Raw genomic sequence first — 144,179 nt, forward strand, 5'->3', positions numbered from 1 at the left:
GTCTACAGGAGACGCACTTCACATACAGAAACATACAGACTGAAGTGAGGGGATCTAAATAGATATTCCATGCAAATGAATATCAAAAGAAAGCTGGAGTAGCAATTCTCATATCAGAAAAAAAAGACTTAATAAAAAAGACTATTACAAGAGACAAAGAAGTACACTACATATGATCAAGGGATCAATCCAAGAAAAGGATATAACAGTTGTAAATATTTATGCACCCAACATATGACCACCTCAATACATAAGGCAAATACTAAAATCCATAAAAGGGGAAACTGACAGTAACATAACAATAGTAGGGGACTTTAACAACCCAATTTCACCAATGGACAGATCATCCCAAATGGAAATAAATAAGGAAACACAAGCTTTGCATGACACATTAGATAGATGGATTTAATTGATATTTATAGAACATTCCATCCAAAAACAACAGAATACACTTTCTTCTCAAGTGCTCATGGAACATTATCAAGGATAGATCATATTTTGGGTCACAAATCAAGCCTTGATAAATTAAAAAAAATTGAAACCATATGAAGTATCTTTTCTGACTACAACACTATGAGACTAAATATCAATTACAGGAAAAAACCTGTAAAAAATACAAACACATGGAAGCTAAACAATACACTAATAAGTAACCAAAGGATCACTGAAGAAATCAAACAGGAAATAAAATAATACCTAGAAACAAATGACAATGAAAAGAGGACAACCAAAAAACTATGGGATGCTGCAAAAGTAGTTCTAACAGGGAAGTTTATAGCAATACAATGCTACCTCAAGAAAAAGGACCTAACCTTACACCTAAAGCAATTAGAGAAAGAAGAACAAAAAAACCCCCAAAGTTAGCAGAAGGAAAGAAATCATAAAGATCAGATCAGAAATAAATGAAAAAGAAATGAAAGAAATGATAGCAAAGATCAATATAACTAAAAGCTGGTCCTTTGAGAAGATAAACAAAATTGATAAACCATTAGCCAGACTCATGAAGAAAAAAAGAGAGAAGACTCATACCAATAGAACTGGAAATGAAAAAGAAGTAACAACTGACACTGCAGAAATACAAAGGCTCATGAGAGATTACTACAAGCAACTCTATGCCAATAAAATAGACAACCTGGAAGAAACAGACAAATTCTTAGAAAAGCACAACTTTCCCAGACTGAACCAGGAAGAAAGAGAAAATATAAAGAGACCAATCACACACACTGAACTTAAAACTATGATTAAAAAGCTTACAACAAACAAAAGCCCAGGACCAGATGGCTTCACAGGCGAATTCTATCAAACATTTAGAGAAGAGCTGACACCTATTCTTCTCAAACTCCTCCAAAATATAGCAGAGGGTGAAACACTCCCAAACTCATTCTATGAGGCCACCATCACCCTGATACCAAAACCAGGCAATGATGTCACAAAAAAAGAAAACTGCAGGCAAATATCACTGATGAACATAGATACAAAAATCCTCAACAAAATACTAGCAAACAGAATCCAACAGCATATTAAAAGGATCATACACCATGATCAAGTGGGGCTTATCCCAGGAATGCAAGGATTCTTCAATATATGCAAATCAAGCAATGAGGTACACCATATTTAAAAAAATGAAGGATTAAAAACATATGATAATTTTAATAGATGCAGAAAAATCTTTTGAAAAAATTCAACACCTATTTATGATTAACACCCCCCCAGAAAGTAGGCTTCGAGAGAACTTAACTCAACATAATAAAGGCCATATATGACCAATCCAGAGCCAACATCATTCTCAATGGTGAAAAATTGAAACCATTTCCTTTAAGATCAGGAACAAGGCAAAGTTGCCCACTCACACCACTATTATTCAACATAGTTTTGGAAGTTTTAGCCACAGCAATCAGAGAAGGAAAATAAATAAAAGGAATACAAGTTGGAAAAGTAGTAAAACTGTCACTGTTTGCAGATGACTAGGACTAATAAATGAATTTGGTAAAGTAGCAGGATACAAAATTAATGCACAGAAATCTCTTGCATACGTATACACTAATGATGAAAAACCTCAAAGATAAATTAAAGTAACACTCGCATTTACCATTGCAACAAAAAGAATAAAATAGCTAGGAATAAACCTACCTAAGGAGACAAAAGACCTGTATGCAGAAAACTGTAAGACACTGATGAAAGAAATTAAAGATGATAAAACAGACGGAGAGATATACGATGTTCTTGGATTGGAAGAATCAACATTGTGAAAATGACTATACTACCCAAAACAATCTACAGATTCAATACAATCCCTGTCAAACTGCTAATGGCATTTTTCACAGAACTAGAACAAAAAAATCACAATTTGTATGGAAACACAAAAGACCCTGAATAGCCAAAGCAATCTTGAGAAAGAAAAATGGAGCTGGAGGAATCAGGTTCCCAGACTTCAGACTATACTACAAAGGTACAGTAATCAAGACATTATGGTACTGGCACAAAAATAGAAATACAGATCAATGTAACAGGATAGAAAGCCCAAACATAAACCCACATATATATGGTGGCCTTGTCTTTGATAAAGGAGGCAAGAATATACAATGGAGAAAAGAGAGTCTATTCAATAAGTGGTGCTGGAAAAACTGGACAGCTACATATAAAAGAATGAAATTAGAACACACCTTAACACCATACATAAAAATAAACTCAAAATGGATTAAAGACCTAAATGTAAGGCCAGACTCTATCAAACTCTTAGAGGAAAATATAGGCAGAACACTCTGTGACATAAATCACAGCAAGATCCTTTTTGACCCACCTCCTAGAGTAATGGAAATTAAAAACAAAAATAAACAAATGGACCTAATGAAACTTAAAACCTTTTGCACAGCAAAGGAAACTATAAACAAGATGAAAAGACAACCCTCAGAATGGGAGAAAACATTTGCAAACAAAGCAAGTGACAAAGGATTAATCTCCAAATTATACAAGGAGCTCATGCATCTCAATATCAAAAAAACAAAGAACCCAATCCAAAAATGGGCAGAAGACCTAAATAGACATCTCTCCAAAGAAGATATACAGATTGCCAACAAACACATGAAAGGATGATCAACATCACTAATCATTAGAGAAATGCAAATCTAAACTACAATTAGGGATCACATCAGAGCAGTCAGAATGGCCATTATAAAAAAATCTACAAACAATAAATGCTGGAGAGGATGTGGAGAAAAGGGAACTCTCTTGCACTTTTGGTGGGAATGTAAGTTGATACAGCCACTATGGAGAACAGTATGGAGGTTCCTTAAAAAACTAATAGAAATACCATATGACCCAGCAGTCCCACTACTGGGCACATATCCTGAGAAAACCGTATTTCCAAAAGGGTCATGTACCACAATGTTCATTGCAGCCCTATTTACAATAGCCTAGACATGAAAACAACCTAAAAGTGTCCATCGACAGATGAATGGATAAAGAAGATGTGGTACATATATACAATGGAATATTACTCAGCCATGAAAATAAACAAAATTCGGTCATTTGTAGAGATGTGGATTGACACAGACTATCATACAGAGTGAAGTGAGTCAGAAAGAGAAAATCAAATATGGTATGCTAACACATATATATGGAATCTATAAAAAAAAAAAAAACGTTCTGAAGAACCTAGGAGCAGGAAAGGAATAAAGATGCAGAGGTAGAAAATGGAGTTGAGGACACGGGGAGGTGGAAGGGTAAGCTGAGATGAAGTGAGAGAATGATATGGACATATTTACACTACCAAATGTAAAAAGATAGTAATGTGAAGCAGCCGCATAGCACAAGGAGATCAGCTCGGTGCTTTGTGTCCCCCTAGAGTGGTGGGATAGGGAGGGTGGGAGGGAGATGCAGGAGGGAGGGGATATGGGGATATATGTATATGTATCGCTGATTCACTTTGTGGTACAGCAGAAACTAACACACCATTGTAAAGCAATTATACTCCAATAAAGATGTTAAAGAAAAAAAAAGAAAATATGTCATTGTTATCAGAGAACGTCTTGAATTATAAGATCTTAAATTTCAAATTTTACCTTCATATGTTTGATCTTCACAGGAGACCAAAGGCCTAAATGTGAATTTCCCTACTGTAGTCAGGGATGCCCTCAACTCAGTGGAAAAAGCTCCCCACCAAGCTAGTTCCTCTATTACCTGGGCCATCTGTACCCTACCCAGTCCTCAACCCAATGGGTTTCACCTCCCTGACAACCCTCAAAATTATTCAGTGAAGCAAATCATATCATGCCACAGAACCAAGGGGCAACTAACCCTCTTGTTACTACAATGCCTGCCTCCCATAATCCATTCCAAATCACTCTGCTCATAGTTGCAACCCCTGTGTGGCACTGCAGACCACCAACAAACTTCAGCTAATAACTGTTATTAATCTCATCTGTCCACTCTTTCTGGTATCTCGTGTTCTGCCATTTTGTACTATTTAGGGTGGTGAATAGGAGGTGATCAGCAAGCTTCTCTGACAGCAGACAGAACTAAATGGATCAAAGTCTAGACACCTGGAATCTGAAAGGACTAGAAAATCCAAATTCCCTTGTCCCAGCTAGATTTGCATAAGACAAATTAGGCTGTAAATGGCATACCATAATATAGCATCACAAACTTAGCACATAGGCCTTTTCAAGCATCTCCTGTAGATACTCTATGATGACAAATAAGACAGCTGAACTCCTGATGAAGATGCAGCCTAAACACAAGGGCAAATTATCAGTCTCTCTCCACCAGAATCTGTTGTGAATCGCTTAAAGGCAGAGGCCATGATAGATACAGACACTTTTAAAGTCAGGGCCTCAGAGATGGGCAGGGCTTTGAAACATTTTGCTTAGGAGACAAAGATCCCTGGACTCAAGTACACAGACAAGTCAAGGTCTATGTCTCTAGCTAAAAGCCCAATGTGTTCCAAAGCCAGTAAGTCCCTCTGTTAGATAGTTTGGTGTGGAATTATGAAGTCTGAAACAGCTACAGCCAATCTACCATTATGAAAATGAACCTTACTTTATAGAAGACAGAGAAAAAGGACCAGAAGAAACTGGCTCCTTCGTATCTGTGAGCTACTGAATCAAACAAATTCTGAAGTCAGCCTTACCTCTGACCTTCCCAGGTATGTGGGACAATAAATCACTCTTACTGTTTAAGTCAATTTCAGCTGTGTTTTTCTACAGCTTGTTCTTACTGCTACAAGCATTCCTGTCAGAGAGCCCTAAATAGTTTTCTAAACTACTTTTAAAAAGTTTTATAATTATTGGAATATTTCTAGATACCTTAAAATTTAAATTAGTCCCCTATACCTCTGAAATGACCAATTCTAGTTCAGTTTTAGGGAAATAAGGATTTACAGCTATGGAGTCAATAAAAGAGTCTCAGCAGTGGACGTAAACGATAATGAGAGAATGTCAGGGAAAAGATGGGGAAAATTAAGACCAGGAAGAAGTCTAGATGAGTGGTACTTATGAGTGTCAAAAGATAAAAATGTTCAAAGATGAGCACATGTAGACAGGAAAGACTTTCAAGTATAAGTCAGGAAGTAGGCAAATTTTTTTTCAAGAGAACTGTATGCATTCAGATAGCATAGTGGTAATTTATCTGCTAAGAAACTTGGTGAATGTTTCTAAATCTTTCTAAAATTTGATTACAACCTTTTAAGTGGGAGAGGGTCTCTAATTCAAGGAAGAACACAGCAAAAGGAAAAGTTACTAGGTGTAATTATGCTCTTCAAGACTGTGAAACAGATACAGAGAACAGGGAATTCCCTGGCAGTCCAGTGGTTAGGATTCCATGCTTTCACTGTCAAGGGTGCAGATTCAAGCCCTGATTGAGGAACTAAGATCCCACAAGCCAGAAGGCCAAAAAAAAAAGGTTGGGATTAACAGATTCAAACTTTTATATATAGAATAGATAAACAACAATGTCCCAAGATCCTACTGTATAGCACAGTGAACTATATTCAATATCCTGTGATAGAACATAATGGGAAAGAATATGAAAATGAATATATATATATGAATTAATTTGCTGTACAATAGAAATTAACACATTGTAAATCAACTATACTTCAATAAAATAAATTTTAAAAAGCTGTGAAATATCTAGGCTTAAATATCAGTGTATGTCCATTCTCCATTTTTTCTTACTTAAAAAAGAAAGAAAGATTATGCTTCATTTCTTAAATATCCTTAGGAATTATTTTTATATCCATAAAGTTCTGCCATGGACTCAGGAAATCACAACGTGTTCCATCCCATCTTACTGCTGGACTTATCCAAATACAAACTAAATAAATTAGTACATATCCCATACTAAATAAATTAGTATATATCCCATACATATGGCTTGTTTAATAAAATTTGAGGTGAGCCCAGAAAGGACACAGAAATGCTAAAGGAAGGCAGACCCTGTATGTAGAATGGAAGTACCTGGAGATAGAGCAAGGGTCACCTGAAAAGGATGGAGTGAGTGACTGGGCCACATTTCTGCTCATTGTTCTCATGGTTTCCCATCACCTACAGAATAAAATGCAATTCTGTGCACAGCATACAATCATTACTCCACCTACCTGACTAGCCCAGTCTATGGCCATTTTTTTTTTCACTTGACACTTTGACAAAGGTGAAACACATGTACTTCTTATAATATATTCCTGATCGTTGTCTTAAAACCTAATATTTTTATTTGGGATACAATCCTACCTACCTATTACCACCAACACAAACTTACATGCAACATCTTGAGTAAAACCTTCCCTGCCATACCCAGACTGGTATAAATGTCCCAGTATTTCTCAATTATATTTGTGTTATAGCACAATGTTTTTGAATTTCAGTTGCGTGCTTATCTCCCTGGCCTATGGATGGGAAACATGTCTTATTTATGTCTATTCCCATGGTATCTGCATCGTGCTTTGCACATACTGGGTTCAAAAGAAATATCTGTTGTATGAATGAATGAATGATGCCAGGAAGGCCAGCTTTATGAATTGACAGCAAAATGTATTGGTTATTTTTATGTATACTATAAAATGCTCTGAAACACAAATAATGTTCCTATTTAGATGCAGAAATTTAAATATCAGAATCATCTTCTTAGTTTAACTTACGACTTTGATTCCTATCAAATGTAAATTTTCTTTGAAATAGTAACCCTTTATTATCAAGCTAGTCCTAAATTTAGGATTCTAAACTCTCCTAGATTTACTGTGTTGATAACCAGACTCACTCCCTTGGGTTTATCTACTCTTCCCTGACTCCCCTTAGTTCAAATATACTGCCTGGGGAAGTTGATCAAGCCTTGTGGTCAGGGTCAATGTTTCTGATTAGTTATGGTTTTTAAGTTTCTGATAAATTACTGAAATCTTCTTAGTGATGAGTATAAGGGCACATATATTCATATATTCTTGAAAGAAAAAGAGACTCCTATAAAGGGGGATTGAAGAAATTTGGGGAACTGAAATTTCAACATTGCAGTACACTGACAGAATTATGGATTGTGGGTTCCCCTGGTTCACAATAAATCATAATATTTTAACTGCCTCATTAAATGATAGAAATAAATTCCATACTGAGAAACTGGCATTTTGGATATAATCAATACCTCGAATGTAACAATATCAGACTTTTAAAAATGACCTCAGTTATTCCAATTGAACTTTTGCACTTTGACCTTCATTAGTTTCTATTCTTTGCTTCCTAAGTGGAACAGACATAAAGTAAAACCCCTTGATATGTTTCCACACAGAGAAAGGATGATGATAGCGTCAAAAAGCCCTTACCAACAAGGCCACATTGCTTATCACTGCCAGATGAATTATTCACCATCTCAGCCTTCCTTCAACAAGGGGATATGGAAAGGTGAACTTGACAGTTAGCTTTGCACTTCTGGGGTCAGCCAAGCACTTATCTTCAGAGCAGCAGAGGAACGTTAATTTTACAAGGTCCTCTACTTGACTCTACTGCAATGGAAATCCAAACAAGACCTTATCAGCCCAAGAGATCAGCCTTGGAGCTATAAGATAATAAACTCACCTTGAAAACAATAAACTCTGGCAGGGAAAGGTATGGATTTTATTACAGTGAATTTGCAGTTTCAGATATGAAGCTGCCTTCAATTTGTGCATAAGTATTACTTTTTACCTTTTAATTGGAATTCCCTATCTTTCTGCTGCACCTCAAAAAATACTGAATTCAAGGTTTTCTCTGTTTCTCTTGATTCCATTACCCTAGGATGCTAGTAAGCCTTTGCCCATTTCACTTTCCCCCAACTACAGGGTGTGTTTTAGCCCCAATTATAAACTCTGCATTATTTGTCTTTCATCTTCCTCTTTGTACTTTTTCTCTATACTGGGTCCTCTTGTCCTTCTTCTTTTTGTTTTAGTCTCATTTGCTGTGGAAGGAAATGAAGTAGTAGCTAATTTATAATGAATGTAGGTAATTCATAAGTTCTTTTATCCAGAAGGATTTTTTACTTAAGGCAGTCACAAAGCAGGAAGTAACCCAAATGGGTTAGTTTCTTGGTAATTTTTTTATTCACTCCTTTATTACATTCATTCTAAAAACATTAGTTGAATACTTCCTATGCATCCTGCTCTGCAAATGGGAGGTAGGTAAAAGCACACACTCTGCCCTTAAGGAATGTACCTTTTAGTGAAGACACAAACATGAGAGCATTATGCTGCTGGGTGATAAAAGGAATTATGGAGGCAGACCAGATTATATGTCTCTCTACCAGAATTCTCAGGGATGATATTTTTCCTAAAGGTATGAAGGTTTGGGGAGTGTTTGAGACATTAACTTCGAGAACCTCAGCAGGTCAGGTGTCATCTGTCCTGACACTGATCTTCCTCCCAGGTTTTCCTTTTCTGCCTACCCTCTCACAATGGTCATTCTCTATCTTTGAAAAAGAAAAGCTTACTATGGTTTATCACCTTCAGTTATCAGAATCTACATCTTGACATCAAGAAAAGGAACAATTCAAAGTGGTGATTTTAGGGCTGAGAAAGTGAATCACTCTGGTAACTAAAAAAAATCCTCTTACAAATCAGGTGTTTCTAATGTTTTGCTTTCAACAATATTGAAGGACAACTAATTGAATCAATAGCATACAGAATATTAAAAACAAATTTTAATGCTAAATCACTATGTGATTTCTTTCTTTCTTGCCTATAATTCAAGAGGAAGTCAAATAACCCATCTATATATTTACTGAACAATGTCCATCATGCTTAGTCTTTAAAAACTAAAACTAGAAAGAGTTGGTGAATTCTGCCTCATTCTAGAAATAATATTCATAAATAGATACATGAATTTAAAAAGTTATAAATGAGCCCTTTATGTCATTAAAAGATTAGTTCTAACAAATTTTACTTTTATATGTGAAATAATTATTTATCAAAATGTAACACAGTGATTACACCATTTTGGCCAATGGTATACTATGGAAAATTGTAATGATAACTCAATCCAGAAAAACAATTTTGATACTTAGAACCTATAATCATACAATATTAAAAAAAACATTCAAATGCTATTTATTTATTTACTTACTATTTTCAGAGAAGCATGAGAGAATGATCAGAAAAAGGTATTTAGGGCTTCCCTGGTGGCACAGTGGTTGAGAGTCCGCCTGCCAATGCAGGGGACACGGGTTCATGTCCCGGTCCGGGAAGATCCCACATGCTGTGGAGCGGCTGGGCCCGTGAGCCATGGCCACTGAGCCTGTGCGTCCGGAGCCTGTGCTCTGCAACGGGAGAGGCCACAACAGTGAGAGGCCCGCGTACTGAAAAAAAAAAAAAAAAAGGTATTTAAACATAAAACATATTAAATTTAGATAAATTACCTAATGAATATGAAATGAAAATATAAGTTCAGAGAATGAAGAGCTTGTTAATATACATAAAAACAGTACTAGCTGAGAGGAAAGGCTCAGAGGAGAGGAAATGGAAAAGAACAGTTCAGGGGAGGACATAGCAAGCACAAAAGCATGGATTCCAGAAAAAAAGTTTTGCAAATAGAAGGGACTGCAGGTGATTATCAGCAAGAAATTTCTGGGAAAAGGAATGAGGAGTCCAACCTACCAGAGCAATGTTGCTTGAAGGTGGCAATACATTAAAATTTCTGGAGTGACTCTTCCCTCTCTCTATCAGTGAGATACATAGAGTTTTCTTAAGACTTTAGCCTCTTTCCTGAGTGCTCAGCCAGAAGAGTTAACATTTAACTCAAATCCAATGATTTTGAAGCCTCATCAAAAGCCAAATGAGTTGAGTCTAGAATTTCTCAGATTCTCCTGGACTTGAAAGTAAATTCCAAGGTTCAGCCTAAGAGAGCTAAATATCTCAGCAGCCAAGAAAGTTAAAGTTGGTAGTGGTCAGTGGTCCAGCTAGTACATGAATTGAAGAAGAGTTAATTATCATTCAGTAAAGAATTCTACCTGATATGCAAGTCTCATAGAAAGAAAAAAAAAGAAAAAGAAAAAACTGTTCCATGGTACAATTCTTCAAGACTTGGGTCTTCCCAAGTGAAATTTTGGGGAAGAGAATTTTCTGGATGGCAGTTGACTCCTAAAATACATTTGGATAAAGCACAACAGAACAATGTAGAAAAGAAGGTCAAACATTTTTTTCTGATTAAATATAAAAAGCTCACAGGCAAGTTTGTTCAATCTTAACTCCCAGAGTTTCCATTTTAAACATAGGTAATAAAATCTATAATTCTTTAAAAAGGAGAAAAGGAAGAGAAAGTAGCAGGGTGAGAGAAAAATCACTTGAAGAGCTTTACCAAATCTGAAACTTAGTGGGTCTAGCTTAGGTTGCAGATATTGAACTTATAATGACATCAATCCTAACAGGTGTGTGTTTTTCTTCAGGAGTTCTAAAGCCCTAAGAAAAAAAATCAGGAAAAAATGTGTTAATTAGGGATAGGTTTTACAAAGTTTGTGTGATGGAAAGATGAGAGGTCAAGTGCATGGAGGTGGTTGGCAAGAAAATAATCAAAATAATGGACTCTGGTACCAAGGTTGGATGGAGATGGAACTAGAGACAGAAGAAGCTGTGGATGTAGCTGTGAGTGTGCACAAGCTCACGGACCCTTGGGGGATGGGTGCGCAGATGAGTTTGAGGGACAGTAACAGGAAGCAAAAGAGGGCCCAAGAGACAAATGATTACAGTGCAAGGAGCAGGAGCAGTGGTGAAAGAGATCTGAGATAAGATCACAGTGCAGCCAGAGAGTGATATTTGGGAGCTTACCACACTATTGAAGATCTTAGATATAAACTAAGTGAAGAAATATTTTGGATGTTTGTTGGGGCAATGAGAATGTTCGTTTCTACTCTAATGATAATTAAATTATCTGCCTTGCCCAGACCACCTACGTAAAAAGCTAGTATGTTAACTTAGGATTTTATAAATGAATCTTAGCTCTTTCTACACATGTGAAGTCAAAGGCAGGAGCCTCAAATTTGAGTTGTATTCACATAATAAAAAAATTTTTTAAAAAAAAGGAAGAAGAAAGGAAAAGAGAGAGAAAGGGTGAGAAGAGGGAGAGGGAAAGAGGAAGGAAGGGGGAGGAGGGGAGTATGGAGGGAGAGGAACAGAAGAGGATGAATATGAATCTAATTCTATGGATTACTTTGTAGAAACTAAACTCAAGCTGAATAATTATTTTTTCAAGTCACCTTGATCTTATCATTGTCTTAATATTATATAGAAAGGAATCATTTTAGTCTGGCTTTTAAAATGGGAGACAATCACATGGACAAAAGGGCTGTCACTGAACCTGCTCAGGTTCTTATTTTGCTTTCCATCCCCTGCACCACACCCATAAAAGCAACAATGTGATACTTTATTGGACATCTATTAAGTGCCAGACTCTAACAATGTCTAAGTATTGGGTTGGCCAGAAAGTGTGGTCGGGTTTAACCCGAACGCACTTTCTGGCCAACCCAATACTTGAGTTCCCGTTAGGAATCTCTCTCTCACACACACCTATGTGACCTTTGTACTTACAGCTTCCTCTCCCGGAATATACTTTCCCCAATTTTCCTTCTGAGATATTCCCACCCTTTCTCCAAAACTTAACAAATCATCACCTACTTTATGATAATGACCCTCTTAGGCAAATGAAGATACATTTGCTTCTATTAAGTTCATTATCTACTGCTATTGTACTATAACTGTAAATGTCATTTTTTTAGTTACAAGATCATATTCTAAGGTGAATAAAATATATTAAATAAATATTTGTTGAATTAATGGTCCAACAAATGAATCAATTAATGGATAAATCTGCCCCAATATATTTTGAACACTTCTGTACCAATAAATTGCTACACACAAAAAGGAAAATGTTAGGCTCCAGTTAGAATTTGCAAGGATGAAATATTCATTGTATTTTAAGAAGCTTTTCCAATGACACCCTTCAATTTTTGCATTATAATCTATACTGATGGTGAAAATTGTAGTATTTTCCTTGAGGATTTCAGGAACCTTGATTCCAATGACACTGAGTACAAAATACAAGAGATGAAACAGGGTGAAAAAGTGGATATAAGAAAGTGGTTGGAACACTTGTTTCTGCTATATATTGCGTAAACTCTTATTCCTCCTCCTTCACTGCCTACTGCCACCTCTTTTACTTGTTACGGAATTGTCTTCATAATTTTCAAGGGACCAGCCAGATATTGTTGAAAATTATAATACTGTTAGTAAATTAAGTACAGGATAGTACGGGCTGATGAAGTACTATAATTTATTTTTATTGCATCAGTGACAACAGTAAATAAATGCACAGCATAACATGCTGAGATAGTCTATTGATCTTTTTGGTCAATATTGGATGAAAATTCATAACAAAACATAAAATTACAATATTGGTAGAAAAGATATTATTTTCAGCTTTTAATACTACAAGCAAATTTGAAAGGGTAAATGTTTAATTTTACACACATTTAGTATGTATGTAGAGGGCCAAGACCTGAATTCATGGATGATCAGAATACACATAGTAATAATATATTTATCATAGGCTTACTTATTATATTACCTTTTGAAGGTAATCAGCCTAAGAATAAGATAGGCTTAAATGTTCATGTTCAACAACATAAATATCACAAAATCCAAATACCCAAGGAAAACTAAAAGATATTCTTCAGAGATAACATATTTCCTTCTAAGAACAAATTTTCTGTTTATAATCTTGATTATCTATTCAACATGATATCCAAAAAAATGTGAGTTGGATATTAGAGAGAATTTCAAGAGAAAGAATTTCCATAATGATAAATTATGTTTGCCTTCTTGAAGTAGAAGACATGCTTCAGAAAACATGGTTAAAAGCAAACCAAAAAACAAACAAAGATCTATGAAGCTTTTCAGTACAGAGAAGATTGTTTCACATACCTAAACAACTGCTTTGGATACTTTGGATTTTAATTTTACTAAGAAATAAGTGATGATAGTCTTCCCTTCATTGGGAATCAAAATTGTTTTCAAATGTATACAAATTTGACCTGAAAATGTGTCATATCAAGAAATTGACTTCAGTTTTCCTGTCATGGTGAGTTTTTGACTCTGTATTAAGATATTCTAACAATTAGAAAACTTTTCAATTAAATTTGACCAGTCTGTTAATATGGATTCAATTTAAAGTCATTTAATAATAACTACTATGTGCCAGGTGCTGTGATAGGCACATGAAGAAATGGAGAGATGATTGGTTTGCAGTTCCTATTATTACGGATTGAAAATTCTATTGGATCACTTCAATTTAAAACTTAAGAGTAACTGCCATACCCCTTTGGGGTGTCATATGAAAAACTTAAGTTATTACAAGTTTGAGATGAGGGATTCAGAAATATATCACAATAGTAAATTATATTATTTTTGAATTATCTTTATTCTTTTTTTTTATACCTCAAATAGAGGGATTTCTTTTTTAATTGTATTGATAATTCCCTCCAAATCAGTGTATTTTTCCACCAAGAATGTTATACATCATGCTTCCTTTAAGAATCAAGAGCTTTTTTCAAGAAAGAAATTTTATTTAAATAAGGCATTTAGCTCAGTAATTTTGAAAAGAATTATTGATACTGGTAAAAATTAAATGATCTCCTTGAGACATTTCCCCCCCTCATTTTCCAATATTTCTTCTTCCCTTTTGACATCACTGTTTTATTTCTTCAGATGTTAGACAAAAAGGACTAGTCCTTCCATATATGAGGCAAAACTTTGAGACAAAAGTGAATTCTGAGCCAAAGTATGTTGAAAGCCTACATATTTTGTTCAATAGAAGAATAAAATCTCCATGTGGAATACCATATGTATTCATTCTGGGACTTTTAGATTCATCAAATTCTGTTATTTCAATAGAATTAAATTCACCTCAGTAGCTCTCATTATAGAAGATGATAAAATAATGGCTCAGCCTTAGAGGAAGAAGGTCCATCAAAAAATAGCTAACCTTCTATTAGGGGAAAAATGAACATCTATGAATTCTTCAGTAGTAAAATAGAGCAGACCTTTTTTTTTTTTCTGTTTGTTTTGCATACATGTTTATTTGATATATAGGGAGTCAGAGATCTTAGAAATGCATTCCACCATGAGAAAGTAAATACAAAATCAGAGAAAAGGAGAACTGTCTGAAGTTGAAATAAGTCAAATGAAGTTAGAACACTACATAACACCATACACAAAAATAAACTCCAAATGGATTAAAGACCTAAATGTAAGACCAGACACTATAAAACTCTTAGAGGAAAACATAGGAAAAACACTCTTTGACATAAACCACAGCAAGATCTTTCTTGATCCATCTCCTAGAGTAATGGAAATAAAAACACAAATAAACAAATGGGACCTAATGAAACTTAAAAACTTTTACATGGCAAAGAAAACCATAAATAAGACAAAAAGACAACCCTCAGAATGGGAGAAAATATTTGCAAATGAAGGAACTGACAAAGGATTAATCTCCAAAATATACAAGGAGCTCATGCAGCTCAATATCAAAAAAACAAACAACCCAATTAAAAAATGGGCAGAAGACCTAAATAAACATTTCACCAAAGAAGACATACAGATGGCCAAGAGGCACGTGAAAAACTGCTCAACATCACTTATCAGAAAAATGCAAATAAAAACTACAATGAGGTATCACCTCACACCAGTCAGAATGGTCATCATCAAAAAATCTACAAACAATAAATGCTGGAGAGGGTGTGGAGAAAAGTGAACACTTTTGCACTGTTGGTGGGAATGTGAATTGATACAGTCACTATGGAGAACAGTATGGAGGTTCCTTATAAAACTTAAAATAGAACTACCATATGACCCAGCAATCCCACTACTGGGCATATACCCTGAGAAAACCATAATTCAAAAAGAGTCATGTACCAAAATGTTAATTGTAGCACTATTTACAATAGCCAGGTTATGGAAACAACCTAAAATTCCAATGATAGATGAATGGATAAAGAAGATGTGGTATATATATATACAATGGAATATTACTCAGCCATAGAAAGGAATGAAATTAGGTCATTTGTAGAGATGTGGATGGACCTAGAGTCTGCCATACAGAGTGAAGTAAGCCAGAAAGAGAAAAACAAATATCGTATATTAATGCATATATGTGGAATCTAGAAAAATGGTACAGATGAACCTATTTGTAGGGCAGGAATAGAGACATAGGCATAGAGAATGGACATGTGGACACGGAGGAAGAGGAGGGTGGAACGAATTGGGAGATTAGGTTTGACATAAATACACTACAATGTGTAAAATAGATAGGAAGTGGGAACCTGCTGTATAGCACATGGAGTTCAGCTCTGTGCTCTTTGACTACCTAGATGGCTGGGATGGGGAGGTGGAAGGGAGATCCAAGAGGGAGGGGATATAGGTATACATATAGCTGATTCACTTCATTGTATAGCAGAAACTAACACAACATTGTAAAGCAATTTTACTCCAAAATATATACATATATACCAAAAAATGAGTGAATACAGTCATATCTAGAAAGAACATAAGTGTTTACCCTAAGGAATAGTATTTTAACTGATATTTTTTGAGGACGTGAGAATAAGCTCTCTCCCCAGTCCAATCGAGCTAACTGGGGTCAGATTGATGAAAATTGTAATCAATGTTTTTGTGCCTTACCTGGCCTTGAAAGGGAAAATAAGTTTTGATTATTGAAAACAGAGTTAATTTAATAATAAGAACTTATTTAGCACAACTCAAGAAAGGGAAATATTTCTACAAGTCATCGTATTCTATTTGCTCTATTTTTTGCTGATGAAGCAATATTCTGGTTATCAGATTAGATTCTAAGATAACTTGGAAAGGTGCTCTGGTTAAAGAACACACAATTTTGGAACAGAACCACTCTCTAGCAGCTGATTATACCAAAATGTTCATAAATATGGCATTCAGGACTGGGACTCCATCAGTCATTACCCAGGAGTCATGGGTTCTTCATCCTTATGCTTACTGGTGTTTTCTTCCTTCTAAAACATATAGCAAAATTATCATGAGAATAAAATGTCTCAGGAAGAAACTTCATTGTTTGCTACCTAATTATTGCTTCTGAAACTCAGATAAAAACTTTCAGATAACCTGAATTTGGGTCAGAATTGAGACCTCCAATGCCTGCCCCCTAATATAGCACTTCATGGCCAAGAATGATCATTTGATAATTAGTTTGGAAGAATTAACTATGTTCAGGGAGCCACTGTCAACATTTGATGACCAAAAAACTAAACATAAAGCCATTTGATTACAGCTTGTCGGATAGAAAAGAATAATAATCATTGAAATACAAACCCAAAAGGCAGATTCATATTTGACCTGGAAAATAGGGATGAAGACCTCTACTTTCCCTTACCCAGGAGAGTGAGAAGTGAATTTCTCTTGACTTTCTCCTCCTGGGATGATCAGCCAAGAGACAGCCTCCTATTGGCATTGCTCATAGATGTAAGCTCCACTCTGGCCAGCGTTTAACTGAGAATGCTGAACTCTGCTCCCTCCTGCCTTGAGGCTTCAGAGCTGCACTAATCCTGAAGAAGCATTCCTTGCCACGCCTGATTTTGCTTATGTTCCATTCTATTGTTTTATAGTTGAGCATCACTTGCTGCTGCTACTAACACTTGCACCTTAATGACAATGTTAATGATTACAATGGTGATGATACAGTTTTAAATTTGCATATCCTTTATGTGTTTCAAAATATCCTCATTCTAATTCACATGAATCTTCATAGTTAGTCTATTAGCATAGAATATAGTGATATTCATACCATTCAACAGGTGAGAACACTGCAGATCAAAGTGGTTATTTGGATTTCCAACAGCAGATTATTCCTGGGAGAGCCTGGAATAAAATCCGCCAAATGACTGGACTCCAGTATCTCCTTCAAAGGCACTTCCTGCTATTGGCAGAAACCAGTACTCTGAATCAAGGAAGTGCTTTCTTTTGAGTGTGTAGAAGAGAACTCTAGAGACCTAGAAACAAGAGGGTATAAAGGGAACCGAAAAGCTCTTTTCTTGCTGAGCACCTGAAACTATCACATTGTTAATTGTCTATACTCCAATATAAAATAAAGTTTGTTTTTTTTTTTAAAGCCCTTTTCCTGTCCTGCCAGACATAGAGAATGGACTTGAGGACACGGGGAGGGGGAAGGGTAAGCTGGGACAAAGTGAGAGAGTGGCAAGAGTGGCATGGACATATATACACGACCGAATGGAAAATAGATAACTAGTGGGAAGCAGCTGCATAGCACAGGGAGATGAGCTCAGTGCTTTGTGTCCACCTAGAGTGGTGGGATAGGGAGTGTGGGAGGAAGACGCAAGAGGGAGGAGATATGGGGATATATGTATATGTATAAACTAACACACTATTGTAAAGCAATTATACTCCAATAAAGATGTTAAAAAAAAAAGCCCTTTTCACCCCCTTAGGCCCATGTGCCCACAGGAAAAATACCAATCCAACATTTTCCTTTACAACTGATGTAAATCTTATTTAATTCCATGTATATGATTGATAACTACCTGCATTGTCCCTGCCTTCAAGTTACTTTCACTCCAGCAGTGCAGGTGGTTTCAATCACATACACAGGGTTGCTGAGTTGGGATAGGGGTGGTGAAGGGAAACAGATATTAACCATGTATCAATTAAAAAATAATAATAAATTTTCAGGTAGAAACATAAACAGCACATTTAAGACACTTTTATTTCTTTAGATCTTATAAGAGGAGACAATGAGATGCTTTTAAGTGTTTGGGGGAAAAAATCCAGAGAAATATAAAAGATAGGGAAGAGTTAGAGGATGATTTTTAAACAGTAAGTTTTACGTGCTTTCCTTTTGAAAATGTCTGAGAGAATTATCCTGTATGTGCAACAAAATATGCAATTCCCTTGGACATTCATTCTGTTTTATTATTACCTTAGCAGCCAATCATGAAAAGAAAGCAGACTCTGGCTTTTTTCATTCTATTTTTCTATCTATTTTTCATTCTAAACAGTAGAAAGTAAGCTTTAAGGACTTGAGATTGCAATGCAATTGAAGAGAAAAATAATCACAATTAAAGAGAATAAAGGGTGGAAGGGAAAGAGAAGGGGCTAGAAGAGAGCTTAGCAACTCAGAATGTGGCAGAAATTTTTGTGTCTGGTGACTTCACTGAAAGCCCCTGAGAAGAGGAGGAGGATGTTCACTTAGTCACCTTTAGATTGCCTACAACTATGGAAATACTTTGAGTTTAATAGACAAAGGTTAAATGTATACATGGATGCTGACCTGAGGCTATCTTCCTTCCCATGAATCATAAACTATCATAGCTCATTGTCAGCTGAATTCCTACTAATACAGAAATGAAGGGCCTTAGACGTAATTGAATGCCACTACTCACCTTGTTCAATTGTTTTTTGTTTTTGTTTTTTTTCTATATGACTTTCAGCAGAATGAGGGGGAAAAGCCTGAGACTATAAACAGATGATTAAAATCTGTCTCCACACAGTCTCTGACTAGCTATATTACCTATGTAAGGAAATTTAGTCTGTCTGGGTCTCATTTCATTTAAATGAGTAGGCAAATGTTTCATTCTATATATGCTTGTATTAGGGCCCATGTCCTAATGATAATACTGTAAGTGGAAAGTGCCAGAACATATGGTTTTAACTGCCTTAATAGCTGATAAGGTGTGAAATATATAAATATATATGTATGTGTGTGTGTGTGTATATATATATATATATATATATATATATATATATATATGATGGCTTTATTTTGAGTACAGTGGAGTTTACTGCACAAAGCAAGCCACCATATTCCTCCCTACCATTCATGAGTTCAAACTAAATTGTGGAGGTTGTGGAGATGCTGCTTCATCCTTTAATTACAAACATGTATGGAGGATTTGATATAACTAATGATACAATGACAAGAGAGAGTTTCCCTTTCCTTATTGATTTTATCCTCTGTAATATTAAAGATAAAAAATATAATCAGCTGAAAATATATTTGGTTTCCATGATTATGAAGTTCTATAACTGTGTACATTTAATGTCACCAAGTTTTTGTCCTCCTCAGCACTGCCTACCTAAGCAGGAGTAAAGTGAGATAAATAATTTTTCTTTTTTTTATGTTGAATTCTGTACGTAGCCAAATTTATGCTTTGAAAGGAAAATAAAATCATGGAACTGAATAATCTAGAGCAATTGTCTGCCCTAGTATGTAGGCCCTAAGATCTTCAAAAGAGATGTTTTATTGTATTGATTTTTGCATCCCAAACCATCTGGCCCTGTCTCTGATGCAGAAAATGGTGCTTGGGGTGATTAAAAAATAATTGTTCAAGAAAAACATACTAAATGCTCAAATTCTAATTATATTGACTAATGAATTATCGAGACATGAACAAACACATGTAACCAACACCCAGGGTAAGAAATAAAATATATCTAGTGTTGTAGGTGCTCTCTCCATGCCCTTCCCAAGTACCACCTCTGCTCTTTCCCGAAGAGAACCACTGCCTGACTTCTAACATGACAGAGTATTTCTGCCTTGCCTTGGAACTCTATATGAATGGAACGTTACAATATGTACTTGTGAATGTCTGGCTTCTTTGACTCATAATATTTGCAATATTCATCCAAAGTGTTCTTTGTAGCTGTAGTACAGGCATTTTCACTTTCATATATTGTGACTTTTGTGAACAAAACAGACCTTTTCTTTTAATCCCTTCTACTGTCGATGGACATTTGAGAAGCTCCTAGGTTTGAGTTTCCATAAAAAATATTTCTGTAAAAATTCTGGTATATTTCTATTGGCATAGATGTAAATGTATTTCTATTGGGTAGATACCTAGAAGCAGAAATACGGTTTCATCTGGCAGGCATTTATTGAGGTTGGTAGATACTTGTAGACAGATGCCCAAAATGGTTGTACAACTTTGCACTCCCTCCAAAAGTATGTTACAGTGCTGTCAGCCTTTTAAATTATAGCCATTGTGATGAGTGTGGGATGCCATATCCTTATGGTTTAATTTACTTTTCCTTCATTTTTAATAATTCCAAATGCCTTTTGTTATCTTATTGTTCATTTGGATATACTCTTTTGTGAATTGCCTATTTGTCAGCCTTTTTCTTATACATAATAAATGTATAAATAATTATGTGTAAATAATTTATATACTATTATTACAAATTTTTGTTGAATATAGTATTATAGGTATTGTTTCCCACTAGTGACTCACGTTTTCACTTCATTTAATAAAGAGTTCTAAGTTTTAATGTACTTGATCATTTTATTCATTTATTGAAAAGATCTTCTGTTTTTTGAAGGTGATACTATCTACAGTAAATATATATATATATATATATATATATATATATATAGTCTGAGATATATATATATATATATATATATATATAGTCTGATAATTTTTGTAACTTAATTGGAGTTTAAGTCCATTTATATTTAATATGATTACTGATATTTGGGTATTTAACTACATCTTACTATTTATTTTCTATTTGTACCACAGATGATTCTTTTTTTTTCCCTTTTTTCCTTTTGGGTTAATCAAGTATTTTTTATCATACAAATTTAATTTGTATCTTAATACTTATACATACTTTTATTATTACCTTAATGTCTTAGGGATTTCAACATGTATCAATGACTACTAAAAATCTACCTTAAACTGAAACTTTTAATGCTTACCAGAAAATACAAGAACATTAAAGTACTTGAACTCCATGTTTCTTTCTGCATTTTGTAATATCTTCTCATATATTTTAATCCTGCTTATATTTTGCATCCTACACTATTTTATTGTTGTTGCTTTAAACAAGGATTCGATAAGTCTAGCCCCCAGTCTGTTTATCTATGGCCTGTGAACTAAAAATATTTATATATGTATATATATATTAATGACAAAAATGAGAAATATGAAAAAGAGGGGCTATGTGGCCAGCAAAGTGTAAAATATTTACTATCTGACCCATTATAGAAAAATATTTGCTGATCTCTGCTTTAAACTATCCATATTAATTTAGATTTACCAGTAGGTTTATTTTTTAGAGATCTCTATCATTTTTACATTATCAGGTTTCACATCAGATCATTTTCTTTCTGCCTGAAGAATTCCCTTTAGTATATCTTTTACTGCAGGTCTATTCACAATACAAATTTTCATTTCTGGTAGATATTTTTGCTTCATATAAAATTCGAATTGTCAGTTATTTTCTTTTAACTCTTGTCATTTCTTCTTTAAATTCAGCTACATGTCTTATTATTGCTCTTTTGAGGGTAATGGATTTATTTTTCTTCTAGTTGCTTTCAAGAGTTTTCTATTTGTCTTTGGTTGCCTAATATTGTAACACGCTATAGCTAGGTTTTTTTTTTTAATCTAGTATTTATTGTTTGATATTTTTAGCATTTCTTGTATCAGTAATGATGTCTTAAAAGTGTTTTGGAAAATTCTCAGTCAGATTTTCTCAAAGTCTTGCTTCTAGCCCATTCTCTCTCCTCCTTTTCATGGGACTCCAATTATATATTAATGTTTCACCAAGTTTCACATGCCTCTTATGATCTTTTTAATTTTCTTTTTGTCTTCCTTGGCTTTAATACTTTCTAATGATCAAGCTTGTAAACCTTTTTCTCTTCTATCTAATCTGCTATTAAGCTTATCTATTGAATTTTTGATTATTTTTTATTTCTAGAATTTCCATTTACATGTATGTATATATGTATAACCCAGTTTTATGTTAAAATTGTCTGTTTTTCAGATATAAAATTGTTTTGGTTAAGTTTTTAGTGTTTTGTTTTTCTGCAATAATTTTCTGTTTTATTTTGAATATTTTAAGCCTGTTTATTTAACTGTCCGTGACTATTAACTCCATTGCAGATATTCTCTATATTTGTTTCTAAAGTCTTGGTTCTCTTGATTTTTAAATCATGCTATCTTATCTTTCATCTTCCCGAATAGTTTTGATTTAGTACTAGCCATTGTATAAGGATACTTTGAGGTGACAGAAATACTATTTTCTGACAGAAAATATTTACCTTTAATTCTCATGGCGATATGGGAACTAGCAATTCCAAATGAATAACTTTCATTTGTTCAGAGATTAAGGTGATTTGAGTCTGAGATTAAATTCCTGTCAGGCTAGTCTATTTCTGGTTAAAAATTAATCTCATCTCTCTGGCTTACCTTCTCATAGATTTTCAGCTCAAAATTCTTCACCGAATTTTTTAGCTCTCTGAGTCCTCCAAATAACTTTTATTTTTATATGTGGTTCATTTTTATAGTTGTTTTCAGTGGAAAGATTTTTTTTGATTAGTATTAGTGACCTATTATGTCATTTGAGAAAGAGAACTCCTATAAAGGCATTTTATTTTTAAATATGAGCATCTAACATTCCCCCAAAGAAAAAAAATGAAGATCATCAAAATTAAAAGTGTCTATAATTGATATATAGTCTGGACTGAAAAAAGAAATGAGTGCAAACATATGAACACTTGTCACCTATACTTTTATCTTTTTGATATTAATAGTACATGTTATTATATTTGCAATACAAAGCACATGAAGCAGTAAATCAGCCCCTCTTCTGAAAAGTAGTACTGTGAAGGGGATGTTATTTTCTTTTAACAATTTTAGGGAAGAAAGATTAATTATGAGCAGATCTCAACTTATAGTAACACTAGAGAAGAAATATAATTAATAAAAGGAAAAAGAAAAGAAAAAAGGAGACTAAATTTTGAAGTTTGGATTCTGACAGGAACTGATATGGTGAGCAACTGCTCTGCTTAGGAGATGCTTTGAGATTTGACTCAGCTCCTTGACAACCCCCTTGAACAAGTTATTGAAGGTAGCAGTCCAGTAGTAATCAAGATTTATCTAAGAGAATCACTATTTCCATGGTCAATAATATCTTTCTCAAGGAGGACATTTAGAGGATCAGAGGACATCTACTGGTGCTTTTACTTCCCTTTTAATATACAGCCTTCCCAGTGCATAAATTAGCCATAAAACTGCATGTTATGTATATATGTAGTGTGTTACTTTGTGAAAGAATAAGTTCTTTGTATTTTTAAAATAGTTAGAACTTCCCATGAACCACAAATAAGCTCTGGCATTTATACCACAGTAAAATAATTCATGGAGGCTAACACAATCGTGGCTGTGAGCTCTAACTAAAGCAAGTATCCATAGTGGAACCTAGAAATACACAGGAAATCAGGATATTTACATGATATTAGATAGAGACTGAGCTTAGATTGTAAGGGAAAATGCATACAGAAGTATCTTTTGAATGTCTCTCACACCTTTCCAGTACCTCTTGGATGTGATTTCCCAGACTTGATTTGTGTTTCATTTGCTCTGTTCCAGATTATCTTATTCTTCTTTATCTGGTCAATTCCCAGTCATCTGGAATGAGAGAATAAGGACAAATAGATGGAGAAACATTCACAAGATAATGACTCAACTTTCCCTGTGTGATTCTAGCAAGAACTCTAAACTTATTTAAGTCTATTGTGTTGATTTATCCAGTTAAGATATAGCCAAATAGATGATGCAGCATACCAAATATGTGATCATGACAGAGAAAATGACATGTAATCTTGATGTTTAAATACTGAGAGATAACATGTGGTCAACAGCATTCTGGCCAGGTCTACCTGTGTAACAAAAACCAGATCACATCATTGTAAAGATAATTAGAATAATAAAGTAAAGGTAGTAGTGTTTGCTAATTCCTATCTTTAATGCTAATAACAGCAACAATTAGGAGTGAGCATTTTGCTGAAATTCTAGACAGGGGTTGGGGGTAGTCGTTGGAGTGGTTCAAGTATGTCCCATTAAGTAAGAAAGTACCATGTTTAGCATGGCAAGCCATTCACACAGAAAAGTGAAGGTTGTTTGTGTGTTATAAAATGGTAAGTGTTAAATAATAAAAATTATTCAAACTGCATATATAGCCATTGAAAGACACTGAGTAGAAAGTTGGAAATAAGAATGGAATGGTTTATCAAAACTGTTGAGCTAAATTTTGAAAAATTATAATAGAGGACTTGGTATAATGGAAAGCAGAAATGATCAAGAAAAAAAAAAAACAGTGGGGCTTCCCTGGTGGCGCAGTGGTTGAGAGTCCGCCTGCTGATGCAGGGGACGCAGGTTCGTGCCCTGGTCCAGGAAGATCCCACATGCCGCAGAGCGGCTGGGCCCGTGAGCCATGGCCGCTGAGCCTGCGCGTCCAGAGCCTGTGCTCTGCAACGGGAGAGGCCGCAACAGTGAGAGGCCCACGTATGGCAAAAAAAAAAAAAAAGGCTCAAAGCTTGAAAAGATATCAATAACATAAAAGGATGACTAAATTAGTTTAGCTAAAGACAGAAAATTCAGAGATATGGTCCCTAACTTGTAAAAAAAGGAGGTTTGGATGAACAGCCATGAATACTGTTATATATAATATAAATAAATGCATAACTACATATTATGTGATGTCTGTTTTCTGATACACTTAACTAACTCAATCCGGCAGATCACTTTAAAAAAAAATGTATCTGTAATAATCCCACTTGAATTATGTGAAAACTGTTTTATTAAAGCAATGCATCTGGTAGACTGGTGGTCCCACTTAACTTCAAACCTACAGAAAGTCTAGTGGAAATTTTTGCACAGTGATACATAGGGAACTCCCTTAGTAACTCCCTTAGAACTCATTAGTAACTAATGTTGGCAGGGTGGTCCATAGGGATTGTACCCTTCTTTTATTTATTTTTTTCCTCAAATAGTTGGTGAAATAAATTTACATAGAGATTCATAATAAATGGTATGGCTTTGTTTTTGTTTCTATGTTTCATTACTTAATAATACATTTCAGTGAGTTCTTCTGCCTACCTCATCCCGAGTCCTTTGTGTGTTCCATGCAATGTTCATGCCATTCCAAGAATGACCAAGCAGCTGTTGGAGGCACTTGATATTGCTCAAACAATGTTTCTGTGCTCTCTGTAATTTCATTAAAAAGTCAGTCGAGGAAGGTGGAGCTCTTAGATGTGCATAATGTGAACATTTTCTGTAAAGAAAAATGGGCACCATTGCTTTGCCATTTGCATATAGATTTCCCCCCTACTGCTACTTGAAAAAATTAAGAGCTTCCACCCTATCAGTTTCTTAAACATGTTCTTGAGAATGTCCACATTTATGTCAGCACTTCTTCAACATCCTAATGATGCTTTTGCGAGGACTGTGGCATCTGTATGGCTTGTTACCAGCCTAATGAAAAGTTGCTTTAGGTGTCCAAATAAACCTAAGAATGTTCTACGTTTTAGCTGACTGTAATATATCATCATGGCCTGCTTAAGTAGTATAAACTGCAACATGATAAAGCAGCTAACAAAAACCTGTGAGAACCAGTAGCTGGGATAATGGGCATTCGTGTAAGGATAATATAGCAGCAATAAAAATTTCAATAACCAAAGGTTATATACCATACTTTTTAATGGAGTTCTTGGCTAACTGAGCTTTCTTCAACTGTAGACACCTGGGTACGGTGTTCCATTACAAGCTGCTCCGAGTTTCTTCCCACTTGGAATAATATTAGTGAGCTCATTCTTCTGGTCTTGAGATTCTATTTTATTTAAATTGTACTTTTTGGGAATTGGATTGAGTCTTAACTGTACTTATAGTTAAAGCTCCAAACTGATTTTTCCTAAAAACATCATGGGTTCAAAGACTTTGTGATTTTTTTTAATGAACATCCTACTTCCTGCAGAATGAAGGGCAGAGCACTAAAACTATCGGGTGGACACATTCAGTTATTTCATGATTAGAAGCTGCCCACAGTTCTTTGATACATGGCTTTCTCTATAGGTAGTTTTCAACATGGCTCTTTGCTTCTTTAAGGCCAACATAAGAATCTCTATCTCTAGTGTGCTAAGATGGAGTCTTTTATAATGTAATAGAATCATAGGAGAAACATGCCATCACCTTTGTCATATAACATAACCTAAGCAAGAGAGTGACATCTCCTTAGCTTTGTCATATTCTATTGGTTAGAAGAAAGTTACAGTTTCTACCTGTACTTAAGGTGAGTGATTATACAAGAGCATGATTCATTGGGGATCACTTTAGGATATGTCCATCATAGGCACTCAAATTAAATTACTTTTCTTAAGATTAACAGCTCTCTTTTTATATTCATCTTTCATCAGCTTATATAATATACAATTAAATTAAATAATTAGAATATCACATAAAATTGGTGTGAACATAATTGAAGATAAACACAACTGTGTCTTGGGAAGCATACAACTCAATTGATAAGAGTAAGTTTTCAGTCTACTATAGGACTCCATATGCATGCTTTATGGAAAGAATTGACAGTGTATGGAAAGCCAGTGAGTCCATGTAAATGGGACAGTTCAGAGGATTTCATTGAACTGGTTGGAAATTCATTTAAGGTTATGGCTCATGATTTTATGTGCACACACACACACACACACACACATACACACTACACATACTGTGTTTGTATACAGCAAGCTCTCAATAAACAGGAACTAGATAAAGGAAGCTGGTGAAGCACTGCAATACAAGTACCATACAAACTATTTAGAGGGAGTAATTGGTAAATACAAAATGATGAAAATTTGATAGTCTGCTAGTAAATCATAACATATTTGAGCTAATAGGAATATTAGGTGACATCTATTCTAGCTATCTCTTTTTATAAGTATGGAAACTTAGACCAAGGGAAGTTATCACTGAATCAGTATTGCATGCCTACTTTATTTATAAGTTCACTATAATAAGGAAAGAGAAAGATGTAAGCCAAGTGCTTTGAGATTATGATGAAACACATGCAAGGTTAGGTTACAAGCAGAGATTTAAGGAAGCTTAAATGTGGGATATTGGAGCTAGGCCCAGAAGAATTGGGATAGAGAAAGACAGAAAAATGAAGAAAAGCTTAGTCTTGATGGAAGATACAGAATTAGCTAAGGCACTGAGGTGTGAAAGTTTCATAACTTACTCAGAGATCAAAAAGTGAAATTTCTCATTTTAGAGAAAAGGGTATTTTGAAGGAAGTAAGGTCTTCTTCAAAAAGTCAGAAGTATGTAAGATCAAAGTGAAATTTTAAAGGGTCTTAGACGCTATACGAAGTGGTATGAATACATTTTCTAATATATAGTAATATCCATAAGAGGTTTTAGAGTAATAATATGATCATGGGTGTTAAGAATACACTTGTAGATATAGTTTATGAGATGAACTTGAAGACAGAGGTGATATATGACCTAAATATACTCTAAGCCCAGGTGTGGACCTCTTCTTGAAGCACGAAGATCAGAGTGGATGGGATATCCAAGTGGAATCAACTTCAAAGCCCAGAGTTCTTAAAGGGGCATATTTATGAGTATTGAATTCTCACAGGATAAAGACAAGAATAGAAATGGGTTCCAGAAAGTTTTCAAAATCTTCATTGACATTGTGGGTGGGATTAGGACATCAATCAGTGATGGTGACAGATGATGTGGGTGGTATAACTGGAAATAGTTTTCCAAGAAAGTCAGGGGAGGAGCCAGTGTTGAGTAGCATCGGAGAGCAGTCATATGGACCTAAGGGAATTTCTAGCTCACTTTTGGCCCTAGGAGAATGCTTGTGGGAGAATGAAAAGCTGCCACTTAATGGTCATAGAAATGGTGCTTTCAAAAGAAAAGTTAATATTTTGGAGTAGTTGAAGAGATAGAAATAATCCTAAGAATCGTTGGAAGATATAGGAAAATTTCTGGGTAATAAAAGAAGAGTTCCTGAGTGTATAACACAGGGTTAGAAGTTGAGGCACACGGCATGAGGTTAAGAGAAAGTGATCATTAATTTCCAAACTCAAACTAGAATTTAGATCCTCTCACTGTACATAAACACCATATTAAAGAGTGACATGGCTTATAGTTAAAAGTAACATCCATTAAGTATCTTCTTATCACAAGACATAAAACTTGTTTAAACTTCAGCTGGATGATATCATGAAACAAGCATTATTAGTACATCACTGCTATTGTAATGTTTCTGAAAATGTGTTTTCTTATGGTGGGGTCAACACAAATACTGTTAACTAAATGACTCCATGTGGAAATTTTGCATACACACTGCTTACTTCAAACCATCTCTTCTTTATATGCCCACCATATCTTTATGTAAATCCACACAATACTCAATAAACAAAGATAGTGTGAATTTCCTTCATGAGATGTGGAAGCTGTTTATTGACAGAAAGACAGCTCAATCCTACTGCCCACTCCTTAACTTTCTCCCTTCCAATCCAACCTACACTTTCTGTATTTCCATTAACCTTTACTGCTCAACCTCATCTTTATCTAATGACTCTACTATTCCTTTAGAGCTGTATTTTGTGAATAATGCCCTCTATTACTTACTTACTTGTTTCATAATTTTTCTTCCAAATTAAGTTCTCCCTGTCAAAGAACTCACAAGATCAGCTCTCATTCTAGAAAATTCCATCCTCAAACATATTACTTCTTTTGACTTCACTTTATCTATTTTAATATTGTTATACTTCATGAAAGAGCTGTCTATATCTACCATTAAAAATTCACTTTGTTTTTCATCAAAATCTGTTCTTCTCAGTGAGATGGTCAGTGGCCTTATAATAATAATTTTTTAAAAATCTAAGTCTTCCCTTGAGAGTTCTCCAAAAGGAAACTGTTTAATGACTTTCATCTACTTTCTGTAGATTATTTTTCTACTTATTTTCTATTATGTTTTTCTAACATATTTCTATATTGCTCTATAGCATTTTAAACTTAAACTTATCATTGACTAATATTGAAATTTAAAACAATCCTATGCTTTCACTTTCTCAACTGTTGGCTCCTTTCTTTTAACAGATCTAAACACAAGACAACTCAGATTTACTTTATAAAATTAGACAGTTGTTTGGCCATATTCTGCCTTGATGCAAGTGAATAGGAAGCTCCTACAAGAACATAAGAGAACATTCTGTTAGGCACTGATTAGGAAGTGAGAGTGAGATTCTCAAATTATAGTCAAGGTATTGCCATCCTCAAGTGTGCCTCATTAGAGCACAATCACAGTAATTTTATCTCTGTTCATTCACTTCCATTAATGCTTCATAGACGTTATTTTGTTTACTGCTGGATTCTAGAAAGCACCTAGCACATATTAGATGCCTAATAAATATCAGTTAAATAATGGAATAAACAGACTTATTTTCTTACCAGTCTCTTCTCCCTCTTAGCTTAATGCAGAGCCTTCAAAACTTTCGAAAGTAGTTTCAGATAATGCTCCCTCATTCTATTGCAGTTTCACTTTTAGATTTGTCTTTTAATAGGGTTGATTTGACACCTTCTCTTTATGTTTCTGGTTCCTTTTTAATTTTCTAGGTGGGTTCTTTCGCAGAAACAGTAAGCTTTCCCAAAGCTGCTTCTCAGGTTATGATACCTCTTCAATCCTTGTAACTGTTGATTATATTATCTTTTGTTGAAGAATCTAGGTATTGAGGTGCTAAAAGCTGTATAAATAGTTAATGGAATGGAGACACTTGGGTGCATAATTCAATTGTATTAGATGAATAGATCAGATACGTTAGAGTTACAGCGCTGGCAATAGATGGGAGACTTCTTCAGTGCTACTAAAATACAGGACCAAGAGAGTTACTGGTGTTACAACTAGGATGAATTACTGCGACCAGCCAAGATATAATAATGTATGAATTATTGAATTGGCATCTTCCTGAGACAGCTTTGGTCACAGCCTTGCTATGTTCTGGAGATGACAGAAGGAGATTTGTGTGATGTAAATCTATAATCAAAGGGTGTTCAGGATGAAAGATGACCTCCAAGGTTATAAAACTGAGCAGGAGACTGCATCACCACATGAAAAAGAAACAGTAAAATATGAAGCATTCTTCAGTTAGTAGTTGGAAGCCGAAGAAACTCTACCCTCTTACAAATTTAACTCTAGGAAAGTTTCAGATAGTCAGAGATAGAATGTAAAATACTGAGATAATCATGCTTTGGGTGGCTGAGGTGAGGAAAGTAGATCAGTGCAATATGATGTTAAACATGTTTCTTGAAATTATGCCTAAAAAAGGATTAGAAACTAATTAAAACATTTGGGCTCTGAGGAGCAGAGGGACCTAAGGTTACACACACACACACACACACACACATACACACACACTGCATTTACCTAGCAAATACTTAGGTAATTTGGGTCCTATATAGTTAGAAGCAGGATATTTTGTTAATATACTGATGATTTCATATAAGTAGATCAAAGGGATACCATTATTTTGGAAGGTAATCTGAAAAATATGCTCTGATCCTGCTGACCAGAAGCATTCTTTTTCTTCTGAGCTCAGCTAACAAGAGCTGAGCAAGATTCCTGCAAGAGGAACCCAGACAGGCTGGGAACACATTCCTTTGCCATCATTTCTTGACACACTGAGTGATGGAGATGGATCTGAGATGCAGCAGTTCCTTCCTGAAAACAAAGTAGCCTTTACAAAGGGCTGTTAAACTGCTGTCTTAGGTTTGATTATTCTGTCCTCAGTAAAGTCCTTTATTTTTTACTATTAAATGGTCATATTTATGGATGACATTATTTATGTCCAATGACTGTTTCAAGAAACAATAGGTCAAAAGCAGCAAACTATAGACAAGAGCTGGGGCTATGGAGAAAATTATCCCAAATAATAGATCATGGTTGGTTCAATCTGAGAGAGCATCCTCCAGGAAATTGTGCCAGATATTCAGGGAAAATCTCTTATAGACATGGTTTTAATTTAATGTAATGAAATAGTAATGCATAGATTTATACCATGCAATAAGACATCTTTATGTCTATACATGATTTCAAACTACATATGAAAAATACAGTAATTCAAATTAATGCATTTCTAACATATGATCAATTGCATTGCATTTCCTGGCTGTTAAAATTGTGTTTTATAGCATCAATAACAATTGTAATAAAAAGTGTTTCCTTATTAGGTCCCTCATCTTTTTTTTTTTTTTTTTTTAAGAAAGGCAATAATGTAAAATTATCTTCGAAGTTACTTTCTTTTTAAAAATGACTTAATTGTTCTTATATTGTGTAATAAAGAGAAGTATTGACAAAATTAATTCCAATAAAACCCCCACACTATTTTGCTCTTTTGCTTTCTTATAAGACAACAAAGATACATCAAAGACAACTGAAAAATAGTCCTAGAAAAAGAACTTATTATTACTTATATAGTGTCAGAATAAATAAAATATAACTTCTTTTGTTTATTGACTTGAAAATATTTAAATCACTGCTCTTTTATTTGTAAATAATTAATTATTTTCAGAATTTTATTTACTTAAATAGAAATTGTTTAAAACGCACTCGAAAGAACTAATATTTAGGTTGTCTGTATTTTTTCATCTCCGATGAGTATTATGCTTTCTTTCCCATTGCATGCATGGAGGCTTCCAGCCATCATTTTTTCCCCCTCTGCTGTTCTCCAGACTAGAGAAAATAATATTTCTTACTCAAGAAGAGGGTAGATAATTCAATAAAATAATTTGTGGAGGGGTTTAGAATTTTCTCACTCCCTAACAATTGGAGAGAATTGATTTCTATTTATATTGAGAATAATATTAATTTTTAAATTTCTGTTTTCAAGCCTCTGAATGTTTATTCTGTGCAACCCAAGATTTGTTGGCATTCTCATGTCACCTAGTGGACTCTACAACTGTGATAATTATAAAGTAGGTAAGCAGCCATAAAAAGCCTCTATATTCAAAAAATCCAGAAGGAAAAAATACATTTGACAAAAGACACAGGATTAAGTATTTTGTATTATAGTTCACTAAACATTAATTCTATACGTTTTTAAAATGAAAATAAACCTGCCATTGAAGTCTACTAAGATTGACTTGAAATGGCCTTTTCTGGCCTGGACATTTATGAAACACTAGGGATTATTCTCATAATAATTAGTGAGCTTGTGTCTTGCACCCACCATGGACAACGTCCAGTGCTACATGCTGAAATCCCTGCCTTGTGGAGTGTGAAATCCACCTAGGGGAAAAAAAATCTTACACATGAAAATACAAATAACAGTACATAGTAATAGATGGTAAGAGTCGTGATGAAGACCCAGGGTAAGATTAATAATATAAAATATGTTTTAAACACTATTCACTGAAAATCAATTTTCCTTTTCATTCTTATTTTTTGTTCCCAGTATATAGAGTCATGGATGGAGTATTTCTTTTCACTGGTGCACAGTTTTGAATTGGAGAGTTGTGTAAGGATACTTTTTCTCCACTCAGCCAATATGCTCATCTCCCAGGAGGAAACATTTTCTAGATTCTCTCATTTCTCAGAAACCCATGGATGAGCCTGGCAATTGACATTTTTAAATTACTGATGACCTGTAGTATCAATCCTTTCACCTTGCTAAGGCATGCCTGCTCGGCCATGGTAATCAGACTTTTTTACTCATCATAATCCCATTAACAAATTGAAAGATAGAACAAGAATTTTTTTACCAATCCCTCTGACAGGAAGCAGTGTAAAGGGGTTATAATTATGGATTATGTATTTTATTATACATTGGAGCAAGCACACATTAGCCTAATTAAAAACACAGTGTGAATATTCAACTGCATCGAGCTGCAAATGTTTAAGGGCTGTCTGTAACAGCTGAAAATATATTTTGGTCTCATAGCAAACCTCGTCAAGTTGTATGGAAAACTGAGTTCAGGCATTGAGGACTGCACATTTTTGTGTTGGCAGGTTTACTGAGACCTCCTCTTGTAAAACACTGGCTAATCTAGGACTCAGAAACAAAGCATATCTGAATGAACTACAAAATTATGAAGTGAGGTTTCACTGAGGCCTACTAATGGAAAGAAGTCAGATTTTGTTTCACTAAATATCCCAACCTGAATTCAGTTTCACTAAATATCCTGATCTGATTTCAGTTTCACTAAATATCCTGATCTACCTTTAGAAGAACCTTTGAGTGAGAAGAAACCTACACCAGACCTAAGCAGAAAATACTGCTTCAACACTTTAAGAAGCTATCTTATTGTGAACTTCCAATATTGGCTTGGAATCATAGAATTGTAGAGGTAGATTAGCATGTCCAGGCAATACAGTCCAACTCTCAAATTAGAAGATCCAACAGGTGAAATGACTTGTCTAAATGCTTAGAGTAGACAAGGAGCAGAGCTGGACCAGTATAGCCACAAACATTTGGTCAGGCTGCTCATTGCATAACTCTAGGTGGCACCAGTTATGAAAACTATAAGTGGGAGGAGAAGCCGGAAGATGGAGGAAGAGTAAGACGTGGAGATCACCTTCCTCCCCACAGATACACCAGAAACACATCTACACGTGGAACAACTCCTACAGAACAGCTACTGAAGGCTGGAAGAAGACCTCAGACCTCCCAAAAGGCAAAAAACTCCCCACGTACCTGGGTAGGGCAAAAGAAAAAAAGAAAAAAACAGAGACAAAAGAATAGGGACGGCACCTGCACCAGCGGGAGGGAGCTGTGAAGGAGGAAAAGTTACCACACACTAGGAAGCCCCTTCGCGGGTGGAGACTGCGGGAGGCGGAGGGGGGAGCTTCGAAGCCGCGGAGGAGTGCACAGCAACAGGGGTGCAGAGGGCAAAGCGGGGAGATTCCCGCACAGAGGATCGGTGCCGACCGGCACTCACCAGCCGGAGAGGCTTGTCTGCTCACCCGCTGGGGCGGGCTGGGTTGCGAGCTGAGGCTCGGGTTTCGGTTTCAGTCGGCGGCTTGAACATAGCCTGAAGGGGTTAGTGCACCACGGCTAGCCGGGAGAGAGTCCGGGGAAAAGTCTGCACCTGCCGAAGAGGCAAGAGACTTTTTTCTTCCCTCTTTGCTTCCTGGTGCGCGAGGAGAGGGTTTTAAGAGCGCTGCTTAAAGGATCTCCTGAGACGGCCGCGAGCCTCGGCTAAAAGCGCAAACCCCAGAGACGGGCGCGAGCCGCGGCTAAAAGTGCGGACCCCAGGGACGCGCGGGAGACGCTAAGGCTGCTGCTGCCGCCACCAAGGGGCCTGTGTGCGAGCACAAGTTACTATCCACGCCCCTCTTCCGCGGAGCCTGTGCAGCCCGCCACTGCCAGGTTCACGGGATGCAGGGACAACTTCCCCGGGAGAACGCACGGCAGGCCTCAGGCTGATGCAACGTCACGCTGGCACCTGCCGCCGCAGGCCCACCCCGCACGCAGTGCCCCTCCCTCCCCCCCAGCCTGAGTGTGCCAGAGCCCCCGAAACAGCGGCTTCTTTAACCCCGTCCTGTCTGAGCAAAAAACAGATGCCCTCCAGCGACCTACACGCAGAGGCAGGGCCAAATCCAAAGCTGAGCCCCTGTGAGCTGTAAGAACAAAGAAGAGAAAGGAAAATCTCTCCCAGCAGCCTCAGAAGCAGCGGATTAAAGCTCCACAAACAACTTGATGTACCCTGCATCTGTGGAATACATGAATAGACAACGAGTCATCCCAAGTTGAGGAGGTGGGCTTCGAGGGCAAGATCTATGATTTTTTCCCTTTTCCTTTTTTTGTGAATGTGTATGTGTATGCTTCTGTGTGAGATCTTGTCTGTATAGTTTTGCTTCCACCATTTGTCCTAGGGTTCTATCCGTCCATGTTTTTTTTTTTTTTAATTTTTTTCTTAATAATTAATTTTAATAACTTTATTATACTTTACCTTCGTTCTTTCTTTCTTTCTTTCTTTCTTTCCTTCCTTCCTTCCCTCCTTTAGATAACGAATCATCCCAAATTGAGGAGGTGGTCTCTGAGAGCAAGATTTATGATTTTTTCCCCTTTACCTCTTTTTGTGAGGGTGTATGTGTATGCTTCTGTGTAAGATTTTGTCTGTATAGCTTTGCTTCCAACATTTGTCCTAAGGTTCTATCCGTCCCTTTTGTTTTTTCTAAATAATTATTTTTTAATTCAATAACTTTATTATATTTTATTTTACTGTATCTTCTTTCTTTCTGTCTTTTTTCCTTCCTTCCCTCCTTCCTTCCTTCCTCCCTCCCTCCTCCCTCCTTTCTTTCCATCTTGCCTTTCCTTCTTTGCTTCTTTCTATCTTTCTTTCTTTCTTCCTTCCTTCCCTCCTTTCTTTCTTTCTTTCTTTCTTTCTTTCTTCATACTTCTATTAATTCTCTCTATTTTCTCTCCCTTTTATTCTGAGCCGTGTGAATGAAAGGCTCTTGGTGCTCCAGCCAGGAGTCAGGGCTCTGCTTCTGAGGTAGGAGAGCCAACTTCAGGACACTGGTCAACAAGAGACCTCCCAGCTCCACATAATATCAAACGGCAAAAATCTCCCAGCGACCTCCATCTTAACACCAGCACCCAGCTTCACTCAACGACCAGCAAGCTACAGTGCTGGACAACCTATGCCAAACAACTAACAAAACAGGAACACAACCCCACCCATTAGCAGAGAGGCTGCCTAACATCAAAATAAGGCAACAGACACCCCAAAACACACCACCAGACAAGAACCTGCCCACTAGAGAGACAAGATCCAGCCTCATCCACCACAACACAGGCACTAGTCCCCTCCACCAGGAAGCCTACACAACCCACTGAGCCAACCTTAGCCACTGGAGACAGACATCAAAAACAGCGGGAACCACAAACCTGCAGCCTGCAAAAAGGAGACCCCAAACACAGTAAGATAAGCAAAATGAGAAGACAGAAAAACACACAGCAGATAAAGGAGCAAGATAAAAATTCACCAGACCTAACAAATGAAGAGGAAATAGGCATTCTACCTGAAAAAGAATTCAGAATAATGATAGTAAGGATGATCCAAAATCTTGGAAATAGAATGGACAAAATGCAAGAAACAGTTAACAAGGACCTAGAAGAAATAAAGATGAAACAAGCAATGATGAACAACACAATAAATGAAATTAAAAGTACTCTAGATGGGATCAATAGCAGAATAACTGAGGCAGAAGAATGGATAAGTGACCTGGAAGATAAAATAGTGGAAATAACTACTGCAGAGCAGAATAAAGAAAAAAGAATGAAAAGAACTGAGGACAGTCTCAGAGACCTCTGGGACAACATTAAATGCACCAACATTCGAATGATAGGGGTTCCAGAAGGAGAAGAGAAAAAGAAAGGGACTGAGAAAATATTTGAAGAGATTATGGTTGAAAACTTCCCTAATATGGGAAAGGAAATAGTTAATCAAGTCCAGGAATCACAGAGAGTCCCATACAAGATAAATCCAAGGAGAAATATGCCAAGACACATATTAATCAAACTGTCAAAAATTAAATACAAAGAAAGCATATTAAAAGCAGCAAGGGAAAAACAACAAATAACACACAAGGGAATCCCCATAAGGTTAGCAGCTGATCTCTCAGCAGAAACCCTACAAGCCAGAAGAGAGTGGCAGGACATACTGAAAGTGATGAAGGAGAAAAACCTGCAACCAAGACTACTCTACCCAGCAAGGATCTCATTCAGATTTGATGAAGAAATTAAAATCTTTACAGACAAGCAAAAGCTGAGAGAGTTCAGCACCACCAAACCAGCTTTACAACAAATGCTAAAATAAGTTCTCTAGACAAGAAACACAAGAGAAGGGAAAGACCTATAATAACGAACCCAAAACAATTTAGAAAATGGGAGTAGGAACATACATATCGATAATTACCTTAAATGTAAATGGACTAAATGCTCCCACTGAAAGACACAGATTGTCTGAATGGATACAAAAGCAAGACCCTTATATATGCTGTCTACAAGAGACCCACTTCAGACCTAGAGACACATACAGACTGAAAGTAAGGGGATGGAAAAAGATATTCCATGCAAATGGAAACAAAAAGAAAGCTGGAGTAGCAATTCTCATATCAGACAAAATAGACTTTAAAATAAGGGCTATTAGAAGAGACAAAGAAGGACACTACATAATGATCAAGGGATCGATCCAAGAAGAAGATATAACAATTGTAAATATTTATGCACCCAACATAGGAGCACCTAAATACATAAGGCAAATATTAACAGCCATAAAAGGGGAAATCAACAGGAACACATTCATAGTAGGGGACTTTTACACCCCACTTTCACCCATGGACAGATCATCCAAAATGAAAATAAATAAGGAAACAGAAGTTTTAAATGATACATTAAACATGATGGAATTAATTGATATTTATAGGACATTCCACCCAAAAACAACAGAATACAAATTTTACTCAAGTGCTCATGGAACATTCTCCAGGATAGATCATATCTTGGGTCACAAATCAAGCCTTGGTAAATTTAAGAAAATTGAAATTTTATCAACTATCTTTTCCGACCACAATGCCATGAGACTAGATATCAATTACAGGAAAAGATCTGTAAAAAATACAAACACATGGAGGCTAAACAATACACTACTTAGTAATGAAGTGATCACTGAAGAAATCAAAGAGGAAATAAAAAAAATACCTAGAAACAAATGACAATGGAGACACAACGACCCAAAACCTATGGGATGCAGAAAAAGCAGTTCTAAGGGGGAAGTTTATAGCAATACAAGCCCACCTTAAGAAGCAGGAAACATCTCAAATAAACAACCTAACCTTGCACCTCAAGCAATTAGAGAAAGAAGAGCAAAAAAACCCCAAAGCTAGCAGAAGGAAAGAAATCATAAAAATCAGATCAGAAATAAATGAAAAAGAAATGAAGGAAACAATAGCAAAAATCAATAAAACTAAAAGCTGGCCCTTTGAGAACATAAACAAAGTAGATAATCCACTAGCCAGACTCATCAAGAAAAAAAGGGAGAAGACTCAAATCAATAGAATTAGAAATGAAAAAGGAGAAGTAACAACTGACACTGCAGAAATACAAAAGATCATGAGAGATTACTACAAGCAACTCTATGCCAATAAAATGGACAATCTGGAAGAAATGGACAAATTCTTAGAAATGCACATCCTGCCAAGACTGAATCAGGAAGAAATAGAAAATATGAACAGACCAATCACAAGCACTGAAATTGAAACTGTGATTAAAAATCTTCCAACAAACAAAAGCCCAGGACCAGATGGCTTCACAGGCAAATTCAATCAAACATTTAGAGAAGAATTAATACCTATCCTTCTCAATCTCTTCCAAAATATACCAGAGGGAGGAACACTCCCAAATTCCTTCTACGAGGCCACCATCACCTTGATACCAAAACCAGACAAGGATGTCACAAAGAAAGAGAACTACAGGCCAATATCACTGATGAATATAGATGCAAAAATCCTCAACAAAATACTAGCCCACAGAATCCAACAGCACATTAAAAGGATCATACACCATGACCAAGTGGGGTTTATTCCAGGAATGCAAGGATTCTTCAATATACACAAATCAATCAATGTGATAAACCATATTAACAAATTGAAGGAGAAAAACCATATGATCATCTCAATAGATGCAGAGAAAGCTTTTGACAAAATTCAACACCGATTTATGATAAAAACCCTGCAGAAAGAAGGCATAGAGGGAACTTTCCTTAACATAATAAAAGCCATATATGACAAGCTCACAGCCAACGTCATCCTCAATGATGAAAAACTGAAAGCATTTCCACTAAGATCAGGAACAAGACAAGGTTGCCCACTCTCACCACTCTTATTCAACATAGTTTTGGAAGTTTTAGCCACAGCAATCAGAGAAGAAAAGGAAATAAAAGGAATCCAGATCTGAAAAGAAGAAGTAAAGCTGTCACTGTTTGCAGATGACATGATACTATACATAGAGAATCCTAAAGATGCTACCAGAAAACTACTAGAGCTAATCAATGAATTTGGTAAAGTAGCAGGATACAAAATTAATGCACAGAAATCTCTGGCATTCCTATATATTAATGATGAAAAATCTGAAAGTGAAATCAAGAAAACACTCCCATTTACCATTGCAACAAAAAGAATAAAATCTCTAGGAATAAACCTACCTAAGGAGACAAAAGACCTGTATGCAGAAAATTATAAGACACTGATGAAAGAAATTAAAGATGATACAAATAGATGGAGAGATATACCATGTTCTTGGATTGGAAGAATCAACATAGTGAAAATGACTCTACTACCCAAAGCAATCTATAGATTCAATGCAATCCCTATCAAACTACCATTGGCATTTTTCACAGAACTAGAACAAAAAATTTCACAATTTGTATGGAAACACAAAAGACTCCGAATAGCCAAAGCAATCTTGAGAACGAAAAAAGGATCTGGAGGAATCAGGATCCCTGACTTCAGACTATACTACAAAGCTAAAGTAATCAAGACAGTATGGTACTGGCACAAAAACAGAAAGATAGATCAATGGAACAGGATAGAAAACCCAGAGATAAACCCACGCACATATGGTCACCTTAACTTTGATAAAGGTGGCAGGAATGTACAGTGGAGAAAGAACAGCCACTTCAATAAGTGGTGCTGGGAAAACTGGACAGATACATGTAAAAGTATGAGATTAGATCACTCCCTAACACCATACACAAAAATAAGCTCAAAATGGATTAAAGACCTAAATGTAAGGCCAGAAACTATCAAACTCTTAGAGGAAAACATAGGCAGGATGCTCTATGACATAAATCACAGCAAGATCCTTTCTGACCCACCTCCTAGAGTAATGGAAATAAAAACAAAAATTAACAAATGGGACCTAATGAAACTTCAAAGCTTTTGCACAGCAAAGGAAACCATAAACAAGACCAAAAGACAACCCTCAGAATGGGAGAAAATATTTGCAAATGAAGAAACTGACAAAGGATTAATCTCCAAAATTTACAAGCAGCTCATGCAGCTCAAAAACAAAAAAACAAACAACCCAATCCAAAAATGGGCAGAAGACCTAAATAGACATTTCTCCAAAGAAGATATACAGACTGCCAACAAACACATGAAAGAATGCTCAACATCATTAATCATTAGAGAAATGCAAAGCAAAACTACAATGAGATATCATCTCACACCAGTCAGAATGGCCATCATCAAAAAATCTGGAAACAATAAATGCTGGAGAGGGTGTGGAGAAAAGGGAACACTCTTGCACTGCTGGTGGGAATGTGAATTGGTTCAGCCACTATGGAGAACAGTATGGAGGTTCCTTTAAAAACTACAAATAGAACTACCATATGACCCAGCAATCCCAGTACTGGGCATATACCCTGAGAAAACCAAAATTCAAAAAGAGTCATGTACCAAAATGTTCATTGCAGCTCTATTTACAATAGCTCGGAGATGGAAACAACCTAAGTGCCCATCATCGGATGAATGGATAAAGAAGATGTGGCACATATATACAATGGAATATTACTCAGCCATAAAAAGAAACGAAATTGAGCTATTTGTAATGAGGTGGATAGACCTAGAGTCTGTCATACAGAGTGAAGTAAGTCAGAAAGAAAAAGACAAATACCATATGCTAACACATATATATGGAATTTAAGAGGAAAAAAAAATGTCATGAAGAACCTAGGGGTAAGACAGGAATAAAGACACAGACCTACTGGAGAACGGACTTGAGGATATGGGGAGGGGGATGGGTGAGCTGTGACAGGGCGAGAGAGAGTCATGGACATATACACACTAACAAACGTAAGGTAGATAGCTAGTGGGAAGCAGCTGCATGGCACAGGGATATCGGCTCGGTGCTTTGTGACCGCCTGGAGGGGTGGGATAGGGAGGGTGGGAGGGAGGGAGACGCAGGAGGGAAGAGATATGGGAACATATGTATATGTATAACTGATTCACTTTGTTATAAAGCAGAAACTAACACACCATTGTAAAGCAATTATTCCCCAATAAAGATGTAAAAAATAAATAAATAAAACTATAGTGAACAATCTTCAGAGCCCCTTGCAGAAGCTCTAGAAGTTTCCATGGTTCACAGTTCATTTCATGACCCAATACCTTCTTAATCTACCTACTTTAAGTATTGAATTTTTTCCAATTTTTCATCAGGATAAAACTCTTCTATCTCTGACTTAAATTATTTTTATTGAAATTGTATTCTCCTTGTTTTACCATCAGATGTAATACTTCTTTAAAATGTGCTATTGTGCTATTGACCTTTACTGATAAAAACGATTTTTCTCTTTCAGATAAGCATTGAGCCTTGGTCCAGAAAGTGAACCATTATGACTTAACTTCGGTGCACTAATATATCAGTGAAACTCACACCTGGGACAAAGCTAAATATAAGATCACTGAGCAAAGATGGGTAGAAATATAACCCTTCCAGCATGTAACACTATGACAAGAAGAGCTCAAAGAGTATGGTACATATGCTGTCATCTACTTGTATTGGCCACAGGGTGACTGGGTGTAGGTCATGACATCAAAACAGAGTTGGTTCTTTCCTAAACATGTTACATAAACATGAATCAAATCCACTCTCCTTGGGCTTCCCTGGTGGCGCAGTGGTTGAGAGTCCGCCTGCCGATGCAGGGGACGCGAGTTCGTGCCCCGGTCTGGAAAGATCCCACATGCCGCGGAGCGGCTGGGCCCGTGAGCCATGGCCGCTGAGCCTGCACGTCCGGAGCCTGTGCTCTGCAAAGGGAGAGGCCATAACAGTGAGAGGCCCGCGTACCACAAAAAAAAAAAAAAAAAAAAAATCCACTCTCCTGCTCTACATCTCTATTCTGATCTATCATCATCTTGCACCTGAAAGATGTCAATAGTCTCCACATTGATCACCTTTTTCCATAGTTGCCTACATTTAACCCATTCTCCACAAAGCAGTCATCAAATTTTTTTTTTTTTTTTTTGTGGTACGCAGGCCTCTCACTGCTGTGGCCTCTCCCGTTGCGGAGCACAGGCTCCGGACACGCAGGCTTAGCAGCCATGGCTCACGGGCCCAGCCGCTCCGCGGCATGTGGGATCTTCCCGGACCGGGGCACGAACCCGCGTCCCCTGCATCGGCAGGCGGACTCTCAACCACTGCGCCACCAGGGAAGCCCCATCAAATCTTCTTAATATTCAAATCTCATTATATTGTCTTCCCTTTAAACTATTTCGGTAACCGGCTAATGCCACTAAAATAGAGACCAAACATTTTACCATTGCTTCCAAGGTCAGGCCAGTTCTTCTGAGCTTCTCTTTGCCTGCTCTGCTCCCACTACCATGGTCATCATTCTTTTCCACCTATGCACCAAGATGCTTCCTGTGTCAGCAATTTTGAATCAATAATTTTCTCTCCCTGGAAAACTTTTTCTCTTGCTTTTGGAATAATCAAAACTGTATCTCTTTATCTTGCAAGCTTCAGCATAAATATTATTTCATCAAGGAATTCTTCCTGTTCCCATCTCACAACTGTGTCCCATACCCGAGGCAAGGCATTGTGTAATCTGCTTTCTGGAATTTATTATAATTGCAATTTAACAATATTCTGTGTAACTAATAATTTAATATTTATCTCTTCCCCTAGATTAAAAGTTCCATGAGGTCCCAGACCCAGTCTTTTTTTTTTTTTTTCCATTACTCTGTTCCCAGCATAGAGAATAGTGACTATACATAGCACATAGTAGACATATAATAAGTATTGTAGAATGAGTGAATGAAGGGGTGCTGGGTTGCATATAATGTCAGTCACACACATTGGGTAGGAAGTAATGAACTCAAATCTCTGAGACTGCAGGGCACTTGCACATCTTGTTTCATCTGCTTGGAATAATCTCCTTTCTGCTTCACTTTAATGTCTGCTAAACATTCAGAGCCTAGTAAAAACATCACCTCATAATGATTCACACCTGCAGGCTAGTTCCCTCTGTTGGTCTCTTGTGGCATCTTTTCACTTCCATTTATAGCATTTTTAATGATAATTTTATATTTAATTGTGCAAAAGTTTGATCATTGTCTTGCTTGCACTTAAGCTTAAAGAACACAATTAACATACATTTCTGCTTACCAACACGCTAGGTTCTCAGGACAGTGCCTACTACATAGTAGGCTCTTAGGAAATGTTTATGAAATGGATAAGGTAATGAATATTCAGTATGTGTCTTTATGGAATCAAGATGACCACTCTGAAAAGAATTGTTACTGCCATCATAGTGGTTATGTGTGTGTGTGAATTTTTGGCATTAACACTAGCTGAGGCAGTCCAGATCTCAGTGGGATAACTCACTGTTTTACTGAATAGAGATTCTTTGATGTATATGATAAAAAGCAAAACTGTATTTCTTATGTTGGTTTATGATTTTCTTCATTGGTCCAGGCTCCTCAAGGATCTGTGGGAAGGGTCACTTCATTTTGTTCCATCAGAATCCTTACACTTGGTTATTCACTAAGTTACCCCACTTATAGCTCAGAGCCAGGGGAAGATACAGTTCACAGGCAAGTCTGGCCCAGGAACATTCTGACAGTTTCTGTAAGGCCAATAAAAAGAAAGCTGCCACTAGGTCATATTAATGTCTTCATTTACACGTGGCCTAAACAAGAAAACTAAGAAAAGCCATCTGGCTTAGATGCTGAGAAAATGCCTCAGGAGATCATAATAAACTGTCCCTCAATATTTTTTTCTCCAGGCTAAATGACCCAATTCTTCCAGGGTTTCTTAATAGAGTTTATTCTAGAGTACTACATTTCCTGGCCACTGCTCTGAGTTGTAGGAATAAGTAGTTCCTTCTAAGCCATGTAATTTTTACCTTTTATCAAAAAGGAGGGTACATAGAAATACAAAACCATGAACTATCAGAGTTTTAACAATATGTGGAGAACACGTAAGTGCATCCTCCCATTAATAATGAGGAACCTGAGGCCCAGAGGAGCTGCCCAACTTGGTCAACGTCTCCCTAATAGGTATAACGATTGTCTTTTAGGTACTCATGAGTGTCTTATAAAGCTATGTTTCTATTTTTAAAAAAGTTGTTTTTAAAATCCACCAGAATCTTTAGTTTTATTACTGCCTTTGACTTGGCAATAGTATTTTTAATGATATCCATATAATTCCTTAATGACTAATTGTTCAAACAGTTATTTAAGCTGGTGGCATCAAAATTTGTCTGTGATTCAGTTAGGTAGTAATTACTCCTTAGATACTTATCTTTCCTTACATATGCATGCTGATAAGTCTTGGATGTTGGAAAAAATACATAAAGCACAATGCAGAGATATAATTTTTTAATGAACAGTTTTATATTTTTAACTTTGGATATTGTAACACTCAATAAGTGACCCTTTATATATTAACAATTGTAATCATTGTTTTATGCCATTTATTTTATGGCTGTTTTTTATCATTTAAGAACTTTAGAATTTCTCAAGATTGATGGTTTGTCATGTGACACTGAAGCTAGTCCTGCAGGGAATGGAAATATGTGTGGAGATTCTTGTTGAGAGAATTCCCAAGGTTAGATATTCAGGCATAAATATAGGATAACCAGATTCACAACTGGTAATCTTGGGTTCCTCTCGTATTCCCCAGTTCTTTCTCTTCAATGCCCCATCATAAACAGATTCTTCACTGATAATCTTAAATAAGTAAAACAATTGTATAAGCCACTTAATTTATAATCCCTGCCATTGTGCTAAGTATTTTATACCATTATCATATTAAAATTCATGACTATATGAGATCAGTAGAAGTAAATACTATTTTTGTCTCCATTAGAAATACAGCTGACCATTGAACAACACAGGGTTTAGTGGCTCTGTCGCTCCCCACAGCAGTAAATCTGCATACAACTTTACAGTCTACCCTCGGTATATGTGTTCTGCATCCTCAGATACAAACAGCCGCAGATCGATTGGTACTGTAATACATATTTATTGAAAAAACCCTACATATGTGCTATTCAAACCCATGTGGTTCAAGAGTCAACTGAAATATAAATTATAATCTTAGGATATTGTATAACAATTATAATACTAATAAAAATAAAACATCCCAACTGTAGGAATTTTTAACTCCCTTTAATAATTATTTCAAGAGGAAATCACAGAATATCTAGGATACATCCAAACATGTAGAGTTTCATGCAAGTTGAAACCTCAATGAGATACCACTAGGCACCTATTAAAATGGCAAAAGTTAAGAAGACTGAGCACACAGAGCATTAATGAAAATGTGAAGGAACTGGAACTCTTAGACCCTGCTCAGAGGAGTGTAAAAAATTCAATCACTTTGGAAACGACTTTAGTAGCTTCTTAAAAAGTTAAATATGCACCCATCACAGGATCAAGTAATTTTACTCCTAGACATTATTCAAAGAAAAATGAACGCTTATGTCCACAAATATGGGTATATGGAAGTTCATAGCATCTTTATTTGTAATATCACCAAACTAGAGACAACATAAATGTCCCTCAACAGATGAAGGTATAAATGACCTATAATATTTTGGTACATTGGAATACTATTCAGCAATAATAAGGAATGAACAACTGATACATGCAACAACATGGATGTATCTCAACATAATTATACTGAGTGAAAGAAACCAGATCCCCCCCCAAAAAAGAGTACTTCCTGTATGATTCTACTTATATAAAATTCTAGAAACTGCAAAGTAATGTGCAGTGACAGAACATACATCAGTGGTTGTCTGGGAATGGAAGGGAGTGTATGGAAGAAGGCAGGAGGGAGGCAACACAGTGGGGCATAGAAGTCTAAGGAAACATTTGGGAGGAACGGATATGTTCATTAATTTGACTGTGATAATTGTTTCACAGCATATCCACTTGTGCAATTTAAATATTTATGGCCTGTAAGTTGTGCCTCAATAATGCTATTAAAATAAACTAAATAAGTTCATAAAAGTGCATTTATTATTAAACAAAAAATATATGAATTAATCTATCAGCTCAAAGGGTTAGAAAATGAAGAAGTAATTTAGTTCTATCAAAGCAAAAAAAAAAGAGATAAATAGAAATAAGAACCAAAATGAAAGAATTATGCTTTTAAATGTTAAATTGATAAATATTCTTTGTATAAAGGAAAAATATATAAACTTCCACTGTTTATAACAAAGAAAATGTTAAAAGCTAATAATACATAAATGTAAGAATTTAAAAAGGGAAGACAGCATAACTATAATACACTAGTCATATGACAGAATTCTGTTAAACCCTGTAAAAATAATGTTGGAAAAGTAAGTCACTAGAAAAATATTCCAGGAAAATGAAAGTAAACACTGACTCCAAAAGTAACTTAAAAATGAAAAAAAACAAAAAACAAAAAAACAAACATGAACCATGGAGGGAATTTATAAATTTAATAAAGAGTAATTTTTTAAAGTTAGGCTGGGCTTCCCTGGTGGTGCAGTGGTTAAGAATCTGCCTGCCAATGCAGGGGACACGGGTTTGAGCCCTGGTCCAGGAAGGTCCCACATTCCACAGAGCAACTAAGTTTACAAGCCACAACAACTGAGCCCATGTGCCACAACTACTGAAGTCCTCGTGCCTAGAGTCCATGCTCCACAACAAGAGAAGCCCGCACACTGCAACAAAGAGTAGCCCCCACTCGCCACAACTAGAGAAAGCCCATGCAAATTAACGAAGGCCCAATACAGCTCAAAATAAATTAAATATTTTTTTAAAAAAAGCCTTTAAATAAATAAATAAAAATTAGGCTTAGTTTGTTTTATTGGAGATTTTTTTCAAACCTTTACAAAGCATGCATTTTCTGTGAGATTTTAACTGTTTACAAATATATGGCAAAGTCATGATTTAAAACGATGAAATTGGTCAGGAACAAATAGACAAATGTGTAGAAACGAATACTGAAAATAGTCCTATAGATAGAGACAAAGAAAATAAGTCCATTTGAAAAGGAGAGAGATGAACGGGAAAAAAAAATACAATTAAAATATTGAATAAATATTTCTACTATTTGAGTAAACTATACCCTATTATTTCATATTCACTGAGTCAATAAATAATAAAAAGGCTGACCCAAGTTTTGTGTTGTATTGTGACAGTACAGGGACACCAAGTACATTCTTACTTTCTTGTACTCTTCATGGGACAGTGAGTTGGTACAACATTGCTAGAGGAAAATTTGGCAAAATAAATATTAATCACTCTGCTGTACATATACTCCAATATAAAATAAAAATTAAAAAAACATATTAAAACCTATGTATATTTCTGAGTCATACATTTCACTATTAGAAATTAATCTTAAAAATATTAAGACAGATGTAAAATTAAGTGCATACATTTGTTCATGCAATCATAGTGTGTATTTACAAAAGTTTAGCAAAAACACTAATACCTTAGGGTATTGTTTAAATATATTATATAAAATACACACATTGGTGTGTTATGTAGCCATTAAATCATGATATAGATATGGATTTATTGGCCTGGAAAGATTCTTTAAATATTACTGAGAAAGAGCATGTGTAATATTATTTGGTAAGTGTACACACATACACTCTCACATTTACTGCTCTTTTCAAAATTTCTAATATGTTTTAGGGAGACAAGGAGATAGTTGTAGGGTATTCTCAAAAAAGTTAACAACTTTATAATAGTTAATAAAATTCAGGTGTAGTTTTCATTTTCTTTTTTATATATTTCATTCTTTTTAAAAAAATAATACCTTAAAACTTTTCTTATTATCAGGGAAAAACTATTTTATTTGGGGCACCTGAATGGTATATTTGAATACCCTCTTACTCTCTGACTAAACTGGAATTGTCTTTTATGAGCTCTAACCATAGGGAAAATGATTCTGATTTTGATTTTGTGAGTATTGTTAACCCATCCTCAGAACCAGCAAGAGAACATTAAAGAAAGGGAGCTGCTGTGTGCGGGGGTGGGATTCAGTGTAGAGGTTTGGTGAAGATTGCTATCTGCAGAATTCTCCAAATGAATTTGTGATAAAATGGTTAAAAGAAATAAAAAAAAAAAATCCCCAAGCCATGAATTTATGTTGGTTTGATGTTACATGGTATTCATTGAAATTAAAGTTTTCAAGTCACTAATTGATTGTAACATTTATTCTCCTTCCTTTGAAATCCAATGAACCTATGAGTATGAGACACATAAGGAGTCAGAGTGGCATGAGAAAAAGAGTCTACTTGGAGGTCCATCAAGAAAAACCTTGAAAGCTGCTTGCAGATTCTGATCCCATGGTTAAAATGTTGTTTTTTTGTAACCCACAATCTCACATTCTGAACTCTGCAGATGAGCACAGGTAGAATATTTGTCTTTGTTATTCTATAGATATGAAAACATGACCCACTTACCTTAAAAAAACTAGAGAACAATACAACATAGAGTGTGGTAAGTGCTCAGTGGTATGATTTGGTTATGACATTATTTCAAAGCTATAGTTGTAATAAGCATGGAATATTACATCCAAAAATTGAATTTTCCAGAAGGTCTTTCGCCTCATATTTCTAAGAGGATAGCACTGCCATACACGCAGAAGATGGCCTGATCTGGAATCCAGGGCTTCATCACCAACTCCCTACCCCTCACTTATGCCCCAGAGCTCATCAATAATAACAAAAAGATCCATGACTCTCAACATGTTTGCCCATCTTCACCTCTACTATTATTACTTGAGTTCAGTTCTCTGTGGACTTTCCTTGAATTTTTGAAAATGGTTGCCTAACTGGTATTCCTGCCTCTTGCTTTGTCCTCTTCTAATCAATGCCCAGTGTGATCTTTCTAAGATGCAGCTCTGACCTTAACAATCTCCTGCCTAAAATGTTTCAATAATTCTCCATTTCCAGCAGCATCAAATCCAAACCCCTTAGGATGACATACAAATTTCTTTGTAATTGATCCTCTCTGCTTGTCTCTCTCTGCTTGTCCCTTGACACTTCATCACTTCATCCTGAAAGATTTGTCATTCCCAGCATGTATCAAGCTCTTGTCACCTTGGGGCACTTCACACATTGACATCCCCCCCATCAGATATCCCCATCCTCCCTTTATTACCTGACTAACTTCAATTCATTCTTTAAGATTCAGTCCATATGTCACATCTTTCCGGAAGACGTTTAGTCTGATCTCGTGTGTCAGGAGTTGATAGCCTTCCTTCTCTCCTGTAATGATTCATGTGTATCTCTATTTTAGGATTTGTCTATGTAACAGTTTTCTTGTGTCCCTAGGTTCACTGTCAACTTCACTAAGGTCAGGAATTGCATTTCATTCTTTGTTGTATCCTAAGGCAGATTCTCACCCTCTCCCTTAGGGTATGTATATGATGAGTGTACAAAATATTTATTGAATTAAAAAATGAATGAATGATTGAATGAATAAATGAGTGGTGAAGAGTGTGCTGTATGAATAAAATTATTGAAGTGTGCATGCCATCAAGAATTAAATGACTAATTAATTAAGGGAAGGGAATAAATCTTTAGAAGAAAAATAAGACTATAAGACCAAACTTTTTCACAGTTATGTATTATTTAGTGTTCAGTCCACACAAATTAATAATCATATATTGTTTATATGAATATACATAATTCATATATATATACTTGTGAGTATATAACAACAAATAAATATACATGTTTGTATATACACATATATGCATACATGTGTGTGTGTATATATATATATATATACACACACACACACATACATTTCCCATATTCTTAACATAAATTAAACTGAGTTCCCACCAATATGCTAACTCAACACACCAAATAAAACTGGAGCTTATAAAATAGTCCACATTGCTCATTACATGCTCTCTTATGTTTAAGTCATTGCAAGATTTTTGAGGTTAAAATCTGTTATTATTCTACATAGTGCTGAGCATTGTGTTAAACCCTCAGAAGTCACATTCATGTAAGGAGATGGACTTGATTTCATACCTAAATGAGTAATTTTTTCTTGAGAAGTAGAAGTGTGGGTACCAGTAATGCAGAGAAGAACCAAAGCACCAAACTTGATATTTCATGAATTAAGAAAGTTTTTCAAAAGAAGCTTCATGCACAGTAGTTGACATTTTATTAATAATGCCTTTCTTGAAAGACTCATGCAGCTTGGGCTGTTTTCAGCTCTTTCAAGTCCTCTCTTTTGCTGATGTGTCAAGAGGCAGAAAATTCAAAGTAAAGCTAAAAGAAGTCTGGAAGTTCAGCCTTTGGGCAGTCATTTTCAGTATTTATGAGTGCCTGTAAATGGCTACTGAGCTGGTGGTAGCACCATTGATTCTATTTTTAACAGTTGACTTCCTCACAATCAATGGGATTGACCAAACCAACTCTCAAGTCAGCAGCAACCAGATGATAGCCACACCGCGGTCCATTAAGGTCACCTGTGGCTCCAGGTAGGCACATGCCTCCAACCCAGCTTTGAGCTCAGGAGCACATCCTCCAGCACCAAATATGCTCAACCTCTTCTCTCAGGACCAGCTGAACCCATGACCATGGAAACTTCATAGAGAAAGATCCAGAAGTAAATTTTGCAGCTCTTTAGCACCCTCTGGTGTCCAGTCTTCCAGAAACCCAAAATTCTCCTGGGTTTTTAAGAATACGACAACGATCACTCCTGCCCAAAGCTATGTAAGTCCTTGGGATGTTTAGCAATCCAGAGTGAGAAATTATTTAATCTGACATCACCTTTTTTTTGACTAAAGAGTACTACTAATGGGAAAAGTTTCCTCTCTATCATCTAATTAAGTGGAATTAGTATCACCAACCCAGTGTGTTTTTGCATATAGGTAATATAAAAACTGCTTGCTCTGAAATCTGATATATACTTTGGGTTACACAAAGTAACATTTTCTAGAAAATAGTTGTTTATCAGAAGTCATTAAATATTTGAATTGCTCTTATACAAGATGAAAGATGAAGATAAAGAGATACTAGCCAAGCTAACACATTGATTACCCTTTAGGGCTTCTTCTCCCATCCTTATCCATGGACAAATGTCAGGAAAGAGAAATGCTGAGGAGTGGGCGTCAGATCTGGGCCCTGGGCTGGACTCCACTTTCAGATTAAATGTGACCTTGGACAAATCACAATCTCTAGGAGCCTCAGTTTTCTCAAGTATAAAACAAGAATATAAGTCCAGGTCATCTTTGTCTTCTAGAGGACGAAATATGGAAAACTAAGATCCGATGAGGTTGTCAGGGTTTGGGTTTCCATATTACCTGAAGATGGCTGATGGGTGCATGGATTAAGTTATCTCCGTATGCATGTTTGAATCTTTTCATAATAAAAAAAATTAAATGACTTACAGTTGGAATCAATTTTCCAAGTTTTCCTGAATATGAAATTAATGAGACTCTATGACAATCCCCAAAACATAGGAAGAATGGTTGATTCTCATTTTAGGCTCTCTCATGATTACATATTTTAAAATAAGCATTGGTAGTTCAAGAAAATCTCCCCTTTCTTAGAGTGGCCTTAAGCAATGTATGAGAAGAAGTGAATTAGAGAGAGGGATTTCTTCAGAAAAGTGTCAAGTGTTCTTCATATGTTTTTATCATAACCACACTCACTTATTAAGATCCTACTAGGTACCAGGAGTTTTAGAGACCTCATTTTAATTAATCCTCCTAACATTCCTGCAAGGTAGATTGTATTATTCTCATTTTACAGAAAAAGAAGATAAGCCTCAGAGATGCAAAGCAATTTGTCCCAGTTAACATGTAACCTGTAGAGCTCATATTCAGACTAAATTTTGTCTGAACCCAACCTGTTTCTACTTTCCATAGAAGTAGTTTCTTTTCACCTAGAGGGCAAATTGGGGAAGGGAAGGAATTCTTGAACACATTGTTCTGAATTTCTTTCCACCTAACAGTGGATGGTTTTAAGAAGTCCCAGAGGCAAACAATTTTGTGTTCCTGCTTTGTCTCCTTAGTAGAAGCCCATAGGTTGCTGGGGAGCCTTGCCCACTGAGAACACAGTCTACAGTGGAGCAGCTCCCTGCACGCATTCACATTTCTGCAGCTTTTAATTGAACATCTACTGTGTGCCAGGTACTTCCAGGGAACTAAAATAAAACTGAAGTTGTTTCTTTAAAATTCTTTATCTGTCAGAAGAAATATCATAGATGCCTCCAAGGGAATAAGGAAGGTGTTGCTTGTCCCCTCCTTAGAAGAACTCACCATGCCATGGCATCCAGAAGATACCAGCACAGTCACAGGAATCTGTGCCCAGATCCATCTGCTCTTTAACTGCTACCCCCAAATAAGCTCTTTGGTCCCAGACTGCCAGGAAGTGAGCTCTGGTTAGAGAAAGAGAAGTTGGAATGTCTCTACATCTTAGAGAGAATTAAGAAAATTCTATGTCCAAAGCATATATAATTACTCTTAAGTCACAGTGATGCATCACTGAGAAGGCTCAACACCTGCCTGGGTTTCCAATTGTCTCTCTGCTCAACTTCTTATATAACCATGCTTCACTCTAACTCACCTGAGACACCTGAACAGCAAGATTGCTGTTCTAAGGCCAAAGAGAGCTTACTGTATATACAATCTCTGTGGCTCTGCTTGGTAAGGAGAAAATAAAATAGGCAATTGTTACCTAATATTTCTCTCCCCTTTAGCATGCATTTCCCTTTCTGGATGTCGAAAAGATTTGTCCCAACACCTGGGACAACAAAAAGTCAAAGGCATTCTCCATAGTGTTCTCCAGACGGGGCTGCTAATGTGCCTTACCGGTCACGTGGTCATTTGGAAAAGAAGTCAGTTTGTCACCAAAAGCACTGATAACTGTGGTAAGAGGCAAAAATGACCGGGCCTGGAAAGAAAAAGCCACTTGCCCTGGAGGAGAGGTTGGAAATTATTGGCAACATTGGTCTTCAGCGTTTTCAGAGTTGTAAATTCTCTCGTGATTTACAGACCTAGAAATCAGAGATGAAATCAGAGAAAAAAGGAAACAAAGACTACAGAAAAAAAAGAGAGAAAAAAAAGAGAAATGCAATCTAGCAGGGCAAACACAACCAGGAAGTTTAGATTGGAAAGCTCAAACGCAAAGCAAGGACATTCTCCCCTTGCAAAGCTCTAGAGACATTGAGAATTCAAGCTTTTAGAAAAGCAAACCATTATCATATTTAATTATTTTCTTTCCATTTTTTTCTTAGCTTATACTAAATCTTCCCTTTTCCCTTCTAGTTCTTTATTTCAGGATCACTGGATTCTACTGTGTTTAAGGGGAAAAAAAGGAACGATAAACCTAAATTATAGCCAATCTGATTGTACTCACAGCTCAACTACTAGACAAATTGCAGCTCATGAAATTTGCTATGGGTCAGGAGACTGAGCAATTTTATTTTAATCAGTCTTATTTGAAGCTGGAATGCCTTTGCAGCAAATCCTCTGAACAGGATTTCAGAAGGGATAGAGACTGGTCTTTCTTTTCCTCTCTTCCCTCTTTTTTTCTTTCTTCCTAGTAAACTGTTGCAGGTCTCTGGGAGACAATGGGAAATAGAAGTTGAGATAGTCCAATTGTATTCCAGTTTTGAATGAAAGCGTGTCTGGGGCTTAAGTTGGCTCCAGCCTTCCTGACAATGCAGGGTTAAGCTGTCCAAATCATGTCCCCAGCACTCATTTACATGGAGATGTCCCAGGCGGACCTCAGGTGCGGCCCCAGAACCACAAAGGCTCTGCTGATCCGTGTGCCTCATGGGCGGTGAGGATTTCTGGGACATTATTCCATGTCACAGGGGGCCACGCAGGCTGCTGCGCAGTCAAATGGTCTGATATCGCCACAACACAGCTGCCTCCTCAGCCAGGAGGAACAAATCAGAGGCTTTCAGCATAACCGGAGTATAGGATAGAGGCTGCATTAGCACTTCTCAGCATCCCTCACAGAGTTAGGTCAAGAGGCAGGTTAAGGCCAGCACCCACTCTTCTCTCTACCTTTGACATCCAGTTTGTGGAAGCATCCGTACAATGGTGAAATGTGTGAACTGGGACAGTCTGCTTTCTGAAGCAAATCATTTAGCAAGAGCCTAGCCTGCTGCCCCAGGTGGAGTCCTGCATAGACTGGTTTGGAAGTGCCAGAACTTTTGAGAGTTCAAGCACACCCCACATGAATACAAATACTTCCTCTGTGAGTGGCTAGAAGTCTGACACAATCTAAGCCATTCCTCTTCTTGGTAATATTTTTCTCCTTTATAGTTTTCATCTCAAGTGTCTTCATTCTCCATTTTAAGTCAAAGTAATTGCTAACCCTAGCCAAATAATCTGTGATACATAATAACTCTGGCAAACCAACAAAGGAAGAAACCCACAAAAGACCAGTTTGTGATTTTAGGAGGCTTATTCATGTCCTCATGTATTAACAATAAAGGATTATGAGCCTCCTTTTCTGGAAAAACACAAAGGATAGAAAAATGAGAAGACATTGTTAATGACCTCAAGTAGCTGATGCCCTCAGGTGGCCAATTGTCTGAGGTGGTGAGGGACAGACCAGGAGTAGCTGTGTCCTCCTACTGGGATGAGACCAAAAAAGGCAGGAGGTGGACTTGGAGAGAGTCCATTCTACCATGAGATCATACTAAACAGTGTAATCCAGTAGGTTATCCTTTTGATAATACTACTAGCTAACACTTATTTAGTATTTACTGTGTGCCAGAAGCTGTGTGCCAGAAGTTATGTGCTTTGTGCATATTACCACAATTAATTCTCTCAACAGTGTTACGGGATTATCACTAATATTGTCTTTCCCATTTTATACAAAAGAAACTGAGTCACAGATGTCTGTAATATACTCAAGGTCAGCCAGCTAGTAAGGGACAGAATCATGTTTCTAGTTCAGATAGTCTGACTCTATTGCAGGACTCAGCAAAACGCATACTATCCAGTTAGCAGAACTGGGAGTCAAGATTACTGCTCATCTTGAGAACCAAGTAGAATTTTGGTTTTCAGAAAAATAGTACCCCAGAAAGCTACATTTGTAAAAATTGAGTGTTGCTGAGTCAAGGCTTGCGCTGGATAAAGTACCTTCTTTTCCTTAATCTACTGGCTCCTGCCTGTGACCAAGATGAGTGCAAAATCCTAGAGAACACCAAACCCTTGTTACTCCTGGTCTGGTTCTCCGACCACCTGCATGAGGAAACTTGAGCTGTTTGCTCAAATACATATTCCTAGGCCTCTATTGAATTAGAGGAGGGGGATTTCAGGAAACTTTGTTTTACAACAAATCCTCCAGAAGTTGCATGTGAACGCTATAATTTGAGAACCACTGAATTCAACTTTCAGGGGGAGCTCAAAAGACATTGGCAATGAGGGGGGATGGCTGCAAAGGCAGGAAACAGGGAGGATGTAGCTTCATTTGTGACTAGGCAGGCAGGAATGGATAACCCACAGGGTGATAGTGTTGCCACTGTCAAATGTACTCTTAAAAGGAATTCAAATATTATTATTATTTATTACTTTTGCCTTTGGAAGGAGTTGTAGTTTTGTTTTGTTTTGTTTTGTTTTCTCGGTACGTGGGCCTCTCACCGCTGGGGCCTCTCCAGTTGGGGAGCACAGGCTCCGGACGCGCAGGCCCAGCGGCCATGGCTCATGGGCCCAGCTACTCCGCAGCATGTGGGATCTTCCCAGACTGGGGCACGAACCCGTGTCCCCTGCATCGGCAGGTGGACTCTCAACCACTGCGCCACCAGGGAAGCCCAGGGTTGTAGTTTTTAAAAATAATTTAAAAGCAAATCATTTTTAACAGTTTTTAATAAAATATCACACTTTATTCTTGGGTTTCATTTCTAAGAAGCATAAGAACATGGTTACATTTCTTGGCATGAATCTAAGAAAATAAATTTTTCCTTACGAAATTTAAAGGAGCTCTACATGAGAATTTGTCTAAATCCTCAAAGGTAAAGTCCAAATATTTACTTTTTAATGTGAATTAGAATAGCCATCTCTGTATTTTAAATCCACCTATTTTTGAGCTTAATTGAGATTCCTCTGAAACTAATAATGGTATATCTAATAAACTCTCATAATTTTATCTTAATACTTATGCCCCTTTATTTAAAGCCTATTATAATAAAGAGGAAAGAAGAGCTAAACCAAACCAAACAAAACAAAATCAGAAAAAAATCCAAGAACAATTTCTCTTTATTCATTCATTTTTTACTAAGAAAGACAGATAGTTTGTGCTAAGAAATTTGTTTACCTAAAAAAAAAAGTTTCAATGAGTTTTTTAAGAAATTGATTCTATCACAAAGCAAGTAATTATTGCAAGCATTTAACAGTAGCTTCAATGATTTCTATGCTTCATTGTAAACTCCTGAAGGATAAGTTTGTTTGTTGTAGTTTGAGACAGGCATTGCAAAACATGATCCTTAATTTGTATTTCCCCCAGCATCCCCCCAAATCTGCCTTTCCTCTAAAACTTTACTCATTGCTCTGAAGCATTTTGTTGACTGAAAACATTCTCTACATAAACTTCATGGAGTAAGTGTTGAATTTCTGCAGTGAGTGCATTTTTCATGATTAGAAGTCACAGCACAGCACAGTGCAAGGAGAGCAGTCGTTCTTAGTTATGAGTTCCTAAGTCACAAATAGTTTTAAACTCTGATTCACTTTTCAAAACATAGATTTAGCAACAAAATTGTGGCACTATGAATTTTGAAGTATTTACTTTGCATTTTATTTTTATGCAACTTTTGTACATGAGTAAGACATTCCAGATTCACCTGGATAAGCCAGAGTGTCATAAGAAAGAGATGGCATGCTCAATTTATGGTAATTCCAGAAGGATCTAACACAAAGGAGTGGGCTGGTATAGAGGAAGCACAAGTAGTGCAGGAAACTGGAGTTGACATTAGAGGAGTTGTTACCACCCCTAGGCCTGAAGGACAAGGAGAGGACAGTTACCAAGATGCTGAAGGACAGTGTTCTATTAAACAGACCACCATAAGAAAAGTAGTGGTCTTCTGTTGAGGGACACAGATGTCCCAAAGAGACCTTATACCGAGGAGCCAGGTAATAAATACCCCTCTCCCTCTCCCTCCTCTTTCCTTCCTATCTCCTCCTGAGGCTTCTATCAATTAAATCCAACAGAAGCCAGAGGGCATGGGAGCATGGTACATTACATATCAGCCTTGCAGGACTAAGAGAAAGATTCAGAAGTTGAAGAGAGTTTCTGGAGGCAAATGAAAGAGTTTTGGTATAACCTTCAACACAGTGGCCCTGCAATAAAAGTCTGACACACTGGTTTCAATATCTGCTCTGGCACTTAGCACATGGGTTACTTTAGGCAAGTTACCTGGGCTCACTAAGCCCTAATTTCCTCTTTTGTAGTATGAAGACTCTAATTACTCCCTTGCAAGAATTAAATGAGAATACATGCATATCATCAAGTCCAGTGCCTGGAGCTAAGGAAGAACTCAAGGATTAGTTCTTTTTTCCTAAGTTCCGTTCCAAGCAGCAACTGGTTTTCCATAACTATTCTTACTTTCTTCCTGGTTCCTACTTTGACAGATATCAGATATACATATACACCAAAAGAATGTCTTAACAAGACATTAATGAAAGAAATTGAAGACACAAATAAATGGAAAGATTGACATGTTCATAAATCGGAAGAATTAATATTGTTAAAATGTCCATACTACCCAAAGCAATCTACAGATTCAAAGCAATCCCCATCAAAATTCTAATAGTATTTTTTCACAGAAATAGAACAAATAATCCTAAAATTTGTATGGACCAACAAAAGGTGCTGAATAGCCAAAGTAATCTTGAGAAAGAAGAGCAAAGCTGGAGGCCTCATGCTTCCTGATTTCAAACTATATTACAAAGCTATAGTAATCAATGGAACAGAATAGAGAGCCTAGTAATAAACCCAATCATTTACAACTAAGGATCCAAGACTATACAATGGGGAAAGGGCTGTCTCTTCAATAAATGGTGTTGGGAAAACTGGACAAACACATGAAAAATAATAAAACTCAACCACTATCTTGCACAATTCACAAAAATTAACTCCAAATTGATTAAAGACTTGAAAGTAAAACCTGAAACCATAAAACTTCTAGAAGAAAACATAGGCAGTAAGCTCCTTAACATAGGCCTTGGTGATGATTTTTTGAAATAGGTACCAAAAGCAAAAGCAACTAAAGCAAAAGTAAATAAGTGGGGCTATATCAAACTAAAAATCTGTACAACAAAGGAAACCATCCATAGAATGAAAAGGCAACCTACTGAATGGGAGAAAATATTTGTAAATCATAAATCTGATAAGGGGCTAATATCCAAAATACATAAATAACTCATATAATTCAATAGCAAAAAAACAAAAAGAAAAGAAAAAAAGGGCTTCCCTGGTGGCTCAGTGGTTGAGAGTCCGCCTGCCATTGCAGGGGACGTGGGTCCGTGCCCGGTCCAGGAAGATCCCACATGCTGCGGAGCAGCTGAGCCCATGAGCCATGGCCGCTGAGCCTGTGCGTCCGGAGCCTGTGCTCCACAACGGGAGAGGCCACAACAGTGAGAGGCCTGCGTACCGTGAAAAAAAAAAAAAAATCCAACTAAAAAATGTGCAGAAGATTTGAATAGACATTTTTCCAAAGAAGACATATGGATGGTCAACAGGTACATTAAAAAATGCTCAACAGTATTAACTATCAGGGAAATGCAAATCAAAACCACAATGAGATATCACCTCACACCTGTTAGAATGGCTATTATCAAAAAGATAAGAAGTGAGAAGTGTTGGCAAGAATGTGGAAAAAAAGAACACTTGTGTACTGTTAGTAGGAATAGAAATTGGTGTAGCCACTATGGCAAACAATATGGAGTTTCTTCAAAAAAATAAAAATAAAGATACCATATAATCCAGAAATTTCACGCTGGGTATTTATCTGAAGAAGATGAAAACACTAACTCAAAAATATATATGCACTCCTATGTTCATTGCAGCATTAATTACAATAGCCAAGATATGAAAACAATCTAAATGTTCATCAATGGAGGAATGGATAAAGAAGTTGTGATATATACATAAATAATTTCAGCCATTAGAAAAGAATGAAACCTTCCCATTTGCAACATCATGGTTGAATTTCAAGGGTATTATGCTAGTGAAATAAGTCAGACAGAGAAAGACAAATACTGTTTTATCTCTCTTATATGTGGAATCCAAAACCAAATAATAAACAAAAATCCAAGCTAATAGATAAAAAGAACAGATTGTCATGCCAGAGACAAGGGATGGGGTGTGGGAGAAATTGTTGAAGTGGGTCAAAAGGTTAAAAATCAAAAACAAAAATAATTAAACACAACACTTTAGCTCTTTTAGATTAACACTAAACCAAATGAGTAAATCAGCAGTGGGACAGTAGTTTTTTGATGATATATTTCATAGAAATGCATCCAATCAGACACAAGTTGATAAATCTTGATTCTTTTAAAATACATATTTTCTATAGTAATTGATATGGCTTGTTTCTTAAAAATTTCTCTGAGTCCTCAACTGATATTTATAGGTTGTTACAGTGGAAGTCCCTTTCTTTCAGTGATAGATCCTTATAGAGACCAATCTCTCTTGGCAGTGATCCATTCATTTGGATCTCTCTAAGCTGTACCTTGGCTGTTTTAATATCTTGGCTGAATTTACAATGTGAGGCTAAGTCACACAATTTGAAGAAGTTATTGAATATAGACAACTTTTAACTGATAAAATGATAAGGCACAAAGAGAATAATTTGATAGGTAAAACTGGGAAAAAGGTAAATTTCCCTTAGCATTAACCCTCTTAGTATTTACCAATAACTGTCTCACTTGCACCCCCAAAATTCCTATTGCTTATAAGGAGAACTGATTTACTTACTTCAGTCTATTCATAATAGCTATAGCTCACATTTCTTAAGCATTTTAACATTAAAAATGCAGTCTTTTAAAGTATATTATCTCTGGTAATCTTCAGAACAGCAAAAGTAGGTAAATAAACGTTTGTTCCTCTTTGGAGGAAACTGGGGCTCACCTAGGTTATAGTACTACTTAGTAATAAAACCAGGGCTTAGTCAACAAGCATAAAGTATGCAATATCATTTTAACTTTCACCCAAATTTTGATTAAAAATTTGTTATGAGCAATTTTTATTGTGCAAGGCACAGAAGCTAAACAGTACAGTGAGTAAAGTCATCATCATCTCTTCTCCCCTCAAGTAACATGTTCCCAGCCCTTTGCTTGGCCCAGGTGATAGCTAACAGTAAAAGTGCTCTCAGCCTAAACAGCAACCGAATTCTACTTGAATATGGATTCTTGTGTACGCATTCAATATTTATATCTGATTGAGGTGCCTAATGACCCAAATGTATACACATTTATTGGTTTGTAGCACTGGTATACATAGGGATATCTAACTGGTCTTCATGTTAAGGTACTGCAATCAACCTCACTCTTTTAACTAAATACAAATTGAGACATTAGAAGTCTGAAAACAATCACAACTACTTGTAGATTTAATTCACTCATGGATAGATATTTCTTTTTCCACCATCTTCTTGCCTTCTTCCATTTTTCTATTCTTCCTTTCTTCAATATTTTCTTCTGAAAATATTTGTAGAGCAGTGCCTATACTTTTACAGGTTGAAAAATCAAACCTCTGTTGAAAATCAGAATTTCCATCTATGAGAAATTTCTAGTTTAAAGGGAAACATGCAATCAAATCAACAACAGCCATAAAATATAATTTTTTGAGATGTTTAAGTGCAGCATTCTGTGGTAGCATAAATACGGTAATGTTCTGCAGAAGGCTATCTTTAAGAATACTTAAAAATTGAGCAGGAGTGTTTCATGGAGAGAAGGGTGTTCCTTCAGAGGGGGCAGAAAAGGAAAAGAGCTCTCTGAGTCGTTATGAATGACTGATGTCTATTAATGAGTGGTGGGAAGATGGAGGGAAACAAGAGCAAGGAAAAGGTAAACAAGAGCAAAATACTGAACAGCCTCATATGCTATGCTGGGAAAACAATACCAACAAAATGTAAAGTTCCAGGGCCTTTTATAACACTAATATTAGATAACTAGTATTAGATTTACTAATGCAGATGCTGAATTGTGAGGTGTTCAGGGAAACACATGATGCACTAGGACTATGTCTTTGAAAGATACTTTAAATTTATTTTAAAGATATCCTCTGCTATAGCCAGTAGGATTTTTTTTTTTTTTTTTTTTGCGGTCCGCAGGCCTCTCACTGTTGTGGCCTCTCCCGTTGTGGAGCACAGGCTCCGGACGCACAGGCTCAGCGGCCATGGCTCACGGGCCCAGCCGCTCCGCGGCATGTGAGATCTTCTCCGCCCAGGGCACGAACCCGTGTCCCCCACATCGGCAGATGGACTCTCAACCACTGTGCCACCAGGGAAGCCCTTAAATTTATTTTAGATATACAAAAGAGTTATATTCAAAATTGGAACATCTTTTGTGGCCTGGTACCTCCATCGGAACAGATGTGTTACCAATCAAAATAGTTTCCAACAGTAAGTACTTGCTGAAAATTAATACTGTCTGTGCAGGAAGAAAAAGTGTTGTTGAGGACTTGAGGTTGCCTTCCCATTTTCCTGCCAGAACAGTCCTAAGTGTTGTAAGAAAATAAGAGGAAATGGAAAAAAACAAACTCTTGTTTTGGTGTCTATATCTTCATCAATCTTCCAACTGATTGATCACACAGGCTTCACTACAAGAGGCCCTTTCCTGAAGTAGCAATTTTCAAATATATCTCTATTAGTTCACAAATCCTTGTTAAAGTCCTCACTCATTAGTCCATCATGAAAAGTCTCCCATAATCACGTCCAATTAGATCGTCTGAACCTACCCACCACGTGCTTCCATCAGCTGAGCTTGCTGGTCAAATCAAAAATGGCCCCTATTGTTTCGTATTCCTTTGAGAAAATTTGGCTTAGCAGAAAGAACATGAGCTTTGGTTCAGCGTAGCTCAGTGTGAATCTTATTTCTAACTCTGTGACCTTGGGCTAGTTCACTAACTTCACTGAATCTCTTTCTTCAATTGGAAAATAAGATGAATAATATCTACCTTGCAGAGCTGTTGAAAGCGTTAGATATCATTTTATAAAATGTCAAGCAATGTGACTCGCACATAATAGCTTCTCAATAAATGGTGGCTGTTATTGTAATTTCTTTCTCCAGGTTCCTATTTGGCAGCTCCTGAGCATCTCTGTACTCCCCAAAGTGTTGTCCCAGTTCCTGTTCTATGTTCAGTTGATGTCAATTAGTTCTAAATTGTTACCTGGTGGGGAATCAAAGGCTGTTGTTCTCTTCCGTTAGCACAGTTAATAACCTTGAACAAGTCACCTACATTTTCTAGTTTTCAGTTTGCAAAGCTATAAAGTGAGGGGTTTGATTAGATGATTTCTAATGCTGCTTCTATCCCTATATTATGGATTCCATTGTATTAATTGGCCAAGAGAGCAACCCTTGTCCATGCCTTGTGAGTTCCATGAGCTCTATAACAACTTCCTATACTTCACTGTATCCCAAGAGTCCTCTAGGTATCTAGTCCTGATTAATTGATAACTTTGATGACAATTATGGTAACCAGTGAATCAAACCATTGGCTTTCCCTGAGGTCATGTTGATAACAGACAAGTAATGGAAATGGCCACATATACATGACCTTAGGATTTGATTTTGATTTTTCCACATTGATCTAAAAGTACTGTCAAAGCCATGGTTAGGATATGTAGATGTCACCAAGACAATAAAGGGAAGAAAGATGGTGTTTTCTTGATAAAATTTCAGATCCTTTCCTTTTGACCTCATTGTTTCATACACAGACAAGAAAAGGTCCAGAGTGCTGCCAGATACATGGGTTGCAGCATTTGGTTACATAGATGGGATCTAATAATGAGACCATTTTCGTAAGGAACCCCACATAAGTAGCTGTTTAACAACTGGCATCAGGAATAAGATATGCATGAAATAGGAATAATTATGTCTGTCAGCTGGACTGGGGAGAAAAAAAATGATAGTTATCTCCAATGTCAAGATGGTTGACAATCAAGGAATAGGCTACACAATCTGAAATGAAGGCAATGATCTGAATAGAGCCATTCCTACTATTAATATTCTTCATTTGCCAAGTGGGACACTCCTGAATTCCCAGACTCTAGGCTATTCTTAGCTGCTTAGAGACTGTACAGTATGAACCAATTTTTTCCATAGAACTCAATAGGTCGATCACCTACAGTCAGCATCATCTTTTGTGCCCAAACTCACAGAAAACGACATAATCTTCTGTCTACTTTAAATATACTAATTGTTTCTATCATAATTTTGCTTTTAATTTAATTTAAAGTTTTAATTTAATTTTGTTTTTAAAAATTTGCTTTTAAGTGGGAATCAGAAGCTTATTTAGAGATAATGCATTACATATATGTGAATTTTGGGGAAAGGTTAATTTCTATCAACATCTCTTCATCAACTTGAGAATCCAGATGAATGAATGATACTAATTCAATAAATAAATATTCTTTTAATATTTAAATATTTATGTATTTATATTTGAAATATAAAAATTTGAATAAATATTTTTGACTGAATGAAGGAATGAGCTAGAGAATGAGCTAAGCTCTGGTTGTACAGTGGGGAATGAAACCAGCAAAGTTCCTTCTTTCATAATTGTTTTAGTGTAGTAGGAAAACAGAAAATAAAGAAGCATATAAAATAAACCATTACAAGAGGGTTACTATGAAGCAAACTTCATAGCAAATGGGGTGATAAGAGTAGACTAATTCCTTGGCAATGTTGAACAATGTTTTGGATAGGCTGTCCAGGAAGTCCTCATTGAAAAGGTGACATTCACATTAAGATCTTAAGTCTGAAAAATGGCTACTCTTGTAGCAGCCTGAGGAAGAAAGCATTACTGACTCCTTTGGGAGTCCTTTGTGCCAAGAGAGAGGAATACCAGAAGGTATAAGTCTAGATTCTTGATCTCTGAAATTTTACCATATAAGTAGGGAAGTGGAGCTTGTACAAAACAATAAATATCAACCCTGGGAAGGTTATGGATTGTTCCATCATAAAGGATGTGAGAGGTGAGCAGAGTGAGACTGGAGTGCCCTGAGACAGAGCAGCAACAATGGCCTGAGGGAAATTCTGAATCTCTCTAAGAGAGGGAATCAACTCTCAGAAGATGATTTTTAATTAAAGTTCTGATTATGGGTTAGAATAGGATATGTGTATTATCTCCACCTATAACATCCCTCCTCTATTCAGACTTTAGATCCAGGAAAGTGTTGTTTATTTGTTTGTTTGCTTCATTGCTTTGCTTATAAATTCAGTCTCCAGTGGAGAGCCCTATTCACAGCCGGCAATCAGCGTATGTTCTCATTTGCTTAACTGAACAGCTTAAAGCAAAGATACAGAGTCCAACCACCCTTGTTCATTGCAATTAATAACATAAGCTATGTTAATGTCAAAATATTAAAGAGGTAAGTTCAACCCAGGCCAGGATTCCAAGGGCTTCCCAAGCTGTCTCATAAACTCTTGTCTTGGAATGGTTGGGGGAGCAAATAACCAGAGAAGAGTCAATGGGTCAGTGCAACTCAGTAATTTTACTTTATTGAAACACTACATATATATACATATATGAAGGATAATATTCAAAAGACCTCTATTAGTGTGGGCATAGCATGAGAGAACTCAAAAAGTACAGAAACCAAATACAGGTTGGATGAAAATGTATCAGCAGCTTTGTCTGAAGAGATATCCTAGCTATGCTAACCCTTTCCCTTTAGAAGTTGAGACCAAAAATAAGAGAGATATTGTTTTCTTGTGCTGACTTACAGCTCTGCACAGGGGCTGGCCAAGTCTGTGCTTCAAGGTCCCTGAGCTCACAGGTGGTCAGAGATTGTTTCATAGTTGAAAGTGGACCCTAAGAGCAACTGTTTGATGTAAAACATTCTGGTTTTAGAAAAAATAAAATAAGTGCAGTTAGAATGCAGTCACATTGGAACTGCTCCTAATTCTGCACAGTGGCCCATATGATTTGGGACCACAGAAGGGTGATTGATGCGTGGTCAAGTTTCATTCCATTATGTCGATAATGAATGGCTAAACTATCACCTAACACCCACAAATCTCATAAAGTTCCTCTTTGTTTCTCATGAATCTCCTTTTGTTTTATTTTGGATACCCTATCTGGGTACAATGCAAAGGAAGATTCCTTTTATTAGATAAAAAAACAATTATTTCCATTTTAGTGAGCACTCTTGATTACAGTACCTAGAATTATTTGAACAACACTATAAATTGCTTATATGTCTAGACACCTGTCTAGTGATTTGATGAACATTAGAATGATTTCTGACCATCTCCCCTAACCCATAGCACTTTCCATTGTTTATTTCAATTAAGGTATCTCAGTCTCTACCCATTTCTTTAGATATAAACATCTCATTGAGATCTAAGATTCTGAGTACTGTTATCTAGTCAATTTTTTCAGCTTATTAGTTAATAAGGTCTCCCCATACTGTACAATGTAGCTGAGTGTCAGAACTGAAGGGCTGGAACATTGGATCTGGGGTGAAAATGAAGTCACTGGTTTGGTCTGCAGCCCTAAGAAAGCATGTCTGTCCTGAGCAGGGTTCCAAAGAAAGGAAAACAGTTGGGAACCTGGAGTTTAGATGGGGCAAAGGGTATGGTGAGGGAATAGGGAGGTGAGAGAAGGGAAATACTAATCATCTCAAAATGTGAATAAGGTTGTACCACACCATCAGTCCAAGATTCCAACCTCTCACCACAAATCCCACCTGGAATGAATTTGAGGCTCTCTTTTCATTTGCCCCAAAGTTCCTGGGGTCTCTAGCCCTTTCCTCCCTTGCCCTCAGTTTGTTTCTCTGTCTTTCCCTATTTCAATGTCCAGGGAGTGCTCAATCAATAAGAAAGGTATTTCAAAATAAGTGTGAGATCATTCAAAACTTAAAACCTCTATGAAGATAATATTCTGAATGATAATCTTGCCTTGCAATATGCAAAAATCTATGTGGGTTAGAATAAAATATGCAAATTTATGCAATCACTATTTGTGTGTACACATATATCGAATAAGCGTTTACACCTGCAAGTAAGCACTCAGGAAGTATTGAGAGAGTATATGCATTTTGCCCCTCTACAGATTCTTCTACCCCAATTTTGAAATAATAGGTCAGTTCTGCAACCCTGTGTCACAAGAAAGGCCACATGCAAATATTCTTTTGTGCTCCTGAACTTTTCCAGAAATGGGCAGTTTGCTTAACCACCTGAGAAAGAAGCATGAGCCAGATGCAGACACACACCAGCAAGAACCCAGGAACACCATCACAGGTTGCTGGAATTCAGACTCCAAATATGCAAAGGAAAGCAATGTGAGTCCATCCAGCTGTGCTGACAACAAGGTTACCGAAATTCCCTTTACATGATGGTTTTGCTGAGGTCAGGTGATTACCTCACTAGACCCTGCTTGTGAAATTGCAGCCATCAGCAAAATGTGGGGTGGCTATAAGCTCATCAGCTGGAGAGCTAAGGAAACCAGTTTCAGAAAGGTGTCAGTTTAGAGATGTTTTCAACATCTCAGCGGTATGATATCCAGAAAGCAGATTGCATAACAACTAGCACAGCAAATAGATTGATTTTCTCCTCCCAGAGGAAAATGTTTGACACAAGGAGGTGACCCAGTGCTTGAGCAGACTTTCTCCATGAGGGTCCTGCTGGACTTACCACACTTGAGTGCCAAGCAGAAGGCAATCTCATTTTTAACTGGAAATCAAAGACTCATCCCAAAATATAATAATGTATTTCCCAAAAAATACTCCTTTAAAGAAACCAATCATCTAGTATCCTTCGGAATATATATTATACACATAAGTATATATGTATAATATATATGTAGATGTGTAGATATACTTATGTGTATAATATATATTCTATAAAACCTTAAAATAAAGCACCTGTTAATGTATTTTGCAATGCATGCTTAGCTTGAAAATCTATTTTTTTCATTTTCTCTTAATTTTCTAATTTCACCTTATTTTGCCTTTTCCAGATGAAAACTTAATAATGTCAGACCTCAAATAATGACATCTTTAATTCTTTTTAAAGCTATTTTTCTTTGTGTAGTGTTTTATACAAGTTATGGTGCAGCAGAGTTGATAGAATTCTAAGAAATGAATTAATCAAATTAATCAAACTGCCAGATGCTTAAATATAAAATACTGTAAATTGGATATTATTTTTGACAGTAACCGAAATAGAGCATAATGGTCAAATGAAAAATATCTTAGTTATTTTTCTTCCCTACCTTGTTTTCCTCTTTTTGAGTGTTTAGTGCGTAACTTTGGATGTAGTTGGGCCACAAATAAATTATTGTATTCAGTTACAGAAACAGTCACTTTCAGACAGAGATACTACGTGGAGATAAAATGCCAGCTGTATGTCTCTTGGTTGATTTGATGAAAGCTGAATCAGCAATGTTCTTCAAAGACACTTAGAATCATGTATTTTAGAGCTGTAAGTAATTTCAAGATTTCTAGTTCAATGTGCTGCTTTCAGGAAGTTAAAATAATATTTTTCCATTTTATTGAACTTGAGGTTCAGAAAGGTTAGATAAGCTCTTGGAGGTCATAAAATTATGCTGGAGAAATCTAGAATCCAGGCTTCTGCTTCATAATACAGTGCCTTTCTGGTATTCCAATAAAACAGACAGGCTTCATCTGTTACCATCCTCTTCAGCTCTGTGCATGGCAATCATTGTTAATCAGAGCTGACCTGCTTTCCTGCTGAGCATGGAAGCAGCCTCAGAAAACATTGCATCTCTTCAAAATAATCAAGCAATCCACTTGGCAGATGGGAGGAAACCTATTTCCTGTCTCTGTGTTGGACTACGTTCCCTTAAAAACAGCCTTGAGGGGCACACATTCAAGCCTATGACAGGAAATAGTTTCTAACTGAGTCAAAAAGGTCAATTAAGCTCATTAATTATAACAAATATACCACAGTAAATGCAAGATGTTAATAACAAAAAGAAACTGTGTATATGGGCAAGGATGGGAAAGGGGCATATAGTAGCTCTGTACTTTCTGTTCAGTATTTCTGCAAACCTAAAACTGCTCTAAACATTGTCTGGTTTTTTTTTGCTTTTTTTTTTTTGGCCATGCCGAGCAGCTTGTGGGATCTTAGTTCCCTAACCAGGGATCACACCTGGTTCCCTGCTGTGGAAGTGTGGAAGCACGAAGTCCTAACCACTGGACCAACAGGGAATTCGCAAAATAAACTATTTTTTTAAAGTCAGTAGATCTGCTGACCTATTCCTATTGTTGATCTATATAGTTTATCACATGTACATTTGCACATGGCCATTACTAGGGACCATACAGGCAACTGTGATGGACAGGTCAGCCATATCTCTTACTATCTGAGGAGTGTATTTTGAGGATGGGTTTGCAATAGGAAACCTAAATACAGATCCTTCAAGTTAAACTGTCTTTGATGTGTATCCATGGTACAAGAATATTTTTTCTTGATAATAAAATAATTACCAAAGTATAATAGTTATTGTCAAAACTTTTTTTTTTCTTTTTGCAGTTTTCCTAAAATTAACAGGCTTAAACTGTGGATTATGGAAGGAAATATACTTCAAGTGTGTGCACTATGATTCAAGGGTAAATAGGTCCCACAGGAAAAGTTTAAAAAAGTGATGTTGTTTAGTTTGGCAAAGAGAAGACTGAAGGGTACCCTGAGAATTGTGTCTGAAATATGATGATCTATTAAATGCAGGATAGGAACCAGATGTTCTTCATTTCCAGTGAGGAAAGAATAGGAAATTGATTCAATAGAAGATTTGGGATTGGCTATAATAGGCCTTCACTAATTAACCCCACTCATTTTTCAAACATACTTGATCCTTCTTTCACCAGAGACTTGGGAATTACCATATAGCATACAATTCTACATATATTAATATTACTACTTTGTAATTCTTCACAAGGCATTTCAGTTTTTAATCTATCAAGAAGTATATTGAGTATTTGCCAATGAGCTAAACTTATAGTATTTATTCCCAACTCTTCAGTACGCAATTCAATGGCATAAACTATTTCCCTAAGAAACAGGTTAATAAATGATTATGGTCCATTTGGCATCCTGAAACTTTTGAGTATGAAAAAAAATACCTAAACTTTCTCAAACCCTCCATGGTGAGAGAAAAAAAAAATCATTACAAACATCTCTCTTAATTACACCTCCATACTCATCACATATATGCCCCACAGAGATCTCCTCCTCATTTCCGGAATCCTAAAATACTACCACATATATCAGCCATGCACATATTCCACCTCAAGTCTTAGTATTTCCCCAGAGCTGAAGAGAAACCTTGGATAACATGTCACATCTTTGTGCCTCCTCTTCAAGAGCTTAACATTCAGAGAAGAAATAGAAACTCTGAGGTGTAAATATCTCAGTTTGAGGCAGAGACTGAGTAGGCAATGGAGGTTTTCTGAAAATATAATTCATCCTTGTAAACAAATGGAGCATCATTGGTTGCATTGTTAGGACCAGAGTGAGGAAGTGAGGCCTTCAAAACTGAGGGGCTCAAGTTGCCACTCTCAAAGGCAAACTCAAGAGATACACAGGAATTAAGTCCTATGGCAGAAGCCCATCTCAATACAACCAGCAAGAAAAAAAGAAAAGTGGGCATGATTAAAAGAGCTTTAGAAATTAGGATAAGCTTGTCCTTCTATGTATTTATTTTTGTTTTTCCAAGACTGTCTTCCTATAACTAATAAATCTATAATGTGAAAATTGTTTGTGTACTGGACTTCAGAAGCCACAAGAAAACAGAACCTAAGGAAAATATGTCTGCAGCCAACATTAGGCCTAGCTCTAAGATTGAGAGGTAAGTTATAATTTAAGTGTAGACAAAATACTATACAATAAGAAGTGAGAGAATCTTGGAAGACTCCTTGCAAGAAGTGACTTTTGACCAAATGTAGATAAAGAAGTTTAGCAAACAGATGTCAGAGTGAAAAATTTTAGGAAAATTCTAGAGAGTACTTTACCCATTCCTTAAATATCAGTTAAGGCTTTGTGTAGTAGGATACCAGGCTCAAGTGCTAGCTTTTTAAAATTTCAGCTTCATAATTGCTCTCTAGCCCTGACAGAAAATCTCTGGGAAATTAAGAGTAAAGAACTGATGCAAATGGTAGTGGATACTTTGTAAAGAAGACAAATTGAAGAACAACACTATCTGTGGTATTGCTTGAGAATAGTCCAGTCCTAAAGTCAGGAAGGATCTTAGACACATTTTTTAAGATACCAGAGTTGGAAATTTATTTGTCCTATCATAAGGCCTTACCCATAGTCAACATGTGATGGCACAGGCATGAATGTCTCATATGGATAGGCCCGCCATCAAACAATCTCCAGGAACCAGTGGCAGATGTTGTCAAATAACTTAATCACTCTAAAAACAAATCTGTTTTTTTTCCACTGAAACGTCTAATTGAAAACTAGTTGATTTCTTTGCTACTTTGCTCTTTCTCGTTATCATTTCAGAACATTATAGAGAACATTTAACACTGTTAAGTATATGGAATTAAGCACTGAGTAATTTTTAAATCTGATTCTTAACCAGAAAATTTACACACACACACACACACACACACACTCACTTACATACACACATGCATTATGCATTCAAAGTCACAATGAAGAACTGAATAACGTTTCCTTTATTTATGGTCTGAAGACCATCTTCTCGCAAAATACTGTAGAAATTGTGCACAACGTACTTATCACTCTCTAGACATTAGGAGAGACTTTAGAAACTAAATCTTGTTCTAAGCATCCACCTTGGTCAAAGCATTTGATTTAGACTTCATCTACGTCTCTCCTGAAAGAATTAATACATAATAATTAAATCAAGTTTATATTTATTTTACCTATATATCAATAGATTGACAATTGACAGATTAACCTTCTTTCTTGTCCTCAGCTGCAATCAAGGTCTTAATTTTTTATTACTGATTTTAGGGTGTGAGTCAATAGTTGAGTTCATGTGCATTCCAGGCTCCCCTTCCAGCTTCCCCAGGGTCCTTGAACAGGATCTTTTTAGCACCTGAAAAGTTTGGCACACACTAAGGCAATTAGTTTCCTTTCACACCTAAATTTACCTCCACCCCATGCAAACTTGCAGCTGTTCTCCTGCATTTGTTACGCAAATGATCTCCCTGGTAAACACTGAATCATGAGGCTGAGGCAATATAACCTTATTGGCCTCCTAGAGACCTGGTCCTATCTCCTTAAAATATTATCTCCACTACCTTTACTTGGGGAGTTATTTTCCACATTTAGCATTGGGCACCTTGAGAATTTTCAATTATGCCTTTTAACATAATAATAGTGAAAAATAAACCCCTTTGAGCTGTTTACTTCTAAGTTTAGGTTTTTCAATTGTTTTTAAACTGGCTTTTAACTGTTAATTAACAAGTATTTATTTCATCAAAATACTTGATTATTTAATAGTTAATGCATCAAATATTATGTACAAAATACTTTATCTTTGACTCTGGGGAATAAAAAGTAATTGAAACCTTATTTTTACCTGCTAGATACATGGGTATACACACACTATGCCTATGTGCAATATAAGTAGAACAGTGGCTTTTACTGTGATATTTGAGAAGTACTATAGAGCCCTTAAATGGATCCTAGAAGTTCCAGACTAAATAATATTTTTGAGGATTGAGTCATCAAGATTGGTCAAAGAATAAACTGAAGTGGAAAGGTCTGGATCAGACCTTGAAATATGAAGGTATTTGCCCATTCTTTTGAGGTTCAAATCCAGCATACTTTAGTCAGTTACCTTCATATCATGAGTTAGATATAGAGAAGTGGGAAGTTCTAAGTGGAAGGTTGGTTTGCAAGGAGTCATTTAGGTGAAACTCTAGACTAGAAGTAGATAGGATAGCAAGCATCACCTAATACTCAGTACAAGGAAGGCTTTCCTGCTGGTGAATATTCAAGGGTGAGAAAGTACAGGGTTAGAGTATTTTTAAGTATAATAATGCACATTGAAAACCAAAATAGAAAACTTTGATTATCCAAGAAAGGCATGAGGGACACTGAATGCCTGAGAAGGCAACCACAGTGTACAGGAATATTAAACTACAGAATCAGTGAATGAATGCTACTCTTCCTGAGAAATCCTTGCCTAATCTCTGGCAAAAGTTTTGAATTCTGTTCCTTGAAGACCATTGGCTTAGTATGTCAGAGTGTCAGGGTTTATAAATAGATCCTTCTTATTTAATTTTCTATATTAAGTGAAGAGAGTAAATCATGGTCAATTAACAAAGGATATAAGTGCCAGTCTTGTTGATAGCTAGAGTTGTAAGGCAAGGAAAAATTTAGAGGTCTGTAGATATTAAACCTAAAAATCTGTTCAAAGAGGGTAGCTGGTAATATAAACTAGACAAGTAGTTGAAGATAAGCTGAAACCTGAAACTTGAGAAGGATTCAGAAGTTGTGAACATTATGCTCAAAACTCTGCAAAAGTGAGTCATTAATTTTTAGTACTTTAAAGAATTTTATAATAATTTAGATGTGTGGTTAAATCTATAACATAAAATAAGGCATTTCTATTCCTCTTAAATATTTGCTTTATGTGAATCATTCTATATTAACATAGAGTCAAAGCAACTAATTTACTGTAGTGGCTTATAAACAATTGCATTTTATATATTCTCAGGAAAGTGTTATTATTACATTGTGTCAACCTTCTTTATCTCCTTTTCCTTCTTTATCTTCCCTTTTCCTTGTTTCCTCCCTTCCCTCCCTTTCTTTTATTGTTTCTCTTTTTTCTTCTTTTCCTCCTACCTTCTTTATTCTCTTTCTTTTTTCTTTTATTTTTCCCATGCATGAAATATAAATAACTCTCTTGTTTTAAGGAAACACCTATCTGAAAATAAGACCAATATGCATAGTTGGAATTTAAAGTTTCATTAACACTTGTAATGAAAACATAGCTCCTTACAATGCTAAAATTACATCAACATTTCTATGTCATACTTAGATCCTACATTTCCAGTTTGTACTGAGCAACTTCCTGAAGAGTATAGGAGAGGAGAATAAAACTCTAAGTCGGCAGAATTTAGCCTTAAATGTGATCTTGTGTCATATCTTCTTACATTGAGATATCATTAGGTTAAAGCTTACAAAAAGTCCTTACCATCATCTTTATGGCTCTGAGTTATGGTACCTTTATGGAGCTTGATGGGAAAATATCTTTATCATAGCAAATATTCTTAATTTCTTATCTGAAAAGAGGACATATTAATTTCATACCTTGTGTAAACATTGTGTAAAAACAGCTTAAAATAACACACATTTATTATGTCACAGCCTTTGTGGGTCAAAAGTCTAGGCATAGCTTAGCTGGGTCCTTTGCTTTGATTTCACAAAGTTGCAATCAAGGTATATTTTGGCCAGGTTACATTATCATCTGGCATCTCAACTGGGGAAAATCTACTTCCAAGCTTACTCAGTTATTGGCAGAGTTCATTTTCTTGTGTTTGTATAGAATGAGAGACACAGCTTCTTACTAGCTGTCACCTGGAGGCCATCCTCAACTCTACAGCTCCCTGCCATGTGACCTTCTCCATAGACAGTTTACAATATAGCAGCTTGCTTCTTTAGTAGGAGAATAAGAGCAAGTCCACTAGCCAGACAGAGTATATATAACCTAATTAACCATGGGAATTATATCCCACTACCTTTGCAGACTCTACTAGTTAGAAGAAAGTCAAAGCTTGCATCCACACTCAAGGGGAGAAGATTATACAAGAGCATGCACATTAGGAGGTGAGGGTCATGGGGCCACATTAAAGTCTGCCCACCACAGACTGGTTATGGTTTAACATTCAGAGAGTCTTCAATCTCGGAAAACAAGTAATCAACATGGTTTCATCCATCACAGCCAGCTAATCATCCCATCCATTTCACAAAGATCCCCAGAGGTAAGAAATATAGTGCTATAAAATAAAGATGATATTGGAGGGTAACCTGTTTGGTGACTGCTGAGTGATGAAGTTGCTGTTCATCTTGCTATTATTTGTGGTGTGAGCTTCTGATTTCTAATCCTAGCCATGATTCAGGGTCTATTAATAATGACAGGCCTAATTCCTCTTGAACTTCTTCCTCAACTTTCGAAATGTAGTTGATGATATACATCAATCTTAGGAAGGCAGTATGAGCTTTAGCATGTAAAGAATTCAGCTCAGTTTTGTACAGAAATAATTTTGAGTAAGAATTCAGCAGAAAGCAGCATAAATCTTTAAAGAGCTGGCATAAAACAGTGTTGGGGTGGAGATAGAGTTCTAATTTAATATACAGAAGTGAAGGCTAAGGGGTGATTTAATTGCCATCTACAAATACAGGAGAAATCTTTATAAGAAATAAACTATTTTGCATATTCAAGGAAGCCCAAATTAGATTGAATTAAAGAAATAGGGGATTTTTGTTCAGTCAACAAAATTTTTTAAAGGCTTTGAAGAAATTGTAGTCTTTTCTAGGTGAGCTTTAAGCTAAATTGGCACATGTTTTAGGATGAATTGGAAATGTTCTTGACATTTTTTTGTTTTGTTTTTTGGATACTATTTATTAATATACATGACCTAAAAGTGTAAATTTTCTTCTAAAATAAAGAATTAAGCAATTTTTATTTCCTTGTTAAAAAAAAAATGAGGCAGACCGTTCTGAATTTTGATACTATAAACCAGTTTGTTTGAAGAGTAGCATCGTACTAACCAGGGAAGGTAGCTGAACATAGAAGGGTATAAAGGTAGACTTTAGTGCCCAAATTAGCTCTGAATTTTTTGTTTGCATCAGTGAACATTTGAAGCTGTGACTTTGCTTATATATAAGAGATAATCATCATTAAAAGACTTAAGTCGAGCTAAAGAAATAAATTCAACAAACACAAATAGAAAGGAAGAGAAAAGAAAACAACCAAACTGGTTATTTCACCATGCTGATTGGTCAGTAAGTGGTTAAGACTATTGAAGGGGAGGAAGAAATTTTCTTCTACCGTCCTAGGTTCTTCTGGCTGGTCTAAGAATGAAATTGACATGAGACAGATTAATAGGAAAAAATCAAACTAAAGTTTAATAACATGCATAAATGGAGAGACCCAGAAGAACTGAGTAACTTTCCAAAATGGCTGAAGCCCACAGCTTAAATTCTATCTTCAGCTAAAGAGAAAAGAGGATTTAGGGATAGTGGTTTGAGACTTCAGTGGGGAAGAAGGCAATTCACGTGGAGATGGAAAAAAAACAAATGTTTGGGAGATAAATATTTGCTGGGACATGCAGAGATTATGCGACACAGAGAGAACTCTGTTCTCTAAGAAATTTCCCCTCTATTCCTCTCCTTTATTCATTGCAGACATCTCTGGCGATAGATCTATTCCTGTAATAGGCCCTTTATCTATATTCTTCAGGCAGTTAGGAGGAAGGTCAAAATTTCTTTCTGAGTCTTTTGGGCCTTGATTATTTTCAGTTTGAAATAAGCCACATGCCAAGGAGACATTTAGGGGTAGCAAATTTTGCTCTCCTATCCTGTTTAATCTCAAATAATGATTAACATCATGGACTCTAACTGTGAATGTCACCAAGTCCAATCTCTTAACATATGCATGATTCACTTCAATACCTTGGACAGATCTTCACCCAGATTCTTCAGTAATCATTTCATTGACCAAAACCCCAACTTTTCCTCAGTTAATTTGTTTCATGTTGCATGCTGAGAAAGGATCTTATCTTGATCCTTATTCTTTTTAATAGGATTATTGTCTTCTCTGGAGTTTATTATTATAAACTCACTAGTAAATAGTGAGTTTATTTTTCACTTTAACATAGATAACATTTTGCATATATGAAGAAGGCCTCCAGGATAGTCCCTTAATATTCTCATTTTTCAGTCACCATCTAGAGTTCTTCAACTCTTTAATTTATTATTCAGCCTTAAGTTCTTCCAGAAGCTTTCCCCACCCCTGACACTGTATATACTTGAGAAAAGATGAGATCATAATGGGTTAAAGTCTTTAGTTAGATATGGATGGAGTGTTGACTTGCCTATGAATTTAACTTCAAAACCAGTTGCTTAATCAGTTCATCACAAAGACACAGACTGGCTCATAAAACAACAGATGAGTGAGCACACAATAAAATCTAAGCTGCGAAGGCCATTAAACACTAAAGATATATTGTAAAGCATAACTTGCTTAGGTAAGAACTTCCTGCCCAGTGTCACACCATGATGATTAATGCTTTCATATGTGAACATTATGAAAAAGATAATGAATTGATTGTGTTCTTAAAAGATGCCATTTTAGACCTGTTTGTCTTCCTCTCCTCCCTTGGGAATTAACTGACCACACTCTGTTAGTTTAAACACGTGAACATTTAGTGTTGGCCATTCTGCCAACCAACATGGGGAAAAATTGAATCATTTATCAAAGGGGGAAAAAAAAGAAATATAATGAAGTGGCTTCTATTCTGGGAAGTAAACACCGTAGTTATCTAGAAAGGGAGGCTGCCACAGATTCTGATTAAAGATAGAAAAGAGGCAAGACCTTAAGTTTGCTTTTATACTTTGGTTTCTGCCTATTTTGGTATCAGGGAGCTGATTTTAATCACATCACGAGTCTTTCTTTTTTTTTTTTTTTTTTGTTTTTGCTTTTTTGGTTTTTTTTGGTACGCGGGCCTCTCACTGTTGTGGCCTCTCCTGTTGCAAAGCACAGGCTCCGGACGCGCAGGCTCAGCGGCCATGGCTCACGGGCCCAACCGCTCCACGGCATGTGGGATCTTCCCGGACCGGGGCACGAACCCGTGTCCCCTGCATTGGCAGGCGGACTCTCAACCACTGCGCCACCAGGGAAGCCCCAAGTCTTTCTTTTTTTAAAGTTTATTTATCTATTAGGCTGAGTCGGGTCTTAGTTGCGGCACTCAGGATCTCATTGCGGCATATGGGCTCTCTAGTTTTGACGCACAGGCTCCAGGGCATGCAGGCTCAGTAGTTGCAGTGTGTGGTCTCTCTAGTTGTGGCATATGAGCTTAGTTGCCCCACAACATGTGGGATCTTAGTTCCCCAACCAGGAATCAAACCCATATCACCTGCATTGAAAGGCATATTCTTAACCACTGGACCACCAGGGAAGTCCCATGAGTCTTTCCTGTACCTTAGCAATTGTCTTTTTTGGCAATTTTAATACTAGCCATTGCAAACACATCTGCTTCTTCTTGGTGAACATCCAATGGATTGTGAATGATAGTAAAATAATTAGGAAATCTATAAGTAGAAAATGAAACCTGAGGGCCATTTGTGATAATAAACTAAAGGCTACCCTCGAGATATAGCTAACATTTAACATAAATTCATCACTCAGCTGATATTTACTGTACTTAGTACTATTCTAATAACTGAATAAAATACAAGGGAAATACAAGTCACAACCTCTGTTCTCAGGAGCTTATAACATTTTCAGAAGAGAAAACCTGTGCCTAAGAATAAATACATGCATATATGCATATATATATGTATATATATATGTGTGTTTATATATGTATATATACATTTACACATTTTATTATACATAATTGAGTGTTTTGTTAATGAAATCTATAGGTTAAGAGAAAGGAAGGAGCCAACCTATTCTATAAAGTATAGTGAATGAGACTGTGAAAGAAATGACTCTTTTTTTCTGTGTGATTTTATTATTTATATATATGTTCTATGAAAGCTAGCATGAATTATATATATAGCTATATACAGTTATATACAATTACACATATACAGAGAATTAATGAATAGTTCAAGTCTGTTCAGCGTAAAGATAGAGGTTTTCACCCTAATACAGTCATTGTACTCACACTCTATGTATGACAAGAAGAGCCAGCTGAATGGATAAGAAACAGAAATCAAGAGATCAATGCAACTCAAAGGCATTTTTCATGGTAGGTGATGGTGTATCACCTTCAGCTGAGAAAAAATTGTACGTATAGGAATTCCTTGGAAAAAATTTCTGAGTTTTATTATGTACTGAATTGTTATTACGTGTCATTCAAACATTTCCTTGGAGTAAGGCAGCTTGAATATCTACTGTGAAGACAAATTTTCATCTTCTAACTATTGGACTCCTCCATGGTTTTGCCCTATTGCAGCTGGCTATAGGAAGTAAGGAGCCAAGGTCTGGGTTAAGCTGGGAAAGGTGTTTTGTTATTTACCATTGGTGGAAAAAGCAGAGAAGTTTGAGTGTTGGTCAGAGAGGTAATTTAGTAGAGCAGTGGTGGATAAATATTAACTAAATTAGTAAAGACAAGAGAAACTAGAACTTGGAAAGGGTAAAAGACAAAACAGGGACAAATAACCAGCAAAACTGTTTCAAGTTCAATCTGACTAGGTGATGTTAAGACATTCTATCAAAGCTGCCCCAGAATGTTCTTCTGCAGTTCCATTATGAGCAACCAGCCAGTTCTTACCTGGGTGTGGCATATTTCTAGAGGACCTAAAGGAAGACAAATGAATGTTAAAGGACCTATACTAGTTTCTCCATAGGAAAAAAAAAAAAAGTTAATAAAAGCTGCTTGCTTTTCTTTTGACATACTCATGTAAATAGAGTGCAAAGATAATATAAAAGAAGAAAATGACATATTAAAATATGTTTATTACAACTGTATTAATAAGAAAATGTGAGAAACATCTTTTATATCCAACAAAAAGTAAAATATCTAGTAAAATATGGTATATACCCACAATGCAAATCTCAAGGTTGACACATTTAAAGTCTATGTTACAATATGAAAAATATTTCACCTAGTATAAGAAATTGTTGAAATACATGTTTCTTCTTTTCTTCCTTAGACTATTACTTAAATGAATAGAGTAACACTTAATATATCATGGTTACTGTAGATGACTATTTTCTTCCCTTTCTTTTTGGCAGGGATAATGTCTTACTCATCTGTCTATCCCCCTTATATATTGGACTAAATTCAACAATTGAGACTTCAGGAAATGAAACGTGTTATGTTACAGAAGTGGGAATCTTGGTTTTACTTCTAAATTTTATTTTATTTTTATTATATTCTGGCAAAAGCTATATGGTTATATTTCATTGTTGGTATCTCTAATTCACACCAGAAGTCAGAGAAGGACATTGTACCCAGAGATATTATCAATCCTTTATTGGTCTGTAGGACATGGAGCTTGCTCAAGGACTGACCATCTTTTGTTTCCTTGGAAGACCCACTTGGCTATCATTTTTACAGCTATGCTCCTGAGAGGCAGTGTGAGAGAAGGAGAGGTGGGTGATAAGAAATAAAACACTAGAAATGTTTTCTGCTGGGCATGAGAAGAACTGAAGAAAGATAAAGCTGCTTACATTTCTAATTTGAGGTGGTTGTCTTGGAGCAGTACATCTAGGTCTAGTGATCCTTCCAAGCTTTCCCAGAACCAATTTGTCAAGCTAATGTCCAGGCCTGCTGCCCACTCCATCTCCATCGCATCTCCCTGTCCCATGGCTGCACTATACTAACTGCATCCAGTCTTTCTGTGGTCACTTTTCCCTTTCTGGGTTCCAGGATGTCCTCAGCTCTCAATGCCAAGACTGTTTCTACTTCCTTGGTTTTCTCTGGTTTCTCAAATGACTTGAAAGAAAGTCCAGGGTTCTTTCATTTTACTTTTACATCCCAACATACCTTAGACATATAACACCAATACTCATGTCTCTATCCTCCAAGAGAAGCACATGGTTGTTGCCATACAGAAGTTACAGGGGAAACTCCCACCACACTGTACTGTCATATCCAATAATCATTTAATCACTGACTAAACCTAAGATGCTGAGATCAGAGGATTCAGGAACTCTGGGAGACTTAAAAACCTTTCCAAGTTAAGTATTTATTGTTACCTCATTGCTCCCTTGCTACTTAATTTTCCTGAGTCTCATTTTAGGAGAAATTTACTCCTTTAGCCTTGCACACTTCATCTCTATCAACACCATATTCTCCCTAGAGGTCCCAAATTATTATTTTCAAATGTATTTTTTATCTACCCTTGGAAACAACACAAGCAAATGGAGTTTGACTTCCAGCTTTCAAATCAAGTGTTGAGGCAAACCCTGTGAGTGTGAAACACTCGATTTTGCCTTGTTCAATCTGGGTAATGTGGCACAGGCCCAAGAATCCTCCTCTACCACCAAGACAGAGAAAGGAGTCAAAGACAAATGATATAATTTCAAAAAGTTGGACAATTTCTTTTCTTTTAATTATACATATTCATTCACATACAAGCTAGCAGCTAACTGGTGTATCCTCATTTATGTTCCCCAGGCTTCTTTGGTAAGTCAGGGTTGATTTGGAAATGGGATATTTGAAATAGGCCACGCGTTTTTGTAGTTAATAATTGAACTTGGACCTTCCTATAATTCCATCTGTGGGAAAACATACCTTGGAAAATGTGGTAACAAGGTTTATATTTTTGTTTTAGGGACTAAATCTTCCTGGTTCAGACAGGTTAATGTTCAAAGTATAAGCTATTGATCACATTGTTGCCTATAATATAAAAAGTTCTGTTTTCAAGGCAGCATTATTTGGAAGTTTTGGGGGTTATTATAAATGCGTTACTTATATATTGGTTTATTGGTTGCCTCAGTTCAAAACAAAATTGTGTTTCCTTTTGGGCTTGATTTCAATGTTGTTTAATGAATTTTTCATGCATACACACACACATACTCCCCCACAAACACACACACATCCCAGTGTTATTGTTTTATAGTTGAACCTAATAGGTCACATCTGCCTGCTTTGTTTGAAGGTCCAATTTCTCTACTTCCTGTGTAGCTTCCAGAGAATTCTGTGCTTGGTAAGGTGCAAAACAAATAAAGAAATGAACAAATAAAACCTCTGTATTTTGCCCTGATGATGGTTCTGTAGTGGCAGTGATGATGGCATTTCAAGTTTTAAAAACAAAAATACCTGACCAAGTTCAGAATATTATCTAGATGTGTTCTGTGTGCTTTCCAGGGTACATTTTTTTGTTTTTTTTTCAAACAAGATGGTGAAACAGGGAAAACAACTATTTTCCTTCCTCCACTGTCCCAAATCCACTGCCTCCATCAAAGCACACCTTGAGCTCCACCTCCCACATTGTGTTCCCCACTGGTGCCAATCTTCCAGTGAACTCCATTTCCCCTTTGTAAACACTGGATGTGTTGACTTATTTAAAAATATAACTCAGGTGCCTGGCGAAACATGATGCCTGCCATCTCTTCAGATAAAGAGGATCCACTTATTAATCTGCTCTGATGCCATCTGCTTGCTCAATTGGGATTGACTGCTTGTTGTCCAGACTTGATACCACAGAAATCTGATTGAGGACAAGAATCTGTTTGTACATTTCCCCCCACTGATACAGCACAACACTGTTGCAGCCAGGGAGTTAAGCTGATGTGACATGATGTCAGATGGCCTGCCATTGTACGTCAGAAATTAAAAAGAAAATATTCTTTCAAACTGGAATTCCTTATGTGATTTTTATATCCTTGGGCTTTGAGCAGATTGAGTATTGAATTGCTTGACTGGAGCCCATGGATAATTAAATACCTGCAACATTAGTCCCAGGGTGAAATTCAGCCACATTTGACTTGTTCAGCACTGTGTCTCAATTCTAACCATTTCACAGAAATCTTGTAAATATTGATTGGCAAAATCCCAAAGGAAGACTTTTTCTAACTCTGATTCTGAAAAGCTCCAGAAGGAAAGATTTGATCTCTGTTTTTATCCTCCCTACTCCCTGTCTAGTGGTTTGAGAAGTAGGTACAAATGTTGGACCTTCTTGTATATTTCTCAAGTTAGGACAGTCAATTCTTACAACTTAAAAAAAATAAAATAAAATGATTTTATATGATCTACTAAACTAAGATTGAATAAAAATAACAAACAAATAAACAAGAATAGCAAACAAAAAACCTAGCTCAAGATATATCAGTGGAATCAAAATAGTATTGATCATTTCTTAGGAAGCTTCTTGAGTCCCTCGGTATGAGATATTGATTACATAATGTTAACTCACCAGAAGAACGTAAACATTGTGTATGTATATATGGTTTTCAAGCACTGAAGGGTTGGCATTCCATGCTCATGCTATTGGGATTGTATTAATATTTGTGTTTTTGTTGAAAAGGCAGGTAGAACTAAATTTAAGTCTCATCTACAACCAAAACTGAATGACATAAAATTTCTGAAAAATATATATTAATTAATAAATTAAGAGAAAAAAGAGACACACAAGTAAGAATTAAAGATCTTACAAGAATTTTGTTAAGTAACAAGGAACAGAATATTATCACTTTCTTAATATTCAGCTTCTCTTTAGTCAAGGCTAATCATTTTCTAATTTGTGTAAGCTCTACTGCTTAAAAATTCACATGTGAATAAGATGTGTGTCTAATCCTTATTTTTTATTATAAACTAAATGGTATGAAAAGTAAATACTATTGGAAAATATAAAATCTCATTCATTCAATGCAAATAACACTGAATAAATTAATAAATTTATGGACCTCTCTTTGATATTCACTTGTGAAGAGAGTGTGTGTGGGTATTTATGTGTATGTTTTTGTGGGACAGGTGTGTATAAACACATAAGGTACTTGAAGCACTGGAGAGAAAAAGGACTTGGTTAAACAGATGAAAGACAGTACCAAGCTAAAAGTGACATGTCAAGAATACCTTTTAAAAAATCAAAAAATTGGGGGATGAGCTTCGAGATGGTGGAAGAGTAAGACGTGGAGATCACCTTCCTCCCCACAAATACATCAGAAATACATCTACATGTGGAACAACTCCTACAGAACACATACTGAACGCTGGCAGAAGGCCTCAGGAAGAAACTCCCCACGTATCTGGGTAGGGTAAAAGAAAAAACAGAGACAAAGAATAAGGACAGGAGCTGCACAAGTGGGAGGGAGCTGTGAAGGAGGAAAGGCTTCCACACACTAGGAAACCCCTTCGCAGGCAGAGACTGTGTGTGGCAGAGCGGGGGAGTCTCAGAGCCACGGAGGAGAGCACAGCAACAGGCGTGCAGAGGGCAAAGCGGAGAGATTCCCACACAGAAGATCAGTGTTGACCAGCACTCACTAGCCCGAGAGGCTTGTCTGCTCAACCGCCAGTACGGGTTGGGGCTAGGAGCTGAGACTCGAGCTTCGGAGGTCGGATCCCAGGGAAAGGACTGGGGTTGGCTGCATGAACACAGACTGAAGGGGGCTAGAGCGCCACAGCTACCTGGGAGGAAGTCCGGGAAAAAGTCTGGAGCTGCCGAAGAGACAAGAGAGATTTTCTTTCCTCTTTCTTTCCTGGTGCGCAAGGAGATGGGATTAAGAGCGCCGCTTAAAGGAGCTCCAGAGACGGGCGCGAGCCGCAGCTATCAGCACGAACCCCAGAGAAGGGCATGGGATGCTAAGGTTTCTTCTGTGCTACCAAGAAGCCTGTGTGCAAGCACAGGTCACTGTCCACACCTCCCCTCCCGGGAGCCCGTGCAGCCTGCCATTGCCAGCATCCCGTAATCCAGGGACAGCTTCCTTCGGAGAACGCACAGCACGCCTCAGGCTAGTGCAACATCACGACGACCTCTGCCGCTGCAGGCTTGCCCTGCACACCTTACCCCTCCCTCCCCCAGTCCTGAGTGAACCAGAGTGTCCGAATCAGCTGCTCCTTTAACCCAGTCCTGTCTGAGCAAAGAACAGACACCCTCAGGCGACCTACATGCAGAGGAAGGTCCAAATCCAAAGCTAAACCCGGGGAGCTGTACAAAGAAGAGAAAGAGAAATTTCTCCCAGCAGCCTCAGGAACAGCAGATTAAATTTCCACAATCAACTTGATGTAGCCTGCACCTGTGGAACACCTGAATAGACAACAAATCATCCCAAATTGAGGAGGTGGACTTTGGGAGCAATGATATATATATACATTTTTTCCCCTTTTTTTCTTTTTCCAAGTCTGTATGTGCATGCTTCTGTGTGTGATTCTGTCTGCATAGCTTTGCTTTTACCATTTCTCCTAGGGTTCTGTCAGTTCTTTTTTTTTTATTATTATTAATTATTTTTTTATTGTAATAACTATTTTATTTTACTTTATTTTATCGTCTTTCTTTCTTTCTTTCTTTCTTTCTTTTTCTCCCTTTTATTCTGAGCCATGTGGAAGACAGGCTCTTGGTGCTCCAACCAGGCATCAGGACTGTGCCACTGAGGTAGGAGAGCCAAGTTCAGGACATAGGTCCACAACAGACCTCCCAGCTCCATGTAATAACAAACAGTGAAAATCTTCCAGAGATCTCCGTCCAAAGGCCAAGGCCCAGCTCCACTCAATGACCAGCAAGCTACAGTGCTGGACACCCCATGCCAAACAACTAGGAAGATAGGAACACAACCCCACCCATTAGCACAGAGGCTGCCTAACATCAAAATAAGGCAACAGATACCACAAAACACAGCACCAGAAGTGGACCTGCCCACCAGAAAGACAAGATCCAGCATCATCCACCATAACACAGGCACTAGTCCCCTCCACCAGGAAGCCTACACAACCCACTGAACCAACATTAGCCACTGGGGACAGGCACCAAAAACAATGGAAACTACGAACCTGCAGCCTGCAAAAAGGAGACCCCAAACACAGTAAGTTAAGGAAAACAAGAACACAGACAAGCACACAGCAGATGAAGGGGCAAGGCAAAAACTCACCAGACCTAACAAATGAAGAGGAAATAGGAAGTCTACCTGAAAAATAATTCAGAATAATGATAGTAAAGATGATCCAAAATATTGGAAATAGAATAGAGAAAATAGAAGAAATGTTTAACAAGGACCAAGAAGAAATAAAGAACAAACAAACAGAGATGAACAACACAATAAATGAGATTAAAAATTCTCTAGAAGGGATCAGTAGCAGAATAACTGAGGTAGAATAACAGATAAATGATCTGGAAGATAAAATATTGGAAATAACTACTGCAGGACAGAATAAAGAAAAAAGAATGAAAAGAATAAAGGACAGTTCCAGAGACCTCTGTGACAACATTAAATGCACCAACATTCGAATTATAGGGGTTCCAGAAGAAGAAGAGATAAATAAAGGGACTGAGAAAATATTTGAAGAGATTATAGTTGAAAACTTCCTTAATATGGAAAAGGAAATAGTTAATCAAGTCCAGGAAGCACAGAGAGTCTCATACAGGATAAATCCAAGGAGAAACATGCCAAGACACACATTAATCAAATTATCAAAAATTAAATACAAAGGACAAATATTAAAAGCAGCAAGGGAAAACCAGCAAGTAACACATAAGGGAATCCCCATAAGAGTAAGAGCTGATCTTTCTGCACAAACTCTGCAAGCCAGAAGGGAGTGGCAGGACATATTTAAAGTGATGAAAGAGAAACACCTACAACCAAGATTATTCTACCCAGCAAGGATCTCATTGAAATTTGACAGAGTAATTAAAAGCTTTACAGACAAGCAAAAGCTAAGAGAATTCAGCACCACCAAATGAGCTTTACAACAAATGCTAAAGGAACTTCTCTAGCCAAGAAACACAAGAGAAGGAAAAGACCTACAATAATAAACTGAAAAAAATTAAGAAAATGGTAATAGGAGCATACATGTTGATAATTACCTTAAATGTAAAAGGATAAAATGCTCCAAGCAAAAGACATAGACTGGCTGAATGAATACAAAAACAAGACCCATATATATGCTGTCTACAAGAGACCCACTTCAGACCTAGGGAGACATACAGACTGAAAGTGAGGGCATGGAAAAAGATATTCCATGCAAATGGAAACCAAAAGAAAGCTGGAGTAGCAATTCTCATATCAGACAAAATAGACATTAAAATAAAGACTATTAGAAGAGACAAAGAAGGACACTAACAAATGATCAAGGGATCAATCCAAAAAGAAGATATAACAATTGTAAATATTTATGCACCCTACATAGGAGCACCTCAATACATAAGGCAAATACTAAGAGCCGTAAAACAGAAATCAACAGTAAAACAATCATAGTAGGGGACTTTAACAACCCACTTTCACCAAGGAACAGATCATCCAAAATGAAAATAAATAAGGAACCATAAGCTTTCAATGATATATTAAACAAGAAGTAATTAATTGATATTTAGAGGACATTCCATCCAAACACAACAGAATACACATTCTTCTCAAGTGCTAATGGAACATTCTCCAGGATAGATCATATCTTGGGTCACAAATCAAGCCTTGGTAAATTTAAGAAAATTGAAATCATATCAAGTATATTTTCTGATCACAATGCTATGAGACTAGATATCAATTGCAAGAAAAAAATCTGTAAGAAATACACATACATGGAGGCTAAATAACACACTACTTAATAAACGAGATCATGGAAGAAATCAAAGATGAAACCAAAACATACCAAGAAACAAATGACATGAAAACACAATGACCCAAAACCTATGGGATGCAGCAAAAGCAGTTCTAAGAGGGAATTTTATAGCTAAACAATCCTACCTTATGAAACAAGAAACATTTCAAATAAACGAACTAAACTTACACCTAAAGCAATCAGAGAAAGAAGAACAAAAAAATCCCCAAAGTTAGCAGAAGGAAAGAAATCATAAAAATCCGATCAGAAATAAATGAAAAAGACATGAAGGAAGCCATAGCAAAGATCAATAAAACTAACAGCTGGTTCTTTGAGAAGATAAACAAAATTGGTAAATCATTAGCCAGACTTATCAAGAAAAAAAGGGAGAAAAGTTAAATCAATAGAATTAGAAATGATAATGGAGAAGTAACAACTGACACTGCAGAAATAAAAAGGATCATGAGGGATTACTACAAGCAACTATATGCCAATAAAATGGACAACCTGGAAGAAATGGACAAATTCCTAGAAATTCACAACCTTCCAGGAGTGAACCAGGAAGAAATAGAAAATATGAACAGACCATTCACAAGCACTGAAATTGAAACTGTGATTAAAAATCTTCCAACTAACAAAAGCCCAGGACTGGATGGCTTCACAGGCGAATTCTATCAAATGTTCAGAAAAGAGCTAACACATATCCTTCTCAAACTCTTCCAAAATATAGCAGAGGAAGGAACACTCCCAAACCCATTCTATGATGCCACCATCACCCTGATACCAAAACCAGACAAAGATGTCACAAAGAAATAAAACTGCAGGCCAATAACAATGATGAACATAGATGCAAAATCCTAAACAAAATACTAGCAAACAGAATCCAACAGCACATTAAAAGGATCATGCATTATGATCAAGTGGGTTTTATCCCAGGAATGCAAGGATTCTTCAATATACGCAAATCAATGTGAAACACCATATTAAAAAATTAAAGGAAGAAAACCATATGATCATCTTAATAGATGCAGAGAGAGCTTTTGACAAAATTCAACACGCATTTATGACAAAAACGCTCCAGATAGTAGGCATAGAGGAACTTACCTCAACATAATAAAGGCCATATGACAAACCCACAGACAACATCATCCTCAATGATGAAAAAGTGAAACCATTTACACTAAGATGAGGAACAAGACAAGGTTGTCCACTCCCACCACTTTTATTCAACATAGTTTTGGAAGTTTTAGCCATAGCAATCAGAGAAGAAAAAGAAATAAAAAAATCCAAATTGGAAAAGAAGAAGTAAAGCTGTCACTGTTTGCAGATGACATGATACTATACATAGAGAATCCTAAAGATGCTACTAGAAAACTACCAGAGTTAATCAATGAATTTGGTAAAATAGCAGGATACAAAATTAATGCACAGAAATCTCTAGCATTCTTATACACTAATGATGAAAAATCTGAAAGTGACATTAAGAAAACACTCCCATTTACTATTGCAACAAAAAGAATAAAATATCTAGGAATAAACCTATCTAAGGAGACAAAAGACCTGTATGCAGAAAATTATAAGACACTGATGAAAGAAATTAAAGATGATTCAAATAGATGGAGAGATATACCATGTTATTGGATTGGTAGAATCAACATTTTGAAAATGACTCTACTACCCAAAAGCAATATACAGATTCAATGCAATCCTTATCAAATTACCACAGGCTTTTTTCACAGAACTAGAACAAAAAATTTCACAATTTGTATGTAAACTCAAAACACCGCAAATAGCCAAAGCAATCTTGAGAGGAAAAACGGAGCCGGAGGAATCAGGCTCCCTAACTTCAGACTATACTACAAAGCTACAGTAATCAAGACAGTATTGTACTGGCACAAAAACAGAAATATGGATCAATGGAATAAGATAGAAAGCCCAGAGATAAACCCACACACATATGGCCACCTTATCTTTGATAAAGGAGGCAAGAATATACAGTGGAGAAACGACAGCCTCTTCAATAAATGGTGCTGGGAAAACTGGGCAGCTACATAGAAAAGAATGAAATTAGAACACTCCCTAACACCATCCACAAAAATAAACTCAAAATGGATAAAAGACCTAAAAGTAAGGCCAGACACCATCAAACTCTTCGAGGAAAATATAGGCAGAACACTCTATGACATAAATCACAGTAAGATCCTTTTTGACCCACCTCCTAGAGAAATGGAAATAAAAACAAAAATATACAAATGGGACCTAATGAAACTTCAAACCTTTTGCACAGCAAAGGAAACCATAAACAAGATAAAAAGACAACCCTCAGAATGTGAGAAAACATTTGCAAATGAAGCAACTGACAATGGATTAATCCCCAAAACATACAAGCAACTCATGCAGCTCAATATTAAAAAAACAAACAACCCAATCTAAAAATGGGCAGAAGGCTTAAATAGACATTTCTACAAAGAAGATAACCAGATTTCCAACAAATACATGAAAGGATGCTCAACATCATTAATCATTAGAGAAATGCAAATCAAAACTACAATGAGATATCACCTCATACCAGTCTGAATGGCCATCATCAAAAAATCTACAAACAATAAATGCTGGAGAGGATGTGGAGAAAAGGGAACCCTCTTGCACTGTTGTTGGGAATGTAAATTGATACATCCACTATGGAGAACAGTATGGAGGTTCCTTAAAAAATGAAAAATAGAACTACCATACGACACAGCAATCTCTCTACTGAGCATATACCCTGAGAAAACCATAATTCAAAAAGAGTCATGTACCACAATGTTCATTGCAGTTCTTTTTTACAATAGCCAGGGCATGGAAGCAACATTAGTGCCCATCGAAAGATGAATGGATAAAGAAGATATGGCATATATATATATATATATATATATATATATATAATGGAATATTACTCAGCCATAAAAAGGAACAAAACTGAGTTATTTGTAGTGAGGTGGATGGACCTAGAGACCGTCATACAGAGTGAAGTAAGTCAGAAAAAGAACAACAAATACTGTGTGCTAACACATATATATGGAATCTAAAAAAAAGAAAATTGTCAGAAGAACCTAGCGGCAAGATGGACATAAAGATGCAGACCTACTAGAGAATGGACTTGAGGATATGGGGAGGGGGAAGGGTAAGCTGGGACAAACTGAGAGCGTGGCATGGACATGTATACACTACCAAATGTAAAATAGAATGCTTGTGGGAAGCAGCTGCATAGCACAGGGAGATCAGCTTGGTGCTTTGTGACCACCCAGGGGGTTGGGATAGGGAAGGTGGGAGGGAGCGTGATTCAAGAGGAAGAGATATGGGGACATATGTATATGTATAACTGATACACTTTGTTATAAAGCAGAAACTGATGCACCATTGTAAAGCAATTATACCCTCATAAAGATGTTAAAAAAATCAAAAAATTATTTTAACAAATTATAATATATTGTACAATATTTTCTGAAGTTAATGAAACAAAATTTCTTTACCATAAATATTTAAGACTAAAATTTAAGAAGAAAAGATTAATGAAAGAAAACAATTCTGTTTTGTTTGTTTTTTTGTTTTACTTTTTAACTGAGGTTTAATTTACAGGACATTATATTAATTTCAGGTGTGCAATGCAGTGATTTGAAATTTGTATATATTGTGAAATGATCACCACAATAAAATCCAGTTAACATCTGACACCATAGATAGTTACTTTTCTTTCCTTTGATGAGAACTTTCAACATCCACTCTCCCTGCTACTTTTAAATGTGCAATACAGTATTATTAACTATAGCCACTGTGCTGTACATTGTATCACCCTGACTTGCTCATTTTATACCTGGAAATGTATACTTTTGACCCCCTTTATTCACTTTGTCCACCCCCATACCCCACTTCAGGCAACCATTAATCTCTTCTCTATACCCATGTGCTCAAATTTTTTGTTTTGTTTTGTTCTGTCTTGTTTGTTTTTTGCTATGCTTTGATTTAGATTCTACAGGCAAGTGAGACCATATGTTAATTTTCTTTTTCTTTCCAACTTATTTTACTTGGCATAAAGCCTTCAAGGTCACAAATGGAAAGATTACATTATTTTTCGGGGCTGAATAATATTCCATCGTATATATATATATGTGTGTGTGTGTGTGTGTGTGTGTGTGTGTATCACTATATCACAACTTATTTATTCATTATGCATTGATGGACATTTAGGTCATTTCCATTGTCTTGGCTATTGTAAATAATGCTGGAATAAACATTTAAGTGCATGTATCTTTTCAAATTAGTGTTTTTGTTTTCTTCAGGTAAATACCCAGAAGTGGAAATGCTGAATCATATTGCAGTTCTGTTTTTAATTTTTTGAGGAAACTCCATACTATTTTTCACAGTGGCTGTACCAATTTACATTCCCATCAACAGTGCACAAGAGTTCCTTTTTCTCCACATGCTATAACCATTCTAAGTGTTTGTTGGGAGATTTCTCATTGTAGTTTTGATTTGCATTTCCCTGTTTTCATCTTGCCAAATTGATTGAAAACTGACTTGGATGTTGAGTGTTTTTATCTCCATAGACTCCATGTCAGTTTTCCCCTAATCTAATGTAGAAAAGGTAGTTAATTCAAATACATACTCTTTATACTAAACAGGAGTTTGGTCATGTATTCCTGGAACTTTTCTGGATGAACTGAGCTGAATAGAGGAAACATGGGGAAAAAAAATTATCTATTAGAGTTGTCCCTAAAGTCACACACCCCAAATCCTCTCCAAGCACGTAGCTCTTTGTTTTCTTCTGGGATCTGAGTCAAAGTAGAATCCTTAGTGAGAACAGTATTAGCCCCTAAATGAGGGGGGGAAAATCACAAAAATAATGGCAAATGGGAGAGATCACATCCCTGGTATCATGGAATCCTACAAGTTCTTCAGGAAAGCAAAGGTGTTTTTGCCAAGAAAGAACATTCAGAATGTTCTAGAACAAAAGTATTCATATTATAAACTATGAAAAATACACAAAAATCTGTAGAAAGCAAAAGATTTACTTGTATTTTGTAGGATGAAGTTAAACTATGGTATGCTGTTAACTATAACATCCCAAAGTGAAAACCTGTCTGTTCCATCTTGAATACCACACAAAATTATGCTCTTTGTTACTCAGTAAGCATGAAGCAAAGACTGGCAAGAAGTATTCAAAGTGGCAAGTTTCTGTTTGGAGGCAGGGACATACCAATCTAAGCCACATAAATGAAAGATAATTTTAAAAATAGATCTAGAGAGAAAATTGTTTTAGTCTCCCAAGGAATGAAACCACTGAAACAAGTAAATGTTATTTCCTAGAGAGGGAGTGGAAGAGAGAGAAGTGAGAAAATAAAGGTTGCTCAATATCAATTTTCCATTTGGTTCAAGGAAAATATTTGCTGGTTAAGTTGCTTGTATCTTAAACTGAATATTTTTCTCATCCACACCATATCATTCTAATAGTCTTTGTTTTTTCAAAATTATATTTCCTTCTTATCAAAAAGCTTTCTTTGAGCCAATCAAAGTGGGAGGCCAGAAAGTTGATAAGGAGATCATTATAACAACTCAAATAGAAGATATAATAAAATCCATTTCAAAGAGTAGGGACTATTTCCTACTAACATTTACAATATGATTGATTATTTAGCAATTCCTCTTCCCCTTTTCCTCTATTCCTATCCCCCAAATGCTCTGTAGTAGAAAAATTTGACCTTGCTGAGGGAAGTAATAACACAACATATCTGCACCATCTGTGTAATTAATACCGCCTTCTGAAAGGAGCACCTGACCGGCAAAATACAACTCAAACGCATGAGCACACTGAGGGACTCTTTGCCTTGTTCACCTTCTTTCTAAATAATTCATCAGTTTAATGATAATGACACTCAAATATCATAATTACAGCCGACTCTTTAAAAAACATCAATTCCACGGCCAAAAATAGAGTAACCAACCCCCACTCCTTTTCTCACCATTAGCTGTTAATGCCAAAATATGATCTTTATTCATTTCACTGCCATAATATAAAACCAATGTAGATTTCCCATTTTTCATAAAATTTCCATCTGCACTATTAGTTTCACTGATAGCAGACTGCAAAATGTTGTTAAGCTACAAGATGGAAGACACTGCAAAAACCTCACCATGTTAAGAAGCCATAAAATTTTATTCAGTTCATTTACTGCTACAGTCCAGTAACCCTATAGTAAGAGTGTGCTATTTTTATTGTGTATTTATTTAAAGGTTGAATATTTCGTTCCCTGGACTAGACATCTAACTGAGTTAATCTGGGTTCCTAATAGAAAGAGTTGTATTCTACTTCAGTGTTTATCATTCCCTTAAAAGCGTTTTTGTATTTTGGTTGTTGTGGAAAAGATGATAACAGAATATTGCAAACAAGAGCTTAGCTATGGTTAGGTGGCTCATTTGTGCTCAGAATTAAACCACCAGTGTATGAGCCTCACATGATGCTGAGTAGAGACACTCCTTTCACCATCTTGTTCCATCTCATGCCTCTTCCAAAGCAAGTCTCAGGGCACAGTGCAGTGAAACACAGTGCATCAGACCTTGTATTGGATAGTCTGGCATTTGACCAGAGGTGCTTGACTGCTCACACAATCCTGTAGAACTCAGTAACATTTTGGTATTTATTGCTTATTGATATAACTGCTCAGAATGTCTGAGCAGTTTGACATAAGTAGGTGAGATCTTTTTAGAACAGCAGGAAGCAGAGCCTGTTTTAGGTCTACTCATAAAACCATAGTCATTTAAGCTAACTTGTCTGTTTTCATACCAAGTTATATTATACTATTGTATACTGCACTATACTATTGTTATATGAAAGTTGTAGCATAAGGACATGAGGTAGAGAAGGAATGCTATGCACAGCAATTTTGCCAATACATGGAATTCATCTAAATATCCCAAGGAGCTTCAACAGACTTTCCTAATTGTGGATCAATGGCAGCTATACCAGTGGTCACTCCACTACAGAGAAAAAACAAAAGGGCAAGTAAAGCTAGAAAAGCACAAAGAAAGAGAGTGGAAGGGACAGTTTTTACTAGTACCAAGGCTGGCTCCTTTAGGATAAGGGAGTTGTTTGCACCAAGTTTAGCAAACTCCCAGGAAACCCAAGGATGTCCATATTTACTTAGGCCACAGGAGTAACCGTTCCCTGCTCAGTCCCAATAAAAGGCCACATGGAAACTCCAGGTGCAGTAAATAGATAAACTAGCAACAAAAATACAATAGCAAACAGGCCAGGCATATGATGTACAATATCCATAATACATTCCTTCTGTGTCTGTGACTCGTTAGGAACCAAGAAGACAAGCCTGTCTCCACTTGGTCCCCTTGTCTGTAACACAGGCTGATAAGAGAACGTACACCAGCTGCAGTGTTTTCTCTTGAAAGTGCAAAATATGGGGTTGATAAAAGCAAGGTGTGCATTTTTAAAGGCACATGAGAGAGAGATTTAAATCACCTGAGATAGTCTGTATTTATTCATTCCAAAGGGATACAAAGGATCTGTCTGGGTAGGATTAAAGAGTAAATGTTCAAAAGGAATATGTGAGAGTCCACAGGAGACTGGAAATATAAGAATGAATTAAAATGAGACAGAGAATATGTCCCAAAATAGCCACATAATGACTATTCGTAGTTACTATCTTGTTAGCATCGATTGTGGAATATTTGAGGGCCTAGGAGAATCAATGTATATGGTAAACAATCACCTCCTAAACTGAAATGTCAGAGATACGATACAGAATAATGAATATAAAATCTAGACAAAACTAATGACCAAACAAGATAAACAAATTAAAGCAGTTAAGCCATGAAGGGTGAGTGACTAACGATTGAGTTAGGAATCATCCCACTGAAAATCTGTCCATTTGAACAGCCCTTGCTGTGTGGTATCAACACTGTCTGACAGCTGAGCCCCTCATGTCTCCCTTTAGATTCTGTGATATAAAATCTGAGCTATGGATGTGAGATGCAGGAGCTCGGTATTCAGGCAGTGGTGGGGAAACCATTTCCAAATTGTACAATTTCATGATCATCCACCTATCATTCCTAGAGATGAAAGGTAATATCTTTTGCTTATTATAAACCTGGCACAGTGGTCTTGTGCTCAATTTCCCCCTAAAAATAATTTCCAAACAGTATTTTCTTTTCTTTTTTGCTTGAATTTTTTTAAGGGTGTTAGAAATCTTACATGATACCTTTCGATTGTTTGTTATTGTGTGCACCTTCCCCGTTTTTCTATTTGCAATTGATTAGTGAACCTCTTCTTGTGGCTAAATGACTCAGCAGAGAAGGGATGTTTGATGGATCTCATTGGACTTGAGTCAACACTGTTCTGAAATAAAAGGAGCCAGTGTGCTTTAATGGGACACTCCATCACAGGAAAAGCTCTGCTTCCAGCTTCCAATCATTTAGCAACTCCTTATAACCTAAAAGAGCATTATTAGGCAAAACGGAGATGTTGACACAATCTGATCTCTACAGTGTGTTTCACTTTTGGGTTTTCTTTTTTTTTTTTTTTTTTGCTCTGGGCTCTGTTTTTCTTTTTTTGCAAAGGCAAAATTATTCTTTTCATTTTATGGATGATGAAACCATAGTTCAGAGAGGGGAATTCACTTGTCCAAACTCATTCAGTGAATAAATGACAAAAATGAGGACCCTTCCCCCAAACCCTGTACCAAGTCTACATTCAGTTTGCCCAGTAGTCAAAGTCTCTCAAACTCCCAGCTACTTTTTGTTTCAAGGGTATAAAAGGCTTATTTTATTTTTATTTTACTTTTTAAACATCTTTATTGGAGTATAATTGTTTTACAATGGTGTGTTAGTTTCTGCTGTATAACAAAGCAAATCAGCTATACATATACGTATATCCCCATATCTCCTCCTTGTTACGTCTCCCTCCCACCCTCCCTGTTCCACCTCTCTAGGTGGTCACAAAGCACTGAGCTGATCTCCCTGGGTTATATGGCTGCTTCCAAATAGTTATCTATTTTACATTTGACAGTGTATATATGCCCATGCCACACTCACTCTTCATCCCAGCTACACTTCCCCATCCCAGTGTCCTCAAGTCCATTCTCTACATCTGCATCTTTATTCCTATCCTGCCCCTAAAAAATAGTCTATTCTTCAGACCTTTTTTTTTTTAGATCACATATATATATGTTAACATACGGTATTTATTTTTTTCTTTCTGACTTACTTCAATTTGTATGAAAGACTCTAGACCCATCCACCTCACTACAAAAAAACTCAATTTCATTTCTTTTTATGGCTGAGTAATATTCAATTGTATATATGTGCCACATCTTCTTTATCAATTCATGTGTAGATGGACACTTAGGTTGCTTCCATGTTCTGGCTATTGTAAATAGAGCTTCAGTGAACATTGTGGTACATGACTCTATTTGAATTACGGTTTTCTCAGGGTATATGCCCAGTGGCGGGATTGCTGGGTAGTATGGTAGTTCTATTTTTAGTTTTTTAAGGAAACTCCAGACTATTCTCCATAGTGGCTGTGTCAACTTACATTCCCACCAACAGTGCAAGAGGGTTCCCTTTTCTCCACACCCTCTCCAGCATTTATTGTTTGTAGATTTTTTGATGATGCCTATTCTGACTGGTGTGAGGTGATACATCATTGTAGTTTTAATTTGCAATTCTCTAATGATTAATGATGTTGAGCATCCTTTCATGTGTTTGTTGGCAATCTGGTTACCTTCTTTGGAGAAATGTCTATTTAGGTATTCTGCCCATTTTTGGATTGGGTTGTTTGTGTTTTGATATTGAGCTACATGAACTGCTCATAAATTTTGGAGATTAATCCTTCATCAGTTGCTCAGTTGCAAATATTTTCTCCCATACGGAGGGCTGTCTTTTCCTCTTGTTTATGTTTTCCTTTGCTGTGAAAAAGCTTTTAAGTTTCATTAGGTCCCATTTGTTTATTTTTGTTTTTATTTCCTATTCTCTAGTAGGTGGGTCAAAAAGGATCTTGCTGTGATGTATGTCATACAGTGTTCTGCCTATGTTTTCCTCTAAGAGTATAATACTGTCTGGCTTTACATGTAGGTCTTTAATCCATTTTGAGTTTATTTTTGTGGATGGTGTTAGGGAGTGTTCTAATTTCATTCTTTTACATGCAGCTGTCCAGATTTCCCAGCACCATTTCTTGAAGAGGCTGTCTTTTCTCCATTATATATTCTTCCCCCCTTTATCAAAAATAATGTGATGATATGTGCATGGGTTTATCTCTGGGTTTCTATCCTGTTCCATTAATCTATATTTCTGTTTTTGTGCAGTACCATACTGTCTTGATTACTGTAGCTTTGTAGTGTAGTCTGAAGTCCAGCAGCCTGATTCCTCTAGCCCTGATTTTCTTTCTCAAGATAGATTTTGCTATTTGGGGTTTTTAGTGTTTCCATAGAAATTATTAAATTTTTTGTTTGAGTTCTGTGAAAAATGACATAGGTAGTTTGATAAGGATTGTATTTAATCTGTAGATTGCTTTGGGTAGTATAGTCATTTTCACAATGTTGATTCTTCCAACAAGAACATGGTATATCTCTCCATCTCTTTGTACCATCTTTAGTTTCTTTAGTCAGCATCTTATAGTTTTCTGCATACAAGTCTTTTGTCTCCTTAGGTAGATTTATTCCTAGGTATTTTATTGTTTTTGTTGCATTGGTAAATGAGTGTTTCCTTATTTTCTCTTTCAGATTTTTCATCATTAGCGTATAGGAATATAAGAGATTTCTGTGCATCACTTTTTTATCTTGCTACTTTACCATAGTCATTGATTGTCCTAGATTTCTGGTAGCATCTTTAGGATTCTCTATGTATAGTATCATGTCATCTGCAAACAGTGACAGCTTTACTTCTTCTTTTCCAATTTGGATTCCTTTTATTTCTTTTTCTTTTCTGATTGCTGTGGCTAAAACATCCAAATCTATGTTGAATAATAGTGGTGAGAGTGGACAACCTTGTCTTGTTCCTGATCTTAGAGGAAATGGTTTCAGTTTTTCACCATTGAGAACGATGTTGGCTGTGGGTTTGTCATATATGGCCTTTATTATACTGAGGTAAGTTCTCTCTATGCCTACATTCTGGAGGGTTTTAACATAAATTGGTGTTGAATTTTGTCAAAAGCTTTTTCTGCATCTATTGAGATTATCATATGGTTTTTCTCCTTCAGTTTTTTTAATATGGTTTACCACATTGATTGATTTTTGTATATTGAAGAATCCTTGCATTCCTGAGATAAGGCCTACTTGATCATGGTGTATGATCCTTATAATGTGCTCTTGGATTCTTTTTGCTAGTATTATGATGAGGATTTTTGCATCTCTGGGTTTTGCATCTCTGGGTTCATCAGTGATATTGGCCTGCAGTTTTCTTTCTCTGCGAAATCTTTGCCTGGTTTTTGTATCAGGGTGCTGGTGGCCTTGTAGAATGAGTTTGGGAGTGTTCCTCCCTCTGCTATAGTTTGGAAGAGTTTGAAAAGGATAGGTGTTAGCTCTTCTCTAAATGTTTGATATAATTCGTCTGTGAAGTTATCTGGTCCTGAGCTTTTGTTTGTTGGAAGATTTTTAATCACAGTTTCAATTTCAGTGCTTGTGATTGGTCTGTTTAAGTTTTCTATTTCTTCCTCATTCTGTCTAGGAAGTTTGTACGTTTCTAAGAAATTGTCCATTTCTTTCAGGTTGTCATTTTATTGGCATATAGTTGCTTGTAGTAATCTCTCATGATCCTTTGTATTTCTACATTGTCAGTTGTTACTTCTCCTTTTTCATTTGTAATTCTATTGAATTGAGTTTTCTCTCATTTTTTCAAGATGAGTCTGGCTAATGGTTTATCAATTTTATCTTCTCAAAGAAGCAACTTTAGTTTTATTGATCTTTGCTATCATTTCCTTCATTTCTTTTTCATTTATTTCTGATCTGGTCTTTATGATTTGTTTCCTTCTGCTATAGTAGGATTGTTTTTTGTTCTTCTTTCTGTAATTCCTTTAGGTGTAAGGTTACATTTTTTATTTGAGATGTTTCTTGTTTTTTGAGGGAGAACTGTATTGCTATAAACTTCCCTCTTAGAACTGATTTTGCTGCATCCCATAAGTTTTTGGTCGTCGTGATTTCACTGTTTTTTGTTTCTAGGTAATTTTGATTTCCTCTTTGATTGCTTCAATGATCTCTTGGTTATTTAGTAATGTATGGTTTAGCCTCAAAGTGTTGTATTTTTTACAGATTTTTTCCTGTAATTTTTGATATCTAGTCTCATAGTGTTGTGGTCGGAAAAGATCCTTGATATGATTTCAGTTTTCTTAAATTTACCAAGACTTGCTTTGTGACCAAAGATATGATCTATCCTGGAGAATGTTCCATGAGCACTGGAGAAGAAGGTGTATTCTGTTGTGTTTGGATGGATTGTCCTCTAAATATCAATTAAGTCCTTCTTTTTTAATATGTCATTGAAAGCTTATGGTTCCTTACTTATTTTCATTTTGGATGGTCTTTTCCTTGGTGAAAGTGGGGTGTTAAAGTCCCCTACTATGATTGTGTTACTGTTGATTTCCCCTCTTATGGCTGTTAGTATTTGCCTTATGTATTGAGGTGCTCCTATGTTGGGTGCATATATAGTTACAATTGTTATATCTTCTTCTTCTATTGACCCCTTGATAATTATGTAGTGTCCTTCTTTGTCTCTTGTAATAGTCTTCATTTTAAAGACTATTTTCTGTGATATGAGAATTGCTACTCCAGCCTTCCTTTGATTTCCATTTGCATGGAATATCTTTGTCCATACCCTCACTTTCAGTCTGTGTGTGTCCCTAGTTCTGAAGTGGGTCTCTTGTAGACAGCTTATATATGGGTCTCATTTTTGTATCCATTCAGCCAGTCTATGTCTTTTGATTGGAGCATTTAATCCATTTACATTAAAGGTAATTTTTGATATGTATGTTCCTATGACCATTTTCTTAATTGTTTTGGGTTTGTTTTTGTAGGTCCTTTTCTTCTGTTGTGTTTCCCACTTAGAGAAGTTCCTTTAGCATTTGTTATAGAGCTGGTTTTGTGGTGCTGAATTCTCTTAGCTTTTGCTTGTCTGCAAAGCTTTTGATTTCTCCTTCAAATCTGAATGATATCCTTGCCAGGTAGAGTAATCTTGATTTCAGTTTTTTTCCCTTTCATCACTTTAAATATATCATGCCATTCTCTTCTGGCTTGTAGAGTTTCTGCTGATAAATCAGCGGTTAACCTTATGGGGATTCCCTTGTATGTTATTTTTTTGTTTTTCCTTTGCTGCTTTTAATATTTTTTCTTTGTATTTAATTTTTAATAGTTTCATTAATATGTGTCTTGACCTGTTTCTCCTTGGATTTTTCCTGTATGGGACTCTCTGTGCTCCTTGGTCTTGACTGACTATTTCCTTTCCCATATTAGGGTAGTTTTCAACTCTAATCTCTTCAAATATTTTCTCAGTCCCTTTCGTTTTCTCCTCTTTTTCTGGGACCCATATAATTTGAAAGTTTGTGCATTTAATGTTTTCCCAAAGGTGTCTGAGACTGTCCTCAATTCTTCTCATTTTTTTTCTTTTTTCTGCTCTATGGTAGTTATTTCCACCATTTTCTAGCTCACTTCTCTGGTCTTCTACCTCAGTTATTCTGCTCTTGATTCCTTCTGGAGAAGTTTTAGTTTCATTTATTGTGTTGTTCATCTCTCTTTGTTTGCTCTTTTGTTCTTCTAGGTTCTTGTTAAATGCTTCTTGTATTTTCTCCATTGTCTTTCCAAGATTTTGGATCATCTTTGCTATCATCACTCTGAATTCTTTTTCAGGTAGACTGCCTCTTTCCTCTTCATTTGTTTGGTCTGGTGGGTCTTTGCCTTGCTCCTTCATCTTCTGTGTGTTTCTCTGTCTTCTCATTTTTCTTAACTTACTGTGTTTGGGGTTTCCTTTTGGCAGCCTGCAGGTTAATAGTTCCTGTTGTTTTTGGTGTCTGCCCCCATTGGCTAAGTTTAGCTCAGTGGGTGGTGGAGGGGACTGGTGCCTGTGTTCTGGTGGATGATGCTGGATCTTTTCTTTCTGCTGGGGAGGACCATATCCGGTGGTGTGTTTTGTGATGTCTGTTACCTTATTATGATTTTAGGCAGCCTCTCTGCTAATGGGTGGGTTTGTATTCTGGTCTTGCTAGTTGTTTGGCATAGGGTGTCAGCACTGGACCTTGCTGGTCATTGAGTGGAGCTGGGTCTTAGCACTGAGTTGGAGATCTCTGGGAGAGTTTTCACCATTTGATATGTGGAACTGGGAAGTCTCTGGTGGACCAGTGTCCTGAACTCTGCTCTCCCACCTCAGAGGCCCAGGCCTGACACCCGGCTGGAGCACTAAGACCCTGTCAGCCACCCAGCTCAGTATAAAAGGGAGAAAAAAAGTAATAAATAAAATTATTATAATTAAAATTTTAAAATTATTAAAAATAAAATTAAAAAGTAATTATAAAAGAAAGAAGACAGCAACCAAACCAAAAAAAAACAACCCACCAATGATAACAAGTGCTAAAATCTATAAAAAAAAAAAAAAAAAAAAAGGAAAAAAGGAAAATGGACTGATTGAACCCTAGGAAAAATTATAAAAGCAAATATATACAGACAAAATCACACAAGGAAGCATAGACATACACACTCACAAAAAGAGAAAAAGGAAAAAAAAACTATATCTATATCTATATATTTAAAAAAAGGAAGAGAGAAACCAAATCAATAAACAAACCTACCAATGATAATAAGCTCTAAATACTAAACTAAGATAAACATAGAACCAGAAACAAATTAGATGCAGAAAGCAATCTCTAAGTCTACAGTTGTTCCCAAACTCTACTGCTTTATTTTGGGATAATTTATTGTCTCTCCAGATATTTCACAGATGCAGTGTACATCAAGTTGATCATGGAGATTTATCCACTGCTTCTGAGGCTGCTGGGAGAAATTTCCCTTTCTCTTCTTTGTTCACAGAGCTCCTGGGTTTCAGCTTTGGATTTACCCCCACCTCTGCATGTAGGTGACCTGAGGGTGTCTGTTCTTTGCTCAGACAGGATGGGGTTATAGTAGCAGCTAATTAGAGGGCTCTGGCTCACTGAGGCCAGAGGGAAGGAGTGGTACAGAATGCAATGTGAGGCTGTGGCATCAGGGGCCAGCGTGACATTGCAACAGCATAAGGTGTGCTGTGTGCCCTCCCAGGGAATTTGTCCCTGGATCACAGGACTCTGGCAGTGGCAGGCTGCACAGGCTCTTGGGAGGGGAGGTGAGGATAGTGACCTGTGCTTGCACACAGGCTTCTTGCTGGATGCAACAACAGCCTTAGAGTTTCATGCCCATCTCTGGTGTCTGTACTGATAGCTGTGGCTTGTGCCCATCTCTGGAGCTCATTTAGGTGGTGCTCTGAATCCCCTCTCCTCTCGCACCCTAAAACACTTTTCTCTTGCCTCTTAGGCTGGTCCAGCCTTTTACCTGGACACCCTCCCGGACAGCTGTGGTGTACTAGCCCTCTTCAAGCTGTGTTCACACAGCCAACCCCAGTCCTCTCCCTGGGATCTGAACTCCAAAGCCCGAGCTTCAGCTCCCAGCCCCCACCTGCCCCGGTGGCTGAGCATACCAGCCTCTCAGGCTGGTGAGTTCTGGTCGGCAACGATCCTCTGTGTGGGAATCTCTCTGCTTTGCCCTCTGCATCCCTGTTGCTGTGCTCTCCTCCGTGGCTCTGAAGATTCCCCCTGTCACCACCAGTGAAGGGGTTTCCTATTGTGTGTAAACTTTTCCTCCTTCACAGCTCCCTCCCAGAGGTACAGGTCCTGTCCCTATTCTTTTGTCTCTGTTTTTTTTCTTTTTGCTTTTGCCCTACTCAGATACATGGGCTGTTTCTTGACTTTTGGGAAGTCTGAAGTCTTCTGCTGGCATTCAGTAGGTGTTCTGTTAGAATTGTTCCAAATGTAAGTATAATTCTGATTTATTTGTGGGGAGGAAAGTGATATCCATATCTTACTCCTCCGTCATCTTGAAGGTTTCTCCCTGCTCTGGGCTTTTGACACCTTGTGCCCTTAAACTGCAATGTTCCTAGTCCTCCTTCCCACCCCATACATCCATCAATTTTCATATTTATCCTATTACACCTTTCTTTATTCTGATGTCTTCAGAACTGACCTGTTGTGAGCCTCATCTCATAGGAAGTTTCTTTTAAACTGGTGCAGCCACAGTGGAAAAGATGTCATATTAATTGAAAATGTGTGGATACTGAACAGTGACTGAGAGCATTTCTCTTTTTAAGGATATTTGCTTTGAGCAGGAAACCCTTCATTTTATATAGAGATGTAAATGAATTATATATTTATATATTATATAGACATAAACAAATTTATATCTAAGGGTGGGAATATCAGACACAAGGCCAGGCAAGTGGCAGAAATTTATTTAAATCAGAGTTGCTTAACTGCATGTTTTGTGGGAAATACCTATTCTGCCTTCATATAGTGCTTGTCCAAGCTGGTGTTTGTGAACATTCATTCTCACATTTTTTGATAAAGGGTTTTATGGGTTATGAAGGAGTAAAATTTTACCTAGTAGCATCAGAGACGACACTTTAAATTATAACATTTAGGCAGTAAATGAAATATATAATTTATTTTATTTTAGTTCAGCACTGTTCTAGCAATTTCATACCAGATATGGTTTCGAAATCTCTCATATTTGTTGATAAAATTATCCCTTATAGAGAGAGGGATAAATATCTTCTATCTTGTTACTTTGTGCACATGCTGGGTGTTGTCCTTAATATGGGGCACATCTAATTGGAAAAGGTGGTGCAAAACTTGCCCTTCACTTTACCTTAAATGACCAATGAAACCACCTTGGCCCTAGAAGGTATTCAGATTAACCTAAACTAATTGCCTATTATTGTGGATGATAGAATTGCCATAGACTTCCTCCTTGAAGGACAAGGTGGAAACTGTGGCTGTGCCTGCATTAACACCTCATACTATCTGCTGTGCCTGCATTAACACCTCAGGCCAAGTGGAAAGGTCAATACAGAAACATAAGGAGAAAGCCCCCTGGCTTTCTAAAGTAGACCTTATGGTTTGGTCTTTGTTCAACTGGTTGGGAATGAGAATTTGGAGATACGGCTGAGGTCAAATATTTCAGGTTGACAGCATCTTGCTTCTCGGAATCCTGTTAGGCTCCTTAATTAAATGCTATATGAGATGAGTTGATTATTCAAAGTTGTTGATGGAGTGGCTTATTCATGAAAATGTTCCAGAAATCATGATAGTGTGAAAACAATGGGTACTTATTTTGGGGAGACAATTCTCCATCGTCTTACATATTTCCACATATGTTGTGAGCAAACACACTGATAGCTTTTGTCCTGAATTTTCTTTTCAGGGATGTTCGTATAGTGAACTTCTTTGGAAAATAGAGCTGGTGTCTCCCACAAGAGCAAAGAACAAGTTTGCTTACTGTCTTGAAGACAAGAGATAGTATCTCCCTCTAGAGCAAAGGGCAATCACACTTCCTGCCCAGTGTAATAAAGATGATGTCTCCCTCTGGACTAAAGGCAGACTTGCTTGATGTCCATTATAAAATACTTGGCTTCCCCAAGCTAAGGTTTTCTTCCTGAAATGTTAACCCACTACCTGCGTAGGGGTCGCTCAGCCCTCTTTACATCACCTTGTGGGAAGTGGGGCTTAAGGAACTAGTATAAGGCATGTTGCTACTCTCACTACTGCTATTGTTGTGAGTAACAAAGTCTTTTGTCGCATACTCAAGAAAGTCCTGTCTTCTGCCCGTATCCATTAAACTGTGGTAGAGTAACTCATTTGCTTTCAAATAGTTCACAGTTCTTGACATCCCCTGAGTACTAGTACAGGACTAGCTTCCTCCAGCAAATCACAGCCATGTCAAGGATCAATTAGTATTTCGTATAAGCTGTGAGTTCTATGCATTCAATTTAGATGTGATCTTCGAGACCATCCCTCATTCTATAGATGAGAATAATTGAGCTTTGGGTTTGTTTACTTAATATTATATGGTCGACTATTGGCAGCATTTGAGCAGTTGCTCAGTTTTTCTTATTTCCTATTTGATACCCTTCTAGGTATATTACATTAACTATAACAAAGATAAAACTCCAAAATATCCTTTGGTTTCAAATAAATATTTGATAGATTTTTTTAATAAATAAAGTATGAAAATGATGATAGAATACTGCTTATCCCATATCATGAGAAAATAATGGGTTCACTTACATCCCAGGTTGGCACAGACCTCAAGTTGGATATAGCAGTGATTTGCGAATAATGGATGGGAACACTTCTGACAAGGCACATTTTCCTCTTGGCTAGCTGCAGCAACATTTACAGATGCTCTGAAGTATTTGTTGGACCTTAAACATGTCATGTGCATGGACAACAGGAATTAGTGCTTTCTGCATTCATCCAAAATACAGGATTAGTTTCAGCCATCTTTTATACTCTTGGGGAAATCTTCCTTGAAGTGACAGTAATTTAACCTCATTTTTCATTTCTTTTTGAGCTTCTACACTCTTATCTCTGAAAGCCAATAACTTATTTTATGCTTTCTCCTCTTGGTTGCTGTACTTTTCAGAACAGGTTATGTTATGCATTGTGTAAAAAACAACCTCCAAATTTTATTTCTTGCTCATCTTACATTTTCACCACAAGCCTTCTGGAGGTTTTGTCCTGCTTTATCTTCACTCTGGGACCCAAGCTGACTGAGTCTCTACCTTCTTGTAAACTGTCATGTCATCAGCTCCAAAAAAATTTGTCTTGAAATAATCTTGCTGCTGCTCACATTTTACCTGCCTACACCTGTATCATGGCTACACCCAACTCAATACATACTGTCATGTGACAGAAAGAAGCAGCAGAGCTACGGGCTGAACAGTCCTAATGACAAGCACTTATACTGACTTTGACTCCAGTGTTTGCTTAAGGTTGTGTTGATTTAAAAAAATATATATGCACAACGTGAGAGTTGTGAGTTAAGTTTTATTTAGGGCAAAATGAGGACTGCAGCCCAGGAGACAGCATTTCAGATATCTCTGAGGATACTAGGGGAGGAGCCAGGATATATAGGAGTGTTGCAAAAAAGGACAGGAAGTTGAGAACATCAAAAGATTATTATTAATTAAAGAAAACCAGATATCTTAAGGAATTTATCACTTTTCTAAGTATGGGAAGATAAAGAGTCTGCAATCAATGAAATCCTTCCTTTGATATGCACCTTAGCTATCTGGAGCCAGTATCTGGACACATCCTGGGTTTCCTCAGGGCTCACCACAGGGAGTGGCTGCAGTCTGATGGCTGCTACATGGCAGGTATTCTTTTCAGCCCTGAGTTTCCGGGGCTCACGTTGGAGAGCTGCAATCATTGATGACTGTGTCATCCTTTGTTTATTGATATGGCAGGAAATATTTCATTTCTCAGTTGTGACTGAATGTTCCCTCTCCTTCCACAGCTTCAACTCCCATTTTGGCTGTCTCATTGTTTATGTCAACGACCTTTTTCTTACTGCAACATATTTCAATGTATTGCAAAGACATGTTACTGCATGTGATGTCGTGTAAGAAAAGTTTGGGTGAAGATTTTTAAAAGAGTGAAGTCAGAGATGGAAAGAAAGTTAGAGGACTGAAAAATGGAAAGGGAAAGGGTGATTAAAGGCATAGAGAAGAGAGGGAATGAAAGAGAAAATGGAATGAAAAGAAAGAAAAGGAAAGAGAGAAAAATCTTCGAGAGGAGAAAATGCTGAAAGGAAAGAAAACCAATTGGAAATGAATACTGAGAGTGAAACTTGCACATTTCAACATGCTTAGAACTCCCTGGTGAAAAAAAAAAAATGTTATGCAAATCTATAAGATGATTTTAATCTTATGATGTTTTGTCCCAGGGCAGAAACCAAGTCCTAGGCTCATCATCTCCAGGTCCCCACTGATTTAAAGAGAAAAAAAAAAATGTTTTTTAAACTGGCAATAGAACAAAAGTTCTGAATCTCAAAGCAACAAGTGAAAACACACACATTAACTCTTCAGATTTTTCCTCTTCCCTAGGGCTCATTTTTTTATTAGAAGGAAAAGAAATGTGAGAATTCAGCTGAGATTTGAATTTTTCCCCAACTCTAAAGAGAAGAGATAGAACATAGCTGGCCCAAAACTTCAAATACCACAAGACCAAAATGGCACTTCAAAAAGTGGAGGGATTCTTGACTATATTCTTTAGTTGCAGAGTTTTATTCTCTAGTAATCTGTTTATCTCTCTGATGGGTGGCTTTTTAGGTGTCTGTGTGTGTGCACATGTGTGTGAGAAAGAGAGGGGTTGAGGGAATTCGTGGTGTGCTATAGTCTGCTCACACATACTCACACAAGGCAAACTAGTCATGAAAGGAGTATTTACACCATGGAAATAAGCAATGCCACAATTACAATACATGATTGTTTCTTTGCTTTCCAAAGAAATAGTTGCTGTATTATCAGCCCCCTGACAGGAAAGATAAATTATAAAATTTTAAAGGAAAATAAAAGTATGTGAAGAAAGAGAAAAGAAATAAACTCCAAAGAGAGAGAAAAGAAAAAGGAGTGAATTTGGAGTTGGAAGAAGAAATTTAAAAGTTGAGCTGTCCTAAATTCCAGCCCACAGAAGCCTTCCTTTTCGTAAGTAAAGGGTTTTTTTGTGTGTGTGTTTGGCCTGAAAGTTTTGATCTCCTCATTTTGTTTTTTTGGGACCACTAATAGGCAAGTAACAGTCAAAAACTAAACATATGCTTCCTGGGAGGCAGAGGCAGCCTTCCACTGGCAGAGTGAATCCAGAAGGGTGAAAACCATGGTCAAATGTGCTGCTCCTGATACAGGTTCCTGGTCTGACTGAGCTTTAGAAGCATTTATCCTTCCACCTGAAAGACAAGCAAATCACCCACGTCATTTGGTTTCAGAAACACTGGAGCCCAAATTCAGTAGTGTTTATAATAGCATCATGGAAATTTCTATGCCTTAAGGATTTGATCTCTGTGTTTTAAATGCAAAATCTCTGACTCATTAACACTTTAAACATTTACATCTAAGTTTGAATGAGCATCTGATGTTTTTATTAGATAGGGAAGAAAGATGACTGAAACATCCAAATGCCAAATTTTCTCATTTTCTTTTTTTTCCTGGGTCATTCAGATACCCCCAATTACCAATATCAAAAGATTACAAAATGAGGTAGAGACACTTTGGTGGGCCTAATGATGGACTCCAAGAGTGCTCACACCAAGTACTTTCCAGAACTTCTGCTGCCAGTGACCTTGTCCCCATGGTGAGCCATAACTTCCCCCTGCATCTGCAGGAGGCCTTCCACCACTAGCAGAAAAATTTTGAACAAGTTTATGTCTCTAAACTTCAATTTCCTCATCTTTAAATGGGGTATTAACAATAGCTGCTTCAAGATAGCCTCACCCACAAGAGGGCAGACAGCAGAAGCAAGAACTACAGTCCTGCAGCCTGTGGAACAAAAACCACATTCACAGAAAGCTAGACAAGATGAAAAGGCAGAGGGCTATGTACCAGATGAAGGAACAAGATAAAATCCAAGAAAAAAACAACTAAATGAAGTGGAGATAGGAAACCTTCCAGGAAAAGAATTCAGAATAATGATAGTGACGATGATCCAGGACCTCGGAAAAACAATAGAGGCAAAGATCAAGAAGATGCAAGAAATGTTTAACAGAGACCTAGAAGAATTAAAGAACAAACAAACAGAGATGAACAATACAATAACTGAAATGAAAACTACACTAGAAGGAATCAATAGCAGAATAACTGAGGCAGAAAAATGGATAAGTAACCTGGAAGAGAGCATGGTGGAATTCACAGCTGTGGAACAGAATAAAGAAAAAATAATGAAAAGAAATTAAGACATACTAAGACAGCTCTAGGGCAACATTAAACACAACATTTACATTATAGGGGTCCCAGAAGGAGAAGAGAGAGAGAAAGGACCTGAGAAAATATTTGAAGAGATTATAGTCAAAAATATCCCTAACATGGGAAAGGAAATAGCCACCCAAGCCCAGTAAGCACAGAGAGTCCCATACAGAATAAACCCAAGGAGAAACATGTCGAGACACATAGTAATCAAATTGGCAAAAATTAAAGACAAAGAAAAAATATTAAAAGCAGCAAGGGAAAAATGACAAATAACATACAAGGGAACTCCCATAAGGTTAACAGCTGATTTTTCAGCAGAAACTCTACAAGCTAGAAGAGAATGGTATGATATATTTAAAGTGATGAAAGGGAAAAAACTGAAACCAAGATTACTCTACCCGGCAAGGATCTCATTCAGATTCAAAGGAGAAATCAAAAGCTTTACAGACAAGCAAAAGCTAAGAGAATTCAGCACCACAAAACCAGCTCTATGACAAATGCTAAAGGAACTTCTCTAAGTGGGAAACACAACAGAACAAAAAGACCTACAAAAACAAACCCAAAACAATTAAGAATGTGGCCATAGGAATATACATATTGATAATTACCTTAAACGTGAATGGATTAAATGCTCCAACCAAAAGAAGCAGGCTTGCTGAATGGATACATAAACAAACAAACAAACAAACAAAAAAACCCATATATATGCTGTCTACAAGAGACCCACTTCAGACCTAGGGACACCTACAGACTGAAAGTGAGGGGATGGAAAAATATATTCCATGCAAATGGAAATCAAAGGAAAGCTGAAGTAGCTATACTCATATCAGATAAAATAGGTTTTAAAATAAAACAAAAATGTTACAAGAGACAAGGAAGGACACTACATAATGATCAAGGGATCAAACCAAGGAGAACATATAACAATTCTAAATATATATGCACCCAACATAGGAGCACCTCAATATATAAGGCAAATGCTAACAGCTATAAAAGAGGAAATAGACAGTAACACAATAATAGTGGGGGAATTTAACACCTCACTTACACCAATGGACAGATCATCCAAAATGAAAATGAATAAGGAAACAGGAGCTTTAAATGACACTATAGACCAGATAGATTTAGTTGTTATTTAGAGGACATTCCATCCAAAAACAGCAGATTACACTTTCTTCTGAAGTGTGCACAGAACATTCTCCAGGATAGATCACATCTTGGGTCACAAATCAAGCCTCAGTAAATTTAAGAAAATTGAAATCATATCAAGCATATGTTCTGACCACAACACTATGAGATTAGAAATGAATTACAGGGAAAAAAACCCATAAAAAACACAAACACATGGAGGCTAAACAGTACATTACTAAATAACCAACAGATCACTGAAGAAATCAAAGAGGAAATCAAAAAACACCTAGAGACAAATGACAATGAAAACACGACAATACAAAACCTATGGGATGCAGCAAAAGCAGTTCTAAGAGGGAAGTTTATAGCTATATAAGCCTACCTCAAGACACCAGAATATTCTCAAATAAACAATCTAACCTTACAGCTAAAGCAACTAGAGAAAGAAGAACAAACAAAACCCAAAGTTAGCAGAAGGAAAGAAATTATAAAGATCAGAGCAGAAATAAATGAAATAGAAACAAAGAAAACATTAGCAAAAATCAATAAAAGTAAAAGCTGGTTCTTTGAGAAGATAAACAAAATTGATAAACCATTAGCCAGAATCATCAAGAGATAGAGGGAGAGGACACAAATCAATAAAATTAGAAATGTAAAAGGAGAAGTTACAACAGACACTGCAGGAATACAAAACATCCTAAGACACTACTAAAAGCAACTTTATGCCAAGAAAATCTACGAGCTGGAAGAAATGGACAAATTCTTAAAATGTATAACCTTCCAAGACTGAAACAGGAAGAAATAGAGAATATGAACAGGCTAATCACAAGTAATGAAATTTAATCTGTGATTAAAAATCTTCCAACACACAAAAGACCAGGAACAGATGGCTTCACAGGTGAATTCTATCAAACATTTAGAGAAGAGCTAACACCAACCTTCTCAAACTCTTCCAAAAATTTGCAGAGGAAGGAATCCTCCCAAACTCATTCTATGAGGCCACCATCACCCTTATTCCAAAACCAGACAAAGATACTACAAAAAAAGAAAATTACAGACCACTATCACTGATGAATATAGATGCATCCTCAACAAAATGCTAGCAGACAGAATCCAACAGCATCGTAAAAGGATTATACACCCTGATTAAGTGGGATTTATCCCTGTGATGCAAGGATTTTTCAATATACACAAATGAATCAATGTGATACACCGTATTAACAAATGGAAAAATAAAAACCACACGATCACCTCAAGAGATACAGAAAAAGCTTTTGACAAAATTCAACACCTATGTATGATCAAAACTCTCCAGAAATTGGGCATACAGGAAACCTACCTCAACATAGTAAAGGCCATATATGACAAACCCACAGCAAATATCATTCTCAATGGTGAAAAACTGAAAGCATTTCCTCTAAGTTCAGGAACAAGACAACGATGTCCACTCTCACCACTATTATTCAACAGAGTTTTGGAAGTCCTAGCCATGGCAATCAGAGAAGAAAAAGAAATCAAAGGAATACAAATTGGAAAAGAAGAAGGAAAACTGTCAATGTTTGCAGATGACGATACTATATATAGAGAATCCTACAAATGCCACCAGAAAACTACTAGAGCTAATCAATGAATTTGGTAAAGTAGCAGGATACAAAATTAATGCACAGAAATCTCTGGCATTCCTATACACTAATGATGAAAAATCTGAAAGAGAAATTAAGAAAGCACTCCTATTTACCATTTCAACAAAAAGAATAAAATACCTAGGAATAAACCTACCTAGGGAGACAAAAGACCTGTATGCAGAAAACTATAAGACACTGATGAAAGAAATTAAAGATGATACTAACAGATGGAGAGATATACCATGTTCTTGGACTGAAAGAATCAACATTGTGAAAATGACTACTACCCAAAATAATCTACAGGTTCAATACAATACCTATCAAATCACCAATGGCATTTTTTATGGAGCTAGAATAAAATATCTTAAAATTTGTATGGAGACACAAAAGACCCCGAATAGCCACAACAGTTTTGAAGGAAAAATAATGGAGCTGGAGGAATCAGACTCCCTAACTTCAGACTATACTACAAAGCTACAGTAATCAAGACAATATGGTACTGGCACAAAAACAGAAACATAGATCAGTGGAAGAAGATAGAAAGCCCAGAGATAAACACACACACCTATGGTCAACTAATCTATGACAAAGGAGGCAAGGATATACAATGGGGAAAAGACAGTCTTTTCAATAAGTGATGCTGGGAAAACTGGACAGCTACATGTAAAAGAATTAAATTAGAACACTCCCTAACACCATACACAAAAATAAGCTCAAAATGGATTAAAGACCTAAATGTAAGAACAGACACTATAAAACTCTTAGAGGAAAACATAGGAAGAACACTCTTTGACATAAATCACAGCAAGATCTTTTTTGGTCCACCTCCTAGAGTAATGGAAATAAAAACAAAAGTAAACAAATGGGACATAATGAAACTTCAAATCTTTTGCACAGCAAAGGAAACCATAAACAAGACCAAAAGACAACCCTTAGAATGGGAGAAAATATTTGCAAATGAATCAACAGACAAAGGATTAATCTCCAAAATATATGAACAGCACATGCAGCTCCATATTAAAGAAACAAACAACCCAGTCCAAAAATGGGCAGAATACCTAAATAGACATTTCTCCAAAGAAGACATACAGATGGCCAAGAAGCACATGAAAAGCTGCTCAGCATCACTCATATTAGAGAAGTGCAAATCAAAACTCCAATGAAGTATCAACTCACACCTGTTAGAATGGGCATCACCAGGATATCTACAAACAACAAATGCTGGAGAATGTGTGGAGAAAAGAGATCCCTCTTGCACTGTTGGTGGGAATGTAAATTGATACAGCCACTATGGATAACAGTATGGAGGTTCCTTTAAAAACTAAAAATAGAGTTACCATATGATCAAGCAATCCCACTACTGAGTGTAAACCCAGAGAAAACCATAATTCAAAAACACACGTGCACCCCAATATTCATTTCAGCACTATTTACAATAGCCAGGATATGGAAGCAACCTAAATGCCCATCGACAGACAAATGATTAAAGAAGTTGTGGTACATATATACAATGGAATATTACTCAGGCATAAAAAGGAATGAAATTGAGTCATTTGTTGAGACGTGGATGGATCTAGAGACTGTCATACAGAGTGAAGTAAGCCAGAAAGAGAAAAACAAATATCGTACATTAATGCATATATGTGGAACCTATAAAAAAGGTACAGATGAACTGGTTTGCAGGGCAGAAGTTGAGATACAGATGTAGAGAACAAACGTATGGATGCCAAGAGGGGAAACCGCCAGGGAGGTGAGGATGTTAGTGTGCTGAATTGAGCGATTGGGATTGACATGTATACACTGATGTGTATAAAATTGATGACTAGGCTGGAGGGGGAAGATGGTGGAAGAGTAAGATGAGGAGATCACCTTCCTCCCCTCAGATACACCAGAAATACATCTACACGTGGAACAACTCGTACAGAACACCTACTGAACGATGGCAGAAGACCTCAGACCTCCCAAAAAGTAAGAAACTCCCCACGTACCTCAGTTGGGTGAAAGAAAAAACAGAGACAAAAGAATAGGGACAAGACCTGCACCAGTGAGAGGGAGCTGTGAAGGAGGAAAGGTTTCCACACACTAGGAAGCCCCTTCGTGGGCGGAGACTGTGGATGGCGGAGTGGGGAAGCTTTGGAGCCATGGAAGACAGCACAGCAACAGGGGTGCGGCGGGCAAAGTGGAGAGATTCCCGTGTAGAGGATCGGTGCTGACCAGCACTCACCAGCATGAGATGCATGTCTGCTCACCCAGCCTGGCAGGCGAGGCTTGGAGCTGAGGCTCGGGCTTCAGTCGGAGCACAGGGAGAGGACTGGGGTTGACGGCGTGAGCACAGCCTGCAGGGGGTTACTGCACCACGGCTGGCCGGGAGGAAGTCCGGGAAAATGTCTGGACCCGCCAAAGAGGCAAGAGACTTTTTCATCCCTCTTTGTTTCCTGATGCGTGATAAGAGGGGATTAAGAACTCCGCTTAAAGGAGTTCCAGAAAATGGCATGAGCCTCGGCTAATAGTGTGGACCACAGAGACGGGCATGAGATGCTAAGGCTGCTGCTGCTGCCACTAAAAAGCCTGTGTGCGAGCACAGGTCACCACCGCCAGAGTGCCGTGATCCAGGGACAAATTCCCCGGGAGAATGCACGGTGTGCCTTAGGCTGGTGCAATGTCTCTCCGGCCTCTTCCACAACAGGCTTGCCCGGCATCTGCACCCCTCCCTCCCACTGGCCTGAGTGAGCCAGAGCCCCCGAGTCAGCTGCTCCTTTAACCCTGTCCTGTTGGAAGGAAGAACAGACACCCTCTGCTGAACTACACGCAGAGGAAGGGCCAAATACAAAGCTGAGCCCTGAGAGCTGTGTGAAAAAGGAAGAGAAAGGGAAATCTCTCCCAGCAGCCTCAGAAGCATCAGATTAAAGCTTCACAATCAACTTGATGTACCCTGCATCTGTGGAATACGTGAATAGACAATGAATCATCCCAAATTGAGAAGGTGGACTTTGAGAGGAAGATTTATTATTTTTTCCCCTTTTCTATTTTTGTGAGTGTATATGTATATGCTTCTGTGTGAGATTTTGTCTGTATAGCTTTGCTTTCACCATTTGCCCCAGGGTTCTAACTGTCCATTTTATTTTTTTCTTATAAATTATTTTTTATTTTAATAACTTTCTTTTATTTTATATTACTTTTTAATTTTATTTTATCCTCTTTCTTTCTTGCTTTCTTTCTTTGTACTTTTTCTCACTTTTATTCTGAGCTGTGTGGATGAAAGGCTCTTGGTGCTGCAGCCAGGAGTCAGTGCTATGCCTCTGAGGTGGGAGACCAACTTCAGGACACTGGTCCACAAGAGCCCTCCCAGCTCCACTTAATATCAAATGGCGAAAATCTCCCAGAGATCTCCATCTAAACACCAGAACCCAGCTTCACTCAATGACCAGCAAGCTACAGTGCTGGACACCCCATGCCAAACAACTAGCAAGACAGGAACACAACCCCACCCATTAGCAGAGAGGCTGGCTAAAATCATAATAAGTCCACAGACACACCAGAAAACACTACCAGACGTGGGCCTTCCCACCAGAAATACAAGATCCAGCCTCATCCACCACAACACAGGCACCAGACCGCTCCACCAGTAAGTTTACACAACCCACTGAACCAACTTTAGCCACTGGGGACAGACACCAAAGACAACTGGAACTACACACCTACAGTCTGCAAAAAGGAGAAACCAAACACAGTAAGATAAACAAAATGAGAAGACAGAAAAACACAGCAGATGAAGGAGCAAGATAAAAACCCACCAGACCTAAGTAATGAAGAGGAAATAGGCCATCTACCTGAAAAATAATTCAGAATAATGATAGTAAAGATGATCCAAAATCTTGGAAATAGAATAGAGAAAATGCAAGAAATATTTAACAAGGATATAGAAGAACTAAAGATGAAACAAGCAACGATGAACAACACAATAAATGAAATTAAAAATACACTAGATGGGATCAATAGCAGAATAACTGAGGCAGAAGAATGGATAAGTGGCCTGGAAGATAAAATAGCAGAAATAACTACTCTAGAGCAGAATAAAGAAAAAAGAATGAAAATAACTGAGGACAGTTTCAGAGACTACTGGAACAACATTAAACACACCAACATTTGAATTATAGGGGTTCCAGAAGAAGAAGAGAAAAAGAAAGGGACTGAGAAAATATTTGAAGAGATTATAGTTGAAAACTTCCCTAATATGGGAAAGGAAATAGTTTAAAAAGTCCAGGAAGCACAGAGAGTCCCATACAGGATAAATCTAAGGAGAAACATGCCATGACACATATTAATCAAACTGTCAAAACTTAAATACAAAGAAAACATATTAAAAGCAGCAAGGGAAAAACAACAAATAACACACAAAGGAATCCCCATAAGGTTGACAGCTGATCTTTCAGCAGAACCTCTGCAAGCCAGAAGGGAGAAGGACATATTTAAAGTGATGAAGGAGAGAAACCTACAGCCAAGGTTACTCTACTCAGCAAGGATCTCATTCAGATTTGATGGAGAAATGGAAACCTTTACAGACAAGCAAAAGCTGAGAGAGTTCAGCACCACCGACCCAGCTTTACAACAAATGCTAAAGGAACTTCTCTAGCCAAGAAACACAAGAGAAGGAAAAGACCTACAATAACAAAACCAAAACAATTAAGAAAATGAGAATAGGAACATACATATCGATAATTACCTTAAATGTAAATGCATTAAATGCTCTCACCAAAAGACACAGACTGGCTGAATGGATACAAAAATAAGACCCATATATATGCTGTCTACAAGAGACCCACTTCAGACCTAGAGACACATACAAACTGAAAGTAAGGGGATGGAAAGAGATATTCCATGCAAATGGAAACCAAAAGCAAGCTGGAGTAGCAATTCTCATATCAGACAAAATAGACTTTAAAATAAAGACTATTAGAAGAGACAAAGAAGGACATTGCATAATGATTAAGGGATTGATCCAAGAAGAAGATAAAACAATTGTAAATATTTATGCACCCAACATAGGAGCATCACAATACATAAGGCAAATACTAACAGCCATAAAAGGGGAAATCGACAGGAACACATTCATAGTAGGGGACTTTAACACCCCACTTTCACCAATGGACAGACCATCGAAAATGAAAATAAATAAGGAAACACAAGCTTTAAATGATACATTAAACACGATGGACTTAATTGATATTTATAGGACATTCCACCCAAAAACAACAGAATACACATTTTTCTTAAGTGCTAATGGAACATTCTCCAGGATAGATCATATCTTGGGTCACAAATCAAGCCTTGGTAAATTTAAGAAAATTGAAATTGTATCAAGTATCTTTCCCTACCACAATGCCATGAGACTACATATCAATTACAGGAAAAGGTCTGTAAAAAATACAAACACATGGAGGCTAAACAATACACTACTTAATAACAAAGTGATCACTGAAAAATCAAAGAAGAAATCAAGAAATACATAGAAACAAATGACAATGGAGACACAACCACCCAAATCCTATGGGATGCAGAAAAACTAGTTCTAATTGGGAAGTTTATAGCAATACAATCCTACCTTAAGAAACAGGAAACATCTTGAATAAAGAACCTAAACTTGCACCCAAAGCAATTAAAGAAAGAAGAACAAAAAACCCCAAAGTTAGCAGAAAGAAAGAAATCATAAAGATCAGATCAGAAATAAAGGAAACATTAGCAAATATCAATAAAACTAAAAGCTGGTTCTTTGAAAAGATAACCAAAATTGATAAACCATTAGCCAGACTCATCAACAAAATAAGAGAGAAGACTCAAATCAATAAAAATAGAAATGAAAAAGGAGAAGTAACAACTGACACCACTGAAATACAAAGGATCATGAGAGATTACTACAAGCAATTTTATGTCAAAAAATTGGACGAGCTGGAAGAACGGAACAAATTCTTAGAAATGTACAACCTGCCAAGACTGAATCAGGAAGAAATACAAAATATGAAGAGACGAATCACAAGCACTGAAATTGAAATTGTGATTAAAAATCTTCCAGCAAACAAAAGCCCAGGACCAGAGGGCTTCACAGGCAAATTCTATTAAACATTTAGAGAAGAGCTAACGCCTGTCCTTCTCAAACTCTTCCAAAATATAGTAGAGGGAGGAACACTCCCAAACTCATTCAATGAAGCCACCATCACCCTGATACCAAAACCAGACAAAGATGTCACAAAGAAATAAAACTACGGGCCAATATCACTGATGAACATAGATACAAAAATCCTCAAATAAATACTAGCAAACAGAATCCAACAGCACATTGAAAGGATTATACAACATGATCAAGTGGGGTTTATTCCAGGAATGCAAGGATTTTTCAATATACGCAAATCAATCAACGTGTACACCATATTAAAAAATTGAAGGAGAAATACCATATGATCATCTCAATAGATGCAGAGAAAGCTTTCGACAAAATTCAACACCCATTTACAATAAAAACCCTGCAGAAAGTAGGCATAGAGGGAACTTTCCTCAACATAATAAAGGCCATATATGACAAACCCACAGCCAACATTGTCCTCAATGGTGAAAAACTGAAAGCATTTCCACTAAGATCAGGAACAAGACAAGGTTGCCCACTCTCACCACTCTTATTCAACATAGTTTTGGAAGTTTTAGCCACAGCAATCACAGAAGAAAAGGAAATAAAAGGAATCCAAAACAGAAAAGAAGAAGTAACGCTGTTACTGTTTGCAGATGGCATGATATTATACATAGAGAATCCTAAAGATGCTACCAGAAAACTACTAGAGATAATCAATGAATTTGGTAAAATAGCAGGATACAACATTAATGCACAGAAATCTCCGGCATTCCTATACACTAATGATGAAAAATCTGAAAGTGAAATCAAGAAAGCACTCCCATTTACTATTGCAACAAAAAGAATAAAATATCTAGGAATAAGCCTACCTAAGGAGGCAAAAGACCTGTATGCAGAAAATTATAAGACACTGTTGAGAGAAATTAAAGATGATACAAAAAGATGGAGAGATATACCATGTTCTTGGATTGGAAGAATCAACATAGTGAAAATGACTCTACTACCCAAAGCAATCTACAGATTCAATGCAATCCCTATCAAAATACCATTGGCATTTTTCACAGAAGTAGAACAAAAATTTCACAATTTGTATGGAAACACAAAAGACCCCGAATAGCCAAAGCAATCTTGAGAACGAAAAATGGAGCTGGAGGAATCATGCCCCCTGACTTCAGACTATACTACAAAGCTACAGTAATCAAGACAGTATGGTACTGGCACAAAAACAGAAAGATAGATCAATGGAACAGGATAGAAAGCCCAGAGATAAACCCACACACATACTGTCACTTTATCTTTGATAAAGGAGGCAGGAATATACAGTGGAGAAAGGACAGCCTCTTCAATAAGTGGTGCTGGGAAAAATGGACAGTTACATATAAGAGAATGAGATTAGAACACTTCATAACACCATACACAAAAATAAGTTCAAAATGGATTACAGACCTAAATGTAAGGCCAGAAACTATCAAACTCTTAGAGAAAAACATAGGCAGAACACTCTATGACATAAATCGCAGCAAGATCCTTTTTGACCCACCTCCTAGAGAAATGGAAATAAAACCAAAAATAAACAAATGGGACCTAATGAAATTTCAAACCTTTTGCACAGCAAAGGAAAACACATACAAGACCAAAAGACAACCCTCTGAATGAGAGAAAATATTTGCAAATCAAGCAACTGACAAAGGATTAATCTCCAAAATTTATAAGCAGCTCATGCAGCTCAAAAACAAAAACACAAACAACCCAATCCAAAAATGGGCAGAAGTCCTAAATAGACATTTCTCCAAAGAAGATATACAAATTGCCAACAAACACATGAAAGAATGCTCAACATCATTAATCATTAGAGAAATGCAAATCAAAACTACAATGAGATATCATCTCACACCGGTCTTAATGGCCATCATCAAAAAATGTAGAAACACTAAATGCTGGAGAGGGTGTGGAGAAAAGGGAACACTCTTGCACTGTTTGTGGAAATGTGAATTGGTACAACCACTATGGAGAACAGTATGGAGGTTCCTTTAAAAACTACAAATAGAACTACCTTATGACCCAGCAATCCTTCTACTGGACATATACCCTGAGAAAACCATAATTCAAAAAGAGTCATGTACCAAAATGTTCATTGCAGCTCTATTTACAATAGCCCAGAGATGGAAACAACCTAAGTGTCCATCATTGGATGATTGGATAAAGAAGATGTGGCACATATATACAATGGAATATTACTCAGCCATAAAAAGAAATGAAATCAAGTTATTTGTAGTGAGGTGGATGGACCTAGAGTCTGTTATACAGAGTGAAGTAAGTCAGATAGATAAAGACAAATACCATATGCTAACACATATATATGGAATCTAAGAAAAAAAAATGTCATGAAGAACCTAGGGGTAAGATGGAAATAAAGACACAGACTTCTAGAGAATGGACTTGAAGATATGGGGAGGGGGAGGGTAAGCTGTGACAAAGTAAGAGAGTGGCACGGACATATATACACTACCAAATGTAAAATAGATAGCTAATGGGAAACAGCCGCATAGCACAGGGAAATCAGCTCAGTGCTTTGTGACCACCTGGATGGGTAGGATAGGGAGCGTGGGAGGGAGGGAGACACAATAGGGAGGAGATATGGGAGCATATGTATATGTATAACTGATTCACTTTGTTATAAAGCAGAAATTAACACACCATTGTAAAGCAATTATACTCCAATAAAGATGTAAAAAGAAAAAAAAATGACTAATAAGATCCTGCTGTATAAAAAAAATAAATAAAATAAAATTAAAATAATAATACAAATTTTAAACAAGATAATAAAGTGAGAGAAAATACAAGTCAACACACAGGAATGTGCTGATTTTAGTATTAAAATTAAATAAGTATAAAATAAAGAACAAATTGTAGGTCACTGCTTGATTTTGTTCTGGTCTGGTTTTTCCTCAGACAAGCTGAGGAATTTTATCGAGGCATGGATTTAAGATAGAGAGTAGCCTAACACTCTCAAGGATGTATATGTTTTCCAAATCTCTTCTACTTTCTCCTCATTGAAATCAGAATTATTAACAGCATAAGGAAATTTGAAAATTTCTACAGCCAAATCCCCCGTCTCCAAGGGGGCCAGAAGCCTTCCAGAGCTCCCAAATGTAGAGGTTTTTTCCCTACTTTGTAGAACAAGCTGGAAGATGATCCAGGTTCCTACATGGGTCTGTGTTCCCAGCCTGAGAGGGGAGCACCAAAGAGGCCTGGGTGCTGAAACTGCACATTTGGGTTAGAACAAAAGGATCAGCACACATTGCCAGGAATTCAAATGAAAGGATATAAAGTCTCCAAGCCAAAGAGAGTACCTCTCTGGTTCTAAGATTCTTACAAAGTGAACTTACCCCAAACCTCATTTTCAACCCTAGCATTCTGAGTTCTCACAGGATGCTAAGTCAGAGAAATTGGTGTTTGATGATCTACCAGAAAGTCTGGGGTTGAAAGCTATGGCTTTTTGGTTGCAATGCCTTTGAGTTATATGAATGGACTTTGAAAGTCCCATTTCCTTGCCTTCCTGTTAGGGACAGGTAGGCATCAACTGCTCCATCCCCATCCCCAAAAAAAGGACTTTATATTTTCCTCTTCTAAGACATATTGATATTTACATGTTTAATAACTTCCATATACATTTTTATATTTTCTTTCCTGTTTTCTACTTATTAGAGAAGAATAATACCCATGTTTTCCTTGTCATTTGGGAAAGTGTAGGGACATGGGAATTCTCAATATACATTGGATTCTTTTCTTTGTTTGCTTGTTTTTCAGCGAATGTATATGGAGGAATGGTAAACAGCACAAAACCTAGTATAATACTGGACTCATACTAGACAATTGAACCTGAACACTTTGTGCTTGGCAGGCGGTTGCTCAGCTTGTTTTGATGGTTTCTTGCTCATTCTGAGGTTGGCTGCCACCCTCTACATCTCCCGTCTCCGTCCAGCTCCCTCTGCATAACCTCCTTCCTTATAGGTACAGACACACAAACACGTTTGCCTCTCTCAATCCTAACCGTTCCTAAAGGCTCCCTTCAGCCTCCACTCCATAATCGAAGAAACACTGTTCCCAAGTATTCTGTCTTCCTGAAAACCTCCCTAGAACTAATTAATTGGCCTGCTATATTATATCTTGAGCTACAATTTGACTCTGTCTCCATGTAGATCCTCATTAATATTATGAGAATCTCAGGAATATACACCACAGTTTATTCATCTTTGTACCCCCAGTCCCTAGCATAACCCTGTGTGTATAGTAGGTTTGTGATGAAATTTTAATGAAAGAAGGAAGGAAAGAATCAATTCATCAGTCAGATAATCTGATCTTTAACTAAGAGGCAGAGGGTTACTCTTTCAAAGATAAAATAATAATTGTTCTTTAAAGAGTCTTTTGTGGAGAGAATATACAATCTCCTTGTGATTAGGGAAGTATTTCTCCCACTTGATTACCTATTTTGAGTGAAATTTACATCATTTATTGAGGCCTTCCGCTCAAATGAGATCAAATTCAATTGGCACTATGATTTACATGCCTATTAGCCTCTTCCTCAGTGCTAGATATTATGTATACAAAGAAAAATGCTGAAGTCTTTACCCTCAATGAACTCAGGTTGTAATGTGGAGGATAGGAAATAAATTATTTCAGTACTACAAAGATGCTTCTAAAAAGGCATGTGAAACAAGCTGTTGGGAACAGAGAAAGGAACACTTCCCAGGCTACACCTTGGACTGGTCAATGGAGGGACTCAGGGAGAAGGGGTTAATCATTTAGTTTATATTCTTTCCTTACACATACATGGCACCTAGAAAAAAAAATCGATTGTTATCAAATAAATAAATGTATTGCTTAATAAAAAGAACTAAAATTCTGTAGCATTGACTGGTGGCTATCTAATTTTTATTTTTCAGATATGTCACCTAATGTGTAAAGCAGGGAAAGTGAGAATACATTATGAAGGATTAGACTAGGAAGAAGGGACTCTTTCCCCCCTCTTTTATTCCTTGACTCTGGAAAGGGATCTACAAGCACAATTTAAAGCCCATTGATCAAACAAAGATGCAGAGTGTATATTTTAAAATTATATTAAATCATGAAGACTAAGTAGTTGAAGTTACAGCATGACCATGTAATAATTAAATACATAATTTTGAAAATAAAATCCCCCCTCAGTTGTTATGAAACAAAAAATAATTAAAAACTAATAAAATATGTTAAGGAAATTTATTTGATCATTAGGAAACAGAGGGATAAGTCTCATAATCCCAAGAAGTGATATGGGGTAAATAGTGAATATCATGAGAAAGGAAGAACTTTTTCTCTACCCTTCCAGTTCTTCTGGCTGGCCTAAGAATTAAATTGACACGGGACAGATTAACAGGTAAAAATCAAACCAAAGTTTAATAACATATATATGGTCAGGCCACCCAAGATGGCTGTTCTCTTGCTCTCTGTACATCTCCTGCTGGACCAATCCCTGCTTCACCTACATGCTACTTACATGACTGACTTTCCCTCTGAATCATATAGCCTAATCAGTAAATGCCTATATATTTGCCCCAACCCCAGCTAGTGATTGTTCTAATATTTAGATTAGAATGTCTCCAGGATGATAGTTTATCAAAGGGACAGTGAGGGGCACATTCCTCTGCTGATTTCCCTAGTAACCAATGAACTAACCTGACTCAATTCCTTCTATAACTGGTAACCTCCTTCTCTCCCCGGGAGGGAAGACTGCTGTCCTGTCCTGCTTGCCATCTGCTGTCCACAGGGTGGAGAGTCTCTCTAGGACTCTTTTGCTTCAGACATGTAAGATTCCCCCATCCATTAAACCACTGATGTCTCTGTCACTGACTCTAGGCTCTTTCTTCAGTCTTGAGGGGGCTTGTAGGCCTGTAGGGTGCAGCCCAAAACATGTATCCATGGGAGAGACCCAGGAAAACAGAGTAACTCACCAAAATAGCTGAAGCCCTCACCTTAAAAACCATCTTCAGCTAAAAACAAAATAGATGTTGGGGTAGTGGTTTGGGACCTCAAACGGAAGGAAGGCAATTCACATGGAGATGAAAAAGCAGATCTTTGGTAAATAAATATTTTCTGAGTCATGTAAAAATAGTGAGACACAGAGTGGACTTGATCTCTAAGCCCTGAAGAGTTTCCCCCACCACACCTAACCCATTTTCTTCGTAGATATCTCTGGGTGAGAGTGGTATTCCAGGAACAAAACCCCTATGTAAATTATTTTAGGCACTTAGGGAGAAGGTCAAAATTTCTTCCTGGGCCTTGATTGTTTTCAGATTGACATAATCTACACGCCAAAGAGACATTTTAGGGTGGCAAGTTTTGTTTCCCTACAGTATCCCATAAATGTGAATAGTTTAAGATATCTGCAGATGCCAAAAATAAAATGGATCAACAAAGAACATCTTTATAAGAACACAACTCCAAACATTGAGGTTGATGCCAAGAACAAAAATCATTTCCCAAAACAGAGGCATGACATTGAACAGAGTCATAGCCTAAGACTAAATGAACCATGTGGCTGACTTGGGAACATTTTCTCTGTTTCTGATTGTTCACAAATAGATAAATTAATATTCTCATGAGTAGAAACATTGCACAGTTTTTTACCCCCAACCAGTATTTCCTCTTTTTCTACATGCTACTAATTTTAAGTGAAGTTACCTTTTCCTGTTGAGGTTCCTGTGAAAAGAATCAGAGTTCAAGCATATATCTAATTCACACCTTTGTTTCAGTTCCTATCCCCTCAAACACTTCTTAGATCACCACAATTTCAAAGTTTCAGACGAAGAGTCCAAATTGGATTGAGTTTTATACACAGTCCATAAAGCTCAAAAAGAGTGAGAGTTGGCCCTGTCCTTTCTTCAAACTGTGAAACTAGTCACATTCATCTGAAGGAGGTGTGTGTGTGTGTAAGATTATGTTCCATTAGGCTGCAACTAATGACTCAGGGAAAAAGGCAACAAGATATCAGCCTGAAACTGCAAATTACTAGGAACGACAGCCTATTTTGTATTCTACTGTTTACACATTTTTTGAGGGGTTGGGGAGGGGAAACAACAACCACCTACATGGAATCTTGAAAAAAGAAACGGTGAGTGAGTGTTGTTCTCTGTATTACAGAGCTTCCAAAGGCTCTGGAAGAGAAATGACTTGGATTTTTTTTCTGTTTGTTTTTTGTGTTATTCCCTTTGGGCCATCTGCAAGTGAACCAGTCTAAATTGGTTTAATCAATCAATAGGAATTTGCAATTCTATGCTAAGTGCAATGAGAGATAGTAAGAGACTGTAAAATACAAAGAGGTATTCTGTGAAATTGGGGCATATAAGAGGCAGGTTTCAACTGATCCTTTGATAAAGCTCTCAGATGCCTCCTAAGGGGCTGAATTTCAGACATGTCCCTACTTCCAAATACTCTTTCAACATTAACTGCCAAAGAGGAAAGCTTACACCCCTGGTCAGTTATTATACTCTGGGTCTTTAAACTTATAAAGCTAAGTAATAAAGGTCCACATAAAGTGATAAATGTCCACAAAAGTCATCTGTAATATGCAAAAAACACCTTTTTTTAGTAACTAAGAAAGTTGCTCACACTTAGGTCAAGTATCTGGTTTCTTTGCCTTGTGTAAAATAACATCCAGTCACTACAGTAACCCTAGTTGAAGTAAGTTATCTTGTGTTGATCAGAAACTTTGTCAAGTATCTACCTATGATCAGTAAAAATGCCAAAAACACATTGTTAAATAAAATTATTTAAAACAGGGGGGCCTCAGGGAAAAAAATATAGTGTGTGTGTTTATCTCTCCGTGTGCATGTTTGCATGTGTGTATACCAGAACCATAACCCTAAGCAATTCGTCCTCCATATGAAACTCTTCATATTTCCCAGGACTCTCTGACTCAGATTTGGATTTAAATTATCTACCCTGTCCCAAGTTTGTATTTGTAGTGCTTATCCCTAGATTTAGTATGACTGCTTAATAAAGGTCACTCAGACTCATTTCATAAGAATTTATATAAGTGGATAAAAACATCCATCTGTGAAAATCTATTGAGGAAATAGTTTATTATAAGTGATAATAGTCTATTATATGGCAAATATTAAGATGTTTTTATCTTTTTATCTGGGAGATCATGGGTATCTCACAAATATGAATATTACATTAATATTAACCAACTTTTTTTTTTTTTAAGACTACAAGATGAGCTCTTCTCTACATCCAAGCATCCCTTTTCAATGCATGAAATCCCAGGTTGTATGGAGCAGAATTCTTGATGGTGTGTAAAACCACAGAGATTTTTTTTAAAGCGTCAATATGTACCATCATTTGACGGAGAATAATTCTATATCAACATAAACAGATTGCTATGAGAGGAAATAAAAATGCACAAAATATTTGAAATTTCAACACAAGACTTCAAAGAAACTAAATGCTTGTATCTAGCTGCTTAAGTCCAAATCCTTAAATTCCTGAGTGCGTGTTGCATCTCTAATGTTAACAAAATAATCAATAACATTGATTGAATACAATGTATCAGTCACGTGCTTAATGCCTTCACCCATTCATTATTTTACTTAATTCTCACAACAGTCCTAGAAGGAAGGTAAAATTACTCCCATTTTTGAGGTATGGAAACTCATAAAAATGTTAAGTAAGTTTCCTAAATTCAGTAGTTATTTATAGTATTGGGATTCAAAACCAGGTTTGTTTGAATCTGAGGTCTTTTTTCTTGGTAAAATAAATTAAAGAAACTGAGAATTACTCTTAACTCATTGCAAAAATAATTAGATGGTTATATGCCATCCAACTCTTGAATTAGATCTACCATAAACTAATTTTAACATCTTGACCTACTTGTGCCTTGATGGATAACTAGTTGAGGATGTTAGAAGGATAAGTTCTTTATTACCAAGTAACAAACAAGAATTCTGGTTGTTAAAATATTTCCTTATAAGTTTGATGAACGTCAATCAATATACCAGGGTACACTTAACTATAAACTAAACAAAATGATTAGTTTAATCATGTAAGCCTAGCCACTAAGGACAGGACCTGTATTTATGTTTACACCAGGAGAAATTCCAGAAAGATAACTTTAGGTTTGAGTTAACTAAGCTGTTTGCATGTTCTCAGGTTGAAGGGTCCTGCTGTTTTCATAAGTTATTGCAGATCCCCATCCCTTCCCTATGTACACTCCCCCACCTCTGAATTTCATCTAGTCCAATTTCTTTAAAAAATCTACATAATGCAATTCCTAAATCCAATATTTTATTTTGCCCCCTTTCCAAAACACCAGATGTGGGCATCTCACTGCATCCTTGACCCCGCCACATGTAAATCTAATAAGCATCTGTTAGGGACCAAATTTTTTTCCTCCCTCTGCTCAAATTCATGTTTGATGTGATAGTATTTGGAGGTAGGGTCTTTGGGAGTATGGACAAAGCATGTTGCCTGCCATATCAGAAAACAAAATATATTGGGGCCATCAAGCCATCAGCCACTGCAGCTGCAGTGGGATACAGGGTGGATAAAACAGCATACTAGCCCTAGATAGTTAGAGTGCATATCAAAGGAGTGATTTCAATGAGCCCAGACTCTTGCATCTTCCCTTATGTAGAAAACTGCTAAATTAATTAACTTGATATGTCTGACTGTCTTTAATTAACAGTAATCTTTTGGTCTTCTGACTACCTGTTTTTGTTTTTTTTGTTTTTTTTCAAAAACTCTTATATATCCTGGCTCCTCCCTTACCTCTTTGGAACAGTCCCTCAGAGCTATCCGACAGGCTGTCTCTCAGGCTTATGTCCTCAGTATGTCTGCCAAATTAAACATAATTTCAACTTATAGGTTGTGCATTATTTTTCCAATTGACAGCATGTAATTAAGTTTACATGAAGTCATGAGGGCAGAGCTCCCAAGATAGGATTTGTCTCTTTGTAACAAGAGAATGGAGCTTGATCTCTCTGACATGTGAGGATAGGGCAAGAAGACAGCCATCTGTAAGCCAAGAAGAGAGTCCTCACCAGAATGCAACCATGCACCCTTATCTCAGACTTCCATCCTCCAAAACGGTGATATAAATTTATGTTTTTTCAAATCCCCCAGTCTATGATATTTTGTTATGGCAGCCAAGCTGACTAATAAAGCATCCATGCTTAATGTGGTCAAAACAAGACTCCTGACAATACCTCTCCCCAACCCAACAAAATCTGCTTTCTCCCCAGTCTTCTACAGCTCAGTTCAAACTATTCTAACCCAAGGTGTTTCATCTGTCCAGAATGGTTTTCCTCCTGATATTTGCATAGCTGATTTCTTCTTAATACTGTCAAAGAATGACTCTGAGATAGTTTTAATGTAGTTGAATATTTACTCATATCTGAGGGATATCAATCCTGTATAGGTTGTCTCCCCAAACAAAGAAAATGTTTACATTTATAAAAGTAAAAACTACAGACTGTGGAACAGGGTCCTGTGTTTGTTTGTCTGTTTTTGTTTTTTTCCGCTTAGATAGCTGATTGAATGAAGGCCATTAACAGAGTAGTTTGCCCTTGAGTAGGCTAAGTTGTCAGGGAAGGAAGAATTTTCTTTCTTTGTTTTGTTTTTTTAAGGTGTTCTGAGAAGTCTTGAGATTTTAGGTATTGTGTTACATCTCTGTATATGCATAACTTCATGTATTCTTGTTGGTACCCACAACTAATTCAGACCAGAACCACTCCATTTTTCTTCAGGATTTATCATCATTAATATCATAGCTCATGTCACCCTCTCAGACAGGGATTCACAATTAGCAGTGGAACTCACAGATTTCATCTCCTTTACACCCCCTTCCATTTAATTTTCCTCACAGAACATAACTATCTGATTTTAAAATTGTATTTTATCATTAATTTACATAACAAACCCTCTCCCCCCATGAAATACATTTTCCAAGAAAGTTCAGCTGTTTTTCCCCCAAGAGCAATGCATGTGATAGAGTTAATATTCACAATAAATATATGTTGAAAAAATGATGAATTGCTTGATGAATGAGGAACAGCCATCGTCTGCTTTACCTTAGTCAATAAGTTTCCAAATCTAATTTCATAACATTACTAAACTTGAGTGCAAATTCCACTCCATTCTGTACCACCACAACATCAACTCCAGCCACCATGCTTTCCTCACAGTTCCCACAATGCTGTATAGACATCAAACCCCAGTTTTAATGTAGTTGAATATTTTGTTTGTTTAAACTGTCCACCTGGCCTTGTATTTTTTTTTTTTTGCGGTACGCGGGCCTCTCACTGTTGTGGCCTCTCCCGTTGCGAAGCACAGGCTCCAGACACGCAGGCTCAGTGGCCATGGCTCACAGGCCCAGCCGCTCCACGGCACGTGGGATCTTCCCGGACTGCGCCATGAACCCGTGTCCCCTGCATCGGCAGGCGGACTCTCAACCACTGCGCCACCAGGGAAACCCTGGCCTTGCATTATTTTAAACAGTTAAACACTTTGTTTAAACTGTCCATTTGGCCTTGTATTATTTTCCTAATAACTATACCAGTAATATATAAATATATTTTATTGTAAAAGTCTTAATGACTAAAGATATATATATATATATATATATATATATGTATAAAGCAAACTGACTTTTCTCACTCAAATACCATATTCATACAGACCTTATCTAAGGAAAACACTATAAACAGCTTGGCTTTCATCCTTCCAGAGTTATTTCAAGTGAAGGCTTTCTTTTCTCATTGATGTGTAGCCCATGCAAGTCTGTCTTCCCAGGAAAACTTCCTTGATCCCCAGAGCTCAGGACAGTGTCTCTATGCCATTTTTTTTGTCACTGAATGGGATACAGCCTTGAACAGGAAATTAACTTTTCATCTAAAAAGGTCATCTCTTCCTGAAAAGTATGTGAACTCCACTAAAGGCAGGACAATTTCTTCTACTTTGAATTTCTAGGCATGGTGATTTTTTTTATGTAAAGGAAGTTGATGTCTTGGAATGCCTGTGAGACTTTTACAGAGAAAAACTGAACATGTGCAATAGAGTCTGGAAATCACAAAGAACACATCCAACGAAGTCCACACCTATTATGTGGTTTTATTACCAACAACTGCTTTACACTCTGTGGGCCACTTTTATCTGAAAAGGAGGTGGTAAAAATAAGTGTTTTTATATCCCCTCCAATACATGTTAATTTAATTTTTTTTAAAAAAATGAGACTGAAATAAAAATGAACCTCTTGAAAGCACAAGAATTTTGGTAACCAGACCATTTCTATTCAAATTTTCAGACCAAAAACTCTGAAAACCTATCTCAGTACAACTTGTATTGCAGACATTGATTTTGTTAATTTACTCTTTTAGAGAAGATCTGGTTATTTTGTCGTTGTTGTCTTTTTATTTTATTATTCTATTATTGGCTAAATCATCAAAGAAGATCTGTGAGTACATGAGAGAACTGGAGATTTATTCCATTTAATCAAAGTCTAAATAACTTGTAAGTCTGGGAGGATACACACACATACACACACACTTAAGATTTTATATAGTTTTATTCACACATACAGGATGCCATGTATGAAGAGAGGAACCAACCTTTGGAAGTTCTGTTGACTCATTCCAGGGCTGATCTTGTGACCTTGGACAACATCTCTCTTTGAAATTACTACTGATGTAATAAGAGATGTAGGAGACCAGTTGGTCAGGTAGCTAAGCATAACCATACAACTATTCAGTGTAAGTCTATGCACATTTGTATGAATTATCCTGGTTTCTGAAATCACACTTATGGAGAATAGATTTTGATTGAATGTACTATTGTTACCTGATTTTACTGCAAAACCCTAGGCTTGCTAATTATTTTCATATCATTTCCATCGAAACCATAAAAATAACAATTTTCCCTTTGACTCTTGGCATGACTGCTGGCGACAACCCACTGCTGAAGTGTTGAGTAAATAGAGAATAGGAGATTTCTTAAACAAGTGAATTATTTAAATCTGCATATGCAATGAGACCTGTTAGGCAAAATATCTGCTCAGTAAGACCCCCAGGCTCTTAGAAAGATATTTGATATGTAATTTCCTAAACTGCTTACAATAGTTTTGGTATCTTATTGTTTATTTTGCATGAAATTGTATTGTCAGTAGGAAGGTTCCCAGAGAGAGTTTTGATTGAAATATGCTTGGATGAGCATTAGGTTTTTGGTGTGTGTGTGTGCATGTAATAATATTAAATCTTCAAGTTATTGCAAGTAGGGTATTTGCCAAGATTCAAATCAAAAAGATTTCTTTCCTTTGTTGTGTTTTCACTCTGTTTGTTTCCTTTAAATAATGCACATTTTCTCCTTAGTTAAGCAAAAAAGATGTAGAAGCAAATGAAAGGTACTTAATTAGTAAGCACAAGCATTTCTAACACATGTTTGGCTCCATATCTGAAGTAAGAGAGGATCCCTAATTTTCTCTGTCCTTACAGCTTCAGCTTCCTTTGTGTCTTGGTTCTATGGCTCCTGGCTTCAAAGTCAAATAATTTGGGGCCAAAGGAAAGCTAATACTGACCTTACGTATTCAAGTCACTAGGTTAGCAGGTACCAAGCACAGGTAAGGGGTCCAGAATTGTGTTTGTCACTATACTGAAGCCAAAAAAACAAAAGACCCTGCTCCTCCTGTGAGCAGAAAAGGTTTTCCCACACGGCATCAGTTTTCAAACACAACTGGCCAATCACACTTGTAAAACCAACACACGTCAGGTGAAATCAAATAGAGAACTAACACAAATACACACACACAGAATATGCTTCTAAAACATAAGATTTCACACCAAAAAATAGAAATATTCTAAATATCCTGACTTCCTTCTTCTCAATTTTTTCTTTTTTGGTTGTTTATTTTCTCTTCTCCTCTCCTTTGATTTCCCTCCTATTTGTCTCTCATTATTTCTCTGTCTGTCCATCTCTGTCTCTTCTTTTGCCTCATTTAGGGAAATTTTCAAAAGCCACAGTTTTCTTAAGATTCCAGCCAATCTGATGTCTTTTCTACCCAGTTTCTCCACTGACAAGAACTGAATTTTAAATGATGTTCTCCATATCCCACAAAGGTCTAATGTGATAAAATACAGTTCCTGGTGATATTATCGTATAGATGGTTTTCAAGTAGACTGAAAGCTTGGTGCCCAGTTTTGTAAGCTCGCAGGGAGAGTATAAGGAAGAAGGTGGAGAGCAGGATCTTTGCTGGTTTTGCAAAGAATTTCCTTTCAAGTCAAGCTCAATTCTAGTACGTTCAGCTTCTCTGTTCTAAGGTAACATATCTCTCTGTATGCTTCCCTATTGTTTGATAATCTGTAGCTTATAAATAAGCACTTAACTAGTCTATGATTTGTCAACTGTCTTAGTCTTGACCAAACCCACCCCTATGATAGAATATGTATTCTTTGGGAAAAAGAATGCTACCATGACCTGTTTGGGTAATGACTAAACCACATTTAGAAGCCTAGTAAAACTCTTTAAATATTTTCTGAGCAATTGAGTTTTTAGTTCATTAATTCTTAATTATGAAAGTTTTTATGATATGGGTAGTATAGGAGCAAATAGACTCAATCAAAGTTACTTAATCCTCTGTTATAAAGTCACAAGTAGAAAAATAATTTCTAAAGAAAACAAAAGCCCTTATCTCTCTGCTCTCATACAATTGCCTCTTCGCTCCTCCATCAGGAAGAGATAAAAAGTAATAAGCATATTCATTTTAGCTTGGATCTCCAAGTCCCTCACAGGCACATTTCCTCTCAGAGTAGGTCAGTTTCTAGATGACTTACAGTAAGAAAAGATGCTTAAATAAAAAACCTGCCTCTACTCTGCTGAGACTGGAGAATTTTAAAAATCATTTGAAGGAAAGTATGTACTCAGTTGTTGCAATGAAAATACTAATAAATAGAATGAATTATGACAATTTAGAATTGAACTGATTAACTTTAGGTTTGGGTATTTCTTAATAAGACTCTTGCCCATTACCTTTGTAATTGAACATTGGCTCTAAATAAAGGTCCAACTGTTCTTCCAAACCAGGAGGGATTAAGTGGTGGTCAATAACCACGTACCTTAGAAAGTATGTGTCTTACATTTGGAGGACAGGCTGATTTCCTGGAATTACTAATCTATGGCAAATTTTTGTTATGTGTTTTCCTTTCATTGTGAGTTTTAAGACTGCTCCATTGAGTCGTTCCAACATTCTCATCTCCTGATCCCAGATCTCCTGATCTTTGGCTCATTACTTTGAGCCAAAGATTTATTGTTCCCTACTTTGGAGGGTGTTGCTTGTAAGCAATTATGTTTGTTTAATTGTAGTTCATTCTTCCTCATATATTGTTGTGTGACCTTGTGCTCACTTTATTGTGGCTCTTGCTGTCAGGCTTAATCCCTGGAAAGATATAACTACATTAGAATTCATTACAAAAAGTAAGAAAAACACAAGTTGGGGTGGAAGAAAGCTCACAAACAGAGAGGCAGCTTAACCTGCTGCTACTGCCTTTAGAGACAGAAAAACAAAAACCCAGGATAAAATGGTCCCCAGCGCAGCCTTAATCCAGGTCTGCAATGCAGTAGTCACTAGTGTAAAGTTCTATCATGGAAAAGACTGAAGTTAAGCTAGGACTAGGCTAGAAAAAAATGGTAATATATGTGTCTTCTTGCAATCTCTCATCCTCTTCTGTTCTTTTGTTTCTGGATTCTTTTTCACACCACCTTATTCCCCTTCCTTCTCATCTCACCCTACCCTTGTCACTCCCAACTCCCAACATTGGAAGCTTTTACTCTAGCCCTTCTCCATGGCTGCAAAGTCTTATTTCAAGAAAACACTGGAAACTCTTAGGTTATTACCTGGATCCACAGTATAGGGTGGGTCCCCAGTGGAACTGTCAGGTAGGTCAGTGTTTCTTAAACTTGAGCATGGATTGGAATCACCTAGAGGGGTTGTTGAAACACGTATTGTTGGGCCCCCACCCCAGAGTTCCTTCTTCAGCCTTCCTGAGGTGGTGCCTGAAGATGTGCATTAATACCAAGTTCTGAAGTAAAGCTGATTCCACTGATGTGGGGACCATACTTTGAGAACCAGTGATCTGCCTGCTGTCTTTAAATGTTAGCCTAAATCACACAAAAAGTCTGGTGGGAGCAAGCTGACCTCACATCAGAGTTTCAGCCAAGTCTGGCCTTTCCTGGCTCTGCCTTTAGTCTGAAGTTGTGGCTGTGCAGGAAGATAGCTCTCTGAACATAATCCACAATCTTGAAGTGACTTCCAGCAGCTTGCTGCTCCTCCTAGAAATATCTAGGTTCCCAAGGGAAGTGACAGTGGTGGGTCCTGATATAGGAAAATAATGAATGCCTTGGGGAACAATTTAGTGACAGAATAAGATACAAGATATTTTTGGACAGAAAAGACCTCACACGTGGCCTTACCATCCTGAGCCTGAACTCTCATACAGTAATGTCTGGGTTTTGGAGGGAAGCTCTTCCTCCCAATGCCCTATTGCACAGGACAGTGTCTCTATGCTTCAAGAAAGGACTAGAGTATATTGGGATATGGTTTTGTTTAAAATTAAAAAAAAAATTGTTTAAAAATTAAAAAAGAAGGCCTTTTCTAGTTTGAAAGCTTATCTATGTGGCCATGTTCTTCCTGTATTTCCATGAACAAGTTAAACTAATGAGGGGAAACTGAAGAAATAGAGCATCATGATCTGATTTCAGAGGAGGCCGAAGGCCTTGATATCCTCATCCTCCAAACTCACCTTTTTAAATTAATACCTGAAATTCCATTTTGCCATTTATAGCTTCTATTGACATGTGACAATAAAGCCTAGTCTAATGTGTGGCATGTGGAAGGTATTCAATACATGACTGAATAATGCATAAATGAATGGATTTATTTATTCCAAGCCTTCAATTCAAGAGAAATTGCCTGGTGTTCTTAAACAGCTGGCACCTAAAGCTGGTTTCACTCACATGTCAGTGTGATGAAGGCTCTGAGAACCAGTTTTCATTTGCAATGGTTCCTTGAGGGGTATTCAAAGGAGGAGAAGTGGAGAAGACAGGGACACAAAAGGCACATTTTCAGACCCTAGATTTTGCCCTCAGCCTTACATCCCCAGTGGTCCCCACCTGTCATGATACTGCTCTGGTTTCTGCTTCCTCTGACTTGAACCTGTGACTGTGCCAGTTAGCCCTCTGGCTCTGTCTAAGGTTGCTGAGAATATGGTCACTAAAACTGATTAAATGCTAAATAGAAATTATGTATGTGAAATTCAGAGTGCAGCATCTGATCCATAAGTAGACACTCAATACACACTTGATTCACTTGAATCAAGTCACTGTCCTCCTTGGATTATTGCTAATTCCATTTTTCCCTGGCTCTGTGTTTGTTAGTAGTCCTAGTTCTAATCTAATTTGGGATCTACTCTGGAGAAATTCTCAGGATTGAGCCTGAAGATAGGGTTTGTTTAAGGCAGGAAGGAGACAGAGGTGTGGGTATAATGCAATGAAGGTCAGCAAACTTCACTACATAAAAATGTGCCAGACATCATTGATCAACAAATGAAAAATTGACATAGATTATGGGCTCTGATCATTAAGAGGATGTGGGACTGTGGGAACTCCTTCCTCATCTTCAGGAAACTTAAGTGGGAAGATGATGTTTTTCTTAAATGCTAAAGAAAACATCTTTTATGAACCTTCTCATCTCATTTCTCTTTTTCTGCCTTCCTTTTCCCACCCTTATCCCTGTTATCTCAGGAGCTCAAGTCCCACTCAGACACATTACTTTAAAAAGCAAGCAAGTAATTTCATTCTTCCCTTTTCCCTTGCCCTATGCTATGCAAGTTGTCTGACTCATATATTCCTATATTACAACCAAATTTTTCTCATATGTATCATGCACAGACTGTATTCTCTCTCTGTCCACCTTAGTTTACCAGTAGTAGCTCAGCTTTTCCCATCAGACAATTTTCACAACATAAACACATCCACTTCAATTTTATTGTTTCCTCCTCTGTTTGCTAAAACTTTTTTCTCAGTTAGCACAGTATATATTTTCTCTCCTTATTTTCTTACTCATTAACATTTTTATTCTCACCCTCATTATTGCAATCATGATTTGAACAATGGGCTAATCAGAGTTTGAAATTTTAAAGTATTATTAGTGATATACCTTTGTTAAAGCAAGGACATCACACAATTTGAAGTGGCAATTAGGAAAAATTAAGATCCTCTGTTGATAACATATAAACCCTTGAAAATACTCATAAGTCCCTTTCAAAATATCTGCAAAATCTCTACCTACCTTTTCATTCTTCTCTAATGGAAAAGGCTTGTCTCAGTATTAGCTTAAAATATACATAACAAACATATGGTTTGAATTTTAACATTTTTTTGTTCTGTTAAATTACTAGCATTGCAAAGGTGTTGCCTTTTATTTTACACTGCTTTATTTTACATTGTTTCATTTTGAACATACAGCCTAATGAGTTAATTAGGCATTGGCAATACTCTCCCAGAAATCTCAATCACTATAATATCATCCCAATGGAGAAATAGAAAAGATGTTCAAACAACTGATTTATAGAGAAATTTTCAGAAAATAATCTGTTGGTAGTTTTATTCTGCTGAGTAGAAAAAGTTAATTTCCTTTATATTTCTTTTGCCTTGATTTGATTGCTGAAAGATTTTTTTTCTTAAAAATAACATTACAATGTATGTTATAGGTACATTAAACGATTTTTGAACAAGTTGAGTATTAAAAAATATAGTAAAAGCAAATACATTATTAAGTAGAAGGTGCCTTTTGACTTCTTATTTTCAGAAGATAAACTTAGAGTTGGAATTTCTTTTGCACCTAGAAACAGGGAAGACAAATACAGCATCAGTAATGGATATCCAAATGTGTAGAGGAAGATTAAAGGCAGGTTTTGAAACCTTTAGGGGACAAGCTAACTCAGAATAAAAACTATGGCACCTGCATCCAAAAATGACGGCCTCAGAATAGCTGCATAAATATCATGCACCAAATGGTTCCTCTCACCTTCAGCTTAAATACGGCCGCAGAACCCCTTTTGTCCAGTGAAGTATAAACAAAAGAGATGAGGAGATGGGTGTCACTTCTGAGTGGAAGGTTTAAGAGCTAGTGAGCAGTTTAACACATTCTCGTTTCCTCAGTTCAGGTGAATGGTAACATTTTTGCCCTGATCCTGGAGAAGAGCCTCTAGCTGACCTATGTTGTATATTTTGTTAAGAAGAAAATCAACTTTGATTGTTCAATGCCCCTAAGATTTGGAGGTTTGTTTGTTATTGCAGTGGAACATAGTCCATCCTGGCTAACAAAAATGCTCATTAAAAATATAGATTTATGGACCATATTAAACCTCTTGAATCAGAATCTAGAGCAAGTGAAACCCAGAATTCTTAATTTTTAACAAGATGTTCAAATACTAAGACTTCCTAAATTTTTAGAACGAATGGTGTATAGAGATGTTAGTTAATAAGAAATGTATATCAGGGCCAGATTATAAAAGGTCTTAAATGCTAGACTCAGGACTTTGGCTTCTTTCCTGAGGACAGTAGAAAGACCTCATATAATTGAGCAAAAGGCATTTGGGCTCATGAGGTACTACGGAGGAGGGAATTTAGGTACAAAACAAAACAAAGACACAAACAAACAAAAATAACACCACAATTTGAAGCTATTGTCACAACTCAGGATAGAATATCACTTAGGTAGGCATTTTGACTTTGTCCTTGAGTATGAACTTTTGAATTCAGAAGAACTGCCTCTTAGGTATGCGTGCATGTCAGAGGTGTGTGAGGTGGGGGATGACCTATTGGCAATTTGACTGAAAATCTAAGGTATAATTTGAAAAAAACTCATATAGTGAAATCTGCTACTGAAAATTGCTTAAATTACCAATCACTAGAATTTGGGACATTAGATACTTAGAGACATTAGATTAACTTATTTTTGGCTTTGTATTTAGGCTGAGGACTACATTTCCTTAGGATAGTAGAGACTAAGTTGTTGAGATATAAAGGGATAGATAGATAGCTAGGAAATAGATCTAGGTTTATGTGTTTTTCCAAATATGTAGAGTGAAATTAATGTAAATTAATTATAAAATGAGGCATTCCCCTGTATCCACTATGCAGACAATGCATAATTAGTATAGCCTGTAACAAATCACTTACTTCTTTCTAAACTTTCCTCTTTTAAACTGTGCTTATGTTTAGATGGAGCTATATCCTAATCTCTATCTCATCAATACCATATTAGCATTTTACCTGGGTCTGACCAATGATGGTGTTTCATTTCCTTTCCACAATAGTGAGTTCAGATTGGGCATAGGCCCTATATGGGTCTCCGTGAGTCACGTCATGACTTTACTAAAGCCATCAAGAAAGAGGAACTATTTTCACTACAGGGTTGATGATATGTTTTCCCTTCTTCCTAATGTAGTTTTTTTTGTTTTGTTTTGTTTTTTTCTTTGCTGCAGTTAGGCATTTTTGTCCCCCAGGAAAGGAGAGAATATGATGTAGAATAAATTCATTTCAGAAATGAAAGTGAAATTAAAAATGGCCTTAGATTCTGGGAGGAGGACATGAAATAAGAAGTGCATGGTTATTGCTTTCCACTCCTCAGCTGAGGTTTCAACCAAGGAAGGAAATATTTAAAAATATTATGTAAGATGAGGAGAAAATCCAAAACAGGGAGGGCTTTCCTACCATTTAGAATTGGTGGAGGATAGAGACTCACACAGTGCTTAGGACAAACACTGGGTGGAAGTAGCACAATGGAAGAACATCTCTGGTGAAAGGGAACAGACCCAGATTGTGTGTCTATTTTCCCAGCATGGGTATAATGTGGAGTAAGCCTTGGTAAGTGAGGCAGGAGGGATCTGGGAGTCAAGAGCCAATGGCCTTGAAGCAAAGGACATCCCTGAAAGGCCAATGAAAATGGCAGGCAAACCAGCCACATCTACCCATTTCCATGGGATACATGAGCTTTGCCCATACACAGTCACCATATGCGGTAGGAGGAAATATGTGGGTCAATATCTGAGTTGGGAGAAATGTTTGAACCTCAAATTTAATCAAATGTTTATCTGCAACTCCTTGAAATACCCTAAAATAGATTGGTTTAAAGTGGCAGAGACACAACTACTGATCCTGCGCTCTAGAGCCTGTGAGCCACAAGTACTGAGGCCCCATGCCACAACTACTGAAGCCCATGTGCCTAGAGCCTGTGCTCCACCACAAGAGAAGCCACCACAATGAGAAGCCTGTGCACCACAACAAAGAGTAACCCCCACTTGCCACAACTGGAGAAAGCCCGCACACAGTGACAAAGACCCAATGCAGCCAAAAATAAACAAATAAATGTATTAAAAGAAATAAAATAAAGTGGCAGAGACTGTGGTATTTTTAATAGGTGTGTGTAGAGTGGAGGAAAATGTCACTTTCAGCATTAATGGAGACTCCAGAACAAAATTAGAGCAGTTATACGTGCAATATACTTTTATTTCTTTGCATCTCTGAGGATATGTAATGTCTACTTCTGCAGATATATCCTAGGATGTTACAACCATCTTTGCCATTATGTAGGAAATGTGCAAAGAATGAAGATCACAAAGAGGAAAATGTATCAAGGAAAGAGGCTGAATCCCAAACATGTCTTTGGCATACCGAGAATACATTTGCATTGACTGCTCAGGTTCATGAAATAATAGTACATTCTTCCTTTTTTTTTTCACTCTTACCCAGTTTGCATTGTATTGCAACTTACTAAGACAGCAGTGTAATTACATTTACTAGCTGGGTAACCTCGAGCAAATTACTTATATTTCTGAGTCTCAGGTTTCTCCTCTGTAGAAACACAGTGTTTTGGTAACACTTAAAAGAGAGAATCCCTACAAATAATTTAACATATTACCTTACTCAATTTATAGTAGTTTTGTTATTATTAATAACCATTCTTAGTCATTTAGCAAGAAAAATCTTACAAAAAGGTGTAAGATGCCTTGCATTTTTCTGCCAAACACATATTAGAAATATCCATTGTTTATTTTCTATACAGTAACAATCAGTCTCTAAATAACTACCCACATGGATGATAAAGATCTGGCTAAAATGTTAATTTTTCCCCCTATCTTCTAGGTTCACAGGACCTAGTTATCATTCCTGGGATATTCTATTTATTTATTTATTTATGTATTTATGTATTTATGGCTGTGTTGGGTCTTCATTGCTGCACGTGGGCTTTTTCTAGTTGCGACGAGTGGGGGCTACTCTTCGTTGCAGTGTGTGGGCTTCTCATTGTGGTGGCTTCTCTTGTTGTGGAGCATAGGCTCTAGGAGTGCGGGCTTCAGTAGTTGTGGCACATGGGCTCAGTAGTTGTGTTGCACAGGCTTAGTTGCTCTGTGGCATGTGGGATCTTCCCCAACCAGGGCTCAAACCTATGTCCCCTGCATTGGCAGGAGGATTCTTAACAACTGCTCCACCAGGGAAGCCCCTGGGATAGTCTTCTTGGTTAAAGACATTTTTGTTTGCTTGAGAGCTCAATGTTTTTCCATATCACTGAAGTCTGAAGTGAAAGGAAAAAAAAAAAAAAACACAGTTTAAATTATTATTTTTTTGACTTCTCACTGCAGTAAAACATAAGTTGGCTGAAATAATGAGATTCAATTGCTCATAAGTAAACTGCAGCTTAAACAATGACAGCTGGACAGTATTTGTTGTCAAGCTTCTGTTTCAGAGGCAAGCTTTGTTATTGACTCATTTTTGACATATTTTCTACAGATTAAGAGTTTGGGGAAATGGGCCAAGAAAAACTTACCAGAGTGCTAAACTGAACTCTTATGAAATACAAACTCTTATAGGTTAATTCTGATCTCCTTTTCAAGTACTTAACCTTAACTTACTGACACCAACTATCAAGTGTTTTTTGTATCATTATTTTTCAGTTATCCAGGTCCTAGACTCAAATACCTTGATTGGCATAAATTCCAATTAAGTCTGATTATGTTTCTTTGGAAGAGTTAATTAAATTATTTCTTTTAGTGTTCTGGAAGGAAAATGCCAAGCCATGTGGATTGCAAATGACCTTTAGAACACTTAGAGATTTGCAAACATGTGATGCACCAGTTTACTGACATTCCCATCCCTGATGAGACATAGAAAGAATAAGTAGATTTCACTTGAGTGACACTTCTGAGGAAAGATCATTTTCATCATCACCAGCCTCCTTGTGTTAACCCATCTCTATGATTTTAAATGTCCTGATAATCTTGTCATTTCATAGCTATTTTTCTGGCATAGTTATAAAAGTCAGAATTGAGAGTCCTGATCCATAGCATCTTTCCAGGAAAAAAAAAGACAGAAAACTATAAATTGGGGTAGGTAAACAGGGATTAAGAACCAAATCACTATTTAAGTTAGGCCAACACATAACTGGTTCTTTGGAGTCTTCTCTTGCCTTCCTGACAGGAAAAGTAGACCCTGATTCAGTTTCTTATTGACGTTGTTTGTCGGCATGCTTGGTGGTGCTGTTTGGTGGTGGGTAGGATTTTACCTCCTTAAGAAGGTGTTGGTCTTTATAGGCAAGAGAACTGGACACGTTGCTTAGAAGGCAGAGAGAGGATCATCCCTTTGGTAGTCTATCCACTTCAGTCTACTCTGACTGTGGCTTCTCTCTTGGCCCTTTCAGACCTCTGCCAAGACAAAGGTCAACTGCCTTTTGTTCTAGTCCCTCAGAATTCAACTTTTTTTCTAAGTGAAAGCTAACTAATAGTACCAACTAATACTTTCTGATGAAATAATTTTTAAAATTCAGATAAGAATAGAGGTTAATAATCTGTCTACCCTTCAAAGTCTAGGCAGATTTTATCTTTTCCATTTAACCTCCTTTGACTAGTCCATATAAAGGGGTTCCCCCTCCCCCTCCTCTGGACCTCTGTAAGGTTTATTATGTTCTATCTCTCCCACATGCTGCTTTGTATTGTTCCTTAATGTTTTTGTGAATGAAATATGCTATGGCACCATTTTTTGTCATATCAGAACTTACACTCTCAAATAATTGTTGTTCATTGGGCAATTATACAATTATTTTAATGATGCTGCTATAGCTCACAACACTGTTTGATCTCTTCTTTTGGAATTTACTTCAAAGCTTTTTTTTTTTTTTGTAGTACTTTTTTTAAAGAACTCAATAGTGGTAAATCTTCATCTTTTGCAGATGGATTTAATTTTTGGAAATAGCTAAAAGCCATTCAGAACCAAGTCTAGTGAATAAGATGAGTGATCAAGCTGGGTAATACAGTTTGTTGTTAAAAACAAGATTTGATTATAACCTAATGAGACTTGTATTCTTGTGTCATAAACGGACACTGCGAGGAATTCCTAAACAGAGGTCTAAAACTGAACTGTAGTTTTCCTTAAATAGTTGGTGAGCTTTTGTTGGCAACTAGGCTTTTACTTGATGCACAGAAATTGGAACATAAATCTTTCATTGTATAGATGAGAAAACTGAGACTCAGAAAGGTGAGTTTACTTGCTCAAGTTCATCAGACTAAGAAAATCATGTATAACAATTGCAATAATGCAATGATGGAATAAGATATCTTTGGAGGTGGTGAATAATCACTTCAGAGTGTATTGATTAAATCAGGAGAGTTCATATATGTTACAGTACATCAGGTAGCTTTATTTTTAATAACTAATGGGAATGTTAAGACTTTGGCTGAGATGTAATTTGAAGAGCTCCAAAACCATTTTGTACCTACAAATCATGGAGTTGGCATTTAGCTCCAAATGTCATCTTGAGTGCAGAAGAATCTCAACAGAATTCATTAAACCTCAGGAAAGTACCACGGAGTTAATTTGGCTCAACTACTCACCTAAGGATTGATCTACTACAGTATTGAGGATCACATTAATATTTGCTTTGTTTTTAACTTTCTAGGGATGGACAACTCAATATATCCAATTGCAGCTCCATTTATTGTCTTTCTTATATTAAGTTGAAATCACTGTATTGCCCAGGTATTGTTTCTACTTCTGACTGCTCTGTGACCACTAGATACATTCAGAATAAATCTAATCACTTTCCTATATATTTGAAGAAAACTATCAAAAATCCCTAAACTTTTCTTCTTGAAGTTAAATATTCCACTATCCTCAAACATCCTTCATGTTAAGCAATTTCAAAAACTCATTCCCATACGAGTGGCTTTTATAACTTGAAATTCTTCTGTGAATTTGAGATATATATATACATATATAGTTTTGTTTTGTTTTTGTTTTTGCTGTACGCGGGCCTCTCACTGCCGCGGCCCTTCCCGCTGCGGAGCACAGGCTCCAGACGCGCAGGCCCAACGGCCATGGCCCACGGGCCCAGCCGCTCCGAGGCACGCGGGGTCCTCCCGGACCGGGGCACGAACACGCGCCCCCCGCATCGGCAGGCGGACTCCCAACCACTGCGCCACCAGGGAAGCTCGAATTTGATATATTAAGCTTGTTTTTGCCCTCCTCAGAGCAAACAGGTTCTCCCTTTGTCTCTTGAAATTCGGGATCCTGAAATATGCAGACTGTAAGAGAAGCTGGGATACCTTAAGTGAAATGGGACTGGATTTTCCTTCAGTGGGGATTGGAACCTCTATCAGTACAGAGCATTCCGAAGTAACCTAATGAACTAGAGTCTTTTTGAGAATTTTGCTTTATGTTTCAGGGTTTTGTGTTTGATAACATGAAGGCCAACTAAATCCTAACTCTGACCTTTATTTCATAATATTTTCTTTGGATTCATATTGCACCTTTTCTCAAACACTTTATATTATTTTCAAAAGACTTCATACTTCTAAAAATCTTTCATTTACAATTTTATTGGATTACATTGCCTTAAAAAGTCAAGCATTATTATCTTTTCTTTTGTCGGTAAACTATCCAAGAGTTGTGGAAGTGGAAGCCAGCTATCAGGGGTTGAATAAATTGTACGTTACTATGCATGTTGTATAGTAGGAATTACTTTTAAAAAGAAGGCAGGTTTAAATTGTAAAGCTTTTTAAAAACATGTTGTCCTTAGAGCTTTGTTTTGATAATGCATTGGAAATCTCTGAGTGGAATAAAGTTATGAAGAACCTGGTTTGAAAACGCTATTCTAAAAACAATTTTAGCTGTATGTACCATATAACAAAACAGCTCTTTCTATTGTTGATTGCTCTGAAGTTTTACAGTTACCTTTCCATCAAATCAACCTATAGGAAGTTACTTAGCCTCTGTGGACTGCAACTATCTCACCTCCAAAAGAAGTGTTTGAGAATTAC

Source organism: Delphinapterus leucas, chromosome 14, assembly GCF_059928025.1.
Source record: "Delphinapterus leucas isolate spDelLeu-1000000601 "Yukka" chromosome 14, BTC_Dleu_Yukka2, whole genome shotgun sequence".
Lineage (NCBI taxonomy): Eukaryota > Metazoa > Chordata > Mammalia > Artiodactyla > Monodontidae > Delphinapterus > Delphinapterus leucas.